A 134,286-nucleotide genomic window follows, 5' to 3' on the forward strand; every position below is an offset into this window, starting at 1 on the left:
AGTTTTATGTTGGAAATTTCCTTCTTTTTGTCCTCAGTTTTATTTATTTTTAAACAACATTATTTTTTAAATTCCAAATCTGCTAATGCTATTTTTTTGTCATAATACAAACTTTGTGAAGACGTGTAAAACGTACTGTGTGTATTGCACAGACACTCCCCCTACAGTCGTATCAGGGAGGTAAAAATAACGAAGAAAAAAACAGAAGTTAACTTGACTTACTTTTTTAAATATGCTTAATAGTGTATAGCTATAAACATGTCAACAAAACAGTAGTAAGACAGTAGAAATAACCAAAAAATAACTGAATTAACAAACAAAAACAGCAGTTTATTGTTATTGCTTTAAAAAACAACTAGCACCCAAACCCCGAAATACCATGATAATAAAATAATATTTATCACAATCACATTAACGTAAACCTACACAAAAATCTGTCAATACATAGAGAAAATATTTAGGAAGCAACCATATATAGGAAGGTTCTTTTAGTTCAATAACCAACACCAGAGAAAGATACAAGAGGACAAAGAAAGTGCATGTGGTGTTACATATCCTCAGAGACAGACAGTGGGCCATTTTGCACAAAAACATCTCTATGAAGAGGAAAGATTTGTAGTTTGGACTTTAGTATATGATCACCACCCTTCACTGCCAGATAACATGTCTGGGGTTAAAACCACCAACTGTTTCTTTACACATAGTCATTATAAATATGCCTCAAACGTCTACTGAAGAGACACATTATCTTATCCGTTCATATGTTGGCATTAGTGGGCTAGACGAAGTATACACTACAGTATGTTCTAAAGAAAATTGTACAACACATTTCCTTGCACTGGTCCTTTAGCTTGGTGCAAGTGATAATCCATGGAAAGTGCTTGAAGAGGTAGACATTTCTGGCTTAAAACACTCTCTGCAACTGTGAATTAGGTTTTATGCCCATTTTCAGAAGAATTATAACAATTATTCTTTCTATGCAATGCCAACTAATAAATGAAACATTACGCGCAGCTTTTCTGTGTATACATTCAATCTTGTGAATTCCAAGATTAATTTATACGCATACATGTATTTATACAGTATGTAATAAACAATGTATTCTGCCTTACCCTAACTTTTGTAATAGCAACAATTAAAATGATTTCAAAAACATCTACCTCTTTCTCCAGAGCATTTGTCCATGTCTCCTGGTCCTGTTAATAAACAATACATACAATGACAGTTTCCACCAACACCAGCCCTGTCCCACCACCAAAGAGCACAACTCACATGAATATGTACACTCTCACAATAAATATGTTGTATGGTGCAGGTGAAAAAGAGAGAGGGTCACGAGAGAGATGAAGATAGAGAAAAGTTTAGTACATATACATACATTTTCTATGTACATGTGTCATTGTCACACAAAACAAAGCAGATACTGTGTTTATACACAAGCAAAAAATATGACCACATACAGTATCGCCATTGAAAAATCATGGAATACAAGACACTGAAAAGCTGATTATGGTTTGTAGTACTGCTCATTGAGAATAATTTTAGTGGTCCGACTTTCATCAGTCAAGATATAAACTCGATCCCTGTCCCATACATGTATACAACAGTCCAAATCAGGAAAGGACAGTTTGCATATACGTAGTTGTTTGGGAACAAAGAATGACAAAAAAAGAAGAGGACAACTAACTGATATTTTGTTTGCTTTCTCCTTCAATAATGTGATTTTTTTTTATTTGTTTTTGCTGAGGCTTTACACTACAGTTAATGAAGTAGAAAGTCAGATTTGATTAATCAGAACAGAGATAGTTCTGATCGTTCATTCCTATTTTTCTTTTTGCAAATCCTTGTTGCCATGACTTTCATTTTGGTCCACAATCTTATCCAAATAAAACACTTGCCTGACCAGGTACTACTACTAAAATAAGAGCTACTTTCTTTTTTAGTTTCATCACGAATGAAGGAAAATATATAATATTTTTAGTATTATACAAATAGATTTCAAAAATCTTTATCATTGCAAATAAATAAAAATGGTTAAAAAGCTTCTTATTTTTTTATCTATTCACCGGATTCTTTTCAAATGTCCATTTTACAGCTTCACGGTTGAGGGTAGAAAAAATTGCTTAAAGGGATTATTCTGGGTTTATTACAAGTTAAGCTCAATCGACAGGATTTGTGGCAAAATATTGATTATCACAAAAAATTATTTCGACTCATCCCACTCTTAACCCCCTCCAAATCAAGGTTACAGAGAGGAATGAAGCCAGTTTTTGGAGGGTTAAAATCCAGAAAATGAAGCTTGTAATTTTATAAAAGCACTTACATGACTACATCTGTTAAAACTCATGTATTATAATTTTAAAGTAGTTTTAGGGTTTGATGACATTATATTACCATGTCAACAAAGTTGTAAAATTGGCTTCAACTTTACACAATATGATCATGTTACCACACATATTGTTTATGTCTTGTGTCTCTACTTTTGAAACAGTGAGTATTTTAATGTTTACAGATTGGCACATTCACTTCCATTGTAAGTACCTCACTGTAACCCAGATTTGTTTTTAAAGAAAAGGAGGGACGAGTCAAAATACATTTTTGTGGTAATCAACATTATGCCACAAATGCTGTCGATTGAGCTGAACTTGTATTGAACCCGGAATAATAATTTAACTGAAACTCGCCAACATGGTTAACCAAGCAGAATCATCCAGTTCAGTTCATAAAGAAAATGTCATACTGTTCATGAAAGTTGCTTTTCAGTTTTCAGGCTTTCAATTTCTGTCATGGATCAATAATAATATCATAGACTTTTTCTTACAGGGACTTGTAGAAAATCTGAATATAAATGTAAAAGCTAAGAAGAGTAAAAACTTCAATACTTAAAATGATGTCAAGATATATTGAGTTATAATTATAGTCTTGCAACTAAGTACACCCAAGCATCCTCAGGGAATTGTGCTCAAATGATCCAGAACATTCCTTCCATTGCAATATTTCATGGTCGAGGGATTTAAAGACTCTCGATTGAATCAGCGATCTCTAAATAAATCCCAAAATATTTTTGCAGCTCTGATGCCTCTATTGCAAAACAGTTTCGAAAACTTCTGGTAGTATTTACACTGTAGTCATCAATGCGCTAATCTTTTAGGATAGGGAATAGCATATTTTACATAATATGGCAGTAGTTTTGCTGGTTTGGCTGGACACTGTATAGGAATTTATTGAGTACATTTAAAAATGTTAAAGAACTTTGTTCAAACCTCACCATAGAAAATGACAAACGTAAGTGGGGATATGAGCATATCACAGCCAGAATGAAATTGGTTGGGGGAGCAGAGCACAGAACATCAAACTACATTGCCATAAAAAGGCAGTAACTACAAATTTGGTCACTATGACCGAAATCGGGCCTTTTACGCTATAATCTGTTCAGTGACAGACAGACTCGGCTCTAATATGCTCAGATTCATGTACACTTCAAAGCATTGCATTACTATGTGTGTATAAAGTAGGACAAACAAATTACATTGAACTGACTTTGGTGGGCAGTGGACCTCAAAATGAAAACCAAAAATGGGTTCAGACACAGTCTGATAAATCTAAAGAATCAACTGAATCAATCTAATGAATCAATCAATTAACTAAAAGATGACAGTACATGGTGATGGGACAATGTTCACAGAGAAGATGCTGTTCCTTTCACTGCTCCTGTGGTTCCTCCTCTTCCTGTTCGCCTGTGTGTCTGCGGTTGTTGCGTTTGGGTTTGTGGGCTTGGCTTTGCATCTGCTGCCTGTAGGTCTGGCAGTACTGGTTGATTAGGCGCACCTCTGGCTGTGGGTGGAGCTGCAGAGGGGGTGGGGGTGTCTGGGGAGGAGGGGGCGGGGGTGGAGGGTGATGATGCGAATGATGGCGACGATGCTCGGGTTCTACGGGGTTGTCCGGCTCAGTCAGTGCATCGACAATCTCCCGGTCCAGGATCCGTAGAGAGATGCGGGCCACGGTGTGTTTGAAGTTGTTTTCGGTTGCCAGGCAATGGTAAAGCCCGGCATCTGATTGGGTGAGTGATTTCAGCAGGATGCCTTGACCCGTCTTCAAGACTTCTTGATCCCGACTGAGCTGAGAATGAAAAGGAATTCTTATATTGTTATACAGGAATTTATATCAACTAGAGGATAGGACTTTTACAAAGTTGTCTTCTGTATGCCAGCAAAACAATGGTACCAGTATTGTCTAGGGTTACTATGTTAGATCAGTCCATGCAAAGAAAGCAATAAACATTGCTTTCTTTGCATGGACTGATCTAACATAGTAACCAATGTATTATCACCATTGGAGCATGCCACCAATGGTGATAATACATTAACTGTGTACAAAACTACAATGTAATTGTAATCCTGCCAGCAATCCCCATTTTTTCAAAATGCATTAGTAATCTATAAATAAATTTCTTCATTTAATGGATAGTTCCCCGAAAAATGTAAATTCTATCATAATTTACTCCCCCCTACGTAGTTCCATACCCATTGTATTTATTTCTTCCATGGAACACAAAATAAGTTGTTATGCAGAATCTTAAAGCCAGTTCACACCAAGTTTTTCAGTGCGATTGTTCGTTCCTAACAAGCTTTTGAAGGAGAAAAATGGATTCCAATTGTGGGATTCACATCGGGTCCGACAAATCATCCGTCGACAAGCAGAAGGTTTTTTTTACTGAGAGTGGTTCGATTTTATTTCTTCAGACTGTGATGAAAACTGACCAATGAGTTTTTGAGTCACTGCTCAAGCGTATTGGTGGCACTTATCAACTCCCAAACACCGGCATTGGATGTCCAGCTGATACATACTTGAATCATTTGTACTGCAATCAAAAACCTGGTATGTTTTTGAAAGTCTGCTAATGGTGTTTTGTCTTAATGTGCATTATTTAATATGCAAATCACTGTGCCTGCTATATTCTCATGGCATTAAAAATTGCAGCAGGGATTGGCAATTCATTTGCACTAAGATTGTAGTAAAATATCCCATAAAAAGACATTTACATTCAATATTGTATGAATTGAACCACACTGCTATTTTTATTGCAAGGATAATATAACACAATATTGCAATAATTTAAATAAAGGAAAGACCACGAAACAGTGTTTCACACCTACTAAACAGGGGTTTTATAGCTTTTAATAAAAAATTTGTACATACTCTGTGTGAATATACATTCCATCATAAGTTCGTCGAGCATAATCGTCAGGGATTTAGTCTCAGGCCTTTAGTGTCAGTCACCATTCCCTTTCATTGCATCTTTTTTTCCCATATAATAAAAGTGAATGGTGACTAAGAATAAAGTTCTTCCTAAAATCTCCTTTTGTGTTCCATGGAATAAAGTAAGTCATACGCTTTTGGAACAATGTGAGAGCAAGTAAATCATGAAGGAATTTTAATCTAAATGTACCAGAATACAGTTACATACTGTAATACCAGAATACAGCTACAAACTACAACATTTTTAACAGTGGGAGAGCTCCCTTTAAAACAATTTTAATGGCAATTTATTGGTATTGGAACAGCAAAAACTGCCATCTTACTGCTTTCCGCTTGCCGTCCTTTTGGCAGAGCCATTTGACGGAGGCCTGAGGAGACCTCGGCTGGCACTCCAGAAATGTGCTGCTCCCCTCGACCCCAAACTGCACTGTCTCCCTCAGACGCTTCTCTACTGAGAGGGTCAAAGAGGGGCCAATTTCAAGTTTCAGAAAATATCCAACACACTGTGAAATTATTCAACAACGTACAGTATAAGAGCCTGAATAAAAACCTTTAGCATTGAAGCCTCGGCATTGGCGTAAGGGATCTCCATGTTTGATATCCTGCCTCCTGCTTCTCCTAAAGATTCGATCACAAAAGTTTTTAGAAGGTTTAGAAGAGCAACAACCATGAACCAATATAAGTAAAAACAATATATTCAGGTATCTCTTGTTTCATTTTGCTTCAAGACAAACTACAAACATCAGAGTTTATAAAGATGTATTGAAGGCCAATAAAGCTTTTCAGTCAATTTGTAGGCGAATTTGCCATGAATTCCCTCAGGAATTTCTAATGGCTTTTTAGATTAGTAGATTTCAATTCATGAATAAAATAAGGTCTGTGTTTGTCATTATTAAAACAGCTGTCCCATTTACATGCTTGACAACTGATGTATAATTCACTGGATAACTGAACGCATTCTTGTGCCACCTAACAAAACAGAACACGGGTGTATTTAGACAGGTTTTTAGAAGTTAAAGTTCTTTTTAACTTGACACGTAGTCTAAAAACTCAGCGGTCCTGCCCAAGACATTGAAAAAACAGCAAGACAAATACGTCAAAGATGTCCGCCAAGTGCATGTTTACATACAGTAGAAAATGTATTGAAAAACAGCACAGACAGATGCAAAAATACGTTTGAGATGAACAGCCCCTTATGTAGTGGATTAATTAATTGTTTTAATGGATTTAAAACGTTAGGAGCTGTGTATACTGGATGTTTTTAATGCAAACACAGTTTTATCTACATGTGTAGATAAAAAGTGAGAGATTGCAATAATTACTGGATTTCCTCAGAATTTTTTTTTTATGTTAATAGTACAGTATAGCGCATTAATTACTTCTAAGTTTTGGGGATTTCAGTCTTCTAAAGAATATGAGAGGTTGCTGTATATTTGAAGTGAATTTGTTTGGTATGGAGATGACTATTTTATGTTTTTTATTCATTTGATTCTGTTTCGAGAACATATCCGATTTCTTATTTAATTTGATTTGGGATTAAAATCTTATTTTATTAGGCCTATAATATATCTTATATACTTAAGATGATAAGAATAAAAAGAAGAAAACTTTTATCTTTATGCATCCTGCAATGGTAGATTATAATACGGCACAAGTCGTTTTGTGGAGATAAAATATGAAACATTGCATATATCCAGCATTTCAAACTTTGAAGCTGCCATAGAGAAATAAATGAACAACTCTACAGGCAAATTCTTCTTTGGATAACACATATCATCAGTCAGTGCTGCATTATTTAAAATAAAAGGTTACAATTATTTGTCTTCAGTGTGACATGAGCAGGAACATTATGAAGTGTATTCAGAAAAACACAGTGAAAAACATTTAACATGTGAAACACACTGAACATAGTGTCTAGTAGTAGGCAGGGGCAATAAATACTGTACAAACAACATCCAACACATTACAGTAAATAGATTATAATAACAGTATACGGTCTGCACAGATAGGTGAGGTCATTGTGTAATTATTAACAATGTGAGGAGCATGGAATGGGGGAAAAAGTGCCACTTTGTCCATGTATCCTTTTGCACACAATTAGGGCCACAGACCACCCATCTGCTCTACAGTAGGTAAATAAATGTACTCTGACCTCTTGGTAGCCGGGGTGAAAGCAGAGCAGGTTTCTCCATCCCAAGCACAATAGGGATCTCTGGCCAGGCAGCAGTCTGAACAGGCCTTGCCATAAACAGCACACCTGTGCAGGGACACCTGGGTAAGACCCCTTTCTGATGACACATATAATTGTTGCTGTAAAATACAAAAGAGATAGACATAATGTTAGACAACACACTGTATTTGCTCAGTCATCGTAGTCATTTAATATTTTTAATATCATTGTCTTTTTGACAATTAATTGCATTAATTTAGCCAAAACAAAGACAAATACATCTAAAACAAGAAGAAAGTGTTATAATATTATTGGATGTACACTGCAAAATAAATTTTCTTACAGAGTCTTTCCATTTTTATTCTATTAAAAATACCTAAAAATACACTTGAGAAGCAAAACTGATATAAGGTATTGGGCCTAAGTTTTTTTCTTCAGTGAAATCTAAGTGAGCTTTATGCCTAAAATAAGAAACAAATATTTGTGAACTTAATTCAAATTATTTTTGAATTAAGCATAAACCTCACTAGATTTTGTAAAATTTCTCTAAAAACAAGACTCAAACTCTTAAAATATGTACTTTTGCTTGTCAAGTAATTTTATATTTTTTTAAGCATGTTTAGATTTTTTTACTGGCAATAAGACAAATATAATTAGTAAGACAATAATTTTTTGCAGGGTATCTGTAAAGCATTTCCACATTTAGGTAACTTACCCTTTTAGAAGACATCTTCAGAGTTTTCACAGGTGCTGGCATCTGAGCAACATTAGAGAGACAGATTATTTTATTACACTATTCAAAAACATACATATCATCATGGTTACAATATTAGTTTATTTAACAGGAAAAAAAGTCACTGGTAAATTTACCTTGAAAACTTCAACCTCCTCCAAAATTAGCTCTTCTGTTGTGCTGATGTCTTTTGGTAAGACAATCACCTTTTGGACTGTTCCACGATCTAAAATAAGGGGTGTTCCATAAATATTTGGCCATGTTTTTGTAATTAGTGACAAATGCGTCACAATGCACCTACATATGCAACAGAAACCTAGACATTGCCCTGTATTTACTTTAACCAGAAGAGTCCGACATGATCTAAAGCTTCTAACCTGTGCCCAGGAAGAGCACCTCATATCTCCCATCCACAGCATCCACCAGGTCAACAGCAATGGTGGTAAAACGGTAATCAACACCTGTCCTGACCACCAGGGGACGCTTGTGTATTGGGTATATGGGTTGATACATCAGTGGATGGGCACGCACAAAGTTTACAGCCTCATCAGAAAAGGCCTTAGTGGTGTGGAGATCAGGGGTGAAGGTTCCTCCAGGACACTGAGAAAAAAAAAAGTATGTGATTTTTACAGCCTGTTAGGAATATGATTAAAATTGAGATATCAACAATGATTCAACAATAAAATATAACAAATTTTTTAAAAATGATACTCACAGTCCCCGGTCGAGGGTAGGGGATTTTTCCAGTGTAGGGTGTCCACTGGTAGTTGTGACCATGTTTGTGAGAGAAGGGCCCATTGAAAACATTTCTGATATCAGCCATAGAGTATACACACACAGCAGAGCCTTTAAACACAGAGCTGGAGAGAGAGAAAGAGAGCGAGTAACTCAAAGAGAACATTGGCATTATAAAAAAACACATTTAACGACATTAAACCATTATAAACGCTGACATCTGAATTACAAAGACTGAACTGATGATTTGCAAATTAAAAGGAATAGTTTGTCCAAAATCATCATTTACTCATCTTTCCAAAACGGTATTTCTTTTACAAATTACAAATGCTTTTAATGTATTCTACATAAATAATACTATTTTTAGAAATGCTTTACCAAAGTAATGTAATTTTAACATTTATTAAAAGTCTGATTACAATAATTTAAAATGTAATCCCCGACGCTACCTTTGTCACAGTCTGTCTCCCTCGTGTTTCCCAAGGACTCTTATTTTGAAGTTTCCCCCGGACTACATTTCCCAGAATTCACAGCCCTCATCACTTTCATCTGTCTTTCATTTCATCATTAGTTCCTTTTTGTATAAATACCCTACTGTTTTTTTAATTCCTGGTTAGTTCTTGTATTGCAATGTTGTGTTGTGTTGTTTTTTTTTGTATCGGTTCCTTGTTTGATATCTTCCACTCCAGCGTCAATAATAAGTTACCTAAAGTTACTCCTGGAACTCCTGGCTTCCTCTCCCTGTTACCCAATGCTACAACTTTGACTAAAAGTAATTTGATTACATAATTAATTACATTGTACTTGTGTTACACCCAACACTGCTTTCAAGCTCCAAAAAGGACCATAAAAGCAGTCAATACGACTCCCATTTCTACAGCTTTGTGTAAAGAACAGAACGAATGTAAGTTGCTATTTATTGGAAAAGAACAGCTTAGCCTTTTTGCTAAAAATTTCCATTTGTGCTCCATGGAAAAACAAACAAACATATATGATTGAAATGACATGAGGATGAGTAAATTATTATAGAAATTTTAATTTTTTGAGTGATCGGTTTCTTATATATATATTAAAATAATATTTACAGACAACAGAAATCCTGAATGCTTTAGGTAATGAACTGTGTGAAGGAGTTCAGAGATTGTCTCACCCAGCTGTGGAGAACACCGCATACACGATGGGGCTGCGCTCATCATGGGTCCTCTGTATGAAAACATCTCCTACAAAACAAACATATAGCTGTCACTCAGGCAGAGGGTTGATTATGGAAAAGCTGTGATCAAGGAAGAGACAAAAACTAATGCCTTACTCAGTTCATCAAAGTAAGTTTCAACACCATCTGCACCAATCACAGAACAGACTAGGCGTGCTTTGAGAAATGTTGTCCACTTATTCACCAATGACCTTTGACCGCCATCATCATTCTCAAGGGAAAGCACACACACAGATAATAGACTAGACCTTAAACAAACCTTAGGTTCATCTGATTTAAATTACTCATTTGCATGACAACATTTTTTAAACAAAAATGATTAAGTCAGAGTGCAGCTTAAAGGGAAAGTTCACCCAAAAGTCTTCATTCACCCTCTATGACATTCTCTTTTCTGTGGAACACAAAAGATGATATTTGGTAGAATGTTAGTCTCCGTTACTATTCATTTAATCTTTGAAAGTAAATGATGACTAAGTGATATGATGACCTGGTGACAATATAAAGTGTCAATCGAGATTTTGCTATATTGTGTATATCACATTATGTAAATATCCATGTGCGCAGTGTGGGCTTTTCTATCAATGGGCAGGGCTTCACGTGAGACTGAGAGAATTTTTAAAACCCGGACAGGGTTTTTATGCATTAAACATTTTTCGATGGCCACCAAAGCAACTTTAATGGTATTCATCTCATGTTCGGGCAATTCATGAGCGCTAAATAAGCTTCTCATCTGACATGTGCATCTGTGTTTGATGTGTGTGTCGCGTGCGCTATCTCTGGAACAAGCAAGTGCACGCGAGTTCAGCAGGCTTCCCGGATTTTACAGGAGAGCGCAGAGCGGGATCACTGGTGCTACTTACATTATTAATAATGTAAAATATAGCATTATGCCAAGAATGATTTAAAACCCAAGTTGAGTGTTTTTTTTTCCAAATAATTTCCAAAAATTAAGAGAACGTTATATTTTGAACTATTTAATTCACTGACTGGATTATCCAAAAATAAACAGTACCACATAGTTATTTAATATATTAAGCAATTTTTATTGATTTTCCAAAAGAAATACTATATCATGATACAGTTGAAGTCAGAAGTTTACATACGCTTAGACTGAAGTCATTAAAACAATTTTTTTAACCACTCCACAGATTTCCTATTAGCAAACAATAGTTTTGGCAACTCCTTTAGGAAATCTACTTTGTGCATGACATGAGTAATATTTTCCAACAATAGTTTACAGACAGATTGTTTAACTTTTAATTGACTATCACAATTAACTGTGCCTTTAAGCAGCTTCGAAAATTCCAGAAAATTATGTCATGTCTTTAGACAATTAGCTTCTGATAGGAGGTGTACTGAACTGGAGGTGTACCTGTGGATGTATTTTAAGGCCTACATTCAAATTCATTGCCTCTTTGCTTGACATTGGACGTTCATCTGTACAAACAATAGGACACAATAATAAACAGCATGGGACCACGCAGCCATCATACCGCTCAGGAAGGGAACGCATTCTGTCTACTAGAGATAAACGTAATTGGTGCGAAAAGTGCAAATCAATCCCAGAACAACAGCAAAGGACCTTGTGAAGATGCTGGAGGAAACAGGTAAACAGGTATCTATATCCACAGTAAAACGAGTCCTATATCTACATAACCCGAAAGGCTGCTCAGCAAGGAAGAAGCCACTGCTCCAAAACTGCAATAAAAAAACCAGACAACAGTTTGCAAGTGCACATGGGGACAAAGATCTTTCTTTTTGGAGAAAGTTCCTCTGGTCTAATGACTTTTTTTTTACTGTTTGGCCATAATAACCATTGTTATATAGGTATGTTATTTAGTCTGTCTAGTCTCATGTGGTTCTGTGTTTGTCCTATGTTTTTTTATGTAGCACCATGGTCCTGGAGGAACGTTGTCTCGTTTCACTGTGTACTGTACTAACTGTATATGGTTGAACGACAATACCAACCGTGAAGCATGTTGTGGGGGTGCTTTGTTTCAGGAGGGGTTGGTGCACTTCACAAAATAGATGGCATCATGAGGAAGGACAATTATGTGGATCTATTGAAGAAACATCTCAAGATATCAGCCAGTAAGTTAAAGATCAGTTGAAAATGGGTCTTCTATATGGACAATGACCCCAAGTATACCTCCAGTTGTGGCAAAATTGCTTAAGGATGTATTAAAGTGTATGTAAACTTCTGACCCACTGGAAATGTGATGAAAGAAAGAAATAATTCCCTCTACTATTACTCTGACATTTCATTCTTAAAATAAAGTAGTGATCTTAACTGACCTAAGACAGGGAATGTTTCTATGATTAAATGTAGGAGTTTAAATGTATTTGGCTAAGGTGTATGTAAACTTCTGACTTCAACTGTATATATCATTATCGTGAAATAAAATTACTGATATTGTGATATAAGATTTTGGTTATATCGCCCACCCCTAATGGTGAATGAGGCTAACATTTTGCCAAACATCTCCTTTTGTGTTCCATGGACGAAATAAATTCATACGAGATTCAACAACATGGAGATAAGTAAATTATGACAGAGTTTTTATTTTTGGTTGAACTATCCCTTTGAGAGAAGCAGCTTTGTGTCTAGCTGGTCTTTCTTTTGGACAAAGTATATCTGGATTTTACTCACCAGACAGACTCTGCCCACTCTTGCGAGAACGCTCGGAGCACTGCCCCCTGAAGCATCTAAACTCTTCTCCCGGAAGAAAAAATAAAGTTTGTCATCATTCTTCTCGGCACTGTCGGGAATCTTCTGAATTTTTATAAACACAGGCTCTGGTGGAGAGATTTATGAAGAGATAAAGAGATGATTTTGTCAGTGGTCTGTCTGTCTTGTAATTACATCACTGCATTTCTAAGCTTGCATCATACCATTTAGCCATCGAGAGTCATACTGCTCTGTTCTGACAGCAGGCCTGTCCCCCAATGTCCTAAAGATAGCTGGATCAGTACCCATGAAGTCCACGTGCACTCCAGAATACAGGTTCCCATCTGAGGAGAAAGAAGGAGAGAGATACTTTAGGAAGAACAAAGCGCTAAATATAGATTATATAAAATACTAAATTACAGAAGGCTCCTCAAAATGCTAGAAATTCTTCAAAAAGAAAGAGAGAGAGAGAGAGAGAGAGCAGGAGAGAAAGAGGTCTCACTAATCAGAGCTGCAGCGTTCTCTTGGTGGGGGTCATATGGAGACTTTCCTTTTCCAGAGTCCACATAACCAGGAACCAGCCGGAAGAGATATTCCTACACACAAACACATGCATACACAACAACATTAACATGTTGTGTGCGATTGTACTTTAAACATCATGTGTGTGGGCAAGGTTTTGCCGCCATTTGGTGACTAAATCTCCCCACAAGAAACCAGCCAGCAGTCTCCACAAAGAAAATTACTTGACAAACCTACTAAGGGCTCTACTTTCGCAAGTGCGCAAAGTGCAACGCTACGGCCGTGCACAACGTCATATCTATTTTTCGTGAGAGTGCTAATTCTGAGTACAACTTTCAAGCCGGTGTAAAGTGCAAGTGGGCGGGAGTGTTTGCGCAATATGTGAGTGTATGTGCGCAAACGTTGTGTGTACTGTACAGCATGTAAATGAAGTGCTGCAAATCTACGATAAGATGTTTCAAAAGGATGTCTGTTTTCAGCGCAAAGTCCTGCATTTGCAGTTTGGAGATTCCCACAGCAGGTGGTAATAAAGTCCATGTCCGAACTCTGAAAATAAAGTGGAACATCACATTATGTCCATGACAAACACTGTTGTCAATGTTTGTTTTATGAAACAAATCTTTTGGTAATTTTTATATATATATTATTATTATGGTTTATGTTTATATTTACAATCCAATTTGTTTTGTTATTTTTCCATCTGTTGTCTTAAGTGATTTTAAAGTCGCTGCAAAAGGAGCAGATGGAAGAAGTTGCAGAGAAATTTCTCCATTTGGAGATAATGGTTCTCACTGTGGTTCTTTGTAGCCCCAGAGCCTTTGAAATAGCTTTTTAACCATTCCCAGTATTTCAATCAACCTTTCCCCTCATCATTTCTGGAATTTCTTTCAGCCATGGCATTGTGTGCAACTGTGTGAGACCTTTTAGCCAACTCCATGCTACTGAAAAAGTTATATTTAGGTGTTGATTTGATTGAACAGGACTGGCATTAATCAGACCTGGTTGTGTCTATTTCAGCTGAACCCCATTATGAATGCAGTTTCATAGATTTGGGGATTTCATTTTAACTAGTATCACAGGCCTAGTTGGTATTGGATAACTTTTTAGCTTCACTAAATAACATTATCATTTAAAAACTGTATTCTGTGTTTATTTAAATATGACTGGCTCAGTATAAAAGCAGAAGTGAATGAATTATGATGAAAACAAATGTGTGTGTGTGTGTACCTCAGCTCTCCAGCCTCTGTTGATGAAGGTGCAGATGGGTTTATAAGCTCCTGTGCCACAGGTATACAGGTGAGTCCTGTTCCATGGCTCGATCAGACGTACAAAGTTAGCACACTCACCCTAAGAACACAAATGCAAATTAGAAAAAAGGAGTTTTACATTTATTAATTTAGTAAAGAAGCTGTTTCTGTGTCAATAATATTAAATATTGAATCCTAACAGACTAAAGTGTACCTGTCCACCTTTTCCGGTTAATTTACACTCTCCCTTTCTTTGTGTTGTTGCTGGCCAGTGAATCTGAAAACACGCACAACTTCTTTTTTAAATATTGAATTGAAATAACCAAACTCTGAAACGCAGATTAAATGCTGTAATAGATTCTTGGTCTTACAATAAGGGGTTCTTTATTGACATTTTGCATGTCCAGGGAGACCACATATTCACGGCTGCCCAGGTAGAGCCGTCCTTGGTCCTGGTCCATGTGCAGAATTCGGTAGTCACTGGTGTTGAAGGAAAAGCTGAACGGGCGTATGGTTTTTGTCTCCAGTAACTCTAAGAAACAGAGAGAATATATCAGGTCAGAGACCAGCATTTACCATAACGCCAACAAAAAACCCACCAGTGGTATGTCATATATTAAAATGATGTTGTCATTTACTCAATTTCATACTGTTTCAAAATCGTATGACTTTCTTCAGTGGAGCACAAAAGGAGAAGTTAGAATGTTAGAAACTGACAGCCAAAGTCACCATTCACATTGTATGGAAAATAGCGACATCAACATTATTAAAAATTTCTCCTCTTGTATTCCATGAAACAAAGAAAGTCATGTGAGTTGGGAACGACATGAGGGTGAGTAAATGACAAGAGAATTATCATTTTGGGATGAACTATTCCTTTACATATTTTTTTCACACAGCAGGCACTGGTGGTTTCCAACTCTCTCTTCTTTTTTCAGTCTCTCTTTGTCTTTCTATGAGGGAGGAGACGAGGGGGAACAGAGCAGGTGCAGAGATGAGAGATGGCTTCAGCTGTCTGAGCATGCCATGCTCTAGTGTACTAAGTGTCTATTCCCTGTCTCTATCCCTTACAGCCAAATACACGTGACCAATCAAAAGTATGCATTTTATTTAAATCACATAAAAATTCACATGGGTTTAAATGACAAATACGTGATTACATGCATTGTCCAATAAAAGTGGGATTTCTCTGAAGGGTGGGCCAGGGTTTAAGAAGCTGGTTGACTTTAAACATAAATCTGAGGTTATGAGGACGTGCTGAAATCGGTGCCCTCTGACAGTTCGACAGTAAGTGCGTGAGTTTAGTGGAGCAGAACGGCACAACTGACATAGACCAAATCTATAAATTACTCAATGTTAGCGTCATACCGCACACCACTTTGATCTCAGAGGTATTACTGCGCTCTCGTCCAAACACCAAACTGCCGGTCCATGCCGGTTACATGCTGGATAAACAGAAATAGCAGTGGGCCAGTGACAGGAAGGTCAGAGCAAGTGGAAAATGTTTTAGATAATGTATCAAATAAAGATGCTTATTAACCTCTGGTATACAGGATCGACAGAAAATTATATTCACTCAGCTGACAGTTATGTTCACTTTTCAAGGTGACATACTGAACAGAATTCTTGTAGCTTTTTACATTTCACTAGTTACACTATACAAAGTTGTAACCTGCCTTTGTTACCAATTTCTACCTGATCTAACCCTTAAAATTAGTTTTGTTGGTATAACCTAATGTATTCAGGTTGATTCAGTTCTGTTAAATAATATTTTTGCCATTAATCAAAATAGATAATTTCGAAGTTACCACATTAGGCAATTAACATTTAAGGTCTTAATTTTTCATAAATTGGCTGTCTCGTTTGGAGGGCCGTGTCCTCTGGAGGTCTCATTTGTTGGCCGCATACGTCATCGAGGCCGTCTCGTAAAATCTTTTATTTCTTTATTATTTTTATTGGAAATGCAAAAAGGTTAACAATTGTATAAATGTAAGTGCATATACATAAAAGGCATTGACAATAGATGAAAAAATAAGAAAAATTATGACAAAAATGCAAACTCTGGAGGACGCAGCCTTCCAAACGAGACACAGCCAGCGTGTTTGTCATTTTTATCATTGAAAATTGAATATATATATATATATATATATATTATTATTTTTTTGTATTTTTTTTGTTCAATATATGTTTCAGTTTTCATGCATCATAACTCCAACACAAGTTCTTTCATCTGCCTATGGTGAAAAAAGAGGAAGCAAATTGTTTTATGTGTCAATGAAACAACCACTTGTCTAATCGGGAGGTTCTTGTTTGACAGAATACTCCTGTAGTCTAAAGTTAGGCTTGGTTCAATTTAAGCTAATTATTATTCCATCCAGAATTTACCATCCTGACAAAAAATAAAAATAAAGTCATCTTTGTCCGTAAGTTTACATTTATAATTTCGGTTTGGATTTTGTTCTTTTGCAAAGCCAATTTATTTTTAAATCTAATTTTATTTCATGAAAATCGTTTTTCACCTCTAATAGTTTTCATTAACAAAAATAACCATAGTAATCATTGATTAAAAAAACATCCAGTCATTCAGAGAGTCAATGTGAATACAACCATGAACACATGCATACGAGATCAGGCATGGATGGGCGAGATACCACGCATGCACTCAATGAGTGTGCATGTCTGTGTGTCTGCACATGTTTGTTTGTGTGTGTGTGTTAGGTGTTGTCCTCAGGGCTTTAACTAGGTTACGAAGTGTGCTGAGCTGTGTGTGTGTGTGTGTGTGGGTCTGGCAACTGAGTGGGTGATCCTCCAGACATGTACAGAATCTCTGGGCTGGGATTCCAGACCGCTCACTGTGCACTGGGGCCACAGATCTTTTCTAAGATCTCTCTCTCATCCCTGTCCAACAGGCTTCATCCACAAAATCCAATGACTGTTGGCAAGAGCAGCTCAGCTTTTCTTCAGATAGGAGGCACCTGACAGCCTGCAAATGTTAGGTTAGACCTTGACCTTTACCTTGGTACAAACAACCTCAAGCACTCCACTGACGTGCGGTCTGGGTAGGCAAACTAGGCACTGCCTACCCTGCCAAAATTCAAAAATAAAATGTTTATTAAATAATAAACTTGTATTTATATTTTGACTTTTTATTCTTGTGATTTGTATATATGCAATATGTGTGTTATTCCAATTGTTTAGACGTTATGATGACAAATGTAGCAGTTACGCATAATCAACTAAAAACAAATGGTAGAATAAGCAGTGCTTTTACGGTCCATTCATTGCAGACGACTAGCGGAAAACCCATGTTGCGCATGCGCACTTCGATCCTGTATTCTTTAACATGTACGGCAAAAAGCACAAATCTGCTGTGCCTTTTGACGTAAATATGTTATGCCCGTAATCATCTCCGTTACGTATCAGACATGGACCAATTAAAATCGAGATATTCCTGGACATTTGCGTAGCTAACGTCATTACACAACAGCTAGCGTACATGCCTAATCCCGCCAAATTCAAACTCAAAATGACAGCACCGGCTGTAATCACGGAATTAAGACATTTTTCCAAGCTCGATTTTAATTCCAAATATGAGTTAATTGCAAGAGGGAGGTCTACGCCAGCCTTAGATGGACTAGTACAGCAAAAGGGCCCAAAAATTATCCGATCATTTCAAACTTATTGGTATGTAAGAAAAGATTGGCTATGTGGCTGTGCGCTTGTGTGTGTGTGTGTGTGTGTGTGTGTGTGTGAGAGAGAGAGAGAGAGAGAGAGAGAGAGAATACACGATATACATCCTGATTTGTACATTTCTTGATATGCCGCGCTTGTGCGTAACTTTCACTGTTTACGCGCTTGTGTGTGTGTGTGTGTGTCTGTGAGAGAGAGAGAGAGAGAGAGAGAGAGTACACTATATACATCCTGATTTGTACATTTCTTGATATGCCGCGCTTGTGCGTAACGTTCACTGTTATTACGTATTATTAGCTTAAACAATACATCAGGTAATCTGGCTTTCATAACTCACTGCCTAGCCTCTTTAAGACATCACCGCACGTCACTGAAGCACTCATACCTGAAAGAGGGGAAGTGATGTCACTTGAGTGTTATTTTTGAGAGATAGTGATATAATTTAAAAGGAGCTGACAATTTTTTTTGCAAGAGTTTGATAAGATATTCAATTAAATACATTTTAAATGACAAATTAAAACATTAACATTTAAACTAAAAATTAAAACACTACATTTATTAAATGTAACTTTATTAAATTATTTACATTTGTTTAAATTCATAACATTTAATAAATTAACAAATTTAATTACAAAAAATACTTAATTTAAAAGCTTATCAAACTCCTGCAAACTCATTTTGTGTCAGTTAAGGTAATTTGATTTGAAATACTTTCTGAAGTCCCTTAAGTGATCACTGCAGTAATCAGCATGTCATCATATTAGCAAATGCCTCAGAATAGCCATATTATACCATATATACAGTCAGGTCCATAAATATTGGGACATCGACACAATTCTAATCTTTTTGGCTCTATACACCACCACAATGGATTTGAAATGAAACGAACAAGATGTGCTTTAACTGCAGACTTTCAGCTTTAATTTGAGGGTATTTACATCCAAATCAGGTGAACGGTGTAGGAATTACAACAGTTTGTATATGTGCCTCCCACTTTTTAAGGGACCAAAAGTAATGGGACAGATTAACAATCATAAATCAAACTTTCACTTTTTAATACTTCGTTGCAAATCCTTTGCAGTAAATTACAGCCTGAAGTAATTCACCAGACGCTGGGTTTCATCCCTGGTGATGCTCTGCCAGGCCTCTACTGCAACTGTCTTCAGTTCCTGCTTGTTCTTGGGGCATTTTCCCTTCAGTTTTGTCTTCAGCAAGTGAAATGCATGCTCAATCGGATTCAGGTCAGGTGATTGACTTGGCCATTGCATAACATTCCACTTCTTTCCCTTAAAAAACTCTTTGGTTGCTTTCGCAGTATGCTTCGGGTCATTGTCCATCTGTACTGTGAAGCACCGTCCAATGAGTTCTGAAGCATTTGGCTGAATATGAGCAGATAATATAGCCCGAAACACTTCAGAATTCATCCTGCTGCTTTTGTCAGCAGTCACATCATCAATAAATACAAGAGAACCAGTTCCATTGGCAGCCATACATGCCCACGCCATGACACTACCACCACCATGCTTCACTGATGAGGTGGTATGCTTTGGATCATGAGCAGTTCCTTTCCTTCTCCATACTCTTCTCTTCCCATCACTCTGGTACAAGTTGATCTTTGTCTCATCTGTCCATAGGATGTTGTTCCAGAACTGTGAAGGCTTTTTTAGATGTTGTTTGGCAAACTCTAATCTGTCCTTCCTGTTTTTGAGGCTCACCAATGGTTTACATCTTGTGGTGAACCCTCTGTATTCACTCTGGTGAAGTCTTCTCTTGATTGTTGACTTTGACACACATACACCTTCCTCCTGGAGAGTGTTCTTGATCTGGCCAACTGTTGTGAAGGATGTTTTCTTCACCAGGGAAAGAATTCTTCGGTCATCCACCACAGTTGTTTTCCGTGGTCTTCCGGGTCTTTTGGTGTTGCTGAGCTCACCGGTGCGTTCTTTCTTTTTAAGAATGTTCCAAACAGTTGATTTGGCCACACCTAATGTTTTTGCTATCTCTCTGATGGGTTTGTTTTGATTTTTCAGCCTAATGATAGCTTGCTTCACTGATAGTGACAGCTCTTTGGATCTCATATTGAGAGTTGACAGCAACAGATTCCAAATGCAAATAGCACACTTGACTCTGGACCTTTTATCTGCTCCTTGTAAATGGGATAATGAGGGAAGAACACACACCTGGCCATGGAGCAGCTGAGCAGCCAATTTTCCCATTACTTTTGGTCCCTTAAAAAGTGGGAGGCACATATACAAACTGTTGTAATTCCTACACCGTTCACCTTATTTGGATGTAAATACCCTCAAATTAAAGCTGAAAGTCTGCAGTTAAAGCACATCTTGTTCGTTTCATTTCATTTTGGTATAGAGCCAAAAAGATTAGAATTGTGTCGATGTCCCAATATTTATGGACCTGACTGTATCTTTTATTGAGCTCTGGGTAAAACTACTCTTAACTGCTGTAAGAAATATTTAAATTACTTTTTTTTTCTGTGGGTATGTGCGTACATTGACATAAGAGCTGTGGCATCTAGTTAGATATTAGTTTATCTCTACATTTCTATAAATTATTAGATGACATGTATAATTATCCATGTGCGTTTTGAGGATTCCTGTATCTAGAGTCTACAATTCTTTGCCAATTGGCCTCTACAGATTTGACTCTTTGTGTGTATATGTGTCTGTGCATGTGTTTGCCAGCTTGTGGCACGGTCAGCAATGCAGCCAGAACAGAGTTTAATAACATCATTTATGGAGGACAAAATTAGTCAAGTTTTCCACTCACAACGTCCCAATTGCAAACATTTCTTCTTTGCCAAACCTAGCAACTGTGTTAGTGCCAATGATCCTACAAAAACTTTTTGGGGATTTAAATAATGCACAGAATTAAAATATCAAAACTACATCAAAACTAATCCATTTTTGTTTGAAAACTCATTGTTTTCCAAAATATGTAGTAATGGAGAGCATTTTTGAAACACTCCATTTTCAGTGCAGAAAAACAAAGTTCTAGTGTGGATGATAGGCGTAAGCACAGCAACATTAATGCGTTTTTAAACAGAAACCTATTAGTGTGGATGTGGTCTAAAATTACCTGACAAATTAAGATAAGAAAAAACAGACCTTTCCACTCTTGTTTTACAGTGTGTTTAATAAGAATATATGGCATTTTAATTTTTTTTTAATTATTACGTGGATTTATGGTCTTTTGTACAATGACATATGTCAGAACTGTTATGACATTGCTTTTGGACAAAAATAGCATCTGTGAAAACAGTGTCTGATCTGCTTTATTCGGTAGCTTAAATCAATGAAACATAAAGACATTTGTTAATTTAAACGGGATAAAATCCTTTAAATATACATTACACCAAACAGATGACATCACCGAAAACAGGTCTTTACTCAACAAATGTGAAACAGCTAGCCAGACAAAATCACGACTTTAAAGCAATTGTGACTGTAAATAATAAAAAGTGCACAGTATTCTTTACAAATCAGATTATCTCAATACACATGAGTGGTTTGGTTTAATTTAGTAGGTCATTATGACTCATAAGGGTCTCAAAGCTCTTAAGAAGAGGAGCACTGTAGTCGAGAGTTCTTCAGACTTGATCCACAGGGAGACATTGTGGTTATAACAATCCCTAACATACAGAAACAAACTGATAAGCCTGGAACATGTTGAACAATGAGTTGTGGAAAGTTGCGCCTTGTTTAACAGCCCCTCTATTGCCTGTAAATAATGTTATGCAAGGCTGTTAGGAGGAATAAGACACCAGACCTCTCAATTAATGTGCAGTGTAAAACGTCTCATTACGTACATAACCTTGGTTCCCTGAGACGAAGGAAATGAGACATTGGGTTGATTAACGCATATGGGGTGTGCCTTCCTACATGACCTAGTTGAAACCTCTCTACAATAGTGCCAATTTTCTAATATTGACTATGGTGTTTGAGCCCCGCCTGTTTTGGCGAGAAGCTGTCTGCTATAAAAGCAGTTGCGTAAAGAGCATTTCCTGAATTTCTGACAGAGAAACAAGGAGTGGATCACTCATTCCTCAAGAACTCAAGAGTCTTTAGTGCGGCTAGCATTCGCAATGTCTTGTTCCCTTTTTCTCAGGGAAATGAGGACATGTATGTAAATGTTACGCAATCACGCATTGATTAATGTATATGGGGAACAGAATCCCATCACGCAGCACTACACGACATAACCTCACAGAAAGGAAATATGATGCCGTAGTCTCGTGGGAAGGTGACCGACATGAGTATGCCGCAGTGAGTGGCCCTCATGTTGGGCCAGGGGGGGAGCACTCAGAATTAATATAGTCATATAGTATGAATTATCTCCTTCACGAACCCAGTTGGGAGGGGAGTTTATTTATAATGTAAGTGCTTATGGTAAATTACAACAACTTGAATGCAGGCGGTTGTGTAAAATGATGGGGAGCTCATTGCTATTTGGCCAACGAAATAGCAAGCACTCAAGATGGCGCAGAGTATGGCTGCTGCGTTGCGAGCTCCGATACAACACTGCGGTTTATTGTTTGTTTTGTTTACAGTTCTTTGTTTTTTGTCTTGGATGTTGTCTGCCTTATTGTTTACGACAGACAAACACTTATGGACATTGGTTCTACAATTACACATCGAAAACCGGACTTCAAATTCCTTAATGCCGACCCGCTGTTTACAAACACGCCGGCGGAGCCCTTTGTCTGGGCTGCTCGGCCGCGGAAACGCAGAAGGAAAAGAGGAAAACGAGCCGGCGTTCTCATCAGAGTAAGATGTCGTGCAAATCGACCCCCGCTACCCAGTATACTACTGGCAAATGTTCAGTCTCTGGACAACAAGCTCTGCGAGCTGAGAGCGCGGATCTCTTTCCAACGAGAGACGAGGGACTGCTGCGTTATATGCCTTACAGAAACCTGGCTGGCTGCGGAGATTCCAGACTTGGCCATCAAAATCAAGGGCTTTTCCGTGCACCAAGCGGACAGAGCGAAAGACCTCTCAGGTAAAAGCAGAGGTGGTGGTGTATGTTTTATGATCAACAAATCATGGTGTGATCAGAGGAATGTACATTTCATAAAGTCTTTCTGCTCTCCTGACCTGGAATAGCTCATGCTTATGTGTCGACCCATTCTGGCTACCGAGGGAATTCACAGCGGTCATCATCACTGCTGTGTACATCCCCCCACAAGCCGACACAGACCGGGCACTCAGGGAACTGTATAGGAGTATAAGTGAGCAGGAAACCGCGCACCCTGAGGCTGCGTTCATTGTTACCGGGGACTTTAACAAAGCCAACTTCAAAACAATCGCTCCAAAATACCACCAACACATAAAGTTAAACACACGAGGGGACCGGTTTTAGACCATTGTTACTCTCCTTTCCGGGATGGCTACAAATCCCTCCCCCGCCCCCCACTTGGCAAATCGGACCACAATTCCGTTCTGCTTCTGCCCGCGTACAGGCAGAAACTGAAACGGGATGCACCCACCCTCAGAGCGATCCAGTGCTGGTCGGACCAATCAGACTCTGCGCTACAAGACTGTTTTGATCACGCGGACTGGGAGATGTTCCAGTCCGCCTCTGATGACGACATCGAGGTTTACGCTGACAGCGTAACGTGTTTCATCAGGAAGTGCGTAGAGGATGTTGTTCCGACCAAAACAATACGGATATACCCCAACCAGAAACCATGGGTTAACGGCGATGTTCGCGTGGCACTCAATGCGCGGACCTCCGCTTTTAATTCTCCTAACACGGAGGAGCATAAACAAGCCAGTTATGCCCTCCGTAACACCATCAGTGCAGCCAAACGCCAGTACAGGCACAAGCTTGAAGGTCAGTTCAACACCACTGACTCTAGAAGTATGTGGCAGGGAATTAACACCATCACGGTCTACAAACGGAATAAAGACTCCGCCATGAACATCGCTGCATCACTCCCGGACGAACTTAATACATTTTATGCTCGTTTTGAGGACAATAACGTCGCCCTCGCGGAGAGAGTATTCGCGGCTGACGCTACAGAGGTTGGTTCACTCTCCGTCTCTGTTGTGGATGTAACCCGATCCTTCCGACGGGTGAACATCCGTAAAGCCGCGGGTCCAGACGGCATTCCGGGCCGCGTCATCAGAGCGTGCGCGAATCAACTGGCTGGTGTTTTTACGGACATTTTCAATCTGTCCCTCTCCCTGTCTGTAGTCCCCACATGCTTCAAAACATCAACCATTGTGCCTGTACCGAAGCAAGCCACAATCACTTGCCTAAATGACTGGCGTCCTGTTGCTCTGACCCCCATCATCAGCAAATGCTTTGAGAGGTTAATCAGAGATTACATCTGCTCTGTTCTGCCCACCTCTTTGGACCCATTGCAGTTTGCCTACCGTAACAACCGCTCCACTACTGTGCCATTGCATCTACACTACACACTGCTCTCTCCCATCTGGAAAAAAGGAACACATATGTGAGAATGCTGTTTGTAGACTACAGCTCAGCATTCAACACCATAGTGCCCTCCAAGCTTGATATGAAACTCCGGGCTCTGGGCTTAAACATCTCACTGTGCAGCTGGATCCTGGATTTCCTGTCAGGCAGACATCAGGTGGTTAGAATGGGCAGCAACACCTCCTCATCACTGACCCTCAACACTGGAGCCCCACAGGGCTGTGTTCTTAGCCCCCTCCTGTATTCCCTATACACGCATGACTGTGTGGCAACACATAGCTCCAATACCATCATTAAGTTTGCTGACGATACGACGGTGGTAGGTCTGATCACTGACAATGATGAAAGAGCCTACAGAGAGGAGGTGCACACACTGACACGCTGGTGTCAGGAGCACAACCTCTCCCTCAACGTCAGTAAAACCAAGGAGCTTGTAGTGGACTTCAGGAGAAAAGACAGAGTACACAGCCCCATCACCATTAATGGAGCACCGGTGGAGAGAGTCAGCAGTTTCAAGTTCCTCGGTGTCCACATTACTGAGGAACTCACATGGTCCATCCACACTGAGGCTGTTGTGAAGGCTCACCAGAGCCTCTTCTTCCTGAGACGGCTGAGGAAGTTTGGAATGAACCATCACATCCTCACACGGTTCTACACTAGTACTGTAGAGAGCATCCTGACTGGCTGCATCACCGCCTGGTACGGCAATAGCACCGCCCACAACTGCAAAGCGCTGCAAAGGGTGGTGCGAACTGCCAGAAACATCATCGGAGTTGAGCTTCCCTCCCTCCAGGACATATACACAAGGCGGTGTGTGAAAAAAGCTCAGAGGATCATCAGAGACTCCAGCCACCCGAGTCATGGTCTGTTCTCACTGCTACCATCAGGCAGGCGGTATCGCAGCATCAGGACCCGCACCAGCCGACTACATGACAGCTTCTTCCCCCAAGCAGTCAGACTGTTGAACACTTGATCTATCAGGATCAATAATTAGCACTGCACTTTATTAATCTATAATCTCACACTGGACTGTCAACATATTCTCCTCAATTAAACTACTTATATATATATTTCATATACTCCCACTTATTGTATATTGTGTATTCTATATTGTGTGTATTGATTACTGTGCATTGTATATAATTATTGTGTTGTGTAAATATGTGTACATTTGATATGTAAATTGTTGTTGTGTAAGTATGTTGTTTACTGTAATTGGTATATGTCTCGTCACTGTCATGACTGCTATGTTGCTCGGAACTGCACACAAGAATTTCACCTACTGTTGCACTTGTGTACATGGTAGTGTGACAATAAAGTGATTTGATTTGATTTGATTTGATCTAAACAAAGAGGACTTGTGAAGAGAGAGACGTTACATTTAGGTTGTAAAATCTTGCAAATGTGTTTTGAGAAGACCATCCTGCTGCAAAACATATGTCTTTTATGGACACACCATTCGTCCATGCCCATGATTTTGATTTAACACCAATTGGGCAAGTCTTACCCTGCGACTCATAAGCCAGGGAAACTACATTGACAATCCAGTGATAAAAGTCTTTGCTTTGGGATGGACATTCCTTTCGTGCATCCTCGTATCATAGCATTCAAAGAGCTGATCAGACAGTCTGTACTGGCGGGAAAGCTCAACGTAAGCATTTATCACCCGCACAGGGCATAACAAATGGCCTGAATGTGAGCCACCTGTGCTCTGAAGGGCGTTGTTAGAACCTTAGGTACATAGCCTTTTCTGGGTTTGATAGTGGCCTTTTCAATTGATAGTGCATACAGGTCACCGACCCGTTTTACTGAGGCCAGAGCCAGCAGTACTGCAGTCTTAAAGGCTCGAAGGGGGGCCCTGCGAAAGCTTTTAGGGCTAAAATTAAGTCCCAAGTCGGGACCGTAGACGGCCGAGGTGGGTTTAATCATCTTGCTCCTTTAAGGAACTTTAAGATTAAATCATGCTTGCCAATAGTGGTGCTGGCTTCATGTGCGTGATATAGTCGCCACATCCACTTTGGGCGTTGAAGGAGTGAGTCCTGCTTCTAATCGCTCTTGATGAAATATGACAATTTCATGTATGGGGCAGCTTATTAGGTCTTTGCCATGTGAGAGACACGAATCAGTGAACACATTCCATTTTAGAACGTAGAGGTGTCTCGTGGACTGTGCTCTGGCCTGTGAAATGGTGTTCATGACTGGATGCGTCAATACTGGCGCATTTAGCGTGCTCCGTTCTGGGGCCACATATGCAGGTTCCACAGCTTGGGCTGGGGATGCCAAATTGTGCCTTGCGCCTGTGAGAGGAGATCCCTGCTCAGCTGTATTTCCCATGATGAGCTTTACAGCATCTCCATAATTTCCAGAAACTATAGCTGGTTGGGCCATTTCAGTGCAACTAATAGAATCTTGAATAGAATAGACTTGACTTGGGGGAAATGCATTGCATCCGCTCCCAGCAGGGCTTGGGACTGTGGGTGTTCCCCGCTGAGGCAAATAATCGATTTCTGTTTTGCTGAATATTTTCCAAATCCTCAATACAGTTTGAGGATGAAGATTCCATTTGCCCGGTATCACCCCTTGGCATGAAAATAGTTGCCGGCTGAAATTCAAGAAGCCTGGGTCATATGTCGCTCTCATGGAGAGATGACGCTCGCTCCACAGGAGGAGGTCTCAACAGTGGCGGTGAATAAATTCTGCCATGGCAGTTTATACAGTATATGCCACAACTATCATATTGTCTGAGCGAACCAGGACATGACAGTCTGCTATTTCTGACTGAAAAGTCTTTAAGGCCAGTAATACAGCCGATAGCTCTAGGTGGTTGATGTGCCACACTTTCTTCACACCTGTCCATGTGCCGAAATTCAGGCACTCATCGCACACCGCACCGCCCCACCCCACCCTGTGTTGGAAGCATCCGTAGTCACCACTTTCTGCCTGACATTATGCACCAGAGTGATACCTCGCTAGTAAAAGGCAGGAGCTGTCCAAGGTGCTAAAGCAGCTATATAATGGTGGAATATAGTGATGCACAGGCGCCCATGGCGCCAAGCACGTCATGGCACACGCCGCTTGAGACAGCACTGAAAATGCCTCATGTGTAAGAGACCTAATGGAATAAATGCCGCCATAAACCCCAATGCTTTTTTAAATGGCTTCTGTGGAAGTGTTCTCCCCAGTTTGAACTGAGACAGACACTGTAGAATGGCCTGAAAGCGCTCGCTTGTGAGGTGCACATGCCTGCTCGTGAAGTCGAGGTGGACACCCAAAAAGAGATTTGTTGGCTTGGGGAGAGCGTGCTCTTATTGTACCAGTAACAGCCAATCATTGAGGTAGTTCAAGATGCGCACGGCGTTCAGTTTCAGAGGGGCGAGAACCGCATAAGATTCACTTTGTGAATGTGCGAGCCAGAGAAAGTCCGAAGGGCAGGACTTTGAACTGATATGCTGTTCCCTCAAACGCAAATCTTAGAAACATCCTGTAATGTCATACAATTTGTATTTGAAAGTACGCATCCTTCAGATCTATCGATGCAAACCAATCGTGTGGGCGTACATGTGTTTCTGAGAAATAATTTTGAATGGGCGCTTCAAGTGTGCGATTCAAACGTCTCAGATCCAGGATTGGCCGAAGTCCCCCATCTTTCTTTGGGACAAGAAAATAATGGCTGTAAAACAATTTTTGTGCTTGACAATTTGGCACAACCTCTATTGTGCTTTTCATGAGGAGATTGTGTATTTTGGCTTTTAACACTGGCGCAACTTCTGACGAAACAGTGGAAGACAGAACAGTATTGAAACGGGGTGGCTGACATGCATAATGTTTTGAAAAACCATACTGAATAGTTTTTCTGAAATACGCATTAGGGCTTGCCACGCGTCCGCATAACAGGACAGAGGGCAATTTGGTTTGATCACCATATGCAGGGTTGGGGAGTAACAGAATACATGTAACGGGATTACGTATTTAAAATACAAAATATAAGTAACTGTATTCTACTACAGTTACAATTTAAATAATTAGTAATTAGAATAGTTACATTCAAAAGTATTTTGATTACTGAAGAGATTACTTTGCATTTTATTGTAATTTGTTTCATTTAATATTTAATCCTTTCAGATGGAAAACATTTATGCATATAAATGATGTGATTCAAAGTGCATTTGAACAGCAGTGAAACACTTTCTTATGATGTGTTACAATCATACGAGCAGACAGAGAAGTTTGAAGTAAGTTTGGAGCAGAAAAAATAGAAATAAACCTTGTGTAAATTGTCAGCTTTATGCTAAGCTAAAATGCTATTTCTAGCTATTTTACATGCACATGTTACCAAGCACGATCCTATTTTTTATTGAGAAAATTCTCATTGAATAATAATACATTTTTTCCTAATAAGACCTTTTGATATTAGGGCAACAAACGTATCTTGATAATTTTTGTATTGTTTTCCTGCAAAAATATCTAAAAATCCTTTAAAACAAGACCAATTTGATTTATCTTGTTTTAGAAACAACAGGGGCGTGATTTCCATGCTCTGTTATTCGCTGAGCAGAGGTGTGCCGCTATCGCCGCCTCCACAGGGGGTAGTTAAGCATAACCGTTCTCTTCTCCATGATCTACATTAGAGAGGATGGCGCTCTCTAAGAATGGGGCAGATTTGTGGAACGCGGCCACTTGACGAAGTCCAGATTGCAGGAACCATTCATCAAGGCCAGACTGTTCAGGTTCTTAAGGGATACCACTCGAGGCCGAGCTCTTTGACCACCCTTGTAAGGACACAGAGTATCTCCCTGTCAGTGGCATGTGCATGCTCCTCGCCCTTGCTGGGGGAATGGGCGGCAGCGTCATCCACTGACCACTCGCCTGATACAGCGAGAGACATGGAACCGAACGAGATGAGGCCGCATGCTCTTTCAGAGGGCCGGAGCTCGTCTCACACATAACGTATCAGCAAAGATATCACATCATCATGTGGAGACTGAGGGACTCACAGTGTGTGCTAGCACAAGGTCCACCTCAAATTCATCCCGCCGTGCCTCCTCGAGTGAATTCTCGGGTATCACAGAAGAGGCGGGTGGGATGGTGCGTGAGGCTGAATTATCCCTCAGAAAGAGGGCAATTTACAAGCAAAGTTTGTTTCATGCCCTCGCAGTAAGGGCAGTCTGTCTCCATGAGAACTGTCTGTGCTTGGGCACAGCTCAGACAGTGAACGCAGCTCTCATGCAGGTCTGACGGCAGAATGTGCCTCTCACACAAGGAACACTTACGAAACGACATCTTCAAAAAGACGCGAACACATAAGCGACTCTTTCAGATATATATATATATATATATATGTAATATGTAGCACAAAATATACAATTGCTTGTAAGGATACATAACTCCTGCCGATGCGCTGTGGGGAATTAGGATCCCGAGGCCGTTGACCAGCGAAGTGTCAAGCAGCGAGGATGTTCGCCGGAGCAGTGCATGGGAGTGGAGTGTCTACTCGTTGCCGTGAAGATTCCGCCCGCTGACACGTGTTGTCGACGGCGAAGGGAAGAGGGCTTCTATACAAGTGATTCATCACTGTCTTGAAGGAAGAAATTCTGAGAAAATAGTGTTTGCACACCTGCATTTAAAGCGGACAGCTTTGTGCCAAAACAGGCAGGGCTGAGACACCATAGCCAAAATTACAATATTTGCGTTACTGCAGAGAGGTGTCAACTTGGTAGTGTAAGAAGGCACTCCCCATATGTGTTAATCAATGCAATGTCAAGTGTTATTTAAAAATATTAATTCTGCCCTCATTTCCTCACCCTCATGATGTTCCAAATTACTTTTTTTTTTTTCCTGTGGAACAGATACTAGGCAGAACGTTAAGGACTGACAGCCTCAGTTACCATTCACTTTCATTGTTTTGAAAAAAAGATGCAATGGCAGTGAAAGGTGACTGAGACTAACATTTTGCCTAACATCTAAGTGTTCTATGGAAGAAAACAAGTCATACACAGAACAACCTTAGGGTTTTGTAGATAGACATGTTTATATAGCAGCTTTATGTATCTACTGCAAAAAACATACATTTTCTGAAGGCATGTGAACAGCAGTTTTTGCCATTGTGAATAAGAAAACCTCATAAAAAGTCTGGAAAAGGCTGGCATGTTAGGAGCTGTGTCAGCAATTCACTTCAGTCTGCTCAGAAAATAGACACAGACTGTATAAAAAGTAAAGGGAACCATCCATGTCTGTATATTTCTTTTGGACATTTTTAGTTTGAGCCTTTTTTAAACTCCTGCTGTGAGTCGGTTCTGACAGCTTCTTTCCTAAACCCTGTGCTGGTCTTACTTCACTGACTTTACCGCTCTCTTGCAAAAGAAATCTAAATATTTAGGTCATGACCAGGTTTCTACATGTAAATGCATTTCCATTGCATATTGAGGTGCCATTTAAGAAGCTCTTTTACTGAAAAGTAACTTATAGTACACCAGGGTTGGGCAGATTTCAGAATTAAAAAATGAGCTTCCTTTTGATTCATTTGGAATTTGAATTGAATTGGCCACACCTAACAGAATTTTGAATTGGAATGACAGTAAGAGGAATTTGCTGAATTGCAATAGAGCGCAACAGTCAGGTTCCAGAAGTAAAAATTCCAAAGGAGAATTGATTTTGCAGATGTATTTGTTGAACCATTTGGTTGAATCAACCAAAACACCATTTATTGATTAACAATAGTTTATGAACCTTTAAAGACAGACCTACTGTGAGCTCCGAGGTTGTTAATCAGTGGCATATGATTCTGTTAAAACCACTGGTCCATGTTATTTCAACTTTAATTTGCACACATCTAACCATTTATTATCTGTCCTGAACTTGTAACCTTTGTGTAAACAGTTCGAAATCTTAACCATTATGCTACACCCAACACATGTTTCTCTGTATAGCTCTATTTCAGTCTAACATATAATGAGGAAGCGGGATCAGATTACATTATTTGCAGGGATCCATATATCTGGGAGAGCATGTAGGATTTGGATGAGCATTGATAGTCGTGACTATATGCTATTTTTACAAACTAGTCCCTAGTTTTAGTCCCTTTTTTCCATTGTGAATAACTATAAATACATTTGGCCTTTAAAATTAGGGTTGCCATGTCTCTCGCTGTGCCATGTTTACAGTTTGATTCTGACAGGAATGGCTTTTAAACAGATCCATACATAGCATCTGAATGCCTACTCTGCAGTGAAGACTGTTCTCAACCAAATCTAATGAGCTAAAATTCCAGAGAATGAGATTAACCCAGCTTCCGACACATCGTAGCAAAGTTTTCAAACATTGTCTTTGTTTAATTTGTGGCTGCAGACCAAAAGAACTGTAGGCTGAATGCCAAAAGACTGGAAAAGAGTATCATGAGAATTATAAAATATAATGAAACTGTGCTCTGGATTTTACAGCATTTATTAAAACAAATTCCAGATCATTACTTAGACATGGGAGACTGGTTCAAGGCCAGCAAAAACCCAGAGCATTTTTCACAGGAAAGGACATGAGGCTAAATTGTCTCATTGGTTTCTCCTGGGAAGGAAATGTTGATTGTAGATGAAATGCAAAACTCTACATGACCTCATTATAAATGTTTCTGCCTACAAACACTTGGCACAAGAAACTTGGATGGTCATATATGAGAGAAGAACCCATTAGTAATAATTTGTAAGGCTTTCATCTAACAAAACTGCTGAGAAGAACAGCGCATGTTGTTTCCTAGTCAACCATCTTCATCAGAAAAGCTATGCTGGTTGTCCAGATTCACCAAACTGTAACTGAAAAATAATGTGAAAATGCTACTGCAACAAATGTTAATTGATTAACAGGTAGTTAGCTTAACATATTACAGGGCTCTCTGGAATACTCAGATATTTTGATTGGTTAATGTCACCATCTAACGGTATTTATATCTGTCACAACCGCACATCCACATATCAGACTACTCATCAGGGTATTTGCGAGCCACCTTTCCTGCCTCTCGGATCACTCTGCGATCTCTACAAGTAAGCCAATAAAATAATTTCAACTCAATAAATATTTAATGTGTATTTATTTATTTATTTGGCAATTGGTCTTGTAACAAAATGCATAGTGAGTAGTTAGACATTCATTAATAACAAAATAAACACCAAATGAATTCTGATGCAAGCTGGAGGTGGATATAAGCTGTTAAACGATTTCTTTCTTCTCAAATTACGTAATCAATATTTTGTCCATTTATTTGTTTATTTTGTTAGTAGCCATATAATAAGCAGGATTATGTACAGTAAACCGGTTGTTATCGCACAATAAACCCTTTCGCGGAGGGGTCTTGTATCACTCTGAAGGTTTTAATTTAGGGTTAGGTATAACGTTAAGTATGAATTTACCGTATACTTAATGGTATAAATGTATATTATGTTTAACAAGAGAATGCATGTACAGTACACTATTGTTAACAGTGGAAAAATAATAATTGTGGCTTTGTTACAAATAACAAATGTGTACACCTAAATTCCCAATACGAGGACACTGGCCTCAGAGGCCATTCAGTCACCATCCATGGAAGAAGATTGCACTGAAAGTGACTGGTGACTGAGATTGTTCTGAACATTCTTTTATTTGTGTTCTACTGAAGAAAGAAATCATACTGGTTTGGAATATTGATGTAATAATTTGTTTTAAATTGTCTAGTTGGTCAGAGGTTTGAAGACTAGTCATGTTAAGGATAATATGTATAATTAGGCATAGTTATGGTCACTTGACTCTGATCAGACATGTTTTAGATGAATATATGGATGCCAAGCGCAGCACTTCAACATGGTAAAAACAGATATTCAACAAAAAAAAAAGGCTAAATAACTAACATCTTATTGCACAAAACTATAAAATTAAGAAAAAAGAAAGGCTCCATTAAAGAACGGCACAAAACAGCTTATGTGTATCGTGAACGCAGAATGACGTACTTCAATGTAGACAGAGAGCTTGGGAGTCGCGCGGCGATCCTCACTGTGCACTAATAAGCGCAGAACTGTAAGATAAAGATGCATGTATACATCTAGTTCATGGTAATTTTACCTTTTTTACTGCAACTATTAATTTAAACGGTGTCAAAAAAGTTTGGAACAAAATGAGGATGATTAAATTTTAATTTTTGGGTGAACTATCCCTTTAAGAAAAATAAATGAATACAGTGCATATTGTCATAATCTTGCCAAGGGCTCCACAAATGAATGAACCAGCCCTGCCTGATCTTGACAAAGTCTTTCAAAAGCCAGTGGCTCTGCTGTGGGGTGGAGAAGGATTCAGGTTGGATGACACCAGCTGAATCCACAAACATTGTCTATGTGGTATTTTGGAGCAGGTTGCTGGCTGTGATCCCTGCCATGCTTTGGGGGGGCTTCCCTTTGCTTTGGCTGGGATAAACACAGCAACCACACAGGCTAAAAATAACCTCAAATGCCACGGGCCAATTCCATTTCTCAGAACAGGGATCTATCCCACTGTCACCTACGCACATTATAACCCCACACAACCCAGGGTCATAATCACCCTTACTAACACACACACACACACACGCACGCACGCGCACGCACGCACACGCACGCACGCACACACACACACACACAAAGACACTCAAAAATACCTGTACTATATTTCAGAGACAAATATAGTTCCTTTCTGTCATACTGTTTCTCTCAGAGTGGGGTAGAGTATAACTCTAATTACTATTTTTTTTAAACTATATTTACTCACCCGCATGTTGTTCCACACCCTTATTTCTTCCATAGACAAAATTAAGATTATCAAGATTATCAAACTATCAAGCTCCAAAATTACAACGATAGCACCTTAAAAGTATCATAAAAGTAATCCATATGATCTATCCTATATTCCAAATCTTAGAAAGCCATACAATAGCAATTGTATTGGGGGAACATATTGTTGGTTTTATTAATAATACCTTTATGGTACTTTTTGGAGCATGACAGCCCAATTCATCATTCACTTGAAATATATATATATATATATATAAAGGCCAGAATATTTTCAAAATTTCACCTTTTGGGTATCACGGAATAAAGAATATGATGATACAGTTTGACGAGGAGGAGGGCGGGGACAGGCCGGGCTGTGAGGACACATGGATAATCAGCTGGGACGGGGATAAAGACGAGCCTGAGGCGCCAGTTCAACAGAGAGACACACAACGCAGCCGCGTGGGTCTCTCTCTCGAACTGGTGCCTCCGGGTGCTGATCCTTTCTGGAGCCCTGGAAGAGACTAAGGGCGCGAAAGGGGAGAGAGAAAGAGCGAGGCAGAATGACAGAGAGAGAGAGAGAGAGAGAGAGAGAGAGAGAGAAAGACTTGCTCGCCAGTTCCCAGACACGGTCACTCCTCCCTCGGCGGACGGCAACGAGCCCTCCGACCACTTGCCGACGGAAATGCTCTTCCCCTTCTCGGCGGAAGACGGCGGTTCCTACGACTCTTGCCGGCCTGCAGCAACCCCTTCATCCCCTGGCAGACAGCCATGGCTGCTCATTTGGGTGGACAGCAGCGACGAGGACTCCGCAAAATCACATCCCTCCTCCCTCCCGTGTTTCGGCACCACAACAGTAAACAGTTAAGGGTTGGGCAAGGAGGAGGCAGGAACCGTCTGAACAATACACATACATTTTAATGATATAAATGAACTTAAAACAACATAAAAGGAACACAGACACACATATAGCACGGCCGTGCCTGTCTCTCTCTCTCTCCCGAATTGGTGTCTCCGGCTCCCCTTTATCTCGCTTTCCCTCGCTGGCCGGCCACAAATCCCCGGAGACGTTACCCTTCTAGCCATTCTGTCAGCCAGTGGTCCTCTCAGCTGATTAGCCCGATTCAAGTATACTCAGTGTATGCTCATGTCTCGGCTCCGCCCTCGTCACATACAGGTTTAAGAATGATGACAGAATTTTCATTAATGGATGCACTATTCATTTATGGTGGAAAAGAAAATCAATCAGCATTTACTGAATTAAAAAACAGTAATAGTAAAAGGAAAAAAAATCACTAAAGTAAACCTTTCTTCTCCACTTTCTCTACTTCAGGAAAGTCCACCAGCATTCTGACAGTAGCATTTCATGAATAACTGCCGCTCTGCCTGCTCAATTGGCACAGGTTGGCACACACCACCAGGTTGTGGACTAAAATACCCTGTGGAGGAGACTGTACAAGTTTGTTTGTGCACATACTTCCTGATGGATTTTTACAAAGGAATGGGGCTCCACTGCAGAGACACCTGCTGGTTTAGTGTGTGACAGTTTCTGAGAACTGAGAGCAAATTCATGTCAGACAGTGACCTGTTGTGCCTCTGCGTTTCTGTAGGACTGGTGGTTGAAATAGTTTTATAAATGTGTCTGCATGCGGCTGTGCCAAGTGCCTTTCATGCCAAGTGTCTTTCATTATATAAAACAATATCTTCTCAACAACTCTACTGTATCTTTTCAACACCGGAATTTGACCGCCGTATGCGTGCTCAGTGGGAAAAAAAATGCTAATGCTTTTGTGGGAGAGATTTGACTTTTAAACTTCAAACATCTGCCTCTCTCTGCTTGCATCTCTTTGTGCCCCGCCGTGACACATCCCCCTGCAGAGGGGATGATGGGTAGTCTCTATCTGGGGCATTAATTGGGAGATGAGGCATGCTGGTGCCAGATTCAAAACATACACAGAAAGACAGGAAGCGAGAAAGTAAGAGAGAAAAAGAGAGAGCGTGACAAGAGGAACAACAGTAAAAAGAGAGGCATTAAAAAGCCACTTATGACAGAAAGTGCCCAGAAGCTCTACAAAGCATGAAAACAAAATTCTACAGACTTTCAAGAGAACTCCAATTGTTCCATTCCAATGAACTGCAAAATAAATACTAGAAGACCCAAAGATTCCACAGATAAATACTGAAAGGGTTTGGGAAATGCATTTAGGAATTGAATTTCAATTGCTTATTACCAGGGTTTTCAACTGGGTGTCTGTGGACTAATATATTAAACATATAGTATAATAAATGTAATAAAAAAACAAAAACATTTAATATAATTAATGTGCATTTAATATAAATAACCTGCATAATGTCACATTTAATATTTCAAAATGTAGTTTTGTATATCTTTTGAAATGTATGTTTAATGGTTTATTAATTAAATTACTGTTGTGACCGATACAATCTGGTATTTTTAAATTGGTTGGCTAAAAGTCTGGATTGGGATGGGGGACCTGGGTCAAAAAAAGAAGCCACCCTCTTAAGACAATTTGATTATAAATGTGTTCATCTAAAACATTTGTTAAATGTCTCATGTTTCTGCCTGAACATTTGTACCTTGTTAGATACAATTATTTATAAAGCCTAAAGACAGGATTTGTGATAATGAGATGTATAATAACTTCACTTTCATCGCTGCATCTAATTACTAAAAAAGGAGAACGTAATACGTCTTAAATAACCCCAGTCACTTAAATCACTAATGATGTATCGTTTACACATTCAGTATATATATGTCTGTGTGTGCTTGTGTAAAAAAAAAAAAGCTCACCTCTATATGACAGGTGCACTCGGGGTGCTGTGCGGATGTTGCCATGACAACCCCAGACACACAAACTCAGGATGAGTTGCAGCGTTTGAATCATGTTGATGATAATGACAGCAGTAAACCCACTGAGATCTGCATGATCGAGAGAGACAAAGACAGTTCATGAGTTACTAAAGAGGCTCCAAAAAGAGAAATGCATTGTGAAATATAAGTAAGTTAATTCAATGGATGCTGACATTAATTATACTCATTTTAAATTAAGTTTAAATGTTGGAATTTGCATTAATCAACATAAGTGCCCATAAAACAAGAGTGATTATTTAAACAAAAAGAAAAGACTGACTTGTCTTGTTAGCATAGGAGGAGCCACCCTGAAAATTCCTGACCCAGATTAGGGCACGTTTACAGGTCACTGAAAATCTGAGAAAAGTCCCACCCCTTGGCATAGAGGCTCCAAAGCCAAAAGAAAACAATGCACTAAAGGTGGCCTTTTGGCTTTTAATATTTGACTACTGAAATGTTTCCAAACAGTAAGACAGGGTTGTGAGATTTCTCAACAAAAAAAGGGCATTTACTGCCATTTAATGACACCCTTCCTGCTGCAGGCGAGTTGAATGACAATGTGGATGTACTTAAAACACAGCAACTCAAATGATGTATATAGGTAGACAGTTTAGTTTTGTTTTCTTTAGCTTTCAACCATTTCCTTGTTTAATCTTTTTTTTTACTTAAAGGGATAGTTCACCCAAAAAATGCCAATTCTGTCATAATTTACTCACCCCTCTTGTTGTTCCACACCTGTATAATTTATTTTCTTCCATAGAACACAAATGCAATGAACGTGAATGGTTACTGACTGGGTATTGATACAGAATTCCTGATTCAAACCAATTCACAAGCTCTTGATTTGATTTCGATTCTATTAGATTCAATTTGATATCAATTTATATGGGTATATTTCAGTTATGTTCCTTTTGCTTACATATGAATGAACATTCTCTCTCAGCTAATGCTGTTAATTATACAGGGGACATTCTAACTAGGTACATTAAAAAACTATTAATTTGACTTCTTATTTAAAATGATATTTTTTTTTATCATTTTGGACAAATACTGCATGTATATTCAATCAATAAATATTCTATTATATTGAATATTATATTTTGTTACATTTGTTTTGTAGGCGGCACGGTGGTGCAGCGGTTAGCACTGTCGCCTCACAGCAAGAAGGTTGTGGGTTGAAACCCTGGTTGCCCCGGCCTTTCTGTGTGGAGTTTGCATGTTCTCCCCGTGTCTGCGTGGGTTCTCTCCGGGTACTCCGGCTTCCTCCCACCATCCAAAAGACATGCAGGCTAGCTTAATTGGTGTCTCCAAAACAATTGCCCTAGATGTGGATGTGGATGTGGATGTGGAGGTGAGTGTGAGTGTATGTCTGTCTATGTGTGGCCCTGCGATGGACTGGCGACCTGTCCAGGGTGTCCCCCGCCTTTCGCCCAGTGTTAGCTGGGATAGGCTCCAGCCCCCCGCGACCCTGTACGCAGGATAAGCGGTTGACGATGGATGGATGGATGGATGGATGGATGGATGGACATTTGTTTTGTTTAATTGCATAATATGTACTATTTACATTGATTTGTTGAACACGTGTTAAAAACGGTACTGTCTCTTTAAGAAAACCGGCTGTTCTTTAAAGAGCATCTGTAAATATGAGAACATTAACGAGAGAGAATCAAATGGCTTCATCTCACCGGTGTTATGAGTGATTAGAAGTAAATATTTTTTCTTTGTTTTTGTTTTTTTTTACCAACAACTGCATGTAGAGACCAGAAATGGTTTTAAAAGAAACATTATTCAATGACAAATGGTTGCGTGGATGTTGTCTTTGGACACACATTACACAGAACAACTTTTACTCTCAACATGCAGTGAAACGATCTCGCTGCTGAATACTCCACCACTATACTACACAATTACTGGTGATTGAAATATAAACATTTACCAGCAAGTTGCAAAAATATATACATTTTTTGTCAAATAGTGCAAAATTTAGTTGCAAATGCAAGAGATTTCCTCTCATTGTAGAGAGATGCACATGGAGTAAAAGATTGATCAAGGGATTTAAGTAATGCTATCAGGCTTGTTCAAATGAAGATACAAATGCAAGTGCATCTTAAAATGTATATTTTTACTCACCCCTACCTAGTATTCCTTTTGTGTTTTTTGTGCATTTACAACAACATGAGTATGAGTATGACTGAATTTTCATTTTTGACCGAACTATCCCTTTAAAAAAGACACAAATATCTGAACCGATCTGCCCTTTTCCACATAACTAGTGTTGGATTGTGTGGGAGAGGGCAGCAGGTCTTTCTGCAGCAGAGACATATGCCTAAAAGAGATTAGAAAACTATGCAGTCAGAGAGCAATCGTTTCTTTAATAGGTCTGCCAAATTCTTGCAGCCAGAGCAAATCCATGTCACACTGTATTGCTTTAAATCTTAAACTCTTAGTCCCAACCGGCAGGGAACAGCATTATGGGGTGTTAAACACGGTGAGCACATATCTATGCATGCTGTGTACACAGATTTACATGCTTAACTAGGGATACCCAAAACATGAATGCATTCACTTGTTAGCATGTTTTTTTAATCAAAATGTTCTGGTGTTCCACAAAGACAGTAAGCTCTGATTTATTACACAGCTCTCTGAAATACTTGATTCTTAGTAAATTGCTGTCAAATATTTTTGGTGTAGGCCTAATGACTGCTGATTAGTATAACTGACCATTGTATCAGGCAACCAATTTCCTTCCAAGCTGTGGTCTTTCATATCACTCCACGGTATCCTTCTCCTCAAAAAATAAATAAATAATAAGAACCATATCAACCTTTCATTTCCATGTATTCATTTTTATGATAAGTAGCCATGTTATAAGCAGGATAGTGTACAGTCAGACGGGCAGTGATGCAAAATAAACCCTGGCAGATTGATTAAGACACTGACATGACAAAACAGCACAACTTCAATTCAACAGACTACACAGTGAGGAAAATATATTGTATTTGAAATGACAATCACCACAATCATCACAAAAGTACACAACGCCATTGTAATTTAACAGGTTTGTTTAAGTTCTACCAGGCCTCTCTTTTGAGGTAGTTTTGTTATGCACTTTAAAGTGCTGGAGTTTGGCCCTCTGCCAGAATTAAATGACACATTACAAGCAATGAAAAATGAGGAACAATAGCCAAATGACACAATTCTTTAGCCTTGGTAAATGCACAGAATTACCATAAATTAAATCTGGAGATCAGAAATGCTTAAATAAAAATGCACTCGTGCATTTGAAGCAGTCGTTTTGGCAATTTTTTTTAAGACAAGTATTGAGCAAAATTGATGTGCGAGATTCATAAAACAATGCAAAACACTGCTGAAATCTCCACTGTCTATTACCCTTAAAAGGTGGTAATGCCTAGTCTGTGAAGATTTTAAAAGATTACCAGGAACAAACACATTATGGTTAGTGTGTTAAAAATAGTTGAAGTCACTGATACAGACAGACAGGAGAGGCTGAGTGCTCCTACACAATGTCTTTTGGCTCTTTTATATACATTTACTCAAAAGATAAAAATAATAAAGATAATAATGCACAGTCAGCCACTCATTATCACAAAATAAACCTTGACATGATGATCCAGACACTGAGCAGACGTGAAGCAGAGAGGTCTTGTATCGTTCTGAAGGGGTTTATTTGCAATAATGACTGGCTGACTGTGCATTATCATGCTTATTACACGGCTGCTCACCAGTTTAATGTATTTTATTATATGAATAGAAAGAGACCACAAAGTGCTACAAGAGACGTGAAACTAGCACAGTGTAGGAGACTGGTTGCCATATACACTGATGATCCAAACCATTATAACCACCTGCCTAATATGCTGTTGGTCCTCTGTGTGCAGCCAAAACAGCGCCGACCCGCTGAGGCATGGACTCTACAAGACCCCTGAAGGTGTCCTGTGGTATCTGGCACCAACACATTAGCAGCAGATCCTTCAAGTACTGTATGTTGTGAGGTGGAGCCACCGTGGATCGGACTTGTTGATCCTGCACATCCCACAGATGCTCAATTAGATTGAGACCTGGGGAATTTGGACAAATTGGACAAAAAAAGCCTTGAACTCTTCATCATGTTCCTCAAACCACTCCAGAACAATGTGTGCAGTGTGGCAGTGTGCATTATCCTGCTGAAAGAGGCCACTGCCATCAGGGAATACCATAAAGGGTGTACCTGTCTACAACAATGTTTAGGTTGGTGAAACGTGTCAAATTGACATTCATATGAATGGCCAGACCCAGGGTTTCCCAGAGCATCACACTCCCTCCACCGGCTTGTCATCTTACCACAGTGCATCTTGGTGCCATCACTTCCCACATTCGTCCATGTGATGCAAAAAAACGATCTTCTACGGTCCAGTTTTGTTGTTTGTCCGCCCATTATAGAGGCATTTAACAGAGGATAGGGATCATCATGGGCACTCTGACCGGTCAGCGGCTATGTAGCCCCATACGCATCAGGGTGCAATGCACTGTGTTGTGACACATTACTCCCGTAACCATTATAAATATCTGAGTCTGTGACTTATCGGAGCCATAGCCTAGTGGGCTGCACTCATGACATATGGTGCTGATGCATTGCGGGTGACTAGAGTTCGATCCCGGCTCGTGAGTTCCTGTCCCGATCCCATTCCCACTCTTCTCCCTCTCATCTCCTGTCACCTCTCTACTTTCCCTATCCAATTAAAGCTAAAAGGCCATAAAAATAATCATAAAAAAAATTCTGTGACTTGTGCCACAGTAGACCTTCTGTCGGTTTGGACCAGACAGGATAGCCTTAGTTGCGCTCGCACATCGATGAGCCTTGGGCACCCAACACCCTGTTGCCGATTTGTTGTTTGGCCCTCCTCGGACCACTGTAGGTAAGTACTCATCAATGCTATAGTTAGCTATAATATGTAAATATACACAGACGTCTACCTTTGTTACAGTAATAGAAAATATGCAAGTACAATGGCGAAAATTCTATATTGCTGTATTTCTGCATCACTTGTATTGCTGAACCTCAGTTTGTCTGCCTTTAATTTTGAGATTCACTGTAAATGTGAGGGTGAAGCCATGGGTGAGCCCTGTAGCCTAGAGAATACCTATCGTTAAGAGTCAGCACATGTCTGCTCTCTAATTATATGCCTCAAGTGGCTACAGGGTGTCATTATCACAGAGCGTGTGCGAGTGTGTGTGTGTGTGTGTCTGCATGTGTTACAAGTGAGCCACACCTCCACACGGGAACAGAATGATGAGTTTCTCATAAACGGACAGGAAGGAAAGAGTGAATCTGAGAATAGATAGAGGTCAAAACAATGGGTGAGGCAAGAAAGAATGATGAGGTTAAGGTGAGATGGACAACAGGGAGGATGAGGAACAGAAGGACAGATAGATAGAGACTGCCAAAAAACAAGAAATGTGGTCTGATAAATGAAAGGGAATGAAAAGATTATTTTCCACATCAGTGGTTCTCTAATGGTTTTCTTCTGGAGGACCCAGATTTTATATTTGACATCAAGTGGTGACCCAACAGTCAATAAATTTGCAGTTGTAATATAGCTACAGTAGGGTTTTTGTATAGTCAAGCTATAGTATTAATCTGTTTGTCCAAATATACATGAGTACAATGAGTTATTGAATATTTAAAGGAAGAATTTTAGTTTTGGTAGTGTTAAGATTCTAGTCTCATAGAATTAATGTTTTACATGCCACATTTTATGTTTTGCTGCAGTTTCCTGGTGTAATTAACAGTAGTGGTGCTACAACAACTGTGCATTTTATTCACTTTCACACAAATCACAACTACAATGGCTGATTATTACTTTATAAACACTTATTTTTGGCTCTTTTACTCTGCTATGTTATGAAATTGAAACACTTGCATCAATAATTAAAATGCATCATTTGAAAAACAATACATTTTAGCACTTGTATTACAAACTCACAAACATTTACACACATATTCAACACATATATTCAAGAATGATTAACCTGCATGGTAGCTCACCTAATAAGAGTGTAGGACTTTGGACTCAGAAGGCCAAGGCTTGAACCCAGCTAAGGATGCAAGCTGTCTAGTGTAGGTAGAGTCTGACTAAATCATTTACATGACATAAAAAAAAAAAAATGATTGTTTTACTCTTTAAACTTTTAAAGTACATGTAAATGACCTTTCCAAAAATCTCCTTAAATCAAACATTTTAATATAATATAATATAATACAATATAATTAGGGCTGTTAAATTTAACATGTTAATTGTATAAAAAATAACACATTAAAAAAATCTGGTCCACAACCATAATTCAAGCTTAGGATACAACCTGTTTTCTCCAGATGGCAGTAAGCGAAAATCGCTGGATAAGCAATGAGCAGCTTACTCAGATAGAGAACAAACCACTAGTAATGGGCATTCTGGCTCTTTTCAGTGAGCCGGCTCTTTTTTTTCAAGTCAAACAGTTTGCGATAGTTTGACTACAATTGGTGTTAAAACAATTCTAATTAAATAATTAAATTAAAAGCATACACTACCTTAACCACAATGTATTTAAAATGCATTGGTTTGTTATGAAAAATAATGCTATTACACATGTGCATTATAGTATAACTGTATATTGAATATAAACAAACTGCATATAAATCGAAACATTCAAAACTAATACGGTCTGAACAGCATAATAAACAGGGCCGCCACTGGCCAAATTGATGCACTACACAGAGTTCCAACAATGGGGGGTTGGGGGTGCCCTCCTAGGGTAAGATGGTGCCCCCCTAGGGAGATGGTGCCCTACGCAAACTGCGTAGTATGTGTGTAGGGAGAGGCGGTATATGTTTGTATATAAACAAAGTGTATAAATGTAAATTCAATACGAATGCAATCTAAACAACATAATACATAGGCTCCGCCCTCCCTCACGCATCTTTGGTTCATTGGTTGACACTGCGTGTCTAATTGACAGGAGCAACATGTGAGGCTGTTAGTCTGAGCAGACAGTCAGAATGAATGTGTGTGCACTTGAGCATTTAGGCCTATATTATATTATAAATATAGTTTTTCGTTCTTTGAATTAGTTAATTCAATTCATTTAAATCTTTTGATTATTCTTATCTGAATTTTTTTATAAATAGATTCGGCTCTTCTGAAATGCGAGCCAGCTCCCAACGTTCACCTACGATAGCCGGCTCTTAGAGCAGACTCGTTTGCGGATGACCCAGCCCTACAAACCACACTTACCAAGGGCAGGCAACACAAGATGAGAACACATTCTTGCATTCAAACACAGCTTGGAGCACAAATCCGAACGCAGAGATCTCAAAAAATAGTTTAACTTGACACAGCAGCCTAAAAACGGTACGTTTAGAACATGCTCCAAAAGCATCCTTTTGATGCAGGTGTACATTGACACGACCTTAAACAAGCCCTTATAAGAAATCTCAGACTGATTGAGGAATTCAGTTGCAAAATGTATTGCTTTGAACTGTAGGCCAAAGATATGTTTACGTTCAGTAATATGGAAATAAACATTATATTGCATTCTAAAGCCACTTTTGTATTGTCCTTTTTAATGCTTTACTTGTGTGCCAAAATAATGTAATGCATTTTAATTGTCTGTATTGTTTTATTATAATTTACATTTATTTATACTTTAAATATAACCATTTATAATTATTCAATCATAATATATTGAATTATTGTTATTTGAGGTGATTTCTCAGCAAATATTTATGTATGCAATTAATTGTGATTAATTTAGTTAAATAATCAGCATACCAAACATTTTAATCAATTGATAGCCCTTAAATATACACTAATATAATATAATATAATATATGTGTTACTAACATGACATAGACTGAATTGGAAAATTGACAGGTGTGATTTATAGTCTTTATAGTTTGAGAGTTTGTTTTTTTATATATATAAAAGTATTGTAGGTTCCAAAATTGTTTATTGTAAAAAAGCAAACAAAATAAAAATATCCTTTAATCAAACATTGAATTGTATTAATATAATATATATTTGTTTGAATACTCTATTCTGATTGGCTGGAACGCGTTCCGTACAAACCGTTGAATTCACAGGTAGTTCTGGTCTGTTTTAATCACTGTTCGATTTTAATGTGCTGTTAGCAACCCTAGCAAAACACTACAGAGCATGCAGACTAAGCTATAGCAATTGAAAACATTTCCTAACCACTTTCATCAGCATAGCTAATATAATGGAATTCAGCTAGTTTCTCTTTGTGAGAGAAGGAAATCAGGACCTATGGAATGCATCTTTCGCTGTCTGACAAGGCGATGCAAGATGATTTAATCTGTAATGTGTTGTGTATGTTATGTGCTGAAGTGCTGCCTATAGCCACTAGAGCACCCCCCCCCCTCCCCCCCTCCCCCATCTCTGACTCAAACACTGAAGGAGAGGCACTGTTTGTTTATAAAATGCATGCAGCATTTTGCGGTGAAGCACTACTGTTCAAGAACAAATTGCAATTTTAGTCTTAATTCAGTCATTCATGCAGCGTTGATGGATATTATATGACTTACAGGTAAATATTTGCAGGTTCCAGAGCGTTTTGAATGGTTTTCCCCTTATCATACAGTAAGTGCTACTTTTACTTCTAATGTCAGTTTTTCCACATTTATGTAAAAATGACAATGAATAAAAATTAAATAATATCTTTTTTTTTGGAGTGCCATCCCCTCTACTTTCTGTAGGATATTATTATTTCTGGATTGAGCATTTGAATTCACAGTTTTGACCAAGTGTGTAGTCGCACTACTTTTTCTCTGTGTCTGAATAGGCGGAGCTGTAGATCCAACGACCCATAGATAAAATTAACCATTATTTTTTGTTCTTCCAGTCAAAAATTGCACTGCAGAAAATTACGAGAGCTGTAACTATTCAATTCTGTCAAGTGACCATAATATAATCTGGATACTCCACAGCTAGGTGTGCATTAAACTATTTTAAATAAAGTTTGATGAGGCAACCTTCGCTTCACGTCAGGTGGTTCTCTGCCTCTACATTGTGCATTTAAAATCATTTAACACACACCTAGCCATGGATTATCCCTTACATAAAATATAACATAATATAATATAATTTATGTTTAGTTTCTAAATGTCAATTCAATTTCAATGGCTTCATGCTCACAGCAACCAGTTATTCACTGCACGGAAAACACTGTGGTTGGCACAAACCATGTTTGTTCACATTGCAAGTGAACTGGTATTTAAAGTCATCTGGATCATATTTTATTTTACCTTGCATAGTTTTATTCATGGTTTGTGATGCAACCTGTCCATTTGGCATCTTCCCAATTTGGCTAGCTTCTACAAAGTGACAGATGAATTTGTAAAAAAATATTGTAAAATTTGATTGGATGGCTTTTGATATCAACAACAAAAAGACAGATTAATCATTTTCTCCTCCATTTTAAAAGTTGATAAACCTATATATATATATTTTCTTTTCTTTTCTAATTATGCATGATTATATGGTTTTATTTTATCATCTAAATTTCTCATTTATTTTCCATCTCGTCCATGTTCGTAATAGACCTACCACCCATGTTTGGGTCTCATCCCACCAGTTGAGAGCAACTGATCTAGAAATAATCTTTAAAGCCTTGAGACACTGTATTTGCTTGTCAACAAAAAGCCACTTTTTCTCACAACATTACTTAAACATTTTAGTCAGGTCACTCCTTTAATGAAAACAGTATAGAACAGAGAACAGAATAAAACTATTAGTTGGCAAAATGTTCTCTCTTGCTCTCTCACTTTCTGTGCTCTTTTGTGTCCCAACGTCTACCACTCTCTCTGTTTTTCTCTCTCCAGCTGAGCTCCTCTTCAAGTGGAAATTAGTTTCCATGCAGCAAGCATGAATACAGAAAACCAATAGCGCAGCGCGTTTACCATTAAGCAGCCTGGGTATGTGGAAACAGTAGGTCATGGGGCAACTTGACACAAAGGATTCTGGAAGACTTTCCCTCAATAATTCAACAGCAGTGGCTCCCTCCTGCCGAACCAATTTCTGCATTTTCGCTCTAAGGTCCCCTTAAAGCGGCTCTAATTGACAAATAAGAATGTATGATTTACAGAGTCTCATGCTTATCTGTGAGGATTGCAATAGCAAAGATCAATTTGAAGTTAATACCAATTTAGAAATAAAACTGAAGATGATGTAGAAACCCATTGCAGAAATCATTAGCCTATTAAAATACACAGACCTTTTAATAGACCTCCAACAAAGAAAGACTTTTAACAGGGTTCCCAAAAGCACCCCCAAGAAATAAAGCAAGCCATGACTGATCACATGCCCAACACTCTGATTGTCCCCCATTATTGAATGTGAAATCTCTGTGAATGAAGTGAATCAGACTGTATTGCTGAGGAACTTAAGGGTGCATTTCCAGCTGCCTTCCAACTGCAAAGCTTCACTGCTACCAGTCAGTACAAAAGCTCGGAAAAATCTCAGAAAAAGGAGCAAGCAATTTCAGATCTCTCGAGCCGATAACCCTGTCACACATTCCTTAACAGAAGACAGGCCATTTCTCTATCTAAGACTTAAGACCTGTTAAGTCCTCTTCATCAGTCTCTCATTGACACATTACTTGTTCTTACAGGTCTGTCCAGTCTTATCTTTGACATTTTTGGTCTTTGATGTAATCCTCTTTGCTGATCTTTTTGGTGGTACATGTACAGGGAGGTTTGGATTAATATGATGATTAATCAAAGGATCAATCTTTTTTTAATGATCTTGCAGACCCTGCAAGGACATTTCATGTGCTAAATACTTAATAAATACAGAAAGAAGAAACCTGATGATAATAATCAATCTTTTGTTCCATTTCATATTGTCTTATGTTTGTTTATTGATTGATTTAGGTTTAAAAGATTTATTAAAAGGTTCAAATGGGTAACTGCGTCTTAAATTCCAGGAGTAGAAGTCACTAGGCTGATGAAACCAGAAAAATAATTTCCAAGGCAGTGGGTTGGATTACTGTGGGCTTCTCATGTGATGAAGAGGTCTAAGCCAATGATTCCCTACAAAAACACAGTCACAATTAGCTGAACCCAGGAGAGATTATAGTGAGACTCACACGGTCCAATTAAAACACAACAGCCAGAAAACTTTGACCAAAGACACATAGCGCAAAGTGAAAGCAATTCTAAATGTACACGATCGATCCTGCATACCAATAAACCAGAAATATGAGTTGAACTACTGTCCATTGTCCAGAACTTTAATTTGACTTAATTTACTCTGGGTTTTCAAAGACGTTTGTTGAATTTCCGTTTGACAACATGCAAAGACTTTGTTAGGCTCATCCATAAAACATCTTGTCCAATTGTCCAGAATGTTTTTTTCTATTCTGGAGAGTTACACTTCAAAGGGGGTTAAAAACTTCCAGCAAGTCCTTCCTTCAGTTCTAGGTAGTGTGTGGTTAGAGTGACAACTTGCATATGTTTATCTAGGCCACCTGGTCTCCAGAGGCAGATTTGGGAGCGGTCCATGAGGAGAAACCAGAGGGGTAGAGTAGGAGATTGTTGACGTCCTGCATTTTGCCATCACGCTCTAGCCTGAAGCTCTTACTGTCTGACAATTAGCTACATCTGCAAAGAATAATAATTTTGTGCATGTATGTAAGTGCACTTTTGCTCTGAGGTTTTGTTCTAGTCATTAAATAAATAGGCCAATGACAAAACTAGAAAAGAATGTATAAAACCATTCTGTATTAAACACTCAAAATTACGTCTTTTATTCATTTAACTTGCAGTTTCATTAGCCAATCATTGTAGTATGTTTTTGACAAACTCAAAAAAGAAACATTTTTGAAACAATCCCTCCATCAGTGCTCAGACTGTCTGCAAGAGAGGAAGGACTGAGGGCTTGTATGCCTGTTGTAAAGCAGGTCCTTACCAAACATCACTGGTATCAACGTCGCCTATGGGCACAAACCCACCTTCGCTGGATCAGGCAGGACTGGCAAAAAGTGCTCTTCACTGACGAGTTGCAGTTTTGTCTCACCAGAGGTGATGGTCGGACTCGCATTTATCATCAAAGGAATGAGTGTTACACCGAGGCCTGTACTCTGGAGCGGGATCGATTTAGAGGTGGAGGGTCCATCATGGTCTGGGGCGGTGTGTCACAGCATCATCGGACTGTGCGTTACAGTCTCCTCCCTCATGTGGTACCCTTCCTGCAGGCTCATCCTGACATGAACCTACAGCATGACAATGCCACCAGCCATACTGCTCGTTCTGTGCGTGATTTCCTGCAAGGCAGGAATGTCTGAGTTCTGCCATGGCCAGCGAAAAGCCCGGATCTCAATCCCATTGAGCACGTCTGGGACCTGTTGGATCAGAGGAGAGGGCTAGGGCCATTCCCCCCAGAAACATCCGGTAACTTCAAAGTGCCTTGGTGGAAGAGTGGGTAACATCTCACAGCAAGAACAGGCAAATCTGGTGCAGTCAATGTGGAGGAAATGTTAAATAAAAGCAGTAGAAAGTGAGAGGACGTTTCTTTTTTGCTGAGTTTATATACATTCAGTACCACGGTAATACGTACAATGCTAATGCCACAATGCTTTTTTTAGGGTTTAATCTTTTTCTTGTCTCAATACTCTTCACTTCACTTTCTCTCATCTTTGCTCCCTCACTTCATGTCGTCTCTGCTGGTTTCACTCTGACCTCATTGTCCTCTTTATAAAACTGACACTATAGTAATTTCTCATAATCATAATCATGGTACAATGATGGTATTAAGATAGTAATACCATGGGTCTTAATGGTTACCATGGTAGCCTACATGTCCAAAAATGGCTAATTATTTTAAACAAAAAGTAAACTGAATTTTTCGCTGATTTATGACTGTTCTCAATGAAAGGTGTATTAATTTCCATCTACATTGAAAGAAACGGGACCGCTCTACACTGTAAGTGTACGATGTCGGAAATGCGGTAGCAATCAAGTATTCTTTTTTCTATACATAAATCCACTCTTTCTTGTTACTCGTCTGAGACCATGCCACTCCAATGATCTGATCTGCTGTAGCGTGCGCTGTTAACTCTTTCCCCGCCAGCGTTTTTAAAAAAAGTTGCCAGCCACTGCCAGGGTTTTTGACGATTTTCGCTAAATTAATGCGAAATTTAATGGCCCGCAGAATATTTTGTTCCATGAATATATGAAGATGCTATATATCAAAATAAAGATCTGAGCCTCTGCTTTTAGGCAAAAAAAACGATTTTATTTTATCTTCATTTGTTCTTTTTTTATTGCCACTTGAACAGAGGTAGGTTTTGTCAAAAACAACATTTCGGACAAGAAGCTGAGAAAAAGGCATTTTTATCAAACAAGTGCTTTAGTATTAGTATGGTGTTCCACTTCACGTTTGAGACGATCGCAGTCTGTTTCTTTGATCAAAGAGTTGCGTACTCTTTCAAAACATGCGTGCGGGTCTTCCTTACCGTATACCACCTAAAACACGGATACCCGGAAAATTCCGTGTTTGGCGGGGAAGCGTTTTTTTCATAAAACCCGGAAAATTCCGTGTTTGGTGGGGAAAGAGTTAAAGGCACCTGCAAATAATTTTCTGCTTTAGTGCTACCGCAATTCACACATTATTACTATTATTGTGAGATTATTAAGAGATTTTAATTTAATTTTATAGATTTTTCTGTTATTATTAGATTTCTCCCCTTTTTCTGAACAACTAGAGGAGCCCCTTTAGATTTGGACATGAAAGGGGCAGAGGCTTGAGCCCCTGCTGCCCCTCTTCTGTAGATGCCAATGGCCTCAATCACCATTCACTTTCATTGTATATTAAAAAACAAAAATGCAATGAAATTGTATGGTAGCTAAGACAAAAATCCCACCTTAAATCGTCTTTTGTGTTCAACAGAATAATGAATGTCATGAGGAAGAGTAAATTATGAATTTCCATATTTGAGTGAACTATCCCTTTATACAGGGATAAGAAAACATGAGCTTAACAAGAAACTTAAATCCTCTTTAAATCCTCAGGCTGCATTTCATTTTCCTGAAAGTGAGAAACATCAGCATATTCTGTGCACCAAACCGCTCATTGCCCCAAGGCCTCAAGATTTTGTGATGGCAGTGAACAACAGAAAGATGGGGAAGATGAGGAGAAAAGTAACATGAGCTTCAGCCGCAGCAATTAAACCACTGAGGTGGAGAATAAAAGGTGAAGCAGTCAACCCTATCACCTCTCTGAATGCAAGCTGGATGGGGCTAATGCAGCCTGCTGTCAATGTTAGCGCTCATTAGCGTGAAGCATTAGCTCCACTATAGAGCTACCACTGACTTGGAAACAGCCTTGAAGGGCTAACAAGTGCGCAAAAGGGTCAAGAGGGTCATGTTTCAACATACACAATGGCAGAAACATAATAATCATTTACCAGAAATACTTTCTACCTTGTTTCCATAGCTAATGCTAATCCACATAAAGTTGAAGTCATACATTTATATACACTTATATAACACATTTTTTAACCACTACACAGATTTCATATTAGTGATTCTCCACAGATTTCAAGTTGTTTAAGACATCTACTTTCTGCATGACACCAGTCATTTTTCCAACAATTGTTTAATTGAGTATGTCACAATGTCAGTGGGTCAGAAGTTTACATACACAAAGTTACCTGTGCCTTTAATCAGCTTGGAAAATTCCAGAAAATTATGTCAAGCTTTTATGCAATTTGCTTCTAATAGACTAATTGGCTAATTGGAGTTAATTGGAGGTGTACCTGTGGACACAGGTAGGGTTTAAGTAGGGCTCTAAAGCTGTGTTAATTAATTTAATGCGTTAATTCAGTGCGATTAATTACAAAAAAAATTAAATGTGTAAATTAAATTTACGCATTTAATCGCAATGCCCCCCCGGTTGCCATTCAGCCTACAGTTCTTTTGGTCTGCAGCCACAAATGAAACAAAGACAACAATGTGACAAGTGATTTGACCATAATAAGGAAGAGTCCTGAGAAATGCAAGCTTGTAGTACCACCCGTTTACTCCAGAGGGCAGTAAGTGAAATTTCAGCTGTATGAGCAACGCACAGTTTATACAGTGAAGAAAAATCTTCAGTAGGCAGAACAACACGTTCTTGCATTCAAAACACTTGAAGGAGCGCAAATGTGAACTAACGGATCTCAAGATGTGTTTAAAGATTGAGTATTAAACTATATTTAACTTGAAACAGTGACCTAAACATTTTATGTTTATGATGCAATGCACACGAGACACTACACACGCATGTCTGACGCTGGATTGAGATGGTACAAAATTTGGAAATTACCCATAAATATTTAATCATGAATAAAATCAAAGAAATTTCCTTCAAACTTATTTATAAGTACTACCTCGCTAATTATTTTCTTGTAGAGAAATTTAATTGTGATGTCAATATATTCTGTACATTTTGTGGTCTGCAGGAGGAAACATTTTTTCATTTATTTTGGAGTTGTCCCTACTCCACTTGGGTCTGATTTCTGCAAGATTGTTAGAGATCATATTATTCCCAGCTTTCAACTTTGTTTTGAAAATTTTTAATTTTTTTATTTTTAGCTATGACATGTCTCTTCATAAGGAATATTATTTGATTAATGTTCTGCTTTTGTTGGCAAAGTTTAGTATTCATAAATGTATGATGGTTAAAAACCACCAAATAAACAATTTCCAATGAGAGTAAGAAGAAAGCTGTAAAGTGTATTGAAATATGTAAACAATTTGATATTTGTATTAAACTGTTTATTTATTTATTTTTCTTTTTGTTGTTGTTTGTTTTAATATAACTCTTGGCTCTAGATGTAAAAGTTTTGTAAGCATTAATAAACAAATTAAAATAAAAAAGAATGTCTGAGGCAGGTGTAAATTGACGGGTCCTTAAACAAGCCCTCAAAATAAATCTCCAACTGATTGACAAATTCACTTGTGAAATGGATTGCTGTGAACTGTATGCCAATTATTGACTTATGATCAATAATATGGTAGTAAACAATACATTGTATTCTAAAGCCACTTTTTGAATTGTCTTATCAATTATTAAGAATGTAATGCATTTTAATTATCTGAATATTTTTATTTATATATATATATATATATATATATATATATATATATATATATATATATATATATATATATCTATTTATTTATATATATATAACTTATATATATATATAAATAATTTTGTAATATTTAAAGATAACTATGTATAATTATATATTGATATAAATATGTATAATCATTATATATTGAATTATTGTTATATAAGGGGCTTTCTCAGCAAATATTTGTATATGTGATTAATCGAGATTAATTAAGTGGGACACCATGTAATTTATTTGATTAAAAAATTTTATCGATTGACAGCCCCAATTTTAAGGGCTACCTTCAAACATTGACATCATGGGAAAACCAAACAAAATCAGCCAAGACCTCAGAAAAGAAATTGTGGACCTCCACAAGTCTGGTTCATCATTGGGAGCAATTTCCAAACTCCTGAAGGTACCACGTTCATCTGTACAAACAATAGTACGCAAGTATAAACACCATGGGACTACGCAGCCATAATACCGCTCAGGAAGAAGATGCATTCTGTCTCCTAAAGATGAACATAGTTTGGTGTGAAAAGTGCAAATCAATCCCAGAACAACAGCAAAGGACCCTGTGAAGATGCTGGAGGAAACAGGTAGATATGTATCTATTTCCACAGTAAAACGAGACCTATATCTACATAACCTGAAAGGCAGGTCGGCAAGGAAGAAGCCACTGCTCCAAAATCGCCATAAAAAATCCAGACTACAGTTTGCAAGTGCACATGGGGACAAAGATCTTACTTTCTGGAGAAATGTCCTCCGATCTAATGAAACAAAAATGGTACTTTTAGGCCATAATGACCATTGTTATGTTTGGAGTAAAAAGGGTGTGACTTGCAAGCCGTAGACCACCATCCCAACCGTGAAGCATGGGGGTGGCAGCATTATGATGTGGGGGTGCTTTGATGCAGGAGGGACTGGTGCACTTCATAAAATAGATGGCATCATGAGGAAGGAAAATTATGTGGATATATTGAAGCAACATCTCAAGACCTCAGCCAGAAAGTTAAAAGCTTGGTCGCAAATGGGCCTTCAAAGCTGTGGCAACATGGCTTAAGGATTACAAAGGTATTGGAGTGGCCATCACAAATCCCTGACCACAACCTGAAAAAGCATGTGCGAGCAAGTAGGCCAACAAACCTGACTCAGTTACACCAGTTCTGTCTGCAAAATTCCAGCAACTTAATGTGAAAAACTTGTGGAAGGCTATCCAAATAATTTGACACAATTTAAAGGCAATGCTACCAAGTGATCCTAACTGACCTAAGACAGGGTTTTTTTCTACAATTAAAGTTTAAATGTATTTGGCTAAGGTGTATGTAAACTTCTGACTTCAACTGTATATCAGAAAGCAACCTTTGAGATTATGGGTTACATTTTCAAGAGGGAAAATTCTTAGATTTCACTTCTACTTATAATCACAATACTATCCAGTATTTTTTTAATTGTTCATCTTGTAAATAGTTTGATATAAACATCTATTAAATAGCTACATCATTTGTAACTCAATGAATGCCCATTGTACTGCAGTGAAAGTCTGCTCTAAATTTTATCTGACTTTGTCTCACTGGATCCATTCACTTTCCAATATTTCTCAACCTTTTTCACCATTTTACAACCATTTTGTGTCATTGCCTAATATGCAGAAAGCAAACATACAGTTTCTCTCTGCAGGGGAATCTTTTCAGAGGCTACTGACAAAAACTAGGCATTCATTTATTTCAAGATAGGCTGTAAAAAAAATCTACAGGCTTAGCACTTGTTTACTTTAGACAAGCAGAAACGGATGTATGACTATTGACAAGTTATTTTGTTGTGCACTACCACCTGTTGCAGCCTTTGTTAGATGTTCTTCAGTTCTGTCTTGCAAATCTGGCTGACAGCCAGTTAAGTATACCGGCTAGCCACATAACAGATTGCCTTTCTTAGCACCAGGTCCAAAGTAAGTTCATGTTGTGGTTTTCATGACCACACATATGCTCTCTAGTGTGAGGGAGCTAAGTGCATGCCTCTGTTGAGGGAATTGTGGCACTTCTCCAGCTCTAATGTTGGCAACATGAAGGTCCCAGATTCTGCTTTTAAACCGGGTGGAGCAGTGAGCTTTTGAGTCATTGGTTAAGCTTCACCACCTTTAAGAACCGGATTCAGCTTCTGTCTTCAAAGGCCACTAAGCTCCAAACATCTTATCTGTAGTCCTTTGAAGTGACCGACATCCACAACCATGGAGACATTTTCACCTTCACACTTCCACTGCAACAGTGTTGTGCAGTCACCAGGCAACAACCGTTGCCTTACACAATGCAATTAAGCAGCCTGGTACATACAGTATTATAAGTTTATCTATCTCCACAGCAAAGCATGGGTCACTAATTTAGAAATAATAAAAGCAGTGCACTTGCATCATGCAATATTAATGCACTTTATCATTCTCAAACCATGAGCGCATACGCACACATAAATACACACATATGAACTCTGCCCGTCTCTGGTCTTAATCCCTACCACAATGCTCCCCTCCCTTCTGGCAAAACCAGATCTGTCAAAGTGGTGCTTGTGTGTTGTAATGTTACAAATGGAGAGCAGGAGCATTAGAGAGACTTTACGCATAGGAGGGTGAACAGCGCATGGCCCTCCCAGTGCATACCAACACCTGTTTCAATGTCCTCTATTCTTTTATTTACATGATAAACACTGAATTCCTCTACAATTATGGCCCCTACCAGTATGACCCCAGCTATTCAAAGCTGACAGCTGTTTTCCGGCATCAGGGGACATCATGATAGAATGCTATGTTGTTATAAACAGCATCAAGAGAATAATAAGGTCTAATGCATTAGTGGTGGGTTTCATTGCCATTTTGATTTGTTTTCATCATACAATATGACAAGTAGTCCAAGAAAAGAGATAGGTAGGGTTAAAAGTGCACTCAGAATGGAAAGTAATTTAACAATTCCGGTTCCTTAATGGTTCAATTAACTTTTCTTTTAGTACTTTTAGGAAGAAATATTTGGAAATAAATAAGTAGCCCATTACCAAAGGATAAAACCATTTCCTATTTAATTTTCATATAATTTAATTAATTATTTCATTTTTATAAACAACACTCATAATGTGCAAGTCCCATTAATTTTCAATGAGAGCATGGCGACTTCCAGTGACACAAGCTGCCATGGCCATGGCAACAGAGGTTGTCATGGAGAGCGACAAGACAAGTTAAGAAAATTTCAACTTTTTGCAAATATCAAACGACATTCGAGAGCAACTACCAATGAGAGGGAAGAGCATGGAGCTCACGCCACCCGTCTGCAGTGAATGACGATACACAGGAGACAAATGCAAGCAAGATGGAACAGAAGTTTCTGTGAGTGATTTCACTGTTCTATTTAATTTGTCTGAAACCACATACATGGATATAGGCTGATAAAATGATGCGTGGAAAACCGCGTTCTGAGTGTGTTTGATTCATATATGACATTCATCTTTTTAATAATATGATACATTAAGCACTGCAGCAAATTATATATATATATAACGCTCTCTCCTGGAGAATGCTCATTTTTAGAGGCAAGAGAACTGATTCCTTGTGAATTTAGAATGATATCTTAGTTTTATCGGTAATATCATCTGTAAGCAGCATTTCGAAAATTACTATGGCCAATTGTGTAGTCCACCAATAAAGCTAGTGCGGCAGCACCACCAGGAATGCCCACTAGCCACGCAGGTTACAGAGTCAAGCAACACCAAGTGACAAAGCTGTTGGCATTGGGAACGGAGCCAAAAAATACATATACAGTAATGGCTCTTTTCAAGTCGGACATGATGAAATGAATGCCTTTCACTAAAAATAACCATCTTCGTTCTGGAGATAAAGCGCTGTATGTTTTGTGGTGTACTCATAAGGGCTAATTTATACTTACTGGGCAAACAGGCTTCGCTTACGTCGGCTACAAATTGTGACAAAATGCAGTGATGCTTTTGTTCTGCCAAGGTGTTAGTTTGGTGAGATTTCTCCTGTTTGCGCAAATCTCTGAAATTCTCAACACAAAAGAACTCAGCTGGTCGAAGGTCATTAATGATTGGTTAAAACTATCCGTAGGTTTAATTTGGATGTGACGCTTTTTGTTTTTACAATTGTGCGTGCCAGCTGAGGAGTTATTACCTAGGTTACTGTTGTTAAAATGGAAAACTTTGAAGCCCGTCTCTCAGAGATTGTGTGAAAGTATACTTTTTACTTGATTTGTGTGACAAACTCTACAAAGACAGCATGCCACAACAAATGAGTGGAGAGAGAGATGAGTTTTTAAAAGTGAAAGGGGCCGTGACAAGTTTAATAAAGCAAAGAAGTGGCACAGTGCTAAAAGTGTCAGTCCATGGAAAAACCTGCATTATTGGCTTTACTTGTGGCTGGAACAGTACATTACCCATCACCCTAAACTAACTAAATTTAAAACGATACCACGTGTAGTATAAACAGTAGCTTTGTTCGCCAAGGGTGCTTTAGTTTGTCCAGGAGAAAATTTTTTGGCTTCTTCCAAAGTATAACCAGGCTTAAGAATCATTCATTTGGGAATCGGGCTATGCCCTGCATCCTATCTATTTTGGGCTGTAGATAAAAAAACAAAAACAGCTTCTAAGTCATTTGTGTGAGAATCAGGCTGCATTGGTCGTGCTGTGGTGTTGCAGTGCCGTATTTTAACACGGTGTTGGCTCCACATTGGCGGAGGAATGCACGTTCAAGAGCAGTTAACGGAACATACATTTTTTTTTTTTTTATGGAACCATTTCTGAATAATAACTAGTTCTCGTTTCCTAACCCTTAGCACAACATAAACAAAACAAAAGTTCTAGGCAAACATGTTCCCATTGTCTGGGATTCTTGTTTTCACTTCCTCAACACTTAAGTCATTCACATTTATTTATTTATATTAATTAATATACTGTGACATTTTCCAAATATTCAATCAGACAGACAACCAAAAAGTAGCATCATTGGCTCAGACAAATCTCTGAAACTCTTGTTTTTTTTTTTTTACTAGCCTTTTAGTGCCTTTGTGGTGTGAAAACTTGTTCTCTGCTATCTCTAGGAAGAGAATACACCGTTTGGTCAACAGTGGACCCTCACAACACTGTTGGTCTTTGATTGGCAAAGACCCAAGAATCTACAGAATGGAGGCTTAATAGTCACAGGGCTGACAGCTGCAGGGATTAGGCTCTCTTACTCACCGTTATTGACGCCCCTGTATTGAGCTTTTCTCCGTAAATGTGGCACCAGGACTGGGATGGGAGCATTCTGATTCTGAAGTCATTTTTGGTTTTGAAGCCTGAACGTAATGTGTTAACATACAGTAAGGATATATAATAATCAAATTTATAAACTAATGATAGAATGTAATTTACCACAGTATTATCTGCCATTGTTTCTAGCTGAAATGTATGGTTAATTGCACCCAGTGCCAACAAACAGAAAGAGAGAGCATTTCATCTCTATTTTGGACTACACTGGTAATCCAAAAGTCTTCAAAGCTAATATTGAATTAAATATGCATAAAAACAAAAACTACAGAACATTCCTACAGGTAAATATAAATAAAAAATTGCATCTGCATCTGAAGTACATACACCTGATTGCAGACAAATCAGATAAGATTCTAGGTGTGAAAATCATGCTTGACTGAACAATTCTCTCAAGGCAATAATATACGATCTGCATTGAGAATGCACTGGTTTGTAGGATGGAAGACTCCCATATGCACCATGGCATCACTAAATTATCACTTGTACCCCAGCTTCCCTGTTCTAACAACCCCTGGAGTCCAGTCTGACCCCAATGTGACCCACCAGCTCCACTGATGCTGTCATGACAGCAGTCTCAAGAGGCTTGTTGTATGTGTGGAGAGTTAAAAAGTGTATACATGAGTGCAAGTCTCTCCTTGTGTGTGTGTGTGTGTGAGAGAGAGAGAGAGAGAGAGAGAGAGAGAGAGACAGAAAGAGAGAGGCACTTGTAATGGAAATTTAAGTGTAATTTATGTAGTGAACAAAATAAAATCAGTTAAAAAAGTAATTGAGTAAATAAAAGGAAAAAAATACTTAAGCTTAGAATCATTTTTATGAATTAGACAAAAATTTGATTCAAGAGAAGAAAAAAAAAAGGATTAAAATATCCAAGACAGGGAGCTTAAAGAACCAGATTCTCTGGACTTGAATAATTGTTGACCAAAAGGTGAAAAAAGTTTAAAACGACAAAGAAATGAAAGAGGAAAGGTATTTGAAGTCAACGAAAGGCAGGTGTCAAAACATTGACAAGCACTGATGTCTAAAAACCTGTTTGCAAATTATAGCTGATGAAAGAATATAGAACCATTTCTTTTCTCATGATATATGTTCCCCATTACACCCAGAACATTATGTCAACATGTTTCTACAGGTATTAACGATCCTTATCTGGGCTCTTTGAAATATGTTTGGCAAAAGTGTCCTGGCGAATATTTATGTGCCTTTTGGGGGCTGTTCATGAAAAACAATTCCCCTTCTTAACTTTCAAAATGTGTTAAATCACAATGACATCAGCTCACAGTTCTCTCATACTCTCATCCCAAAAAGCTCTTCCCAAACATGACCTCATAATGTCTGATAGCAATGCTTAAAACAGAACCAAGTGACCAAGTCCAAATTCTTATTTTAGTCTTTTGACCTTATCTTCTCCATTCTTATAACAAGTGAAAAAAAAAAAACACGAATAAAAAGAAAATGTGAATAAAAATGGATGCAAAGCATCCACTGGTCATGTCAGTAATTTATATACACTCACTGAGCACTTTATTAGGAACAACTGTACACCTACATATTCGTGCAATTATCTAATCAGCCAATCATGTGGCAGCAGTGCATCAAATCTTGCAAATACAGGTCAGCAGCTTGAGTTAATATTCACATCAACCAGCAGAATGGGGAAAAACGGACTGGTTTGAGTATTTCTGTAACTGCTGATTAGGGCTGAAACGATTAGTCGACGTTATCGACAACAATAAAAAAATTGTAGACAAAAATTTTCATGGTCGAATAGTCGTTTGATCTAATTTAACGTAACATGAGATAACTTTAAACTCTAACAATGATGCGGGAGAGCAGCACTGCAGTTCGCACAGTAAATGTACATTGTTTTTTCTTCTGCAGTATAGTTCCTAACTTGCCAGTTTCGGAGTAGTAACCGAACTCCAAAACTAGCATTTCTCTGTGCGGTCAGTGCCTCTCCTATGAGTTGCGCAAATGTCCCGATCAACGGGGGAGAGATTGAAACTGCACCCGGCTGAGGCTCACTCTGGCACGGTGACGCTCATCTCTCGAGCATGCATGCTTGATGCAGCTAGATTATAACGCAATGTCTCATGACTTATTGAATCATAATAAGCAGCTTTATTAATAAGAGAGTTTTTCTTTTTTTGTGTGAGTTAAAGATGGATTGAAGTGAACAGAAAGGTGAGAGAGGGCAGTCTTCGCCCCATTATACACTGCAACAAAATACATTGTTGATTTGTTTTGGCTTGTTTTCCAATAAAAATATCTAAAACTCTTTTAAAACAATGTACATTTACTTTAGGAACTATACTGCAGAAGAAAAAATTATTATCTGAACATTTTTAAAATAATATTAAAAATAAAAATCCTTAAAAAAAAGATGCATTCACCTGAGAAGCAGCATATAACATATTCACACTTGCTTTTAGAGAATAGACATTGAATAGAAGTATATTTTGGGTTTACTGCACTCGCAGAAGTATAACCAAGTGAAATAAATACACCTATATACAAAATACACTTATATTTAAGATACATTCTCTTAAAGCACATCTTATATGTTGCTTCTTAATTAAATGTATCTGGTTTTAAGGATATTTAGACAAAAAAGGAAAACAAGAAAAAAACACTTGATAGTTTTTTTTGCAGTGAATTTCTTTACCGAATTAAACTTAATAAAAAGTATTTTTTTCCCTTTAATTCAGCAAATGTCATTTAGAGGTATTTTTAAAAGATGATTTTGTCCTCTTTGTTGTTAGTAAGCAAGTTTATTACAACATTTTAAGTCGGGCCACAAGCTGAATAATTGTTAAGAGCTAAAGATTAATCATTGCAATAATCACCAAATAGTCGAATAATCGTTCTAAGAATCATTAGATTAATCGATATCAAAATAATTGTTAGTTGCAGCCCTACTGCTTTTTCACGCACAACAGTCTCTCGAGTTTATTCAGAATGGTGCCAAAAATAAAAAAAACATCCAGTGAGCGGTAGTTCTGCGGACAGAAACGTCATGTTGATGAGAGAGGGCATCGGAGAATGGGCAGACTGGTTTCGAGCTGACAGAAAGGCTACAGTAACTCAGATAACCACTCTGTACAATTGTAGCGAGCATAAAAGGATCTCAGGATGCAAAGCACGTCGAATCTTGAGGCGGATGGGCTACAACAGCAAACCTAAGACCATGTCGGGCACTTTATTAGGAACCTAATAAAGTGCTCAGTGAGTGTATACTGGCCTCAAAAAGTATAAATGTATAAATGGCATTGCATTAGATAACAAAATATCAATCCTACAGAGGCAATGTGTGTGTATATATAAATATATTTGCACACTTTTTAAACAAAACTTAAAAAACATCAACATTAGATTGTTAGGTTGTATCAAACAATAGATATACTGCTCAAAATAGAAGATGTCAACTTAGAGGAACATGTCCATAGTTCACGTTATAAACTACACATGTGGATACTCACTTGTGAACTGACTTCTTATATCCATTACAATTACATTAAAACTAGTTGGTTAAAACATTTGTTGCAGATGCCCTTTGGTTTGACATGTTGTAATTAATGCTTAGTTGTTTAAGTGTGGACCAAATAGTTTCTCTCTGTTGCAAATGTCTTTAATCAGTATAACACACAGTCTAATTTCCAATGGAATAAAAAAGCCTTGTATAAAAATAAAGATAGTGCAAGGAGATATTAGTATGTACTGCACAGCTTCTAAGTAAGTCAGTGCAAACTATGATTGACAAAATTAATATTTCACTAAGTCCTGTCAACAATACCAAAATAACGGCAGATACAATGAAGCCTTGAGGGCAGCTTCTCAATCGATTTCAGACCTTCTTTCCACTTCTGCCTCAATAACTGTTCAATAATTGATGAGGAACAATCCACATGGATCCCAGAATTCCACTTTCATGACTTTCAAGCAGCATGTTGGTTTTGTGAATAACTTTAATAGACTGGTGAAAATTCCACACCACTTAAACAGCATAAACCACCTTTACTTCAGGGTCATTCACTTCATAAAGCACGCAATTAAAAAATGTGCATTAGCACACAAAGTTACCAGACTATTAACATAAGAGGTATATAGTGTGAGGACCAAAGGAGAATTAAGCAAGAATTCATAAATACCTTCATACATGAATTAAGGAATTGACACACGAGAACATAAATTGATTTATGGATAATTTCCTATTTCATCATCTCTGTTCTGGCATCAAAAATTATTCTCCAAAGTGAGAAAAGTAACTTGAAATAAATGTTTTTATGTTTAACCTGCTGCTAAGGACATGCATTTAAAAACAGCTGTAAACTCATAACCACTAATAGCTTTTTCATGTTTTGTGGAGGAATCTTTCAGTATCTTTTCTATCTTTACAAAGTGGCATGCCACACATTACGCCTATAGAAGGTCTGATACCAGAAACCAGGGTTACCTGTTTGCCTAAAAAAGACCAGGAGAATATGAACATTTTCATTCATATGTGGCTTCTACATTTAAGTTCTAACTAAAGTTCAATCATAAAAAATGCTAATGTTTCTTTAAAGTTCAGTTGATATGCTTTCTTTTAAATTATATCACATAAAACATTCTAAAAAATTATAAATTCTAGTTTTCAGATGGTTCTTACGCCCCTGCCAGAAATCACTGAATGATGTATGGACACACTTGCAAAAACATTAAACTGCTTAAAGGAACGTATATATATATATATATATATATATATATATATATATATATATATATATATATATATATATATACATATAATTCTTATCATTTTTACCATACATTCCAAAGTTTTAGCCACTCCTATAATGTATGACCTTTCAGGAATGCTGTGCCAACTGCAAGAAAACTGCCCTCTGTGTACTGTTTGGTTAATTCTGCTATTAATGGAAAAAGTGAATAATTAATGTCTGCTCCTACTCAATGCATCCTTTAGGATCAGAAACTTTATTAACTATTGCCCTGATTATAGGGATGGTAATAACTGACATCATTTCAACATAAGCAGATTAGAAAATGTGTTTTGCTTTTAACTTCAGATCCATAATGAATAACCATTTAAGCCAGAGCTGTGAATGAATAAAATATTGGTGGCTATAGTGTGCCCATATGCTCCTCGAAAGTTACCGGCTGAGCTTGTTTAAACGGAAAACTGACAATTCCTTTGTGAATGTTGCGTGTGCGTGCTAAGTGGACGATAAAAGCTGATGTGGGAACCTCGTGGCATCTCTTCAGACGCAGGACACTGTATGGCTTAAAACCTAGTGTAGTGAGCTGACTACCTAGAGTATAGTATTTTGGGACATCATACATTTGTAACAATCATACACAAATGTTTTTGTCAGTTAACCGAAAATTACCCTATATATTAAATGGGTTTGTTCGAATCAAAACTATCATTTATAACTGATTCGTCGAAACTACAGTAATGCATTTTCTAATTGTTACTTTAAGGGTCAGATTAGGTAGAAATAGACAACAACTGCACATTTTCACTTTTTCCAGTGTTCTCGCGTTATAAGCCAGCTGCATTTCTGGGAGCGCGAGGATGCCCACAAACGCTGCACTCGCCCGCAATGCTATAGTCTAGGTAGGCAACTCAATAGGCTGCGAGAGTGAGACACAGCATGTAGTTGACATTATAACAGATATAAAGAACTCAAACTATCAGTAAAATAACAAACCACATCAACCAAGCAGCAAAACACACCAAATGCTAATGCTTTATAATGTTTCAAACTAGAAACATATATCGTTGCTTTATAATCGTCATTTTCAACATCTTCGTTTTTGAACGAGGTAGCTACTTACTTCTAGTCAGTCCAGGTAACTTAAGATGGGAAGATGTTACATTCCGTGGCACACAGCTGTCCGACGCGAAGAAACCAGTCACAAACTTAAAAACTCACAAAAACGCGTCAATGTCCATTTGTTTGTAAGCTTTTCGGTTTTCGCTTAGTTTGTCTGTGAGTTACCTAAGTTTCCAACAGTCGCATCTACTAAAGTACATTAACCGGCTACCCTTAGAGAAATACGTGAAGCTAAAAAAAAAAAAAACACCTTTCACATCTACATTCGCATTGTCATCGTTTCAGGATATTACGAGGAATAAATCCGTTGGTCCTCCAGAGTCAGTCGCGCACCCCCTGTACGCGTCCAGCCAAGTGCTCGCAGGTGTCGGCTGTGCTGCGTGCTGTACCTCGCCCTCTCTCACTACCTCCCTATTAAAACCAGCCAGCCGTGTCAGTGTTAACCAGCTCCCTACCAGGCAAAATAACTACACGGAGCCCCCGCTGCCTGGCTGAGGCACTGAATAAGGGATTGTTATCCAGCTAATAAACCAGAACTCTTAGTTAATCTTACAAAGAGGGAATCGTTAATTTATAAGCTAGAGCATGAAGTTCCCAATACTGAGTCCTATTAACTTAGAGTTCTTACCATTGTTGTCAGGTTGAATGGTTTATTATAAACCTCCTAGTAGGGGTGAGGCCTCATATTTAATTCTCTCTGATGTGAAACAGAGCCTCAGATGAGGGGCTCTGTCAGCAGCTCTGACATTCTGGTGATAATAGTCATATCTTCAAACCACAGAGATGTTTAAATTAATAGAACTCTGAAAAGATACATATTTGAACACAGAGGACAGTCACTTGGGTCTAAAATTGTGTCAAGATTAATCCTATTTTGTCTGTACTTTTTTGGAGATTAAATTTTAAAAACAGGACCGAACGGAACAAGGGTTTGTGTTTCTACATGTTTTGAATATGAATATGCTCCAGCTCTCAGTGTGCAGATCTTAATATGTCTGTGTTTAATGTAGCTTTACATTTGCCTTATGGGGTGAACAGAGAATGTTCTGGAAACCTAAAGCATCATAAACAGCAGATGTGCATCTCACAGTGTAGCTATGTTGTTTTTAGTGTAATTTTCTTAGTTGTGAGACAATCAGCTGTTGTTGCTGGTGAAATGCTTAAAGGGATAGTTCACCCAAAAATGACAATTCTGTCAACATTTACTCACTCTCATGCCATCCCAGATGTGAATGATTTTCTTCTGCTGAACACAAAGATTTTTAGAAGAATATTTCATCTCTGTAGGTCCATACAATGAAAGTGAATAGTGACCACCAGTCCTTTCAAGCTCCAAAAAGCACATAAAGGCAGCATAAAAGTAATCCATACAACTCCAGTGGTTTAATATATGTATTCTGATGCACTCAATTTGAGTGAGAAACAGATCAACATTTCTATAATTTTTACTATTCTTTTTTACTGCACTTTCACATTCAGAATGTGAACCCTCAGAGAAAGTGGAGATTTATAGTCAAAAAAGGACTTAAATATTGATCTATTCCTCACCCACACCCATCATATCACTTCTGAAGATATGGATGGTCAAATGGATTACTTTTATCTGCCTTCATGTGCTTTTGGGAGCTTAAAAGTTCTGGTCACCATTCACTTGCATTGTATGGACCTACAGAGCTGAATATTTCTTTAAAAATGTTTTTTTATGTTCAGCAGAAGAAAAAAGGTCATACACATCACAATTAACGGCTCTACTCATCACACATCTCAATAACATCTCAGTTATCTTATGAATGGAAAGAAAATGTAGTCAATCTAGCATCTATATGTTACATAGAGGGCACTTAGAGGTGGTAAGAGCAAACAAAACCTGTCGCCTCTGAACTGCACATAGCATGCATACCCCATTAGATCAGTGATTCTGCTATTCTTTGAATATTGTCACAGTGACCAACCACAATAACTAACAGGTTTTGTTAGTCACATCACAGTCAGGGGTGATAGAGAGAGTGGAAAGATGGTGGCAGAGAGAGAGAAAGACACTGAGGGGGATCTGACCCTGTACAGACAGGGCTGTGCTGTCATTGTGCCCGGTGTTGGGTAAAAAGCGGCCTGGAAATTCCTGAGATTCCAGTCTCAGTGGCCCACAACGAAAGGAGCAGGGTGACCAGGAACAGGATTAAAGACAGCATTCACATCAGAGCAAGCTCAGATTCCTCTACTATGTGTGTGTACGTTATGTATACATGTGAGTATGTGTGTACGAGTGTGTGTATGCTTCCAAAACCCCATGTCTCTTTTTGGTCCTTTGTGTGGAGTTCAGCCTGTTCTCCAATGGAGCCCAAAACCCTTCACCTCCCAGAGTCAGTAATAAGCCTACAAGTCTCATAGAGCCAATTCAATCTCTCACTCTTGCAGACATTCACGATTCCACAGGCCTGCTCTTATGCTTGTCTACCTGCTGGGAGGATGAATCGATTGGCCCTGTTAGCTTTCACAAGGAGAAAATTATTTAGGACGGCCGAGGTATGCAGCTATCAGGGTGAAGGGGTTCAGGGAAAGCAGGCAGCTCTGTGGAAATGAACATAGAGGTCATACCGGCAATGACACAAACCCCTTGCTGTTCTGCATTGTTTTGACAGGAAAGATTGTAAATGTGCAGCAATTCTTAAAGAAGAGGGGACCTGTAGTTCCACTAATCACCCAAAACATTCTAGGGACTGTCATTTTGAATAACATTTGAGACAGTCTGAGAAGAATTATCCAAGGATCCATTGTCAGCTTTGTTTAAAACAATAGTTCTCAACTGGTGGGTTGCAAATGGGTCACTGGTTAGATCTAAAATGGTCACAGACAGCAGGGGGAAATGATTCCCATATCTTTTTTTGTTGAATTCAAGGCTGTGCATTTAATCAAACTCTGTATATGGGGGCAAAAAAAATCACTTGGCAGAAGCTGGCCAAATATGGCATATGATAACATGAACAGGTTGTGTTGATATCCTTGAAAACCATGAATCTAACCAAGAAAAAAACTATGTAAGTTAAAAGAAAATAAAACCCAGACTTCATTAATTATTAGGATAAACATGGTTTGTACTGACCACAATGTGTTTTGTGCATTGAATTGTTGGCTGCCAAGCGCATGAAACATTTAAATTCAAGTGACAAATACAAACCTATCACTTAATATTATTGGGCCCATGCAGTTCATGGTAATTTTAAAGGGATAGCCCCCCACACACAAAAATAATAATTTACTCACCCTCATGCCATCCCAGATATGTACGACTTTCTTTTTTTCATGCAGAGCAAACAAAGATTTTAGAAGAATATTTAATATCTGTAGGTCCGTACAGTGCAAGTGAATGGTGACCAAAATTTTGAAGATCCAAAAGGACATAAAGGCAGCATAACAATTATTCCATCAGAAACCGATCAATATTTCAGTCATTTTCTTCAATAAATCTCCATTTTAATTTTCACTTTCACATTCTTCTTTAGTTTTTGATCATTTTCGTTCTTCATGCAAATCAACACCTACTGGGCAGAGAGTAGAATTTATAGTTTCTCACCCACACCTATCATATCACTTCTGAAGATACCGTTTAAACACTGGAGTCATATGGATTTCATTTATGCTGCCTTTATGTCCTTTTGGAGCTTCACAATTTTGGTACCCATTCACTTGCATTGTGAGGACCAACAGAGCTTTGTTTGTGTTCAGCAGAGGAAAGATGTAATAACCTGGGATGGCATTAGGGTGAGTAAATTAGAGAATTTTCATTTTTGGGTGAACCATCACTTCAATACATTTCAATGTTAACAATGTTTGCGCTGTGTTGTTTTATGTCTAAAGTAAAATCTAGATTCTGAAGCAAAAACAGTTGGTTTAAAGTCTTCAGACCATATTACTTTAACACATTTATTGCACAGTCAAAGGAATTCCTTAGGATTCGTACTTCGACATCTGACACATCTAATTTGTAATCAAATGGGGAAATTCTCAGCCCAGTGTTAGATTCAGTTCTTGCCTCAGAGAATAAGGTGCGTAGCCTTTGCCATGGTTTGACATCACCACACACCATAAGGTGGACTTTTGTGCCATAAGGTACACAAATCACATCTGTTATTTTTAACAGACTGGACATTGAAGTCCATTTGATTGGAATTACAAGCTCAGATTAACAAATGAAAAATCATTGTTTGAGTCATCACTTAGGTCTCAATGGAAGAACAGATGGGACTCCACTCTTGTAGCTTGTGCTTCTGTTTGCTTTAGTGTAAAAGAGCAGGAAAAGATATCAGGACAGGGTGTAGTGTACTTTACCAAAACAAGGCACTGTCACTAAGATATCCTCTGACCACCCAATCCGATATAACTCACAGTAAAATGCAAAAGATGGAGCACTTACATGCTTCTTCTAGGGGGAAGTTACGACATCATGAGTCCACATGGAATCTGTGTCCATGGAACTCCACAGAAAGCTCAGCAGAATTCTGCAGAATTTGAACACTCTTCATTCACAATGTTTTAAACATTACCTGCTCCTTAAAGGCTTTTCAAATGAATATTGTGGTTAAATACTGATAGTGTAGTGCTCTTGGCTCATTTGAACACATTTGACATATTTAAATCGCTTCCTCACAATTCCACAGACCCCCCTCAATCTGGAATAAAATGCATTTCACAAGTTTACTGGTTTATATAGTCCAGGAGTGCAGTTAGATAAACATATTTGGCATACTGTCCATAACGGAGGGGCTCAAACACAGGACTTGCATTGAGGTCTGAGATCCCCCTCCATCTGGACTGATTAAAGCAAGAAATTGAAAGACAATTCTGAATCATAATTGGTATAGGCTATGTAAAATATTAAGGTGGACATAGGAAGGTGGAGGGATGCCAGAAGAATTTTCACTTTTGTGAGGGATCTAAGCAGCTGCTTATATCCATGGGATATGACTGGCAGGCAGAGATAAAAGCTCCACCTGAACTTACATTTGGAACTTCATTTAGTCTTTGCATACTGGCTGCTCTTACAGTAGCTACATTCAAAGGCCCCAAAACCTACAAATACATTTAAAAAGACCTGTCAAATATAAAGGATTGGTTTTACACACATGATCTTCATCTTTTGCTCTCCTATCTGCTCCAGAGAAAGCTGTGATTTCATGATTACGTTGTTTCCCAGTTTGCTCATAAGACTTGCCTATTCTGAACTGTAGTCCTGGGATCTTTTCCAATGGTTTTCCCAACATCATTGCTTTTCTTTGGCAGCTGTACCATGGAAATATATCTCTATCAGAACCTGCAGGAAGAGGATAGTGAGAGATCCAATGTTTACAAGAGTAGTTTCTCCTGTCATCCCTATTCTTAAATACAGTAACAGATGCATACTGACACTTGCAAAAATTTTATAGTCAGAATCTCTTATTTTGAAACTACTCTTGGCTTTGCTTTGCTCTATTTTGCAAAAGATTTCTGGGCAGTACACAAAGCATAATCACATATAAGTTCCCACTGAGAATATGTGTAATTCATTTTATATTCCTCTCACACTCTCTGTCATTTTGTTTTGCAGATTTTCTCTAAAACTGAATAATGACAATCCTTTGGATTATTAGCGAAAATTATTATGAAATAAACGAAAATAACAGATTCTGTTTCTAATCTTTGGACTGTTATGTGACTCACAGTTAGAGTTTTGTGAGGGTCATTATTTTTGGATGGATATGAACGATTTCCCATACTAGAGAAAATGAGAACAGGAAAAAGGTTACTGCAGAGTTATCAAGACCCACCTGTAACTGTCTGCTTTTCCCAGAAGAAGCCTTTTCTTCCTTTCTCTAGCCAATGAGAGCCTCAAATTTTATCAGTGAGAACCACATCAAGCAATTCTGGTTCTGGTGAGATTACCAAGTTTCAAAGCATATCTCACCCCCTGAGAGAGAATAACACATGGAATCCAATGATAAACTTCTAGATTCTGACTGTAGCCTACAGAATCAACTATTTAATATAAAAAGTACAAGTAGTTAGGTTGTGTCCTTGGGGAAAAAAAAAACACTTTCCAGTATTCTAGAATTCAAATAAAAACAAATGCTAAAAAAAAAAAAAAAATCCAGCAAAAGGATTTGACATAAGGTCTCAAAGATATGAGTATCTGTTTCTAATGTAGACCTCAACCTGTTATAATCCATAACAGAGGCTGCAGTCCAAATAAATCACTATTACCTCATATCTAATCTAACTTTGTTTTGGAGAAGTGTTGTGCCAGACATTCAGTACACTGTTGAGCAGGGAAAGTTTTAGCATTGCATCATGATACTGATTTCCACCAGAGCTCTCTGTAAAGACATAGCAAGCATCACAAGACTTAAGTCAGACCATTTACTTCAATAAGGAAAAGATGGAAAGAAAGAAAGAAAGAGAAAGTAAGTACTAGCATTTTAGCATTTTTAGCATTTGAATGAAGGATAGAGAAATACAGTATCTTGGCAGCGCACGTTGCAAGTTTCCTGCATGAAAGTTTGCCTGAGTGTGGAAAACTTACAAAAATTATGATGATTCTCTCAGTCAGTATGAACGTTTTTTCCACCTGTTATTAGCACAGATGGAGATTTTGAGCTCCCCAGTAACATCTTGAAAAATGTACCTCTGTTTTCATCCTCCTGCTCAGAAAGCCACACTGGTGACAAACCAGACAAATACTAAAAGGTACCCACAACAACAAAGGTTTTGCTGTCTGGGAAAGATAGGGATTCTGTTTTGTTTTAGAAATACATCTAAAAGGATTTTCTCTGCCTCACAATATTATCTTTCCATCATGTTTATCTCCTCTTTAGGAAAGCATGCAGACATGAAAAGCTGGAGATTTAAAGCAACAGAATCAACAGACTCAAATTTTAAGTTTAAAGGGAGGAGAACTTTCTGTCTCAACAAATCTCGAACAAGACCTCAGTTTATTTTCCCAATTTGTATTATCTTAATTCGTAAAAATTAAATGAATAAAACAAAGATTGACAGTGAGTATTGAGTATAGAATGCTCCTTTGGGACTTCATGATTTTCACTGTGATTTTCCCATGATGAGTTTTTGTTGCTTTTTTGTCATCTTTTAGACAGTCTCTCTCTTTTAGACACTCTTCGCTGACTTCTCTGAGCGAATTTTAGGGAATGAGTGGCTTTTGATCACCAACCCAATAGGGATACTCTAACTCTTTCTCTCTCGCTCTGCTTAACTCGCCCTCATCCCGTTTGAATGGTGGGATGGGAAGAGAAGCTTGGGGGATGGATGAATTGGGGGCAGGGAGTGGACTAGGCTCTATTTTTCCATGGGCTCCATCCATCTCAACCGCATATTTCTGTCAAGTCCTGGGAGATGAGGCTTATTATCCAGCTATTCATCTTCTCTCTCCTCATCCTAATCTGTCCATCCCTCCCTCTCCTTCCACATTGCTATACGTGCATGCATGTTGTGTGTGTTTCCAGATTTCGCGGTCATGCATGTAAGATTGTTTGTAGAAAGGCTGGTAGTATCATGATTTCTGCTTTACTAGACTGTCTCATTTAAAGTCCCATCAAGAGAAACACCAGTCTGTGAGTCAAATCCATTGGAAATCCCTGGACCAGAATTAAACATGACATGTCTGTGCCTGTGCTCACATCATCAATTCAACGTGTTTTAAATCTTCCCTTCATTCTGCTTTTTTTGTGTTTGTGCGTGTGTACATATTCATTTAAAAGCTGTGGATTTTTTATCTGTATGATCCAGGTAGTATTTTTTTATTATTATTATTTCACAAAAAACATAGAGATCATTTGTGGCATAATGTTGATTACAACCAAACAATATATTTTTGACTTGTCCCTCTTTTCTTAAAAAAATTCAAAAATCAAAGTTACAGTGACTACATTTACATGGACACCAGAAAGCGTCTTCTTGCGAGAAAACAGCTTCTTGCAAGAAGGCAGTTTCTTTAGAGAAAGTGGCATATTGCAAGCAACGTCCTCTTTGTTGAATTATTGTTGGGCTCCATCCTATTGTGTTTCATATCAGGTCTGTTCACGCACACGCGCACTCCTCAAAAACCTGTTCGAATGCTGCTTATTTGTTTATGTGGCCACATTAAGCCACGTTTTCTGGGAGAAACCTGGATGAGTTAAACTGCTTACTTTTAATCCCTTAAACAGCGTAAGGATATCGCCGTTCTTGTTTACATGATGTTTCAGAAAGCTGTTTACTGCAAAAACCCTTGAAAAAACTGTTTATTTAAGTCCATGTAATAGAGGTTATATTGAGCAAATTTACATGCATGTTCTTACACCAATTATGCTAAATAAGCAATGAGGATGTAAGCATGTAAATGCAATGAACAGCATTCCTTTATCAGTGTAAGGTCATAAACAGCATAAGAATAAACCGGTCGAGACAGGTAGAGTTTTGCCCATTATGCCGATTTCATGTGGCATGTTAACACCTTTACCAGAGTTCTCACAGTGTTATCCAATGTGTGCATTTCAGTCTTACAAAATCTGTATAGCGGGAGTGCTTTACACATTTGTTTGAAGGTGTTGTTGTACGATGGCTTGTCTAGAGGGCTACGATGCGATTAGAACAAAAGATCACAACTTGTCGTAGAAGTGAATGGGCTCACGCTATGTGAACAGGGAAGGGGAAAATGAGAGTTTGCTTGTGCTGCGTTCGAATGGGGAAGGTGAGAACGAGAGTTGGGTTTGCGCTGCGTTCGAAAGGGAGAGCTCACACTGCAATTCGAACTGGGAGACTGCTCTATTGAAAGAGTGAGCTCACAGCATTCAAACGGGTGAGCCCAGGAAGTAGTGGAACGGGGAAAATAAGAGTGAAAGTTGGCTCGCACTATGTTCGAAAGGGAGGGCTCACACTGCATTTCAAAGGGAGACTGTTCTATGGAGAGAGAGTGCTCACGGCATTCGAACGGGTAAGCCCAGCAAGCAGGTAAGCAGCGGCTTATAAACTCCTACTCGTTGGCTGTGACTTTTAACAGATTAAAATGAACATGCTCCTCCCAAACCTCTGTTAATTAACTCCATATGTTGAGCACATGTCTCTTCACGATTTGACGTCAAAAGTAGAGAATAACGCGATTATTTCAAATTACTTGTAAGCATGGTTTTCTTGCTTTGTCAGATTTTTTAAATAAGCTGATTTTTGGGAGTAATCAGCATATTGGTGTGCATGTAATGGTGCTCAGTGAGGCACTTAACAATGGAAGTGAATGGCGCCAATTACTGGAGGGTTTAAAGGCAGACATTTCAAGCTTATAATTTTATAAAAGCTATTGCAATAATTCTTTTGTTAAAACTTGTGTATTATTTGAGCTAAGTTGTTTAAATCATCGTTTTTATAGATGTCAGTTCAGGGTTAGTTGACATCACATTGTCATGGCAACCAAGTTGCAAAATTGTCTATAAATTTACACAGAAAAGTTTAGCAAGTGACGTAAATCATGTAAACACACATATTGTTTACATTTTGTGGCTATACTTTTGAAACAGTGAGTATTTTAATGTTTACAGAACAAGGGCACCAAAAAAGAAGGTCATGTAAAAAATATTTTTGGGGGTAATCAACAATATGCCACAAATGCTGTCAATCGAGCTTAACTTGTACTGAACCCAGAATATTCCTTTAAAGACAATTTTCTCAAAGGCCCCATTTCTCCTTATTCTGAAAGGCTGTGTTTTGCTTAATTACACTAATTATTAGATGAACAAATTAATGATCGTTTATTTATTCAGCTAAACATGGTGACATACTCATTTAATGTCTGTCTCTTTGTTATCTTTTCATCTCACATTGCCTTTTTTCTTTCTTGTGAGTTTTTCCATCAGCACATTTACACTCCTCTCGTACAAAGTAAAAACAAACAGATGAGATCATTCCATACCGATTTCCAAGTGCATATTTGTCATGTTATTTTGTTGCTCTGAATGTTTCTCCTCAAGTTCCTAGTAATAAGTAATATGATCCAAGCACTTATTAAACTAAAAAGAAAATTTAAGATAGGATTCTTTCTCTTTTTCTCCCCCTTCAGATTTTTCTCTCTTCCATTATGGTTTCTATCTCCCCCAGAGCTATTTGACTACTGTATCATGACTTGAAAGTTATGGAAAGTCCTGAGCTGTCAGGAGTCATCAGAGAGCTGTGGTGCCCTGCGGTGAGATCGGTAAGATGGAGGCCAGCGGCCTTTCATCCTCTTCTGTAGAAAGACGTGTTTTCATTCTCTCAAAGGTGTCTAGCAACATCAAGGTGAGATATTTCTTCTTTGCAACAGGGATGCTTCATGGAAATAAGAGTTAGTTGATGAAATATGAAATGCATTAAGGGGTTTGTTGTAATTAATTTAGATATTCTATTTAGAAACTGATGTCTGTGTTTGGGGAGAATAGCTCAGTTTGAAAATTCACAAACCTGAATGGATGACCAGGGTCTTTCCTGATGAGAATTTAATAAAGACTAGCAGAGCCCATTAAAATCTGTCCCTCTGCTAAAAACATTTTTCCCAATTCAAGGTAAAAAAAAAAAAGTAGCAGCAATTTAAATAACTGTGTGCTCATGTAATTAAGCTTCTTACTGTGTAGACAGAAGCCCAACCCCACAGCAAATCAGAGACTCCACAAGAACAAATTAGCTTTACTGTATTAAACGCACTGCTTTCAACATATTGAAGAGATTAGGGATTTGATTTTCAATAAATTGATTTGATTTGAACATTGAGTTGCCCACATATGGAAAACAAAATCTCACTTTGTCCATTTGTCAGATGAAGAGGTATCTTGTAAAGTCCCTTTTTTCTTGCCTTTTGAATTTTTGTGAAGGACTTTGTTTAGAGGCATTAAATACCTCTTAATAAACTGAGATTAGTCACATAACAAAGAACATTGATATCTATTGTTGACATCTCTTACTGAAACAGTAGGCTACTCTTTGTCAAAGAGGCAGAGGGTCATAGGTCTGTTCTGATAGATCGTCAAGGACAACAAGAAATAAAACAATGCTAAATGCAAATAAAAAAATCCATGTAATTGTGCGAAGTTTGGATAAAATAATAAATTGCCTTCTCAATTATAAGGGAGGAGAAAAGCTTCCCATATCTTTAGTTGTTGACATCAAATGCTGTGTGTCCAATAAAAGCACTTTACTGCAAATTCATATTACCAAGTCACCTTGGTAATAAGACTAATAATACTAATACAATATTTGGCACAGTGTGTGTTCCATGTGTTAGGCTGGTAAATCACACTTTTGCTGTTGTTTACATATGTACCTAATTATTAATCTTTCTATTTAGCCTTTTTAATGTTAATAAGTTTGCATATGTTGCACTTTTGAACAATAAAAGGACTGTGTTGATTCACCACTTGGTATGAAGAGTAAAATCTGGGTCCTAAACCAAAATCAATTGAGAACCACTGTTTTAATGCTTTGTCTTGTGTTTGTGTGTAGGTGTGGGTCCATCATTAGTATGCCCACATTTTTATAGAGATGAATGGATAGTTAAAGGGATAGTTCTCCCAAAAATTACAGTTCTCTCATTTACTCACCCTCATGCCATCCCAGATATGTATGACTTTCTTCTACTGAACACAAACAAAGATGTTTAGAAAAATATGTCAGCTCTGTCCATACAATGCAAGTGAATGGTGGCCAGAACTTTGAAGGCCCTAAAAGCATATAAAGGCAGCATAAAATTGATATGATAGGTGTGGGTGAGAAACAGATAAATATTTATGCCCACTGTTACTATAAATTCTCCTCCCTGCCCAGTAGGAGGCAAATTGCCAAAACAGAAGAAGAATGTAGAAGTGAAAGTGGAGATTTATAGAAAAAAAAGGACTTAAATATTGAACTGTTTCTCTATCATATCGCTCCTGAATACATTGATTTAACCACTGGAGTCGTATGGATTACTTTTATGCTGCCTTAAAATGTGTTTTGGATCTTTTATGTTCTGGGCACCTTTCACTTGCATTGACCTACAGAGCTGAGAGATATTTTTCCAAAAATCTTTGTTGGTGTTCAGCAGAAGACAGGAAGTCATACAGATCTGGGATGGCATGAGGGTGAGTAAATAATGAAAGAATTTTCATTTTTGGGTGAACTATCCCAGTAATAATGCCTTGTAGTTGAATGCTTTCACACATGGAATAAATGAATCATGACTGGATGCTAATAAATTTTTTTTAAAGGACATCGTAACAGAACTTTTGTTCACTTGGTGTTTACGCTACATAAGCACAAAAATGATTAAAAGCACCTTTAAAAAGCTGATTTTGAGACATTCAGTAATTTGAAATTAAATGAATTAACTCCTTAGGCATCCCTTTTGCAATGCAATTTCAAAAGCTATCAGAACAAACTCAAATAATCAAGTTTTATAGAGCAGCTGCTTGCATCAGGTTGCACAGGTGCTGGTTGATTTATGGCTCTTCTCTGTGATGTGGCATAGTTGAAGGGGTGTCATTTATGCAATTCTTTATCTCTGTCCCAGCCTGTCAAACATACCAGCCCACTGGCTCTGTTTTGAGTATTTGCATGTCTCAGAAATGGGAAATTGTCAGAGAGACAAGGCAGAGATGAAACTGAGGTGAATCTAGAAGCTCAATTCTCTGTTGAGTTTGTCTTTCTTGTCACAGAGCAATGGTTAATGGAGAGTGAGATATTCACCTTCATGATGGATGACTAGATGAAATAGTTTTTCTACTTTTGTGAGGACAAATTGTATTCGTTGAGTGATTTGACACACTGAATCAAAACGTTCCATTCTGTGGTATGTTCAACAACAGAACCTCATTATTTTTCATCTAATCTTAAAAAGGGATACTGAAGAAAAATTGTCATCATTTACCTCTTCTTTCTTCTGTAGAACACAAAAGGAGTTGTAAGGCAGAACGTTTGCCTCACTCACCTTTCACATTCATTGTACAGAAAAAGGATGCTATGAAAGTGAATGGTGACTGAGACTAACATTCTGCATAATATCTCCTTTAGTGTTACATAGAAGAAAGAAAGTAATGTGGGTGTTTTAATGATCTCAACATTTAAATTTTTGGGTGAACCATCCCTTTAAACTATAAATCTTCATTTGTGTGTGTGCGCTTCTGAGTATTTTAAAAAACAAGTTCTTGCTTTCCAATGCAATACTTCAAAACCAAAATTACAGAGCAAATCTGTATTCACATAATGTTTGAATCTAGTAAAACTCTTTGAGATGATACACTATCTATAATTTCAATGAAAAACACACATCACTTATCAATGATAAAACACTTTTGAAAGTCCCTGAAGAAAATGCACCCTCTTTTTCCAGCGTATATCTATGGTAGGTTCAGGTAATGAAAACACAGAAGTCATATAGCATTCTGGATTCAGGGGCTGAGACACCTGTTTGGCTCTGAAAGTCGACAGGGGAAGGAAGAGCTGGTAATAAGCACCTGACACAGAGAGAGGCAGCTGTTAGAATCTGTGAAACTGTCCAGAGGCCGATATAATGAGGTGTGTTCACTCAAGGAAATGCTCCAATTGTAATTAGGGTCCAGCTAACACAGAGCTGTACCCTGAGGCTGTCAACTGCCCATTTTTCATAATATATCTGAAGGACTGAAGGCCATGGAAACAAGATAAAAAAGGAGGGTTGGATTTGTTATGAAATGTTTTGTCGGTTCTGTGCGGAACCAATAAAATGATCGGCGGGCATGAGGAGATCCGTTGAGACAGCTGGAAAATGTGAGCGGTAAAATTAATGGAATATTTGTGTCTTTGGTTCTGGCAAAAACCAGAACATACTGTATTATTAGAACTGGTGTCCTTGGGCCTTACTGAACAATTAAAGGGATATTTCACCCAAAATGGAAAATTCAGTCACCGTTTACTCATTCTCAAGTCTTTCAAAATTTCTTTCTTCCTTGGCATTAAAAAGACATAATTATAGCAGAATGTTCAAGCTTTTCCATACAGTGAAAGTGAATGGTGGTGACCAATGCTGATTTCTGTCTTATCCACACAAAGCTATCATATGGCTTCAAAAGACTAGTGCATGAGTCATGTAGACTATTTTAATGATGCCTTTCCTGGTCTTTTTTATTTTCATTTTTGGTGCTTAAAGGAATAGTTCTGTCATCATTTACTCCCTCATGCCATCCCAGATGTTTATTACTGGCTTTCTTTAGCAGAACACAAATTGAAGATTTTCAGAAGAATATTTCAGGTAGGTCCATAAAGTGCAAGTGAATAGGGTGCCAAATTTTTGAAGCTCCAAAAAGTACATATAGTCATCTTAAAAATAATCCATACGATTCCAGTGGATTTAATAAATGGAATGAATGTCTTTTGACATGTATGTAAGAAACAGATCAAGATCATATTTAAAACTTTAGTAAAAATGTTTGATTCCGGCCAGCTCGGTGATGAGGGTGGAGTTCAAACTGCCTTTGCATGACGCTGGCACATAAACTTCCTCTGCATATATATTCATACGTAGATACATTAGTAGCAGCTGTTCCTATGGGCCGCATTATTGTTTCCACGCAAAAGTAGTTAAAAAAAGTATTTGTAAACCACCCAAACCTGCCCCGCACACACACACACACACACACACACACACACACACATACACAAAACACGCACAAAGATGCTCTCTTCTGGTCAGGTTGGAGTTTTGTCACTCAAAGTGATATTCTGAATATTCTTTTATTTTCTAATATAAACATAATCATTGCTACAATGTAGTCTTTCATTTTAAAATGTATTTATTTTACTCTCGATTTTAATCCAAAAAGGAGATTTGGTATAGCACTAAATATATAAATAAGATAATAATGCAGAGTTTAAAGTTTATGCAGCGGTCTGAGCAAGGAGCTCGGTCTGAATCATTTTCTCCATTCACTTGCATTCAAGCCAATTCAAACAGCTCTCCTTGTTGACCGTTCCAAGATTATGCTGCAGTTGATGTATCCAAACCAGCCAAAAGGAGGCATCTGTGTATGAATGTCTGTGCTCCTCTGTTGTAAACAACATTGAGCTTCCGTATTTTTTTTGTACTTCACACGTCAGTTCTTGTGTGAACTTGCTTATGCACTCATGTCATGCAAGAGGTGGCGTGGTGAATTTTTTGTCATTTTTAATATTTTAAATATTGATCTATTTCTTAAACACCTAGTGTTTCGCTTGAGAAGACATTGATTAATCCACTGGAGTCTTATGGATTACTTTTATGATGGTTATATATGCTTTTTGGAAAATTTGGCACTCCTTCACTTGAATGGACCTACAGACCTGAAATATTCATCTAAAAATCCTTGTTTGTGTTCTGCTGAAGACAGAAAGTCATACACATCAGGGATGGTATGAGAGTGAGTAAATGATGAGAGTTTTCATTTTTGGGTGAACTATTCCTTTAACAGCCCCTGGTCACCATCTACTTGTATTTTATTGAAGAGAGCAGTGTGAATATTCTTCAAAACATTTTTTTTTTCATTTTCAATAAAGTTACATGGTTCAGAATGGCATGAGGGTGAGTAAACGATGACAGAATTTTCATTTTAGGTGGAATAAAGCTTACAAGTACTATGGACTACTTTTAGGATGTTTTTATGGTGCTATTTAATCCTTTTTGGTGCTTAAACACTAGTTACCATCCACTTTCACTCTATGGAAGAGAGCAGTGTAAAAATTCCTCTCAACTTTTACTTCTGTGTTCCACAGAAGAAAGAAAGTTACACAGGTTTTGAACAACATAAATGCGAGTAAATGATGATAGAATTTTCATTCTGGGGTGAACTATCTCTTTAAATTAAAAATACATTAATATTTTTTTAAAGAGGCTTATTAAACTAAGATGTATTAGTTTTCATTTAAGATACAATGCCAAACACCAAGACTTTGTGATTGTGGGAAAGAGCACGGTTACAATGAAATGTGAGGCTGAACAAAAGCCTGCGCCGTGAGGGCACAAAAGCAGAGGGCGAGGAATCATGGGTGTGTTTCTATCTAGCTGGAATGGATGTGTTCCTATCTAGCTGGAAGACAAAACAGAGAACCACAGGGGAGCAGATGCAGCGGATTTATTTACTCACCACCTTTCAACTGCAGCATCAGTCACACATGTCACACAAATATGTGTGTGCACGTGTGTGAATGTGTTAAAAATATAAAAATAAAACAAGAGTACCTTAGCATATCTGAGGAAAAACACGAGGCATAAAAATATTATTGAATTGCAATTCAAATCAACCGGGGAATTTAGTGGGACAACTTACCCTTGTGTCTACTAGGCTATAATTCAGCCACTCAGTTATTAATTGTTATGTAAGTATCATCAGAATACTATATAAAATGTCTTTGTCTTTCATACCAGCAGCTTTGAAGATGCTTAATGTCTTTGCCTGCACTGTTACAGAATTACCACTCCCAAAACCATGCGCGCACGCACGCGCGCACACACACACACACACACGCACAGATGCCCTCTTCTGGTCAGGCTGGAGCTTTGTCACTCAAAGTGAAATTCTGAATATTTCTTATTTTCTAATATAAACACAATATTGTATTTCAATAAAAACTGTATTTATTTTCTCTGAATTTTAATCCAAAGGGAGTTTTTGTATAGCACAAAATATAGAAATAAGGTAATAATGCACAGTTTACACCAATGAAAAATAAAAGCCTTACTGTCTGCATAAATAATTGCAAAGACAATAGTTGTTGATAAGTGTTACAAAGACAACTGTCAAGACAGTAATTTAAAACATATTTTAGGTAAGACTAATTATAGATTTTTGTTCAGATATATATAGATTGGATACAAAAATGGATATTGACAAAATTATATGTAACTGAACAGTCTCAAATGATAGAAGTTTTCTCTTTTAATCTGTGGTTTTCATCGATACATCTGAGGTCACATGGGTTGGAGAATGGGAGAAAGGTGTCAGCCATTTCAAAGTACAGTCCCTGCAAAACATTCCATGAGAACATTTATATTTACCTTTAATCATTGGAAATGCTGTAGCCCACCTACTTGGAGAAAATTAAGTAAACTGTGTAGGAGCCAGAGGCCAGGGATTGTTAAAGTCAGTAAAGCCAGTTCTAAACACAAAATCACTGACTTTCCAAAACAATGTACCAAATAACCTTTGTTGTGAATTTGATTTATATGCTTAATTTGACCATCCTGATATTCTCAATGTGTATGAGGGAAGAACATAAAATGACCTGTTGATTTTCTGTCCTTTCCTCTTTTGAAACTTTTCCTCATCCACTGTCCAAACCGCCCCCGTCCTCCCATCCACCCGCACAAAGCATTTATGAAGACTCAGATTGTGTCGCACAGCATTCTGTTAAAAAGTTTTAAATGTTAATGAAACAGAATATAATTTTATATTCAGAATTAAGATTCCATGAAATACAAGTGTTGAAATGATTCATCATGTCCTCATCATGTCAACACTGTCACCATGTGGTCATAAATATAATGTCCTAAATTTCCCATTTGTGTCAGATCACCTTCAGTACATTCAGATCTAAATCTTTTCAAGCTTGGACCTATATATATATGTATATATATATTAGCAAATGAAGCTGTAGCTGAGTCAACTGTCCAGTACCTTCCATGTAGGAGAGTTATGACGGAAGTAGTAGAACATTCGTGCGAACCAATTGTAAATCTCGTTTAGCATCCGTTGTTTTTCTGGAGCTTCAAGTATTGACTGTTGAAATTAACAGAAAATAAACTTCTCAAAAACACTTTTAATGAGGAATATATTCACATTTTTATATGTTTCAAAGGAAAATTCTTAATTGCTGCAGAATTGCAGGTGTAATCCAGAATTCTACATAAATTGTTCTGTATGAATTAGGAAGAATAACAATTATAGTGGAAATGCATTTATGGGAACAACCAAAAAATAAACATTCATGTAAGAGTTTTATATTCTTACATGAATGTTTTGTTGCAGTACATACAGTGCATTAAGTATTCAGACCCCTCCATTTTTTTACATTTTGTTATGTTGCAGCCTTATGTAAAAATGCTTGAAAGTATTTTTTTTTCTCACATCAATCTACATGCCATACTCCATAATGACAAAGCAAAAACCAGATTTTCAATAACTTTGCAAATGTATTAAATAGAAAAAAATGAAATAACACATTGACATAAGTATCCAGATCCTTTTATATGACACTTGAAATTTAGCTTAGGTGCATCCCATTTCTGTCTTTGAGATGTTTCTACACAGGTTGGAGTCCACCTGTGGCAAATTCAATTGATTGAAAATGATTTGGAAAGGCACACACCTGTCTATATAAGGTCTCACAGCTGAAAATGCATATCAGAGCAAAAACCAAGCCATGAGATTAAAGGAACTGCCTGCAGAACTCAGAGACAGGATTGTGTCGAGGCACAGATCTGGGGAAGGCTACAAACAAATTTTGGCTGAATTGAAGGTTCCCAAGAGCACAGTGGCCTCCATAATTCTTAAGTCAAAGAAGTTTGGAACAACCAGGACTCTTCCTAGAGCTGGTCCACCAAAAAAGCACCAAAAGGACTCACAGACTGTGAGAAACAAGATTCTCTGGTCTGATGACACAAATATTTAACTGTTTGGCCTCAATTCCAAGCATCAGGTCTGGAGGAAAAAAGGCACTGTTCATCACCTGCACAATATCATCCCAATTGTGAAGCATAATGGTGGTAGTATCATGCTGTAGGGGTGTTTTTCAGTGGCAGGGACTGGAGGACTGTCAGTGTTGAAGGAAAGCTGAACACAGCAAAATACAGAGATATCCTTTATGAAAACCTGGTCCAGAGCACTCAGGACCTCAGACTGGGCCAAAGGTTCACCTTCTAACAGTACAATGACCCTAAGCACACAGCCAATTCAACACAAGAATGACTTAGGGACAACTCTGTAAATGTCCTTGAGTGGCCCAGACAGAGCCCGCACCTGAACCCAATCGAACATCTCTGGAGAGACCTGAAAATGGCTCTCCACAGATGGCCCCCCATCAAACCTGACAGAGCTTGAGAGGATCTGCAGAGAAGAATGGCAGAAAATCCCCAAATCCAGGTTTTCAAATCATACCCAAAAAGACTTGAGGCTGTAATCGTTGCCAAAGGTGCTTCAGCTAAGTACTGAGTTAAGGGTCTGTATGTCAATGTGATATTTCATTTTTTTTTTCTTATCAAAAACTTTTTTGCTTTGTCATTATGGGGTATGGAGTGTAGATTGATGTAAAAAATAAATAATTTAAAGCATTTTAGCATAAGGCTGCAACATAACATCATGTGAAAAAAATGAAGGGCTCTGAATACTTTCTGAATGCTTATATAGACATTATATTAAGTGTATTTGAACTCTTACAACTCTTCTCTATCGGCACTCATTTGTGTACTCACCCATCTGATTAGGAAAGCATACGTATATGGAGGTCGTATGTTGGCGTATTTGTAGTATTCAATGCTGCTAACAAAATCTGCAAATCATAAGAACAGATGGCTTTGAAGCAGAGCATAACACAATAATTCTTGGAAATTGACTGCAAACACTAATTTTTGCATTGTGGTTTACAGTATGTCACTATGTATTTTGCTGTATGAACAAATTGTACAGCCGAGTAACACAAATGACTCATTTTCTATTAATTATATAAATTACTTACGCAATTGTGGCAGGGCAGAGGGCGGGGCCGGGTCGTGATACTACACACCTGGTCCCGTATTAGGCTAATTATGCCTCCTTGAGGTTTAAAGGCTGACTGCAGAGGGCCGGAGAGATCATTAGCCTTTAAACCTCACAGAGGCATAATTAGCCTAATATGGGACCGGGTGTGTAGTATCACGACCTGGCCCCGCCCTCCGCCCTGCCACAGCAATACACCAAACCTGTAAAATCAATGTTTTATAAAAGAAATCCAGCTGAGACCTGTAAACTACTTTTGGCCCAGAAATAGACTCAGCAAAAAAAGAAACGTCCTCTCTCTTTCAACTGATTTAATTTCAGCAAAATTAACATGTACAAATTTGTATGAACGAAAAAGGTTTAAACAACGAATACATAAACTATGACTAACAGAAATGGAATAATGTGTCCCTGAACAAAGTGGGAGTCAAAATCCCAAAAGTAACAGTCAGTATCTGGTGTGGCCACCAGCTGCATTAAGTACAGCAGTGCATCTACTCCTCAAGGACTGTACCAGTTCCCTATCTGTCACTCACACGATACTGTGTCGATGTAGTGACACTAAGCGTCACTCTTGGGAGCCTCAAACACCTCTGATCTTTGAGAAAAGGCCACTGGGAATTGGCAAGTGGAATTTGCATGCCACTCCCCAGGACATATGGGTATAAAAGGAGCTGGCTCGCAACCACTCATTCAGATTTTTTCTTCGGAACCGAGTGGTGTTGAACAGCAAGTTCCACTGCCATTCCATTCACCTCACAAAGAGAAGTGTATGCTGCTGGATTTACAACGCATTTCAGTGGCTTTCAGTGGCTCTGAAAGAGTATATATTCTTGTTGAAAAGAGTATATTTCCTTCTAAAAGAGTGTGCACTGACGGAAAGTGTCGTTCCGCCACGCTTGCCCAGGCTGCTGTGAGTTTCGGGCTGGAGTGGAGCCCTCCACCCAACCCTGAGCCCTCACGGCTTGATGATTGGTTCCTGGGTTCGGAGCGCTGCTCACGGCCGCACCCTGCCCCGCTCCCATTATTCCCGGAGGTGCATGAAGAATTCACATAGTCATGGCGGGCACCTTTTACTGCCCGGACCCAACTTCTGGGTTCTGCTCTCACTATCCACAACGGTGGGGCGGCCAGGAGGTATATGGAGATTCCTCAGGTGGATAGGGCTGTTACGTGGAGGGCTTTGCCCAGCAGTTCTCAGCGATGAAGAAGCAGACGGAGACCATTCAGGATTCAAATCCTCCCCCAGCACTGTTCAAGGTCCCGCACCCCGTCTGCTCGCTGCTGAGGGCGTCCCCCTGTGGCTGCAACTCAGACAGCTCCGCCACAGCCCGAGCCAGCAGCTCAGCCACGGTGTAGAGCCCCCTTGCATGAAGCTGACAACCCCAGTCTAACGGTTCGACTCTAAGATCCCCAGGAAGGCCCCCAAGTTCCCCTGAGATTGACGACCCAATGAGTAAGAGGCCCACTGAGCTGGTATCCAGACCCCTCCGTCCCCCGGTGGGGGGCCGGGAGGAGAATCCTGTGTTCACTTTTGTTTTGTACTGCAGCCCCTTGCAACCCCCAAGGGGCTGCAGTACCCACATTTAATTGCCCCGATCAGTGACACTTGCCTGTAGTTCGGTCCGGAATACTCTCACGGGTTCTTGAGACCCCGACCTGGCTATGGGTGCTAGGATGCCCTGTACCTTGGTAGCTGCTCCACATGTGCTGGTTACCTGTGGTAGCCCCTTGTGGTATTTTCTACGGCATGGTTTCCCTGTTGGTAAATTCACATCTCCCTTGGGCAGAGCTCCCTCTGCCACCAGTCTCTGTGTTTGTCAACCCTCTGGGTAGGACCTACCATGGAGCCTCATCCACATGCGGCTGGCAAGTCTATGTGATATATTTGCCACCCTTCGGGCAGGATGTGGTCCCTCGGGTGTATTTCCCTCCTGGGAAATTACACCTTCCCTGACGCAAATACATTTGGCCTCATCCAAAATTTTTTTTCCGCTCTGGTGCAGCCTTTTTCCATTGTAGATATTGTAGGGGTGTGAGGGACTGTGTGACATTCTTGGGCCGTTGGGGGAGGCTACATGCAGACTGGATGCACCTGCTATTAGGCATGCAGTGGCTTGCTTGCACCTGCACTGGCAGTCCACGTAACACAGAGTAGCTAGTTGAGACGTTTTGTATAGGGACCCCTAGTGTCACTACATCGACACAACGTTGAGTGAGTGACAGATAGGGAATGTCTTGGTTACTGTTGTAACCTCTGTTCCCTGATGGAGGGAATGAGACTTTGAGTCCCTCTTGCCACAACGCTGTACTACCCGCTGAAATGGCTGGGACCCTGTCTCGGCTCCTCAGCACAAAGCCTGAATGAGTGGTTGCGAGCCAGCTCCTTTTATACCCGTATGTCCGGGGGAGTGGCATGCAAATTCCAGCTATCCTTTCTGTCTCCCTGTAGCACTGTCATAGGCATCTCACATTATGGACATTGCAGTTTATTGCCCTGACCACATCTGCAGTCCTCATATGCAGCATGCCTAAGGCACGTTCACGCAGATGAGATTGGGAATCTTTATTTTGGTGTTTTTCAGAGTCAGCAGAAAGGTCTCTTTAGTAAGTTTTAATAACTGTGACCTTAATTCCCTACCGTTTGTAAGCTGTTAGTGTCTTAACGAGCATCCCACAGGTGCATGTTAATTAATTGTTTATGGTTCATTGAACAAGAATTGAAAACATTGTTTAAACCCTTTACAATAAAGATCTATAACGATATTTGATTTTTACAAAATTATCTTTAAAATACAGTGTCCTGAAAAAGGGATATTTATTGTTTGCTGAGTTTAGGTAACCTTTGTGTTCTACAGGCATGCCAAGTGTGGCAACAGAAAATAAGCAATCTAACAAGTTCAACTGCAGTGATAGTGGTAGACCACCCACATACTACTGTCTGGCCAACAACAAAAGAGAAAGGAAATAAACAGATGGGTGTGCCTTTCACACTGTAAACAATGTTGTATTATAACCTTTATCCATCTATTTTTTTTTAAACTCTAACTCATCTGCATTTCATCCATGAGTTCCATTTCAGTTAATTTTGGATTGGATTATTTATGTTTGCCACAAAAAAGAAAATTCTGTCAGTTTTTATTCACCCTCATGACATTGTCCTCCCACAAAGCTATCATATGTCTTCAGAAGACTTGAAATACAGTGCACGAGTCATATGAACTACTTTTAAAGTGTTTTAAATTAATGGTGTTTGTTTTTTTGTTGTTGACATTTTTGGATTGTGGTCACTATCTGGTGTTTTGGTAGGAAAAGAAGAGCTTGAAGATTCTTAAAAAATTCCCCTTTTATGATGTGTCATTTTGACATTCTTTAGTTAAAGTGTGTGTTTGGGGCATAGTGTATTTTGGTCTCCCACCCACAGGAAATCTGGTGTTTTAGCAGGTTTTACCTGGCAGCAGGTGAGGTGGGGGTGTGTGCCAGTGTTCCTGTCGCACTGGTGTTTCACTTGGTCTCTCTGTCCTGCCATCTGGCTCCCGCAACGGGGGCAAATTTAGTGCCAGCGGCCTCCACCATCCTGGAGCTGCTCCCTAATGGAGAACACACAGGTCAGCCTTTCATGTAAGAGAGGTTTCATCAAGCACGACTATGGATTTGAACAAATATCTCAAATCAATTAACCAATAAAGTATATTTAAGCCATAAGGTACAAGAGACCATGATATACTGTGAATATAGTCATGGCTAAATGGCACTACAACACCTTGAGCTTTGACTATATTCAGAATATAAAACAGTCCTAAGTGCCTTATTGGCATTTATACAGCAGTTACATAATAAATACATTCATAATAAATATATTGAGGACACATTTTTTATTTTTAAATTTTTATTTTATAAAGCAAATTTATTAAGGTCCAATTTTCCACCCTGACATAACCGAATGTAGCTATGCTACAAAATGGTACAGTGCCATGGCTATTACTATATTGTGGATTTTAGCACCACCATATTGCCTACTCATTCTCCAGGGTCACAACTATCAACTTTAGACAAGTTCCCTTACTGAAAAGTAAGCTGGTTTTCAGCTTAGCCAAGTGGTCTCCCAGTGTGACCAGATAACAATTACATGAAACCCCTCTAAAACCAGCCAACATACCAGCCTGGGAGACCAGCTAAGACCAAAAAAACAGCTATTATATAAAGGAAATAACATGTTCACTGTGAGAACGTATATTTCCTAAACCTATACAGGCATTGTTTTAAAGAGTAATCTGAACAGTCTTACGGTGCGTGTTGAGATGCACTCAAACAGCCGAAGGTGGAGCTGCATGGCATGAAGTCTCTGCTTCTCCAGAATGAGCTGAAACATCACATATAGTATTTTTGCACACAAGAGCCAGTCTATCAAGACATCTGATTGTTTTGGGTTCACACTCTTGCTTAATGACTCAAAACCATTGAAACTGTGAATCACTTTCTTATTGCTCATTCATTATGACTGAAGGGGAACAATAATGCACAAAACGTGGCTCATGCATGCTGTATTCAAGAGATTGTATCACTGACGTCTTTGTACCTGATTTTCCATGTGTTGTACCAGGTCTTGCTGAACACGCCACTGTGCTATAGTTTTCTCACCTGTGCTGTGGTCTCGATACAGGTGTCTAGACAGTGTGAGAATTAAATGTTTTCTGCTAATGATGACTCAACTTCAAAATTATCCAAACAAATGATTAGTTCTGACAACAGTGGCTTTCTGGTGAACTGGTTGTTTACATTTACATTTTAAGGTTATATAGTTAACACAAAAATGAAAATTCTATCATCATTTACATCATTACCCAAATTCTTTTTTTCCGGGAAACACAAAAGGAGATGTTATGCAGAGTGTTAGCTTTAGTCAATATGTTATTTTCTTATCTTTTTTTTTCCCAAACAATGAAAGTGAATAGTGACTGAGTCTGAACATTTTCCCTTAACATCTCTTTTTATGTTGCACAGAAGAAAGAAATTCATTTGGTTTTGGAACAACATGGAACACAGAAAACCTACGGTACCTCAAAAAACATTGATATCCTTGAAAGACTTCGTCACAGCCAGGCCAACGACATTGTCCATTTATAAATAGAGAGCTGGAATTCTCAATCTCTGACTGGCCCTGCCTGAGAAGGACACATATAGGACTTCTACTGTACTTAATGAAAATGTTATACGCTTAATCAATATATTTGCAGTAGTACAGAGATTCTCACCTGTGTGAGTGAAAGCTGGGAAAATGTTTCCTGGGCTGGCTTGATCCAGGAACAGCTTGGATTGAATTCTGGGCACTGCGACTTGCATCTTTTCTTTTGTTCATGGCTGTTGGGTTGCTCTCGCTTGCTAAGGAATGAGGCAAAGCCGAGCACATACCTGAGTACTTTAAATTAAAGTAAGGACAGGACCCTCCAAAATGACCATTACAGAGGACTACAGGATACTTTCTGGAAATAATGCCATGAATGATCCCATGATGATTCTCTTTAAAAGCCATGAGCTTAAAGGTATAGTTCACCCATCTATACCTATATATTCTTTTAGAAGAATATATCAGCTCTGTTGTTCCTTACAATGCAAGATAATGGTGACCAGACCTTTGAAATTCCAAAGATCACATAAAAACTAAATAAAATTAATCCACATAACTCCAGGGGTTAAATCCATGTCTTCAGAAGCGATATGATAGGTGTGGGTGAGAAACAGTCATTATCTTTGTTACTATAAATCTCTACTTTCAATTTCACATGCTTTCACATTTTGAAAGTGAACATGGAGATTTCTTTTAAAAAGGACTTAAATATTGATCTGTTTCTCACCCACACCTATCATATCGCTTCTGAAGACATAGATTTATACACTGGAGTTATATGGATACATTGTATGTTGTTTTTATGTGATCTTTGGAGCATCAAATGTCTGGTCACAGTTACCTTGCATTGTAAGGACCAACAGATATTTTCTAAAAATCTTTGTTTTGTGTTTGGCAGAAGAAAGAAAGTCATACACATCTGAGATGGTATGAGGGTGAGTAAATGATGAATGAATTTTCATTTTTGGGTGAACTATACCTTTAAGAACTCATATATACAATTTTGTTTATATAATATTAAATATTTCTGTAGTTCGTTTGTTAATGTAATCTTGTGTTGAAGTGGTAAGGGTCTTTGGTTTGCTGTCCTTATACCGGAATTTACTTATTAAGTTAAATTATGAATCTTGAGAATGTGTGGAGATGGGGTGGAGGTGAGATGTCAGGAGAGTTGTTACAGGAAGCAGGTAAGCAGCAGCTTATATACTCCTTCTCATGGGCTGTGATTTGTCAGGTTAAAATTAACATGCTCCTCCTGAACATCTGTTAATTAACTCCATTATGCTTCTGGTGATGTGGAAGTAAGTTTAAAAATAACACTTTGTGTCTATTTCCCATCATAAATCCCTTCTTAACCACTTTAAAGTGGTAATGTTTTTGGTTGCAGTAGCTGTACTGTACATACACATTTTAAAAATGTTTTGCTCCATAGAGGATGCACATATATAGAATATAATGACAGATAATGATAGACAATGATAGATAATAATGATTTAATGATCAGATGATTTGACCAGTTTGACTATAGGGAACAATGTTAAGTTCATATTTCATTGGAGCACAAACCCTGAAGCAGGAAAGCCGTAGAACGGAGTACGGTTGGCCTGATCTGGCCAACACAAGAATTCTGAAACACCAGCTGAAGAAAATGCATCTGTTCCTCATCACCAGCTCCCTGCACACACACACACACACACACACACACACACATGCACGCACGCACGCACGCACGCACGCACGCACGCACACACACACACACACACACACACACACACAGAGAGAGAGAGAAAGAAATAATGTCAACACCCACTTCACAATAAAGACTATTCATTAACTAAGAGTTAATTTTGGTAATATAGGTTCAGTATCTATTAATTTAATAATCTATGTGGTGTAACAGAGGATGCTGAGCTGATGGAAGAGGTAGAATAGTTGAACTGGACTGTTGCCTCCATCTGAGGTATACTATGCAGCATAAGTACACCATTTCCAAAAAATTAAGAACAAATCCATTATATTGCATTTTAATTACAATAATGATAAAAAAGGACTATACATAAAATAATTTCTCTAAAGAAAATGCAATGTGCAAGCACCCCACTAAGGGATGGCTTTCTTCTATAAAGCATTGACACAGGAAGTACCACAGAATAAAAGCTCATACAATGTACCTGAGAAGAAAGGTGTTGCTCATGCTGTGGTGAAGAACATTCATTCAGCAGGGGAGATGCATCATGCTCTTCTTTTAGTGTCAGCTGTCGTTCATGTTCTCTCCCACGCACTTTCTTATCACTTTCTTTCTCAGTCTTCGGCATTCCTGAAGTACAGAGTTTGACCAAAAGTTTTGTTTATATCAGTGGATTTTAATATGGTTAACCTAGTCTCATGAATTTACAGTATGCTTTAATTCATTAAAATTAAACAGAAAACAGTCAAACAAAATGTTGGAAATGTATAAGAAAACTGCAAAGAGTGCAAAACATAAGTGTAGGGGACACTGGACTGTAAGAATGTTTACATTTTCCTTCATAATTCACAGAATACTACAAATCTGCACGTCATCTATATATGTGTCAAATGTAATAGTACCAGTAAAAATATTTATATTGAGTTAGAATAATTTGATACAAAAAAGTCAGTGTTGTCATCACCTTACAGGTGGTTCAAATTAAGTTTTATATTACTGAAAATCTTTCCTTTTTTCCTTTTTATATGGTAGTAAATATTTTAATACCATAAAAAGTATTGAATAATAATATGCATTTAAAGCAAATGTCTTAATGGGTGCTGTAAAATTAAATCTATATACTACATATACTAAAATATATTTATAAGCTGATGAGCAAATAACAGCCTTCTGCCACTTAATATAATTCAATAATTTTCATTAAAGTAATTAAATATTAAAAATTAATTAAAACAAATCATAACTACTATTACATACAATTGTTGTGTGGTAGTTATGGTACCCGTTAAAATGTTAGTATCTGTCTTTCAACCAACTAACATCCAAGAGATCAAATAGAGTAAGTTGCATGCAAGGAATGTGAGATCCTGGAACACAGACCATCTCACATGGGGTTTTCCCTGAAGGTGAGCAGAGAGGGTAAAAAAAACAAACAAAAACAAAAAAAAAAACAGGAAAGAGAGCACGAATGCAAGGTGATTGACACACTGCTGGTATTCAAAGTGAGTCCCTATAACCCTCTGCACCACTATTGTGTTCATATTTTACAGTAGACAAAATTTAAGACATGTCTGACAATATATAATCTTAACTTTCTTTTTTGGTTGAAGTCCCTTTAAAAACCAAAGCGCAAGATCTGCTTTAATGAAAAGCAAATAAGATGTGTGGCATCTATCTGTCTATACAAGACATAAACCACTCCCATCTCTCAGGAAACCACACATACTTTGCATTTTGCAAAAACTTGCATGAAAGCATCAACCCAGGAACAGGATATGGGAAATGAGATAGAGATAGAATGTGGTTGACAATGTTATTGAGTCTGAGTTGAGATCAGAGCATCAATAACGATCAAAGGATTTGTTTTCGTGTACTCCTCCGCACTGTTAAAGAACATTAAATAAGGCAAACAAAATTAATAAAAGTATAGTTCACGAAAAAAAAAAATCTCTCATAATTTATTCATCCTCATGTTTTTCCAAACTTGTATAATTTTTTTTTTCTTCTGTGGCACACAAAAAGAGATGTTTGGCAGAATTTCAGCCTAAGTCAGCAATTACTTTTTTCCACACAATAAAAGTGAATGGTGGCTGAGGCTAATACTCAACCTAACATCTCCTTTAGTGAGGATGAATAAAATATTAAATCATTTTATATTTGGGTGAAGTATGTCCTACTGAAAATCCTCAATGCCTACAATGTCTGTTATCCTGGTTTTGTGTCTGTTAAATATGCAAGCCAAAAACACACTTTTGATGTTTTGTTTTCTCATGCAATATGCGGTGTGAAGTTTAAACCACACAGTGATGGAATATTACTCACTGCCTCAGTCGTTTGATTCTTTTTCCTCATTTCACATAAGTGAGAGATTTTTCAAAATTCAATCAACTTTCCACAATATCGCCTCATGCATCACAAGACAAAATCTAAGTGAAACTCCATATATGCATCAATTTCTCTCAGCTACTTTCCTTTACCATGTCTACCACATGAAACAAGTTGAAAAACTGAACTTTGTTGGTCTGTGTGAAATTGTGATGTTATTCACAAATATATGGAGACAAAAGCTAAATGACTCATAGTGACCATACTTTGTCTCTTTTGTCTTTTGTCCCACTGTAATATCTGTTGTAAAATGTTTTAATGGTTCAGTATGGGGCATGAAAGAAGTAAACACAAGCTGTTCCAAATACTTAACAACTAAAGTCTTTAAGTGAGATTTCAGTGGCGACATGTTTATGTATCATATTACAATCATTAACTTTGTAACATGGTACAAAAACATACAGATAATTAACAATATGCTGTAGTATATGCAAAGCAGTTAACTGTTTTGAATAAAATATTTTATAATAGTTTTATGATCAGACGGCTTGACTGGAAAGGAGCATACATTTGCATAAATTAAAACCTTTATCTATCATTCATATTTAAACATAACATTTAACATGCAAATAATAAGTCCCAACAAACATGAAGTTTAAAATTGACTCATCCATTTATAAAGTATATATAGATTTCAGGATCCATACACATTTTGGATACTTTGAAATGTCATTATCCAAAGCCATCTCCTCTAAGCCCCAGATAAAATGTCTTGGTTGTTTTAAGCTACCACATTTCAGTAAATGTCAAGCATTACTAAATCAAGCAAATTTCAGAGACAAGCATGTTATATTCATGAGTGTGTTCTTTACCTTGCACCTTTGTAGTCAGCCGTTCTCTTCCTGTGCTGTTCTGGTTAAAAACGAGAGTGAAATAATCTTTACCTGATGAAAAAAACTAAAACAATCTGACAATAAATTGGAGATTAAATCAAAGCATCAAATGCAATGTTGGTTTCTTTAATTCATGGCAAAGGTCATACATCATGGCATGCTCAACTATGCAACTATGTAATGTACACACTTGAAATTGAAGACCATCTAACACACATCAGTCTGCAGGAGTTGATCACAAAAGCAAGAATTTTCCAAAAGGCAATTCATCTCACTTACACAGAATGCTTTATGTTACGACATTTGGCCAATTTAGGCTATGCCACATTGCGATTGAAAATACCTGTTCTAAACAAACATTAAAAAATCTAAGAATTGTCAGGTTTAATAAAGTATTAATCTGTTTGTTATGAATAGTTAAAAATATGAATGAACTGCTTTTCATATTATTACATATAAAGAAACAAACAAACCAAAACATTTAATTGCACGAGATGCAAACATTTTGTGCCTTTCTGAAACCTTAAACACTCATTATTTTGATTAGGTACAACAGTAATAAAATGTATAACAATAATAATAAATAAAAAACAAGACTTGAATGTATATTTTTAACCCTTTGACCTCTCCCTTAAGTGCCATTACATACACATAAGCCTGTGCATCAATGGAGGCGAGCAGTCTTCCAGCAGAGACTTATTAATTACTTACAGCATGGAAAATAGCATGGAAATGTCAGCAATAACTCATCATATAACAAACCCGTTTGGTTGTAGGAAAATTATTCTCATTCACACTTTATCAAAAAGTTCAGTGCCTGTCAAGGAATTCTTGCCAGAGAGCTACAGTGTGTTTAAGACTCACCTGAAGTTGCCACCTCTCCCACATTCACAGAATGTGTCATTGTAAGTAGACAATATCCAGCACTTATTCATACCTGCCGTCATCACAGAGGAAACATGATTAAATGTTACACAAATAAAAAAGCAAGGTTAAACAGAATTTGCATGAAAAACAACACTGATTTTGAAAGGATAATTCCATAGAATACAATAGTTACTGAGTTGGCAATAACCATGTCAAAAAGCATACACTGTAAAAAATTTCAGTAATTTTAACAGTAAAATACTGAAAAAATGCTACAGAAATAAAATTTTAATTGATTAACAAATATTAACTGTAAAAATATACAGTAAAATGTTTTAATATATTTTAAAAGACAATACAGTATTTTTTACAATAAAATGATGTAAAAATTCAATAATTTAAATGTAAAAAGTATGATTTTCCTGTATAATTAATGATAAAATGAACAAGAGCGTACATGTACTTTTTTACAGTAAATTATTGTTAAAATTACAGTAAAAAACAGTAATTGGGCATTCCCACAATTCCCTGCGTGACCCATTTCATTATATTTTATGGGAATAGTTTCATCATATTTTTAATATCATTTACGTACACTGGGGTGTTCTGTGTTATATTTGATGTAATTTAGTTAATGTTTACTGCATTATTTAAATCTCATATGTGTTACCATGTTGTTGTATAGTGTTTGTGTGAGTGGGAGTGGTGGTGGCGTAGTGGTCTACAGCACATAACTGTTAATCAGATGGTCGCCGGTTCGATCCCCATGGCCACCACCATTGTGTCCTTGAGCAAGGCACTTAACGCAGGTTGCTCCGGGGGGATTGTCCCTGTAATAAGTGCTCTGTAAGTCGCTTTGGATAAAAGCGTCTGCCAAATGCATAAATGTAAATGTAAATGATACTGAGCACTGTCTTTATACTTTTATTGGTCATTGCTCCTGGAAGAGCCACTACTGATGAAATTCATGTCATCATGTGCCCTTCTGTAGTTACTACGGTGATTAACAAATACCTTATAAAGTAAACAACAGATTTTTCCAGCTTCAGAAGCATGTTTATTATTTTATTTTTTTACTGTACATTTAACAGAATTTATACAGAATTTAATTTCTTCAGTGCCAGCATATAAATTACAACTATTTTAAACTGTAAAATGTACAGATTGTTGTAAAGCGGTTTACATTTTAACTGTATTTTTTACATAATTATTCTGGCAACCACAGCTGCCAGATTTTTTTGTAAAAACAACAGGAATTTTTTTACAGTGTAATTAATGAAGAAAGGAATAGTAAATCATGCATTGTGAGTTCCACAGACCATTTCTTCACTGATATTTAAGAGATATTTATGTTTCTTGACATCTCTAAAATCAGTATCATTATTATAATTGCCATTTTGATTGTGAAATTCTTTCCCTCCAATTCCCTAGCATAAGCAGCATAACCGCACATCACAGAAATAACAGTAATGAAAATGCCAAAATGCTTTAAGACTTATACATGCTTAAAGCTCTATACATAGAGTTTGTCAATCAATGAATGATCCTCAGAAAATTATCATAATGTTTTTCACATTCACTGCATTCCTTTGCCTCTCTTATTTGATAGAAAAGTTTGAAGGAGGAATCATTATCTGCCATATGAAAAACAAATCACAAAAAAACAAAGTGTTAACTTTAAAACAAAGCTGGTTTTATGTAATTTCTCTCCTATGTAGTAGACATACAGAAAACAAGAAAACAGAAAACACATGCAGGCATATTCACAATTAGATTCATACATGTTGAGCAATATTGCAAAACGTTGCATCATTTTGTTAGTTATTCTTAAATTGCATTATTTAGGAATACCTAATGTCTTTGGTGTGTGTTTTGTATATGGACTCAATTGTTCTTTATTAGACAGAGGTTATGTAAAGTATATCACAATATAAAATAATCCAAGTGAGATCTAGCATTCCCCCATTGTCTTTTCTGGATGTATAAACACATGCATTAAGAATAAAAAACTGGGTCAAACTTTATATAAGAGTGTCTGCATTACAGTGCAGTTACATGCATAAATAAGTAGAGTACAATGGGGCTAAATGTCATTTTGTTAAGAAAGGCACTTTTGATTTGATTTTCTCCCAAAAACCTAAACAGCAACTAAATCCACCACAGCAATTTTCTTAACAAAATACTTAGCAAAATATTCCTGATCCATGAGATCATAGCTTGCAGTGTCTAAAGTTTGATTTTGAAGTAATTTAATCTAATATTTAATATTTTTTAAATTGTTACAATTTTATGTATTAAAAATCACACAAAATAACATATTTTATTTAGACAAAATACTTATTTGTCATTTTCAGCTTTGTTAAAGGTGTTTACATCAAAAGTTTTTCAATAACTGTCCAATACTAAAATAAAGGCCCCCATAAAACACGTTTTTCTTAAGTGGGGGGAATAGATTTGTTCTGAATAATGTTTAAAGCAGGTTCACATTGTATGATTCAGTCACAATGGATATTAATTTGTTTATAATATTCTTTAGATGTTATGAACTGCCAAATGTGATTGAAATTAATAGGAAAGGATGAACCCTTTTCTGAAGTGGTTATTTTACTCAACAATTTTGCCCAATAACTATAATCCTATATTTACACTATATTGCTAGAACTCCTCTGGGGGCTTTTTACCCCAAATGTGAAAATAAGGGCTCCCTCACCACTTTTTTGTTCTTCTTTTGTTTTTTTTACAGTACTGTGCAAAGGTTTTAGGCACCTGTGAAACATGTTGCATAGTGACGATGTCTTTAAAAAGAATGCCATAAATAGTTTTCATTTATCAATTAATGTCATACAAAGTCCAGTAAACATAAAAAAAGCTAAATCAATATTAAGTGTGACCTTTAAAACAGAACCAAATCTCCTAGGTACACCTGAACACAGTTTAATTTTTCTTTAAAAAACATTTGTAATTTTTTTTTTTGCAGATAGGATGTTCCAAGCGTCTTGGAGAATTCACCACAGTCCTTCTATCTATTTTCTCATTTGCTTCTCAATTGCTTCTGTTTCTTCGTGTAATATCAGAATGTTTATATATATATATATATAAATATTCTGTACTGTTTTAAACAAAATACATTTGCGTTATTATTTTTCACACAAATACTGTTGCTTCATCAATATAAAAAAGAATATTACTTTTTTAAATGTTGATACATTTTGTGATCAGAAAAAAAAGCAAATTTTCCTTAAGGTGTGCCTTAAGCCCCATTGTGCCCTACTAAGTAATACAATATGTTATGCAGTGATAGCAAACTATAGCAATTATATTACAGGGATAGTTAAAAAAATGTCCTGGTTACTCCTGTAACCTCCGTTCCCTGATGGAGCGAATGATACGTTGTCGATGAAGTGATACTATGGGTCACTCTTGGGAACCCGAGTCACCTCTGATCTTTGATAAAAGGCCAATGGGGATAGGCGAGTGGTATTTGCATACGGGTATAAAGGAGCTGGCGTGCGAAGCACTCATTCAGGTTTTGTGCTGAGGAGCCGAGAGAGAAGGTCCCAGCCATTTCAGCAGGTCGTCCAGTGTTGTGGCAGGAGGGACACAATGTTTCGTTCCCTCCATCAGGGAACGGAGGTTACGGAAGTAACCAGGACGTTCCCTATCTGCCACTCACTCAATGTTGTGTCGATGAAGTGACACTAGGGTCCCCTACAAAAACGCCACAACTATCTGAACTGTGTTACGTGTGTCTCGTAGCCAGTGCACCAAGCCGACACGTAACCTCCCCCAACGCTGTTATGTGCGTCGAACAGCCCTTCAGGGATAAGTCAACTGCCTAAAAAATAGGGACAGGCTAGCCCAGTCATGCCTATTTCCCTCTTTTTTTTCTCCACCAGAAGAGTGAACATTTTCATTGCATCTTTTTCAATACAACAAAAGTTGATGGTAAATGAAACTAAACTAAAGGGAATGAATAGTAAAGCTGCTGAGACTGACAGAGGTTTCAGAGCTGTGTTGGTAAGATCGTCTACTCTACACACAATGCATTGATTCTTAAAATGCAAGGAGATGACTTAGCAGCTTTCACAACTTTTGAAATCTTTAAGCCACATTCGCTAAAACTGTGTTTTTGACACTTACTTTACCAGTAAATCTGCTATTTGTGAAGCATGACATTTTCAAGGCATGCATCATTATGTTTCTGGTTATCTACCTAAATAACTGCCTCTGTAGATATTTATCTTTTTTTTTTTTTTTTTTTTTACACATATCTGGTGAGTCAAACGTGTGCTTAATGTAGTATGACTAAGTATTTCTTATAGTAGGTGTTTGCTATTATGGGATTCAGCTGATTTGGATCTGTTTGTGGGCGATGAAGGCTGATTCTAGTGTAGCCACCGAAACAACATGACCCAATATTCTAGTGTGACATTTACAGTGAAAATTGTCAAGTGGATTGCTTGACCAAAGGGCAAAAGTTGTTGTTAAACAGTTTATGAGATTTTTTAATCTGAAAGTCAAAATGATATTAGCAGGTATTTAGAAAACTGGTCTCTGTGTTTTGTTAAACATGTGAAACCTTTATCTTACATACCAACATTTTGCAGATTCAGCTAAAGCAAAAATTAACAATGCTGACTTTTGAAACTAAACATCTTAGTGTAGCTCCCTGATTTGTGAAGTAAACCAAGATGTCAACCAATTATTTTTTTCATTAAAAAAGTTATAAATATTGACTTTTATAAATCAACTGTTTACTGTAAATTTGTAGTCGCATTTTATTATATTTTTTAATATGGATGACTTTTACATTTATTTACCAATTTTGTGATTTTGTGTTTTTGCAACATGATCACACAGAAAATGTGTGTGTTAGTTCTGAATAATTTGCCACCCATATTCGAACCAAATGTGGTGAATTACGGAAAATTGCTGTGCCTTTCACCTCACATCCATTCAAAGAGGCAAGTGGAAAGAGCACTGTTTTAGTATCAGTACTGTTATGGTTAGGGTCAGGTATAGGGTTAGGGTTAGGAGTACATTAATGTAATTACAACTCAAAAGTTTCTTAAATTTGGATGCACTGTGCAATTTATGTCAAATCCATTCAAAGAAGCAAGTTTTAGCATTGTGCAGTTTGTCGCAACTGTAGTTCCAGATTTGGCCCCTGGGATGGGCAGATCAGACATTTAGAAAGACGGGTTTTCATGTTTTTATCTGTTGATTTTCTGTGGCAATTCAATCTTTGCCAAAAGTCATTTCTGTCATGACTTCAGCTGTAATAAGCATTAATAATGTGACTTTTTTCAGCAGAGGTCAAATTACCTTTCTATACAAAAATGTTGCTTTAGTATTGCTTGTGAGAATTTTATATTTAATGACACACTTGAATGTAAATATTTCACCTGCGATAACCTATGAAGTTTTATAATGTTATTATCTAAATGTTATTTTCAGGCCTATGTAATAAAAAAATTGAAAGGCACATGACAAAAAAAAAGCTGAATTAACTTGTCCATTTCAAAATGACTGAACATAAAGTTGGCCTATATTTAAAGCAAGTAGCAACCACACCTGAAAAGGCTACAACAAAAAGGAAATTTAAATGGGACTGTCCTCACAAGAGCAAATGACGATGTTCGTTTTCACACAGTTTGTTTTGATGAAGATTCTTATTTTGTGGTTGGCAAAATGTCACACATGTTATGCTCTGATTTCTGATAAGCTGCATTCTGATTTCCTCTGAAAGCCCGTCATTCATCATCGGCGTCAGTTACAAGATTGCATGACATAAATTCTGCACAGATAAACACTTTCACCGGAACGACAGACAAAAGGTCTTTCTAATTAATAAATAGAACTTGCGCTTATTTCAAATGTATATAATCTGATAAAATGTATGCTTACGAGCTTCATAAATGTACTTGTATTGATGTATATCTGCAAACAACTATTCTACTTAAAAATATGTGGGTAGGCCCTGTACTGAAACCATAGCTGCATATGAGTGAGGGATGGATGTTGATGCAGAAGGGGAAAAAAATGGATAATAATTTGTTGTTAAACTTTTGGACCACTTGCATAGACTATGAAGGGTATGGAAACAAACTTTATTTGCCCTTGCACTGGCCTCTGGGAAAAGCAGTTGATTTGAAAAGTCAATCAGTATCAGTGAACCATCATCTGTGTTATTAGGAAAAGAGTTATCACAAAATAGAAAAGGCAAATATGTAAAGAAATATGTAATGACCAAATGGATTACACTAAATAATAAATGCTTTAATGAAAACAAAGTTGAAATTCTGAAAAGATTTGTGGTAACATTATTGTAGAAATTGATGTGCCACAACAAATGACATCATTTAAACAGAAAATAAAATATAAAGTATAAAATATAGTATACTGTGATGGAGAATACTATACTGAATAGACAATCTGTTTCTGCTTTGGAATAAGGAGTTAGCCTGGTAAACTTAGCACAGTTTACCAGGCTAGTCAAATATGTAATATTATGTCCACTAGACGGCGCAATTGCACACAGAGTGCTTCAGCAATTTGTCATTTTCTAGCCTACTTGAGTAAAATGATTTCATGTGTACAGACCAAAGACATATTATAATATACATATATTTTCAATAAATGATTATTGAAAATATTATCAGTAATCAAGAGACCATAATGATATACAACGTTATACTATAAAGTTAATGGGAAGTTTAGATGTGCTCTGTGATGAAACAGATTCTGACCCTTAACACTTACTTAGTTTAATCATTTTAAACCATGATTTTAACTATACATAAGTAATATTTACATTATATTCATGATGTTAGCCAGAGGGGAACTGGCCCCCACAGTGAGTCTGGTTTTTCCCAAGGTTATTTTTCCTATATTAATCAACATTTTATGGAGTTTTGTGTTCCTTGCCACAGTCGCTTTCAGCTTGCTCACTGGGGTTATTAATACAATTACTATTTAATTACTTATTTTTAAACACGATAAACAATCGTATTTTATCTAATTACAAAATGATGATTCATCGACATTATAGACATTACAGTTTTATCGTCTGTTAATGCTGATCTTTTGTAAATCTCCTTTGAAATGATGTGTGTTGTGAAAGGCCCTATACAAATAAAATTGACTTGACTTGACTTGACTTAACTTTATCATGTTATTAATATTTCAGACTCCACTAATTGAGGTTACAACAGAAGTGGAAGTAACAGCAGCTAATCAGTGCAACGACCATGTCATACGAATCATGCACTAATGGAAAGGGAATGACTGGGCATTCATCTCTCTAAATCAATAATTTAAACAATATAAAACATTTTGCAAAAATATCTTAATTAAGAAAAAAATACTTTTCGTTCCTTTCTTGTGACTGATTGTGTGTCCTCAGGTTCTTCTGTAACACTTTTCCCTTTCTCATGCAAGGCCATCTGTTCCTGTGGCTTCCAGCAGTTCAGGCAGCTGTTTGGCCAGGCATGAGGGCACACAGTAGATCGCTGTGTCACGCAGAGACTAAACATCTTTTTACCAGGAAGTTACAGATAGATTAAATGCTCACTCACCAAGGGCCTACTGGGTGAGCTGGTTTGCAGAATTACTCCCTTCAATCAAAAATGTTCCAAAGACCCAAACGCAAAACAACCTTAAAGGAATAGTTGACCCAAAAATGAAAATTATTTCATCACTTACTCACATTCATGCCATCGTGTATGACTTTCTTTTTTCTGCTGAAGGCTAACAACAATTTTTAGAAGAATATCTCAGATCTGTAGGTCCATACAATGCAAGTAAATGGTGACCAGAACTCTAACGGTCCAAAAAGCATATGAAGGCAGCATAACAGTAATCAATAAGACTTCAGTGGTTAAAACCATATCTTCACAAGTGATATGATAAGTGTGGGTGAGAAACAGATCAATATAACTAGACCAAAAGTCCTTTTTTTACTATAAGTCTCACCCTCACTTGTCATATCGCTTCTGAAGACATAGATTTAACCACTGAAGTCTTTTGGATTACTGTTATGCTGCCTTTATGTGCTTTTTGGGCCTTCAGAGTTCTCACCTCCATTCACTTGCATTGCATGGACCAGCAGAGCTTAAAACATTTTCTAAAATCTGTTTGTGTGTTCTGCAGAAGAAGAAAAAGTCACACACAGCTGGGATGGCATGAGAATAGGTAAATAATGAGAGAATTTCCATTTTTGGGTAAACTATCCCTTTAGACCAGTGGTTCGCAACCTTTTTGACTCCAAGCAAGGGTTTAGATTTGGCTTGAACTTTGTGGGGTTGCAGCGTGAAGCTATTACATGTTTCCATTGATCATGGTATAAATAATGGGATAGGTTTGCTTACTTGTTTTGATTATTGGATGGGGAATGCTTTCTATGGGAACCTATGCCCCTGACTCCAAGGCCCCCCGTTGTCTGAGAAAATATTTGAAGCCCCCAATGTAGGCTATAAGATATTTATATTAGATATATTATAAGATATTTTCTTAAAACTTGTGATTCCAGAAATGTCTAGAACTGTACATTCTTCATAAAAGCAAGGTATTGAATGGATTTAGTACATTTTTAGCATTTTCAGTATGTTGAATTATAATAATTATATAAAAAATAATAATCTATCTATCTATCTATCTATCTATCTGTCTATCTGTCTATCTGTCTATCCGAATAATGTAATCCGTATAAAGGGTTTGTGTTCTTTAAATTAGAGAATTGGCCATTTAAAAGTTTGTGGTTTAACTCTGTGACATCGTCATGGTGGGGAGAGCAGCTTCAATGAGGCTGCCGAAAAATCCCGAGACGTTTCCGGAGGGATCCGATGTAGGGATAACAGAGGTAGAGCGCAGGGACGGGAGCCGCTGTTTCCAATTCATCATCGCAGAGGAACCCATTTCATTTTGATCATTTTTCGTTAACGTTCTTAATTCAATGATGGCAACAGGATACTGACAGTCATGGCGAAGAACCGGGATTGACTGCCATGTGTGATCCATCTTTTTTGCGCCTCGCATCACAGACCATACCAGGCTTATGCATTTTAAATATATAGGGCGCTTACATGTACTGTGTACATGTCTACACACAAAATGACTACACTATGTGAGAGGACAACGTTGATGTCACTGGATATATCCAGGGACGATGCTCGATAAAGCGGATTTATTCCATTCGAAGATAAGAAGTGTATCGGTGTGGCGTGAGAGAAAATGTCTTTGGCATCAGTCGAGATTTCGGCAAAGAAAATGAAGATTGGGAAGAAGCGTTGCCCTGTAGCCCAGTAGCGCGTGCCAATCGTTATTTACAAGTATAAATCGGTGCACGAGATAATGATACTGACACTGTGTCTCAGAATTAAACGAAACCACAAACCAGAGCATAAATAGAGTGATTGTGCTAGTCAATTGTGTTTGATTTAGTCACAGTGTAATGGGAATATAGTACTGCTAAGGTTTGGCCTAGCTTTATGGAGAACCCGAAGACATGACATGCACACGAAAAAAGAGGAAACGACATTTTTTGTTTTTTAAAACCTGTATGTACGTAAGAAACCAGCTCCAGGCATAAAAAGTTTTCAGCCGTTGGACAAAAGATTTTACAGTGAAACAGGTCTTGTTTCTTTTTTCCCCCAGACGTGACCATTCCCAGTATTCATTAATTCATTATTTATTTATTTGTTTGTTTATTCTCTGTTGTTTGTAAAGGACGTCGAGGCTTCTTGGATTATAATCTGGATTCATGTGCGATTCAATGAACGCGTTGTCTGGGGTGGAAGAAACATATTTCCAACTTTTTTGTGTGTTTTTATTTTATTTATTTATTTATTTTGATATATTTGCAACAAGCTCCCGTTAAGGCCTACCATCGCCTCAAGATCCATTATCTGGAGGAAGACCAAGAATTCTAGGTAAGAGCTCCGTCATATAATACTCTACATTAGCCAACATTATTGTTTCTGTTGTGGAATAATAATGTAGGCTACTATAATTTGGGGGCATACAAATACTAATGTCAATTGGAGCATTCTTAAAAAAAAAGCATGACTCTTCGTCATCTCGTTATGACGCACCCTATGTAGGCTCCTAAAGTAAAATGCAGTCTGTTTTATGCACTTGTTATTTCATTGTCCCTCAAGCAAACATAAGCGCGCGCCCGCCCGCGAAATAATAAGACAGAAAGAGACGCTGTTCCCCGTCACACCCAAAGATTATACATGCAGGCCACAATGTTTAGTACATGTATTAACATGTCAGTTGCACCCAAGAGAACTAAGAAAATCAGTGTAACACTGTCTGGACTGTCATATGCGCTCTGACTGTGTCCATATTGGTCATTTGCTCTTTTGCGTATTAGGTGTACCGATATTGGCTGTGCTGGTCACGTCAGTAGATCTAAGTAATAAATTATGCTCATGTTCTTTCGTATGCTTAAAAGAAGAATCATCGGCCCCAAATTGGACAGTAGCCTACAAGCGCCGTTAAATGAGCTCCACTTCAACAAACTATTAATGTAGGTGTGTGTGTGTCTGTCTGTCTGTCTGTCTGTCTGTCTGTCTATCTATCTATCTATCTATCTATATAAATATATATATATATATGTCGCATCGCGTTCAGCTCAGCCCACACCGTTAGCCCAACACAAATAAAGCTGAAGAGAAAGATGCGTTTGATAAAAGCCAGCCACGAACGACGGGATCACATTGTTCTTTCTATATCGTATCAAAACGATAGGTGTGGGAGAGTTGAAATGATTCAGGCTCGTTTGGTTGGTGAATTCCGCGTCGTCTCCTCCCACAGAGACCAGTGTAGCGATATTCACTGCTGTTGCTATCCAGCCTTCTACCTACAACCAGCTCTCTTTACATCTGACTCCTCCCAGCGCGATCGAAGGCCTTCTCACTATTAGCCTAATGCGAGATATTCAATTTAGCCTTTAAGGGCACTTCAAATTAATAACATAATGGTAACCCAGGGATGATAACTGTGCATTTGTAGGGTCCAACGAGGCTAAAGGCACACATTAGGTCACAAAGTGTATATTGAATATTGATGGAATAACATCATTTGTGTGAAAAGAAATAACAAAAGGTTGTTTTGATTAAAATTACTTTGGGTAAAAGGCTCCCGGAGGGGTTATAGTGATATAGTGTAGATATAGGGGCAATAGTTATAGGACAAAATTAGTCAACTATAGGCAAATACTTTTGAGATATCAATATGCTTTTTTTGTGTAACAAATTTAGATAATGCTTACTCAAAATTACTACTGCAGGAAAGGGTGCACCATTTCCTTTTAATTTCAATCACATCTGGTATTTCATAACATCTCAAGTATTCTATAAACAAATGAATCTCCATTGTGATTGGAACAGTCAATTTGAGCCCACTTTGAACATTCTTCAAATTAATCTACATGCTCCGCTTATGAAAAACTATGTGTTTTATGGGGGCCTTTATCCCCTACAACAGAGGGGATTTTCACTTTAAATGCTATCCTTTCACTTATTGGCGAGTTATTCAAAATCTTTTGATTGAAACACCTTGAACATAACTGAAAAGGACAAATTAGTATTTTGTCTTAAAATACATTTGATAGTTTCAGTGATTTTCATTAACTACATAAATTTGCAACATTTAAAAAATATATTAAATAATGGATACAATTACCTTAAAATCAAAAATTGGGAATATTTTGTAGTGTATACTGACAAACAGGTGTTAAGGAAAGTACTGTGGTAGTTTTTGTTGCTCTTTGGTGTTTTGGGAGAAAATAAAAGCAAAAGTGCCTTTTACCCCATGGGGACTTGCACCCTACAGTTAACTTCATTAGGAAATATTTTTTTAAATGCTGAATATCTGAGGTACACATCAAAGTATTTTGTGGAGGAGGGTAAAATAAGTGAAACTTTTCAGCCGCCCTCACTGGAATGCGTGCGTCTGTCTAGAGTATAAAAAATAGAAAGAGCTGAACTTTCACATTATGTAGGTTGACATGAATGACAGTACCAGCTCTGACACATCCAAAGAAGTTGTTGAATTCTTTATTTCACAGAGCTAAATATGTATGCATTAACATTTACAGAGGGAAAGTGAAAAAGAAACATCTGCACACCAAATTGATCAAATCTGCATTTTGAAAAGGTTTGTCTATGACCCATAAAAATTGCAATACCGTTCCTAAACCAGGTCAGTGAACTGCTGTACATTTCCAAGTGAAAAATGTGACATTCAGGTAAAATTTCCATATTCATTCGGCCTTTGATCTTTTTAATGTACCAGTAAAGTTCTAGTAGTGCTGCACAATTAATGAAATTAAAATTGAAACCATTATATGGCCTTGTGTGATTATTAAAATGCGAAGGGCTTTGATTTAATTAATTAAATAAATAAATAGTCTGCCCACGCTGCTCGCTTCAAAGTTTATGAGCACTGCTCTGTCCGGTCTGTATTGTGTTAGTGCTTTATTACAGAGTTTTCAAAGTGGTCCTGTGTTCCACAACTCCAGCTGGTGCTCAGAGTAACAGATGTGCTCCGAGTTCGATTCTGTTTTCTTGCACTGAGTGCGCTCCAGATTCTCTTTAATTTAGTTTTTGCTTAATACCAAATATTTGGCTGCAAGAAGTTAATATACAAATAATTTGCAATAGAAATATTTTGTATTTGTGGACAGAGGATGAGATTGAGGAACACAATATACAGCTGTTGTGAATGTGAACTGTTCATCCGGATGTCACCAAAATAAAAGCTCAACGGTGTAGAACTTACTGCAATATGACTTTTTGTCCAAATTGTGCAGCACTAACATGTAGTACTGTAAGTTATTTCACTCAAGATTCCAACAGAAGTTCTATCAGAATTACAAATGCTTTAGCATCAAATTTTAATAAACAAACATTTTGGGAGAACACGTGTAAACAAACATATTTCAAATGTCCCTGTGTTTGACTTATTGGATATCCTTTATTTTGATTGTCCTTACCAAAGTGTTAGGGAATATTTACCTATAGTTTGTCTCAGGGCCAGAATAAGCCTTTATGGGGCCCTTTTCAGAATTTGATTTGGGGGCCCCTCGGTGCCGCCAATATGATTGATTGCTAGTCATGTGAGATGTCACATTAGAAGGTAATGCAACTGTCTGTCAAAAGCAAAAACAAAAAAATAACTCACAAAAGGCATGGTTTAACCATATAAATATATTGATCTGGAATTGTTGAAAACTCACCTGCTGTATCATCATCAGCTGTAGCACTGGCACTTGGGGCAGGTGGCATTGGTTGTGCCCCACCTCCAAAATATTTCAACTGTGTCTGTTGCTGTGGAAGTTTCATACGAGGGAACAGAATGTTATTTTAACAATATAAATTATTATACACAGCAGCAAGCCATCGGTACACCTAAAACAACAACTCTTAATCTATAACTAGCTAATTGAGGCATAATAATATTGGAATATAATAGTAAAGACCCCAAAATGGTAGGCTAATGTAAATAATGTTAAGCTGTTATCAGTTCCAAGTTTATGGAACAGAAGATTATTTTTATTACAACAATATATACCCAAGAACAAGTTATTTTTACACAGAAGATAAAAAATGTAATCTGAAACTAGCTAAATAAAATGTTGTATTATAATATATTAAGATGTCTAGGCTATTTATGGATGTTTAGTCAAACGTGAAGTTTCCTAAAACAAGAAGATATTCTACCTAGGCTATGTTAACTAACTAGCCAGCTAAAGCTAGCTCGCAACATAGCCTAGCTAATTATCTTGCTGTTTTTTTTCTCTTCCTCATTTCTCTTTTTTTCCCCTTTTCTCTGCACCAGAGGTATATGTCTTTTTTTGTAACATTGCTGTTTTACTATGCATCTGCAATGCTTTTGCCTCTTCAATCAACTAACTGTCTGACTGTTTACATTAACATAATTATTACGTTAACATAATATTGCATTTAATATTGCGTTTTTGTATAATTACCATTGTCCAAGCTGTCATTTCATGTGCTCTTGGGGGCCCCATGTTGTCCACGGGGGCCCTAAGCAGCCGCTTAGTTCGCTTATACCTTGGGCCGTCTCTGGTTTGTCTAACTTGTCATCATCAGTTTATTTCTATCTAACAATATATTCTGTTCTCTATTTGCTTCATTCTGCAAATATTTTAAAAGCAAAATCTACAGTTGCTTCAACAGCCAATATTTTCTCAACACTAACAATACTTAAAGTTCACCCAAAAACAAAAACGCTGTCATCGTTTACTCACTCTGATGTTGTTCTAAACCTGTATGACTTTCTTTTTTAGTGAATGAGATGTTAGGCAGAATGTTAGCCACAGTCACCATTCAATTTCACTGATGACATGCACCTAAGAAAACAATTTATTCCAGGTTTTGCAGAAAGAGGTGTTCTGAAACATCATGTAAACGAGAACATCAATTTCCTTATGCCGTTTAAGGGATTAAGAGAAAGCGGTTTAAAACATCCAGTTTTCTCACAGAGAATGCATCTTAATGTGGCCATGTAAACACGTAAGCAACATTCTAACAGGTTTTTGAGGAGTGTGCATGTGAGTGGAACAGACCAAGAACAAACGTGATAGGATGCAGACCAACAAGTCAGAGTGGAAAGAATTCAACATTTCTGGGACTACAGTGGGAAAAGCACATAAACTATTAACTATACTTTTATATGTACATACACTAATATAAAATATTGACAGTTCCTAACGTTCGCGTACCGTTATATGCACGTTAAGGGAATCCCAATGTTTTATGTAAGAGCTCCACTGTTGCAGCATAATTCCACTGCAGTTCGGGATAGAAAACAGCAACAACTCTGGAATATCTGGAAACAAAGCAGAGCAACGGAGAAAAAAATAGTAAAGTCTTCCTCATATACCATGTTTGTTATTTACAGAAGCATTGGGGGGAAATTACGTTGCTGTGGAGAGAGCTGCTTACTGAACAAGCCACATGTATATGGGAGTAAAGTGTACGCCACTAATTCACCTTATGCGCCAGAGAAATTAGTGCCCAGCCATCTTGTACATTTTGTCTTGGAACTTCCATTCTAGTGGTTGCTATATGGACATCTATAGTGTAGATGTGAAAGTTAAAATAAAAGTTGATTTACATGATACAGAGTTATCAAAAGTCATCATTGGTATTTTAAAGTGTTCAGGGGATGTCATAACAACTGGAAACAGAGCGGGATATTTCAAAACAAGAGTATTTCATTCATAAATTCACAAGATCCTACCTTCATACTGTGGAGGTACTGATGTGTCTGTGCTCATGAAACTCCAAGAGACAACAAGTCATTAAAAATATCTCTGTACGACACCTCTGACCATCTCCTCGTGTCATTCACCCATCGTTATAGTTAAGGTGACTAGATTTTTTGAGTGTTAAACCAGGATGGGGAAGGGGTGCTACTATATTTATATACACTCATATACATGTGAAAGTGTATGTTTTATTTGATATTCCATTTACAACAATTGTAATCACATGTAAGCCTCTTCAAAATGTAGGGTGACACATAAATTTTCTTTAACATAATGAACTTGCATGTGCAATAATATGAGCTGTCAATGTTGGAAATTTCACGTCAACAACACATTACCATAAATTAATAACAAGTTGTAACCTAAAAAAATAAGCAGAATTACACATTTAACAATTAAATGCTTGTTTCATGAAAAAGTGCAGTGTGTCATAGCTGTCTGAATGTGACCTGCCAGTGTGTCACACTTTTTTTTGTGTTTCTGAAAAAACACCTCACTTGCATTTTCACATAGTAAATGGGTGATATACACTCACACCATCAACTCTTGGTGAAAAACACTTTCTGTGCTCACACAGGTAATCCATGATTGACTCTTCTCAGTAGCATCAATATAAAAAGGAAGTTATATAACAAAATGCAGAAGAGCAGAGTGCGGAAAAAGGGTGGTGCTGAATAAGGTGATGTAAATGGAAACGCCGCTTTCTGGTGTCCATGTAAAGTTGTTATTGTATGGAAAAGAGATTCAGTGAAAATGAATGGTGACTGAGGCTAACTTTCTTCCTGACATCTTCTGAAAGTGAGCCAAGAAATAATGAAACTTACAATATAATACTTTTCAATTTATAAACAGGTTGTCATAGTAAAGACAGGCTAGAGTTAAACAACATTTCAATTTCTTGACTAACAGAAACATACACTTATGTTCTTTTTATGTTCTTTCCTGCCAAACTCATCTCAACACATTCAAATCTGAGTTGCATTCAGACTTACAAAGACACATACACCGCACAAGGCAGAAGGACCCTGTAGCCTAGCAACAAGCAGCTGTAATTGCGGTGACACAAGTGAATTAGTGTTTCTGCTCTAAAACAATGAGTCGGTGCAGTTCTGTCTTTTGTTAGACTAAGGTACTCAGCGACTTTGTCATCAGCTAAGGCATCTTCTTATAACTCGCTCAGTACCAGAGGCCGTTAGCCAGTGATGGCTGGCACTAATGGCTCTTTAAGTGCTGCCAATATCACCACAGGTGAAGGTGTACACCTGAATTCATGGGTCAATTCTCTTTCACATTGACTGAGTCGGATAATGCTAGCTGGCTTTGCTATGCCAAAGCAGGGGAGAACTGTTCATTTGGCAAATTTAAATGCCCTCGTCCAAATGCCCTCAACATAGACAGCCTGTACCAGTCAGACAGAATACTGCCAGAATCTCTGTAGTCAATTTAGGATTGACTTCAAAGACTGCTAACAAATCATTATGCTTACAATTTAATAATTATACTTACTGTTTAAACATTGCCTTACAAATATATTGAATAATTAATTTAATCAGCGACAAAACTATTATTACACTTACTGTGTAACTAAATACTAGGCAATACACACATCCACACATGCATCTCAGTCACATGACCATACTCAAGACATAACAAGTGATGTGTTGTAGCCTAGCAACAATGAGTTAATTACCATGAAAGACTAGTTGCTGGCATGCCATGTAGCGTGTGGTGGAAACAGCTGAACTGCTCGGCACTAAGGGGGAAGCAGAAGATGTTCCTCAGCATGGTACAGCAGATGCTTACAGGAACCCTGCTTATCATTCAACAGACTATTGATTGATCTCTGCTTTCTGATGGTGGACAAACAAAATAGACACCATTTTGGCAAGCTAACATGTGCTGTTACATTTGGTATATCATGATTAAAATGAATATGATATTTATTTTTTGTTCAAAGTTTTTTATTATGCAGTACAACATTAAACATTTAAAATGTAAATGAACATGAGAAGTTTATTTCTGTAGAGATGCTTAGTTGATAAAATTACTATTCTTTTAAAATAATCACATTAATGGAACTATTGTTCTTTTAAATTGTCAAAATACTTTTTGCAGGCACGTATAATCCTCATACTGTTGTAAATTAAGTTAAATTAGAAGTATCATTAAAGGTGCTTGAAGGCAGGAGTCAAAACTTTCAGTATATATGCAAACAACCCAAAATCTACTGAGATGAAAAATGTGTGCTAACACCTTGACAAACTACTAAATAATATAACTAAGGTTATACATTCACACAGATATATAAAATATATAGATGTTATCTATAATGTGATGGTTGAGCCTGTTGCTGAGAGTACATCATGTTAATCCATGGTTCAGTACACACAGTTGTAAATCATCTTCCACTGGCATTACTTGCTTTTAATGTGAGTATAGAAAACATCATGGTTACTGTCATAACCTCCATTCCATGATGGAGGGAATGAGATGTTGTGTTGATGTAGTGACACTAGGGGTCGCTCTTGAGAGCCCCGAAAACCTCAAATTCTTTGAGAAATGTCAATGAGAATTGGCGAGTGGAATTTGCATGCCACTCCCCTGGATATACGTGTATAAAAGGAGCTGGAATGCCACTCCATTCAGGTTTTGTGCTGAGGAGCCTAGACAAGGTCCGGCAATTCCAGTCGCTAGTTCAGTGTTGTGGCAAGAGGGACACAGCGTCTCGTTCCCTCCATCAGGGAACGGAGGTTACGACAGTAACCATGACATTCCCCTTCTGCCACGCACTCGACGTTGTGTCGTTGTTGTGACACTAGGGGTCCCTATAGAAAAACGCTGCAACAGCTGAACCGTGTTACTTGATGCAGGTCAAACCAGGCTGCTGCGTGCATAAGACTGCACTTAACCTCCCCCAATGCCCCAAAAGACATAATTTAGTTCCCCACATCCCTTAGGGGGAAGCAACATAACTAGCATGGGAGCAGGCTGCACCAGATGCGGCCTTTTCTCTCTCTGTTTTCTCTCCACAGAGTATTCGATTCGGCTGGGACAATCTAACATTATCATACGCATCGGGGAAGGTCTTCTTTTCCTTTCCTATACTTTCAGAGGAAAAGGACCCCACGGAGACAACATCCTGCCCAAAAGGGGAGGTCAACATGTGGCAATACGACACATGGGCTTGGCAGTCGCACATGGAGGAGGCGCGGTGGTAGGTCCTGGGGTTGAGTCTCCGCTCTCTGCTGAGCGTTGCCTGCCGTGACAGCATGTCTGCTGTGGCATTGAGGCTTCCCAGGATATGAGTGGCCCACAGAGACCTCAGCCACTGCTGACTCCAGAGGAAGAGATGTTGGGCATGTGACGAGAGCTTACACCACCTTGCCGATTTATATATGCTACTGTCGCTGTATTGTCAGACCGGACCAACACATGCTTGCTGTGGATCAACGGCAATAGTAGTACGGCCAGCAAATCTAGGTTGTTGATGTGCCAACCCAGTTGCGGTCCTGGCCAGGAACCAGGTCCAAACTGTAGGAAGGGTCTTTGTCAAGGTAGAACCAATACGTAAAAGTACGCATCCTTCAGGTCTACCGCCGTGAACCAATCTTGATGCTGGATGCATGTCAAAATGTGTTTCTGCATCAGCATCTTGAACAGGAGTCTGTGTAATGCACCGTTCAGAACTCGCAGGTCCAAGATTGGCCGCAACCCACCCCCTTAATTGGCACGAAGAAGTAAGGGCTATAGAACCCTTTCCCCATCTCACCTGGGCTTTTGCTCATGGTCATGGCATGCAGGGTGGAGACGTCCTATCCAGCGGCACTATAAGCTTTGGTCGCCAGAGACGACGTAGTCCTACAGGCTCTGGAGGGGACCATTTTGCGGGCATAGTTGCATCGCAACCGCCTTATCCACCTTAGAGACCTCCATGTACCCATGTACCGGCGTTTGGCTGTGAGCACGCCCTGAACCCAGGAACCAATCATCAAGCAGCGAGCCCTCAGGGGAGGGTAGAGGGTTCCAGTCTTAGCTGATGCTCGCGGCGGCCCGGGAAAGCATGGTCAGCTCTGCGTCAGCCTCAGACCGGGTGGGCAGACACGAAGGTCGCAGCCCAATTGAGTTATCGGCATCCGACATCACCAGATAACTCTCCGATGCAGCGATTGAAGACTCATCCTGCTCGCCGGCCCCGAAAGAAACGTCATGCTGGCGTGAGGTGGGCTGGGGAACGGTAGGTCCACGGGGAATTACCCCACGATAAACGATTGAACTCCCCAAATCGCCTCCAGTGCCAGCCAGGCCGGCCTCAGACCTGTGGGTATAAGGCGCAGCTCGGGGGGCGGCTAGTGTGGCTTTCTTCCGGAAGAAGGAAAGCTGCAACCTTATCATTGCCATGGTCATATTCTCGCAATGAGAACATAAACCATCCACAAACGCTGCCTCAGTGTGATCGTTTCCCAGACATGCGAGGCAGTGCCTGTGGTCGTCAGAAGCGGAGAGATCATGACCGCATCCAGGAATCACACCAAGATGGAAAGACATCTTTATATAAAGACGCGTTTTTAAAAAGACGCTCAACGTCAATGTGCGTGCTCTAATAAAGATAATATACTCTTTAGCAGGAATATACACTCTTTTAGCGCTGTCGAAGCATCCAGGGGCGAAATCTGCACTCGTCGTGGCATGCAAATTCTACTCGCCAATTCTCATTGGCCTTTTCTCAAAGAATGGGAGGTGTTTGGGGCTCTCAAGAGCAACCCCTAATGTCACTACATCGACACAATGTTGAGTGAGTGACAGAAGGGGAATGTGGATTCACACTGTGGTTTGGTTTGTTTTTGTTTGTCAACCCTGGCTCTTTACAGTGGAAAACCTGACATCAGTTGTTTGGATTGTAAGTGTCTTATTAGTTTCAGAGGTTTTAAACTGTAATTTACAAATACCAATATGTGGTTTGATATTTAGCACGTGAATCTTTATTTTATGCACTTTATGAATATGTGCTTTGCATGGACCTTTTAAGTGAATGAATCGTTCTTGTTAACTTATATTTGTCATGAACGACTTTGTGTTTTTTAACGAATCAGTTGAATCAATTGATTTAATGAGTCACGTTACACAGAAGACACTAACTTGTCTAAAATACTGTACGACTGAGTTCGGAATTGTATTCTACCATGCTGCACTTACTATTTCTGCCATAGATTTCTTGTAGAAGTTGTACAAGTAGTATCGGTAGTACTAATTTCAAACTCAGCCTGTCCAATCTGTTAAAATGCTGATTGAATGAATCTGAACTAATCCTTTTTCAAACGGATTCAAAAGACACTGGGGGTGTGTCTCATCTTGCTTCTTTGCTTTCTATGTCATGAATCAGTTTATTCTGAAAACAAATTCGGGCACTGGCAAGGGGGTCAATCCACTAAACATTGGGACACTAATGATTAAATTAACTGAGACACAATTACGAGGTCACACATTTAAGCGCAACTGGTATTATTAATCAACAACATCACTGTATAAATTACATTGTGCATTTTATAGATAAACGTACTGTACAGTGTTATAATGAAAGATATGAAGAAAAAATACTAAATTCTTCTAAAAACCTTTCATGCACATTATGGATAAAAGATAATTGCAAGCAAATTTCTTGTTATGGGAAAATAAGCATTTGACTAGTCTTGTAATGAATTGAAGGACTTCAGAAGACATGACGTGAGCAACAATGCTTCCTGATTTTTATGGTGGATTCTGGGAATTTTTGGGGGAACGAACGTTTCAGTGCACTAAATGATATTGCTAATGCAGCCATAGAAAGCCCTAGAAATGGCAGACTTCCTGACTAGTTCCCTATCCACTGAACTAGGGAGTTGATTGAGATGTTAAAAAGTGCTTAAGGGTTTTTTCTTGTATATTTTTTTCTTTTGGAATAGCAACACTAATAATTTGCCAGATAGAAATAGGTTGTCAAACAGCAAAAAAATTCAGGGTATTTCTTCTTAGAAATTCCTTCTTCTTTAGCCAATCAGAATTGCATTTTAGGGATAGTTTACCCAAGATAAAATGTCTTGATTTATTCACCCTAATAATGTTCTAAAGCTGTATGAATTACTTCCATGGAAAACAAAAGGAGATGTTACACTGAATAACAGCCTTAATCACCATACACTTTCATTGAAAAAAGATGCAATGAAAGTGAATATAGATTTAGGCTAACATTTTTGCCCAACATCAAAATAGGATAGGAAGAGAAAGCAGTACTGATTTTAAGAATAAGCTCTTTTTATCAAGCATCAATATCAAGTTATGCTACCTGCTACTTTACTGTATCTAACATTAAAATTGTATAGCCATTTACTTTTCTAAAAAGTCAGTTGTGTCTGTGACCTGTGAGAAGAACCAGCTACTCTTTTGGGAGGGGGGAACTGTAACAAATGTTTTGTTGTTTATTCATAGGTGTGAAGGCCAGAGGTGGCACCTTTGAAGGGAAGTTCCAAAGAGAACTGTGAAAAATGGGGCAATGCAGATCAAGCTTCTCACCTTTTATTTGAGACAACAACGAAAGGCAACCACGAGGACGGACGACAGCTCAGCCGGAGGAGGCGGAGGTGGAGGAGGGAGTGGAGGAAGTGGGGGTAAAGGAGGAGTTGGTTTCGTCGGAGAAGGCGTGCAATTAGAGCAGCGAAAGGGATGGCCAACGGAAACGCAAGCAGCGATGGGCCTGGGAACCCTTTGGCAGCCATAGTGTCTACTACAGGTGGCATGATAGGTGGAGCACCTTCTTCGGCTGTTTCTACCTATGTCAAACTTGTCCTTCTGGGGCTGATCATCTGCATCAGCCTGGTAGGCAACTTAGTGGTGTCTCTGCTGGTGCTACGGGACAGAGCGCTTCACAAGGCACCTTATTACTTTCTTTTGGACCTCTGCCTTGCTGACACCATTCGTGCAGCGGTCTGCTTTCCCTTTGTGCTGGTTTCCATCAAGAACGGCTCTGCTTGGACTTATAGCGTGCTCAGCTGCAAGGTGGTGGCATTCATGGCTGTACTTTTTTGCTTCCATGCTGCCTTCATGCTGTTCTGCATTAGCGTCACACGTTACATGGCCATCGCCCACCACCGGTTCTACTCTAAGCGAATGACCTTCTGGACCTGTATTGCAGTGGTCTGTATGGTCTGGACACTGTCGGTTGCCATGGCGTTCCCACCTGTCTTCGATGTAGGCACCTACAAGTTTATCCGCGAGGAGGACCAATGCATCTTTGAACACCGCTACTTCAAGGCCAATGATACATTAGGCTTCATGCTCATGCTGGCTGTGCTAATCCTGGCCACTCATGTGGTTTACATGAAACTCCTGCTGTTTGAATACAAGCACCGGAAGATGAAGCCGGTCCAGATGGTTCCAGCCATCAGCCAAAACTGGACCTTTCACGGGCCTGGAGCCACTGGCCAGGCAGCCGCAAACTGGATAGCAGGGTTCGGCCGTGGTCCAATGCCTCCCACTTTATTGGGCATCAGGCAGAACTTGCACAACCAGAACAGACGCCTGCTAGGCATGGAGGAGTTTAAGGCCGAGAAGCAGCTTGGCAGGATGTTCTATGTCATCACCTTGTTTTTTCTGGTGCTCTGGTCCCCATACATTGTGGCCTGTTACTGGCGGGTTTTTGTGAAGGCATGCACCATCCCACACAGGTATCTGTCTACCACCGTGTGGATGAGTTTCGCACAGGCTGGCGTTAATCCCATCATCTGCTTTTTTCTCAACAAAGACCTGAAGAAGGGCCTGTTGGCCCACCTGCCTCCCTGTTGTAGAACTCCACCTCAACTGCCCCGTGAGCCTTACTGTGTAATGTGAAGATGAGTTTTCATTCATATTGTTATTTTTTCCATTCCAATTTTTCCATTGGATGATTGAAGAGTGGACAGACAGTGGAGGGGATTATGAGGTCTAAAAGTAATTTTTAAGAGCTGTTGTGGCCTTTGATTAAGTTTAAGATGCTTTAAAATTGGTGGATGTCAAGGAATAAGCATCTACTGTCATCTTATAGTGATTTTAAAGGGAAAATGAGCTCTATGCTAAGATGCGATATGGTAAATCAAATTGAAACAAGTTTGAAGAACCATATGTTTTCCAATGGGATGTGTTAAGAGTGGTTAAAAACATGACAAATCTAGCTATTTAGAAATCGCCCAAACTGGTATATTTTATAGTGAATGTATTATGGCTATATCAAAGGGGTTCTTATGATTTAACCCTACAAACATTACCATTTGGCTCAATATCTCTGTCCCTTTACAAAGATCCTAAGGGCCTCAAAACAAAAATTAACAAAAATGTATTATTCATGCCTTGTGAACAGCTGCACTCTTGACCGAGTAATTTGTTTTATTTAAACTAACTATTCAAAAATACTTAACATGCATGTATATTACCTTAACTTTAAGGGCAAAACAAACTTGAGATTAAACTATTTTTAAGGATGAGTGCCAGGAGACAAGCATAAGCCTCTATAGGAATGGTAATAAAGTTTCTACAATTTCAGGTAGGAATGATAATAGAACAACAGTATATATATATATATATATATATATATATATATATATATATATATATATAAACAGAGAAACTTCCATGAAAAATAATGCTTGTTCCTTTCTTAGTTGATTTAAAGGGATGATACAAATAAAAGGGGCTGACTGAAAATATGAATCTCAATGAAATAATGCCTATTCAGGTTTGCAGGTGCTCTTTCCCTGAGTGACTTTAATTACATATTTGCTGTAATTTATTGTTGTTTTATTTGCCTCAATTCATTTTTATTATAAATATTTCATTGCTTTGCACAAAACTACTTCATGCCATTATCATGTTCAGAGCTGGATCTGAATATGCGACCAGTCCTTTGATATTCAAACCAAGAAAAGGTAAAGATATAAAATAAATTATTAAGACAACAGTACTTTACTGTAATTGGTCTCTTAACATGGAGACAACTTTTGATTACAAGCAAGGTTTAGAGACTGAGTGAATATACTGAACAGATAATAATCTACTTTGGTTAAACTAACTGACCTTTTAGCCTTCCAAATGATTCAGAAGATATTGTAGAGGAGAGGTTACTTAATCTTTTGCTTTTTGAATTACTTGAATGAAAGTTTAATAGCATATCAGATCGATAAAAAATGTAAACAATTTAAAAATGTGATTAACATATTGAAATATTGTATATCTTTGAGGGGAAATAATTCCGCTTTTCACATAGGTGGGTTGTAGTTGAGGTATTTCTTTGCTTTTACTGTGTATTACAGACTAATACATGATGAATGGATTTTCTGGAAATAAGAAGTTGGTTAGGTGGGAACAAAGAAATTAAAGTTGAATGTTTGTGCTGGATTGCAGTATGACATAATACATGTGAAATCCAGCCTCCTGTTCACTTCTCACAGTATTAATCAAAAATCTCATTTTAAGACTGAATTCTTGTAATGAAATTATGAATGTGTTTTAAATTAGAATTTTTTTTAACTGTTTTAGGAATGTTACATTTACAAGTATTCTATCTTATTAGAAGCAAATTGGTTGAAGTGTCAAATGAGTTTACCTTAAGATTTTGCACACAACTTGCACACAACCACAAGAAATGATTTATCCAGTAACTTGATTTCTCTAGCATATTTTGACTTGAATCGGAATGCTGACCAATGGAGATTGTAATATTTGAATGTTAAAAGGGGGAAAACACACATGACATCTCTCTGTGGTAGGTGTGATCAGACATTCTTTTCTGAAATCTGTCATTGCAAGAACAAAGCAAAACAGAATAGCAGCTGAAATTTATTACAACATCTATTATCAAAAGAAAAATAAGTATTCTTTCTGTTTCTGCATTTTATGCCTTACTCCATTACCATGGTTTAATGTTACCAATGCAAGAATGATTTGAAAGCTATATGCTTCTAAAAACACCAATAAATTAGAATGAAACATATGCTGGGGAAAACACAACACTGTGTATTCGGGGATTAGCAGAGGACATGTCTCGCTCCCCATCACAAGCCTGCGGGTTGCGGGTGAGAAGACTCCAACGTCGGCAGGGTTACTGATAACAAATCTGCAAATTGTGACACACTGGTGTACAATTTTGAGCAGTTCTCTGGAGAGACTTGAATTTAAGGAAAAAAACAACAATGTGACACGTGAAAATAGATTTTCTGTGGAATTAAAAGGAACTTCTTGGATTCTTAAGGATTTCTTTGAGACTTTTTTCCTCTTATTGTCTTTGGGAGGGGGTTGGAGTGTGGGCCTGTATATGAATGAAGGTTTGAGCTATTGTGTATTCACATGTGAATAGGAAATTGCTTGGGTTGGTGTTTGGGTCAGGTGCAAAGGATGTGATTTTGTAATGAGCAAAAATGCCTGGTAGAACATTTTTAGTTGCTTCAGGCATCTTATCTTTTGTAAATTAACTGTGAACCTCTTGTGTAATTTCATGTGTATTATATAGACAACGCACTAACTTAAAATGGGGTGGAGTGAAGGGTGGGGTTACAACCCTTGATCATCATCTTTTTACCACGCATGTGTGTGTGAGTGTTTATGCTGATGAATATGAGTGTGTGGAACTGGGTACTCATTAAATTGAGAAAATGTGAAAGGTCAGATAAACCGTCTGATGGGAACCACTCCTGTAGTTGATCAACAAAAATTTCTAAAGCTGTAAACATCATTACTGGCATTGCAAAGCGCTGAGCCTTAGGATATGGTAGGTAGGATATAATGTTGGTTAGGTCAACATGGAAATACATGACATGGATCAAACATAATGCTAACCCCAAAAATGAAAATGATGTCATCATTTACTCACCCTCATGTTGTTCCAACCACATTTGACTTTCTTAAGTGGAACACAGAAGATGTTAGACAGAATGTGTGGCTCATTAACAATTCACTTTCATTTTATCTTTTTTCCATACAATGAAATTGGAGTCTAACACATCCTTTTGTGTTCCACAGAAGAAAGAAGAACATGACGTGTGTAAATGATGAGAGAATTTAAGTTTTTACAAAAACAATTTTTTAAAATACAATTGTTGTTCTTAACAAAAATAAATAGCCCGGTAGGAATACAGTGTCACAACATATATACATTTATAGCATTTTATTTTTAATAGAGTGTTTAAACCTTGTTTACACATTTATCTTGGGATGCTGTAAACATTCATAAAAACAGACTGCTTCATTTTCTTTATTCACAGACATGAAATAGTTATCATACATTTTTGGCAATTCCTGTTACAATAATTGCTGAAGATTGTTATGCAAATGAATCGGAGAGAAATATATCTTGCAAATGAATACTAATATTCAGGATGCTCATTAGATTTTCAACAGGCAAGCTCAGTGATTATTTTTGAGCCTCTAATTGATCATTCTTGTTTATTCTGAACACTTACATTATCTACCATTGAGGAGTCTTTTTTCCACAATTTAGAAAACTGAAAGAGTATGTCTTGTGCACAAACTATCCTATATAATTAAGTAAACAAAAATTACAAATGAAATTGCATATTAAAAAACCCTGTTTTAATTATGCTGATGTAACAGATGTTTTGAAAGCAACTTTGTGATATTTTAAAGACAAACAAATCCATATATCTTTTCAAAGATGAATTTGACTTCATCTGAATAAAGCAAATGTTACTTAAGAAATCATTTATAGAATTTACCATTCATATTTAGAGAAGAAATGCATAAAAATACTTCTGAAAACTCCATTATACCCTACCAAAGGAATTATTCTTAATAATGGGCCTGGTATAAAGCAGATAAGAACATACATTCATATGGATTTATTTTAGCCAATGTTTTATTTATATAAAAAATAACATGAATGTATGCAAAAACGTTCATAAAACAGCCTCTAGATATTACAGGTTGCACATACAACTAACTATTACTAGAGCAAAAGAAATAATCCACCAAAATTCTGTCCATATTGAAGTTTTAGTTGAGCAACTCAGGAGTTGTTGATATGTGAATTCATGATGTATGAGGGGGTATAGCCAAATCTGGAAAAAAAAATGAGAAAGAAAACATGAGTCCGCTTTCAGATATCTTGATCTGTAAATCAACAGGATTTTTTTCCCCAACATGACAATAAAAGTTTACTTTTGTTGCATTTTTGACTGTTAATGTGGTGTAAGAAATGTAATTTTCTTTTAAATGGTATAATAATGCGTTTTTTCTTGTATTCTCAATTCTACAACACAACATTGCCTAACTCTGTTCTGACAAACCATTCACAACATAAAAAGAAAGGCTCTGGCTGAGAAAAATTCATAAAGAAATTAAAAGATATAGTTCACTCAAAAAGAAAAAGAATGTCATAATTAACTCCCCTTAATGTTCTTCCAAATCACAATATCTTTTGTGTCTTATGCAGAGCACAAAAATAAACGTTTTAATGAATCACTTTGAAGCTTAAAAAAGCCCCAAATGTATCAGAAATATAGTTCATGTGACTCAAATTCCAAATCTTCTGAAAGCATAAAACTGTTTTTTGTGAGAAACAACCTGAAATATAAGCCATTTGTTCTCAAAAATTGTGATTTTTCTAATACTTTAATATCCTTTTTTAACCTCCTACACAAGCGTGACTGCTGTGTTCATTTTCCATGTCCCCTTTTTGATTTGTAACTTGTAGCACCTAATAAACAAGCAAAAAAAACTTTTCTAGAGCCAATAGCGAGACTACGTTGTGAAATTTTAAATAACACTAAGCTATAGAAAGTCAGATTGTTTTTATCTAATAATTTATTGTGTCCAGGACTGCTTTTGAGACGTTACAGACATTTAGGCTGATTTTCTGTAAAGTTGAATAAATAATTCTTATTCAAAGTAATGTCCAGCATCATCCAATCACTGCCAACCATGTTAAAATAAAAGGTAGCATTGTAAATTATGAATCTATGTACTGATTACCATTGTGCCATGTCTGCCTAACATGTTGAGTGGTCCAAACATCATCTGCAGCAAGAAACTGAATTTTATTTGGATTTTAGGATTGAATGCATTATGGGATTCTCCCTTTCTCACTATTTAGTGAATGGCTTAACCTCCAGTGTGCTTTCTGCCTGCGCTGGTCTCAGAACAGTTGAAAATGTGCCTTATTTTCATCTTAACTTCATTTAAAGCATATGAAAGCAAAATTTTTCAGCTGTTGGATGAACCCATTTATTCTCAGTGTGAAAATGCACAGTAAATATAGGAATGCATTTACTAATGATAATGAATACAATCATATTGCACAGAGATAAGAAAATTAAACATAACAAAATGTATATTAAAATAAAGCTAAATGACCCACAGAATGTGTTAGAGCTGAAAGTTATTCAAAATAACTAACATGTTTTTTCTGAGGAAATGCAGTGCCAGTGTCCTCATATGTAGACATCATGTTTATCAAAGTGCTGATGTGTGATTTTTTTTTTAAAGCGGCATGTCAAACTATATTCTTCAAGGAAATCAATGCTGTTGCGTCACGTGACTGTGTGCCATAAGATTAACCCTTAAATGACAGTCTATGTTCTTGTGAACTGCATTCAGTTGGTTTTTATTATTTTAAATTATGTGTTGCGTATAGCAAAGTCAAAATACAATGTCCACATATGTGGACACAGGGTCACACGAGGTTAAGATTTAAAGTGAGTCACCATTAACCGCTGTTGTATTGAAGACACAAACTGGAATATTCATTCAAATTTCTACTTTGTATAATGCATAAGAAAGAAAGTCATATGAGTTTGGAACAACATGAGGTGAGTAAATTATGACAGAATTTAGATTTTTAGGGAAGCTATGAATAGTGATACAACAGCACTGCATGTTCCTTACTTTCATAGTGTTTGTCACCTTGCAGACATGGAATTGACCTTTGACCTTTATCTACCTGAAATGTATTGCTGATTCTGTACTACAGGAGAGCCAATGTGAGTCGGTGAAAAAGTGTCTGTATGCAGGAAAGAATTCCTATAGCTTCTTAGACCAAATTATATTTGTATTGTGGTTATAATATATTTTGGTGATGAACTAAGTTAAAGATATGTATGCTTTTGATTTTTCATTTAGATGCAATTTACCGCATTTAGATTCTCACATACTCAGCATTTGACAGTTTTACAGTTTAGGATGTGCATTCATATGTTGTTTATGGGTATACAAGTCAATTTGGGTATATTAATCCTTAAAATAATAATTGAAACAGGTTGGCTGGCATTGTCCAACTCACATATTGCAATCTGAACTTGACTAATATGTTCCATATGAGATCAGCAGTGAAGTGATCAGCTTTGTGTGGTGGATGAACATTAATCCACCCAGTGTGAGACTGGCCATGGTTAGATGCTCAAGCCATATGTGTGAGGTCAACTGATTAATGTTTGCCAGTCTCCTCTTGGAGAGGTAATGAATAGGTTATAGATTAAATGAATGATTAGGTTATAGATTAAAAATAGGTACGGAAAAACATGTGTGGATAAATGTAAAAACTACCGGGAGGAATCTGATATCCTCATACGAGGCTAAAGCTGAGGTGACTGTCTGTCTGAACCAAGCTGGGTCTTCAGGCCAGAGATCAGGCAAGGCCAGCCGACTCTAAGTGAAAGGTTTACCACTTCCTTCTTGCATATTCATAATACAGAATGCATAGGGATTTAGACTACATCTATTTGAAAAGCCTATTTCATAAACAAATACTAGTTTTCACCCACAGTTAGAAGGATCGTTCACCCAAAAATGAAAATTCTCTCATCATTTACTCACCCTAATGTGATCTCAGATGTGTATGACTTTCTTTCTTCTGCTGAAAACAAACAAAAGATTTTTAGAAGAATATCTCAGATCTGTAAGTCCTCACAACGAAAGAGAATGGGTACCATCATTTTGAAGCTCCAAAATGCATATAAAGAAAGCATAAATGTAATCCATAAGACTCCAGTGGTTAAATCTATATCTTTAGAAGCAATATGATAGGTGTGGGTGAGAAACAAATATTTAAGTCCTTTTTTACCATAAATCTCCATTTTCACTTTCATATTCTTTTTCTTTTGTTTTTGGCGATTTTCATTCTTTGTGCATATCACCACCTACTGGCAGGGAGGAGAGTTTATAGGTAAAAAAAGGACTTAATTATCTAATTAAGTCTAATGGTTTACTTTTTTCAAAATGTCGGTACCCATTCACTTGCATTGCATGGACCTACAGAGCTGAAATATTCTTCTAAAAATCTTTGTTTGTGTTCAGCAGAAGAAAGTCATACACATCTGGGATGACATGAGAGTGAGTACATTAAGAGAGAATTTGAAGAAAGAAAATATTTTGGTGAATATGTCCCTTTAAAGGAATATTCTGGGTTCAAAAAAGCAAATATTTGGGTTACAGTGAGCCTCTTACAATGGAAGTGAATCCCGCCAATCCGTAAACTTAAAAATATGTGTCAAAAGCATAGCCACAAGACATAAACAATATGCGTGTTAACATGATTTTAGTTTGATAAGCAAAAATGTTCTGTTTAAAGTTATATCCAATTTTACAACTTGCCATGACAATTTAATGCCAGCAAAACTTAAAACGACTGTAAAAATGACATTTTAACAAATGTACAACTCAAATTATATATGAGTTTCAACAATAATTAATGTAAAGTGCTTTTTTTTAATTTATTATAAGCTTCACATTTCTGCCTTTAAATTCTAAAAAATTGGCCCCATTCACTACCATTGTACAGTTGAAGTCAGAAGTTTACATACACTTAGGTTGAAGTCATTCAAACTAATTTTGTAACCACTCCACATATTTGTTGTTTACTCACCTCAATCCGGGTGGTGAAGGAAGTCTCAGTTGCCTCCGATTCTGAGACCGCCAATCCTCGCATCTTATCGCGTGGCTCATTGTGCATGACAAGGAAGAGACTCCCAGCATGTGGAGACTCATGCTATTCTCTGCGATCTATGCACAACTTACCACATGCCCCATTGAGAGAAATACTAATCACGACCACGAGGAGGTTACCCTATGTGACTCTACCCTCTCTAGCAACCGGGCCAATTTGGTCGCTTAGTGACTCCTGGCTGGAGTCAATCAGCACACCCTGGATTCGAACTCGCGACTCAAGGGGTGGTAGTCAGTGTCAATATTCGCTGAGCTATCCAGGCCCCCCCACCACTCCACAGATTTAATATTAGCAAACTATACTTTTGGCAAGTCGTTTTTCTTTGTGCACAACACATAATTTGTGCACATCTACTTTGTGCACAACACATAATTTTTTCCAACAATTATTTACAGACAGATTTTTTCACATTTAATTGACTATATCACAATTCCTGTGGGACAAAACTTTACATACACTAAGTAAACTGTGCCTTCAAGAAGCTTGGAAGATTCCAGAAAATTATGTCAAGCCTTTAGACAATTAGCTTCTGATAGGAGGTGCAGAGATTTGAAGGTGTACCTGTGGATGTATTTTAAGGTCTACCTTCAAACTCAGTGCCCCTTTTCTTGACATTATGGAAAATCAAAAGAAATCAGACAAGACCTCAGAAAATAATTGTAGACCTCCACAAGACTGGTTCAACCTGGGAAGCAATTTCCAAACACCGGAAGGTACCACGTTCATCTGTACAAACAATAGTATTCAAGTGTAAACACCATGGGACCACGCAGCCATCATACCGCTCAGGAAAGAGAAGCATTCTGATCCCTAGAGATGAATGTATTTTGGTGTGAAAAGTGCAAATCAATCCAAGAACAACAGCAAAGTACATTGTGAAGATGCTGGAGGAAACAGGTAGATAAGTATCTATATCCACAGTAAAAACGAGACCTATAGTGACATAACCTGAAAGGCTGCTCAGCCAGGAAGAAGCCAATGCTCCAAAACTGCCATCAAAAAGCCAGACTACAGTTTGCAAGTGCACATGAGGACAAAGTTCTTACTTTTTGGAGAAATTTACTCTGGTCTGATGAGACAAAATTGTAACTGTTTGGCCATAATGGTCATAGGAGGAAAAATAGTGAGGCTTGCAAGCTGGAGAACACCATCCCAACTGTGAAGCATGGGGGTGGCATAATCATGTTGTGGGGGGTGCTTTGCTGCAGGAGGGACTGGTGCACTTCACAAAATACATGCCATCATGAGAAAGAATAATTGTATGGATATATTGAAGCAACGTCTCAAGACATCAGCCATGAAGTTAAAGCTCGGTCACGATAAGAGTCACGTGATGCCATACAAGGTTTGGACATGTGAACGGCGAGCTCTGCCTACTTTGCTAGTTTTAACACTATTAATGACATAAACCAGTGAGATTCGATACACTCTGTTCCATAATTGTTCTAGGGTGACAATATGTCAAAGAATTCAAAATCCTCAGGCTCTTTAGACATTAAAATCACTTATGTGCTCAAGCTGACACCCCGAGAAGGCTGTGGGCCCGGGAGCCAATTTGATCAGAGAAATGAGGGAATTCAGCTAGAGATGCTGAACATGTCGGCAATGCTGATGAAGGTCATTGCTGACTTGCAGGATCTTGCTCTAATACGTTGATTGATCACTGCCATGGCGTCAAAATTCTCTGAGGTGGTTTCAAGAGTGGGGGATGTCAAGAAAGGGATCAATTATCTGGAGTCATCAGATAGGGAATCATCTGCTAATCCGCTAGTGACCAAGGTGGATTTGGAACATGTCTGGGAGACATTGAAGGACATGGAGAACCGTAGCCGGCAGGATAATGTACAAATCGTTGGAAGTTTTGAGACCAAAGAGGGTCAGGATATGGTGAAATTCCTGGTTGGGCTCTTTCCGAATCTGCTTGACATAACAGGCCATAAACTGGAAATCGTGCGAGCTCACAGCCTCGATCAATTTTGTCCAAATTTCTGAGATCATCCGATAATGATCTTGTGTTATGCGAAACGAAGAGTAAAGAAAGGTGTTTTTGAAAGAAGGACAGCATTTTCTTGTTCCCAGACTTTGAAAATTCGAGACAAACGTGATAAATTCAAGGAATGCAAGAAACTCTTTTAGGTCATTTGTTGCACTCATGTAGCAGCCGAATGGGCCAGCTCACTGAACGTTCGTTTGACTCATGACGTGCCCCCTTTTTTTTAATGTGTTTTTATTATTTTGGTGCTGGTTCCGCGTAGTGGCAGGAGTTTGTTTTTGTGGAGTAACACACCTCGGGAAAGTAATATGGATGAATCTAAGTTCTTTGTGTTTATTCTGCCTATTGGCTGGAGTTTGTTTTATAGATTATCATTTGTTGTGTAATTGTGTCTCACAAATTTTTTATAGAAACAACAGACTTGAGCAATCCAATGGCAAGTTTGTCGTGGGGGCTCTCGTGGTGCACATGGACTGTTTAGAGGTTTAGAGGGATCGACGCTAGTTGACATTGTCGTGCGTGGGGTTAATGCACACATTTTTCTTTTTCTGTTAGTTTGGTTCTAGGGGAAGTTTTGGGTTTGATTGTTGCACTAATGTTAGGATGTGGTCTTTATAATTTAGTTTTTGACACAATCTATTTTTTTTATCATAATGTCAAAATGTCAAATGTTTATATGAGTGGATTGTCTCTCTCCACGTGGAATGTGAATGGGATGGGGCACTCCATAAAAAGAGGGAAGGTTATTTCTCTTCTTAAGCGTAAGAAATATGATATAGTGTTTCTTCAAGAAACAAATCTTTCCTCACAGGAAGCAGAAACATTTGGGAAGATATGGTGTGGACATGTTTTCTTTAGTGCTGGCTCAAGTAAGAGCAGGGGAGTCATTACATTGATAAGTAAGCATTCACAATTCAAATGTCTCAAACAGATTAAAGATAAATTAGATTAATTATTGTTTTAGCAGAAATTCAGGGGGAAAGTCTTATTTTGGCTAATATATATGCACCTAACGTTTATGATCAGGGCTTTTTTATAGATCTTGAAGGGATGTTGTAAGCCGCTGGCACCCCTCATGACATAATACTGGGAGGAGACTTTAATCTTTTGATGAAATCTGGCCTTGATCATAGTGAAGCAAAAGTGTGCAATCCCCATAGAGCAGTGCTTCTCAAATAGTGGGGCGCGCCCCCCTGAGGGGGCTCGGAGCGATGCCGGGGGGGCGCGTGTGACCCCGGGGAACATGCTTTTTTTGCAACGAAGAAGAACTCACAGCACAGAGCCGGAGATATGAAGTGCAGATAACAAACCCATGAGACACCATGGAAAAATATTTAACGGGGATGAAAAGAAAGACGGAGAAAGACGGAGATAATGAGAAAAACATAAGTCTCCCGAAAGCTAAGACAAGGAAATATGACAAAGCGTATGTAGCGCTTGGCTTCACTGTGACAACGGTGGGAGATGAGGAAAGACCGGTATGTTTACTGTGTCTAAAAATGTTGGCAGCGAACAGCATGAAGCCAAATAAATTAAGGCGTCACATAAAGACATTACACCCCAATCACGCTGATAAGCCGCTTGAGTTTTTTCAGCGAAAACGTGCCGAATATTGTCAACAATCGTCCATTTTGATAAAAAGAAAAAATCAGCACAAATTGTTTTATTCATTTTTGTTTTATAGGTCAAAGTGTTTTATATATTGTGCTCCTGAGTTAATGTTGCTGATCAATTTGAATTTATTATTATTTATTGATTATATAAAAAATACATTTTTGTATCAAATGGTCAAAAAAAATTACAGTTTAAATAAGGATTGCATTTTTTTTTAAATTTCAGGCAAATTGATGCACTTTAAGTCTTTTCTGTTACAGACTAAAAAACAATGTTAATAATGTTATTCTTTGTTGTAAGTTGATTTATATTTCTTTTTTTTATGTTAATAAGGATACAATGTTATGCAGAGGTGTACTTTAAACAATTTTATAGACAAATGATACTATTTACAGTCGCGGCGGAGAGTTGGGGGGCGCGAAATGTTTACTTCTTCCTAGGGGGGGCGTAACAGAAAATAATTGAGAAGCACTGCCATAGAGCAACATTGACGCTTCACATGATGTGTCTTACAGATATTTGGAGACTTCTGAACCCATCCAGTAGGAACTATACATTATTTTCTAGAATAGATTTTTAACATTTCTATGTTCCTCATTTCATCTGTTGTTGATTGCACAATTGGAAACATTTAGAGGAGTTTAGAGGTGTTGCCGCATTTGGAGAAAAGGAAATCATATTGTTGGAGCTTTATTTTATCCCTTTTGCAAAATCCTGAATTCCAACAAATGTTAAAAGCTGAAGTCAGTGTTTATATGGAGACCAACTGGTCCTCAGTATCCTCTGTAGATGTGGATTGGGAGACACTTAAGGAGGTTCTTAGGGGCCGGATCATACAGTATGCCTCATTCACCACAAAATCCAAAGCACGAGAAGTCGTGGAGTTGGAAACGAATATTAAAAGTGCAGAGGCAGAACTGAAGCGCCGAATGTTGTCTGATGGCCTCAGAGAATTGACCCAATTTAAATACAGATATAATACAATTTTTTTCACAGAAGGTGGAGTTTTGGCTATTCAGTGCAATACAGTCATATTTTAAGTCAGGGTACAAGGCAAGAAAACTTTTGGCTAGATATATAAAACAGAGTCTTTTTCTACCATTCCCTCAGTGAAACATGCTGGTTGTGAAATATTAACCTCAGCCATTGATATTAATAATGCTTTTAAGGAATTCTATCTTGATTTCTATAGTTCCATGTCTTAGTCTACTAATGAGGATATTAGAAACTTTGTGGGACTATTAGAACTTCCGAAACAGACGGCTGAGCAAAAACATTCTATTGATTCTGAGCAAACCATAAAGGAGCTTGGCGAGGTAATTAAGGCCTTGCCTACAGGCAATGCTCCGGGGTCAGATGGCTTTGCTGCTGAATTTTATAGATCTTATGCTACAGAACTGGCTCCACTTTTGCTAGAAGTTTATATGGAATCATTAAAGAATGGAAAGCTTCCGCCAACCATGATGCAAACCCGGATCAGTCCGATTCTTTAAAAGAACAAAGATCCAAGTGAGTGTAAGAATTATTATCCAATTTCGCTAATCCAGCTAGATGTTAAAATATTGTCAAACTTTTTGGCTAACCGATTAAGTTATGACATCTCTTATACATGATATATAGATCAGGTGGGATTTATTCAGGTCCGTAGCTCTTCTGATAACATTAGGCGTTTCATCAATATCATGTTGTCAGTGGCGAATGATCTGTCTCAGGTCACTGCCATCTCACTTGACACCGAAAAGGCGTTTGAAATGGTAGAATGGGATTATCTTTTCTAAGATTTTGGAAATGTATGGCTTCGGGAATATTTTTTTGGTTCTATTAAGTTACTTTATAGACCCCCGGTAGCGGTGGTACAAATGAATAGATTCCTTTATAGGGGCACCGGGAAGGGTTGCCCCCTTTCCCCATTATTATTCTGGCTTGCTCTGAAACCATTTGTAGCCTCGATAAGAAAGGAGGATGCTTTTCCGGGGGGTGGTGGCTGGAGGTGTGGCGCATAAGCTTTTACTTTATGCAGATGATTTACTATTATTCGTCTCAGAACCTACAAGATCTATGCCTTGCCTCCAAATAATTATTAACTCCTTTTCTAAGTTCTCGAAATACAGAGTTAATTGGTCTAAATACAAAGATTTTACTCTGAAAGCATACTGCAATGTAACGCTTTTCAGCCGGGTGCCTTCCAGTGGCCCAAACAGGGCATTATGTATTTTGGGTATTGTATTCCCAGCAAATTTGTGTGTTTTAGTTAGAGTTAATTTTGGCCTTTAAATAAAAAGGTTTTCGTGAGAGGTGGGCTTAATTATATTTATCTCTGATTGGAAAGGTTAATGTTATAAAAATGAATTGTATTCCAAAATTCAACTAACTGTTACAGTCTCTCCCTATAGATGACCCCCTCTCTGATTTCAAACAATTTGATATCATAGCGAAGGAATAGCGATTTAGAATGGTAAGCATCCTAGATTACATTTCAGTTAGTTGCATAGGCCAATTGAAAAAGGTGGGCTAGGCCTACCCAAGAATTTGTTTTATTATTATGCATTCCGTCGCAGACATTTGGCTCATTGGTCACTTCCACCTGATAGAGACCCTACCTGGTTTTGTATTGAACAGGAATTTATTGCCCCTATTTCGCCATTGCAAAGCCTTTCTATCAAACTAATCGTAGAGGTTAAATTACACCCAGTTATCTAGCGTTTGTACTTGGTATGGACAAAAGTGTCCAGTGTGTTTAATTCAGACATATATTTTAATGTTGCCTCGAGCATATGTGTTACGTCCTCCTTTTAGCTGTCTAGGGAAATAAGACCACATAACATATAATTGATAAATTTTAACTAAATTAAGAGAATAAAATGAAAATGGGTTCAGTTACCGATAACTTGCATGATGGAATGAATCAGGCAGAGACAGATATGGGTAACTGCTAATTATAATTCTTTCTTTTGTAACAAAATCATAGCAATACACCAAATCATATTTATGGTGCAAAACTTTAAACAAATATTTACAGAATATGTACAAATGGTAAGACAAAGTCAAACCTGACAAAGGAGTGAAGGACAATGAGCGGGGCTAAAGCAAAGAAATCAACAAAAAACTTCTCTCTTACATCTTCTCAAGCTAACAAAGAAAATAAAAATATGAAAACAATACCTAAACTACACTAACTAAACAAACATCATAAATACAGAGGGTAGCGCCCATTCCTTACCTGGTGTGTTTAGACAAACTCAAATGCTACGTAGTGTAGTGTAGATCACGTGACATGCTACCTTATCTCTCCTCTCAAAGTCCAGAAAGTTAGTTTTGAATGAGTGATTTAAGTGAAGCAATGTCACAACAGATAAACCTAGTAACAAACTTGAAAAGGAAAATTAAACCATTATGAAATACAACTTTAACAACAAAATGGTTGTCTCACTAATACATCAATCAGTCCAAACACAAACAAGAGATAAACAAGCCTCTTTCCTCTCAAGGAGAGGAAGGAGAGTCCGAATGGGTTTCTTGAGGGGGGTGTCATCACGTTAACTAATGATGATTGACAAGATGAATAACCAATCACTGAACCTAAGAATCATGATAGTAAAGATGAATGAGAGGAAAGAAAACACAAATGAAATATGCTGCAGAACGTAACAATATGAATGAACCCAAAATTATGTATTAATAAGTCCCCTTTCTGCTGGACAGAGTGGATTGTGAGGGAGGTTAATACGCTTGGTGACCTATATGAGAGTGGAAAGTTGAGATTCTTTGAAGATTTGGTTCATCATAGTAGGATTCCCAGATCTCAGTTCTTTAGGTATTTACAGCTGTGCCACCAGCTCTGTACTATATTTGGGAGTAGCATACACCCCCCTAAAGTGGCAGAGACTCTGACAGTGGTGATTACTGCTTTTGGAAAAGGTCATGGGTCATCACTGTATTACTCTCTGCTAATTTAGAGTCTGGGGGACAGAGCTTTAACTTCTGTCAAGAGATTTAAACTTGGTGTTGGAGGAGGGAGTGTGGGCTAGGATTCTAAAAAACATCAAGTCTGCATCTAGAGATGCAAGGGTGCTTATGCAATTCAAGATTTTACATCGATTCTATTGGACCCCCTCTTTATTGTATAGGCTTGGTCTTAAACTCACTTCCTCCAGCTGGCAATGCCATTCAGAAGATGGAGATACAA

At 37.9% G+C, this 134,286-nt stretch overlaps 3 protein-coding genes across 6 annotated transcripts; 1 reads left to right on the forward strand and 2 right to left on the reverse strand.

Moving 5' to 3' along the window:
* Nucleotides 1-2,239: 2,239 nt before the first annotated feature.
* Nucleotides 2,240-65,073, reverse strand: LOC127620875 (semaphorin-3F-like). 2 transcript variants are annotated; one of them, XM_052094209.1, is made up of 18 exons: nucleotides 64,618-65,073; nucleotides 37,267-37,395; nucleotides 14,919-15,079; nucleotides 14,762-14,824; nucleotides 14,528-14,647; nucleotides 13,281-13,374; nucleotides 13,003-13,122; nucleotides 12,761-12,906; nucleotides 10,207-10,321; nucleotides 10,048-10,117; nucleotides 8,878-9,022; nucleotides 8,540-8,762; nucleotides 8,300-8,388; nucleotides 8,145-8,186; nucleotides 7,412-7,569; nucleotides 5,810-5,877; nucleotides 5,583-5,707; nucleotides 2,240-4,119 (listed from the first exon to the last, which is right to left on the reverse strand). In XM_052094209.1, the coding sequence occupies exons 2-18, from the start codon at nucleotides 37,358-37,360 to the stop codon at nucleotides 3,703-3,705; spliced, it is 2,250 nt and encodes a 749-aa protein (XP_051950169.1). In that variant the 5' UTR covers nucleotides 37,361-37,395; nucleotides 64,618-65,073; the 3' UTR covers nucleotides 2,240-3,702. The 2 variants fall into 2 exon arrangements, with proteins under 2 accessions (XP_051950169.1, XP_051950168.1); XM_052094208.1 differs by having other exon boundaries at nucleotides 5,583-5,710.
* A 15,786-nt stretch (nucleotides 65,074-80,859) lies between these two features.
* foxp3b (forkhead box P3b) lies at nucleotides 80,860-95,248 on the reverse strand. Its single transcript, XM_052094804.1, has 13 exons — nucleotides 95,235-95,248; nucleotides 94,350-94,389; nucleotides 91,637-91,782; nucleotides 91,032-91,140; nucleotides 89,593-89,719; nucleotides 89,398-89,502; nucleotides 88,917-89,004; nucleotides 88,626-88,700; nucleotides 87,789-87,927; nucleotides 84,055-84,131; nucleotides 82,262-82,363; nucleotides 81,870-81,991; nucleotides 80,860-81,608 (listed from the first exon to the last, which is right to left on the reverse strand). Exons 3-13 carry the CDS (start codon nucleotides 91,778-91,780, stop codon nucleotides 81,524-81,526), a joined length of 1,173 nt encoding a protein of 390 aa, XP_051950764.1. The 5' UTR covers nucleotides 91,781-91,782; nucleotides 94,350-94,389; nucleotides 95,235-95,248; the 3' UTR covers nucleotides 80,860-81,523.
* An 8,861-nt stretch (nucleotides 95,249-104,109) lies between these two features.
* gpr173 (G protein-coupled receptor 173) lies at nucleotides 104,110-119,096 on the forward strand. 3 transcript variants are annotated; one of them, XM_052094677.1, is made up of 3 exons: nucleotides 104,110-104,868; nucleotides 104,964-105,166; nucleotides 117,001-119,096. In XM_052094677.1, the coding sequence occupies exon 3, from the start codon at nucleotides 117,235-117,237 to the stop codon at nucleotides 118,396-118,398; it is 1,164 nt and encodes a 387-aa protein (XP_051950637.1). In that variant the 5' UTR covers nucleotides 104,110-104,868; nucleotides 104,964-105,166; nucleotides 117,001-117,234; the 3' UTR covers nucleotides 118,399-119,096. The 3 variants fall into 3 exon arrangements, with proteins under 3 accessions (XP_051950637.1, XP_051950636.1, XP_051950638.1); XM_052094676.1 differs by having other exon boundaries at nucleotides 104,110-105,166; XM_052094678.1 differs by lacking the exons at nucleotides 104,110-104,868; nucleotides 104,964-105,166 and adding an exon at nucleotides 111,205-111,217.
* Nucleotides 119,097-134,286: the final 15,190 nt, after the last annotated feature.

Source organism: Xyrauchen texanus, chromosome 27, assembly GCF_025860055.1.
Source record: "Xyrauchen texanus isolate HMW12.3.18 chromosome 27, RBS_HiC_50CHRs, whole genome shotgun sequence".
NCBI classification, from domain to species: Eukaryota; Metazoa; Chordata; class Actinopteri; order Cypriniformes; family Catostomidae; genus Xyrauchen; species Xyrauchen texanus.

Bases quoted from the DNA above. Each gene is read 5' to 3' on its own strand.
- gpr173 (XM_052094676.1), top strand. From the start codon at position 117,235: ATGGCCAACGGAAACGCAAGCAGCGATGGGCCTGGGAACCCTTTGGCA.
- LOC127620875 (XM_052094208.1), bottom strand. From the start codon at position 37,360: ATGATTCAAACGCTGCAACTCATCCTGAGTTTGTGTGTCTGGGGTTGT. The intron at 8,389-8,539 runs GTTAGAAGCTTT...CCCTTATTTTAG, and splicing joins GGTGCTCTTCCTGGGCACAG to ATCGTGGAACAGTCCAAAAG. The intron at 5,878-7,411 runs GTCAGAGTACAT...TCGAATCTTTAG, and splicing joins TTCACCCCGGCTACCAAGAG to GAGAAGCAGGAGGCAGGATA.
- foxp3b (XM_052094804.1), bottom strand. From the start codon at position 91,780: ATGCCGAAGACTGAGAAAGAAAGTGATAAGAAAGTGCGTGGGAGAGAA. The intron at 91,141-91,636 runs GTACATTGTATG...GTGTGTGTGCAG, and splicing joins AGCAACACCTTTCTTCTCAG to GGAGCTGGTGATGAGGAACA. The intron at 89,005-89,397 runs GTACCGTAGGTT...CACACTGTCTAG, and splicing joins GGATATCAATGTTTTTTGAG to ACACCTGTATCGAGACCACA.